Raw genomic sequence first — 131494 nt, 5'->3', positions numbered from 1 at the left:
CGTGATCACAAGAATAGATTTGTGTTTCTAGCAAATGATTACCTGTGTGAGCAAAAAATGTAAAATATCACACTCAGATCATCTCAAAGGCAAATCGCATCTGTATTTAGCCTTGGATTAGGCTTGTCATTGAAATGATGTCCTGACCGATGTGAAATGTAAATAAGCAGGAGGTGGTTCAGGGTCTTTTTAACCAGCATTCCGGAATAACTTAGAATATAAAAATCTATCTGATAACCATTGTTTTCCCTCTGTGGGAAAGGCATCCCTCATGATGCAAGGAATGCCAATGGTGATACAGTTAGTGATATAAGTATTATAGAGACTTCTTTGTTTGAGAGTCTTGTATCGGGATAAGTTATATTCATGTTGGTTAGATAATACATGTGAAGGTACAATGAGCTCTTTCAGTTTCAGGCAGGTAACGCCTAGGATTTGGGAAGAATAATGCGTTTAGTACAGGAACATACATTTTGCTTGGAGATAATTTATTTTGGTGATGTTATCAGTTCTGCAACTCCAAATTTCTGTAAACTTAGGCCTTCTCCTGCCTTTTTAATGTTGTTGTGAAAATTCCTATTTCAAATTTAGCTGTAATTATTAAACAGAATCATCCATCAAATCATGATCTAAGTGCATTAACCCTATGATTCTTATGCTCCTGGACATGGAAAATATAATGCACAATTAGAAACCACAGTAGGCCGACATGTACATCGAGCACAAAAGCCATCTTATCAATGTGAAGAAGTAAGCAGCCAGTCACCAAAACCATCTTTCCCACAAAGGCTCGATGACTCTGCGCCTAATAATGCTTTTGTCTTCACACAAGTTGGACGTGATCAATCTATTCAAGGCTGGAAGCTCGGCTGGGCTGGGATGAAACCAGTATACCGGTAAAGGCTTCTGACCTCAAAAGCTATCCATCACAGGCTCCGATTCAAAGTGTCAAGTCCTTTTGTTGGAGACAATGGACAACCAACTGAACTGGGGAGTGGGAGGAAGTATTGGACTTGTCTGATGTAACTGTAGATGCTTAGAGGTGATACTTTTTTAGCCACCTTTGTCACCCGAGTGCACAGTGATTTACCTTGAAAGACTGCCATCAGACAGTTACTCTTTCTCAGGAAAAGTTTCCTGCCGGACATAAAGTTTTAATATTTCAGAAAATAGTGAGGCCGCTCAACCGATGAAGTACTACTGCCATTGTGAATATTTCCTTTATGTGTTCAGTGGGATAAGTGACAGACTATGTTCAAATAACCAAGCAAAACAAAAACAATGCCTCAGGAAAATCTTTGATTTATTCCATATACGGCGGCTGATGCCCAGTTGGAATTTGGCTGCATTCAATGCTGCTGATTAAACAGCTGAAAAGTCCCAGAGGAGATGGAGAAAGTGGCTTAAATCGAACCAAAAGACCAGAGCAAAGAGAGTTGGGGCTGCTTTGGACTGTCTGTGGCATTTCAAACACATTCATCACTTTAATACATGCAAGCTGAAAAGAGGAGACACTTAAAATGGCACACTGCTGAAACCCTGGATTGCAAAGAGGCAGAATGTTGTCGTCTGGTGCTGATAAGTGTGGAGATGTCCAGAAAAACCATAGCAGATGAGATGTGACAGGACTCTGAGTAACAGATGATAAAATATCCCGATGGAGGGAACCAAATGTGAATGTTTTGGACAGTGAAGCTTCTGGTGCTTTAGAATAGATTAGTTCTTAAGGATGGCAGTGTGAGTACATCCCTAAGGCTTAGTCACTTTTTTTTAACACCGCAGGTTAACAAAGAGCTTTAAAGATATCACCAATTAGTGTCAAAAATGGGATCTTTGAAAAAAAAGAAAGAGAGGAAGCAGGCTCAGTTTCTTCACAGCGTGGCCAACCACAGACTTACAGACAAGAGCACCTGGGCCCAGATCAGTGATTGTTTCCTTGGCTTGCTCAGTTGGAAAGAGTTTGCCTTGGGATTATCTTGTGTCCTGACATGCTATCATCACCCCGGCCTCCACACTGTAATCACATTTTGACCACTATTTTTGCAGCGTTTATGCTCTGACGACACAAGTGTTGCTGAGTCTCAGATGTTGCAAAATACAAACCATGTGTAAACTAATATCTGAGAACGTATCTATATTAGCTCACCTGAAAACTAGAAAAGCAAAGCACTGCTGATTTACAATCTGTTTTGGGAGAAGGGTAAAGTCGCATCATGGCAGGTAGACTCCCTTGATACCAGAATGGATAACTCTGGCATCACTTGCAGGTAAATCATAACTGGAAAAGGTCTTCTCCTGTGGAACAATGGTAATGTTAATGCTCACAGAGACAGTCGTGTGTCTGTCATCTGCCGAGCACCACAGTTTCAGTCTTTGGCTAACACAACTGAATGTGGTCAAAACTTTAGACGAGTCTTAGATTGATGATTTGCACCAGAGAGTGTCACATCCCCCTCGTATTGTCTTAGTAAAAGTGGCTTTAATATATATTTGTTGTGTTAACAATGAATGGAATGGCTGTATAAAAAGTGAAAGGGGTTTCTCTTAGTGACAAACCCACAGACACGTATCACTCTGCAGTTCCACAAAGCATTTTAGCATCTTTTAGCTAATTGTTTTGGTTTCACACCCTACAACTTTAATGTTCCGATTCAAGCCCAGCATCAAGCAACAGATGGACAAATTTAGCGACTAGCTGGTGAACACTGGGGAGCATTCAGAAGGTAAAGAGCAGAGCCAGGTGTTGACAGCGTTTGTGGAGACAAACGAGATTGGACTGTCATTCATCAGGTAGACACAAACACGCCTCCAAATGAGTGCTCATTTTGCTCAGTGTCTTTTGGAAGTGTATATTGGCAACATGTGTTCGTAACAATTTTATATAGTGACAGTATATAAAACTAGGTGATAATGTGTCAATTCTGTATTTACAAATTCTTGTGCAGCCCCGAAGTGATCATATTAATACTTTAGGTTTAACGCTGCACACAATTTGAACTCGTAAGACCATATTTTTGAGTAATGATTAAAAATATGTAACTGGTACACAGCAAGAGCAATTCTTGAAAAAAAACTTTCATGGGTGCAAACATTCTTAATGTGTAATGTCTTGGTTATCAATAAAACATCAGCGCGTTGTTCAACTTGACTCTTTTCATGGATATGGGAAACAAAACCTCAATGAAGAAACCACAGGACTGGTTAGAATGTGATTTGATAGCTTACAGTAAGTTTGTTATTTGGTACATCAAACTGCTCTGACGACACAAGTGTTGCTGAGTCTTAATTAACTTAATAAATATTTGTTAAAGCATGTTAAAAAAAAAATTGTGAACATTTATAGTCATTTTGATTAACCGTGGGTTTACCATGTTTTAAGTAATCCTCTCCCAAACTTTGCGTTTCTTGCTGTTCCTCTGGTAATTTTCATACTCAAAAGGGATGTTCCACTATAGGTTCAGTCTGTTTTATTGTCCTTTTAGTCTCTTAAATTGTCGTGTTTTGTTTTGTTCCTTAACATGCATTGTGCACTTGGATGTCTGAGTCAAGTCAGTCTAGCCCCTAGGCAAAGCAACACATGAAAGGTTTATTTACAGTATAGCACATTTCAAACACAGAGGCAATTCAAGGCACTTTACATAAGACAAAGAAATGCACTAGAACATTTAAAAATAAATAGACTACATGAGCTTTGTACTACAGCCTAATTTCAGTGTCTGCCACAAATGAACTTAGGTTCACATCTTAGAGTCTTTGTGCACTTTGTTCTTGGTTTTCTTTCCCTTAATAACTACTTGAGTTCACATTGGGTAACGTACAATAAAAATGTGTCAAATGGTTAGGACACTATGTATGAACCAATATGTGACATACATGAAAGCAGTAGTCTGCAGGCACAACATCTTACATGTTGTGTGAAGTCCCAGCTTCAGACATTTAAACTTCTTGGACTGGGGTTAAAGTCATTGTGGGTTGCTCCTTTCATGTAAGTGAAGACAGTTCAAACCACTTTCACCGTGGCACAGTGAGACTGGTTCTTATTAATGGATCACAAAATCCAGAATTGGTTTCACCCTCCTGGTTGACCACCCGCAGCCACGCATCAGTACAACACATCAGTCAGCCCACCCTGAGTCTGACTTTGATTCAGGGGTTGTTCAGAAATGTGTGTGTTTATGCTCTGTGCAGAATATGGGGTTCCCCACAGTTGTGACCCAGCAACATGTCTGTAAATCATGCTTTGTTAGTGCGGTGGGGCTCAGTGAAAGGCTGTCTTGCTGACTTTGATGTGACTCACACAGAACATGCATATGGACTACACCCACATTAGATGATAAACAAATGATCCAAGAGATTGTCACTCCCTCCTTAGCAGATCACTACCTCCGCGGCCTGCAGATGTGAGCTGGTGGCCTGATGACGCAGGCCATTCAGCAGGTGGCTAACCATTAGTACGTTGGGCCAAGAGGAAGCCCGTCGAGTTCCAGAAAATGAAGCGTTCGGACGTCACAAGAAAAACACATTGGTTGGGAGTTGTTTTGATTTTAAATGCAGATGACTGTTCTTATTTTTTATTACCAGAATTCTTCAGTATGACATTGATGATGGATTATCCGAAAATCTCTTTCATTAGGAGTCGATTCTGAATAGGAGTTCAGTTTGCTTGTGCCATTGGTCAACCTAATTTCCCCCCCCCCCCCAAAATGTCCTAGATAATAACTATTAATTGTAGAGATGAGTACATATCTAGACAGTTTTCTTATAACACTTGCTAAAGGTCTCTCAACTCTTCAAAAAACATGCTATGCGTATGTTTATAATAAAAGAAAAAACAACAACTTTGTGACAGATACAAGAAGTAGCCAAACATTTTAAAAATGGGATCAAAGGGTTTTGTTTAAACTTGAATGGAAGAGAAACACTGGTGTTTTGCAAAGATATTGTTAAAACTGCAGTACCCCAGTACCCATTCTCAGAAGTGAACCCATAAAGACTGATCCAATCCTGTTCAAACACTCTTAATAGACGGATTTTTATCTTTTTCAACAATCAATCTTAATCAATCTTATCTTAAAGTGTTGGTAAAGCCAAACCATTAGGTGCTTTAATATACATAATATATTAATGTTTTCCTTACATTTGTAATCTCAATGACACAAAAATCATTCAAAGTGCTTAATTATGCCAATGGTACTTGGACGAAGGTGATTATTTTGTCGTTAGTATAGTTTCCATTCTGATTAGGTAAACTCTGCCATGTGTGTATGTCAATGAATGAAAGTCATGATTAAGAATTACAGACATACAGGAGCGTAGAATAGCTCTAGATGTTCACTCCTGTGATTATAGTGAAACTAAAACCACTGGATATCTTCCTCCCAAATCAAATGATTCATTGTTCCAGAGAGGCCCAGTCATACACGTCTTGCAGCTCTGATCTGGATCGTTAACAACACCACTTTAATCAAAAGTCCAACACTGCTTTCAAAACTTTTTTTCAACAGCACATTCCAGGAAGATGAACTAGAGGCTCAAGTGAGCGGTGGACACAGCTCTTTTTAAAAGAGGACATACTTTGGCAGATAATTGTTCCTATCCTCTCATTTCCCAGGAAGATGGATTAGGCCATTTCCGAAGAGCCAGGCCTTCAGTTGGGAACATGAATGCTCCCTGTTTCTTCCTTTAACTGACTCAGATTATTTAATCGATAACAGTGACCCTTCTCTGGCAGAATGCTGACCACATGAAAGCACACAGGGTTCTGGTAATCAAGGGCCCAGAAGGCCATTCCTACTTCTAAATCAAACGATGCCCTCTTTGCCTTGGGCTGTGGGAAGTGGCGACACACAGAGGCGCACTGTCACTGCTGCCCGTTATTTGAAGTCTTCTTTAAAGATGCGGCTGTCTGCCCTCCTGAAATTTCACCATAGACAATTGATATGAGAGAAAAGGCAGCTTTGGCATTCCACCTTCATGTCTCATGGCCAAATGCACAGTACTAAGAAGACTTATGCTAAAAAGAATTTAGAGCACAGGTGTCACATAGAACAATTGCGTGCAAACTAGGCTTTTGTTTATTCTTTAACACCAAGGCCTCGGAAATGCTACATGGGAGGAGGGTATGGCGTTATAAAATGCAAATAAATTTACTGAGCACAAAAAATTGTTCACTCAAACAACATTTTTTATTTTGCAAGCGTTAATTTCTGTTTAAATGTGTTGTGCTTGCAAAATATAGTTATCTGTGCTAAAATATACAGTTACTTGCTTAGGAATGAGGCACATATATAAAGCCATAGGAGGGAGAATTAAATATAGTTGTCTATGCTGAGGTTGACACATTTGAAAAGAAAATTGAAGCCTGTGGTTTAGACTAGCATGAACCATGAATAAAAGGCACCAGGTACATATTCAGCAGAGCAGTATGCACTTAGTCCAGAGTCTGGCAGCCTGTGGCCAACTCTCCAAATGAGATTTATGATGTGTCTGACCAATCAGAGCTATAAATACCATGTTCTCATGATAAACTTGGATTTTCCAAATATTCCACTGAATCAATATGGTAAACCAGAAAATTAGATAATGCCATCTGTGGGATTTTAATAGCATACTTAGAGCCCAGCAATGCATGGACAGCACAGATAAATGTAAGCTTAATTATTACTGCTGAGATCCCCATGAGGAGTGTTGATTAATTTTGACAGTAATTGTGTTTTAATTGAAGTCAGCCCTGGCCAAATGCATGTGAGCCTGGTGGTATACATGCAATGTCTGGCTCACGCATACACCCGGCAGTTTACCCTAAAGTGCTGCTTTAAAATGTCTGCAGTAATTACTATAGCATACAATTTTAGGTCTGCAGCTTACAAACCTGAGTGTGTGTGCAGTGTTTTCAAGTTTTATAAGTATTGTAGCTAATAGCTGTATCAGCAAGTTGACTAACTTAAATTTTTTAGATGTATACAATGTGCTGTATAGGTGGAAGAGCTGTACACAGACATGCTGTAACCACAGAGAATCATTCACTTCTTGTCTTAATGTAACTTTACTGTCATACATTTCACAACGGATATGCTATTTCTTCTCAGCAATTGGATCTATTAGAGATAGAATAAAAGACAACTGGAGCTATTTCTGATTTTCATAAAAAAAATAGTGGACCATTTAAATGTACAATGTGTACTGTAACTGTTGGCTTCTAGGGGTCTCTCAATCCAAACAATGGATGGTAAACGCAGACTTTTGATGACATTAGGAAACTGTATTAAATCACATGAGTTTTATTGTTAAACACCATCCCCAATTTTGAAGGGGTAAACAAGTTTACCCATTCAAGGTTATTCACGTCATGTTTAGTGACGTTTATTAATGTCATTCTAATGAAATAGCTGCAGTTTCGCAAACTCAATTGTTTTTCTTGATTTGATTTGTATATGTAGCTGTCTAATTTGCTAGTTAACCTGCAAGGTAACAGTATACATTAGAATTGACAGTAGCTACTTGTCAAACAGCACATTAGTAATGTTAAAGCATAACTCTTGTCAAAATGCTACCTAGGGTCTTTTTGTGAATGAAACCCGAGTCAAACTTTTGTTTAAAGGTATAATTAGGAGGGAAGCGTGCCACTTTTAAGATTTACTTCATTATTGTTTTTTGGGAGTGCTAGGGCACTTCTATGATAGCATCAAAATCACTATTTTTAAAACACTAAGAAGGCTCAACACAACATGAAACTTTGCTCAAAGTATCACCAGATACACAATTAACGCAAGTTTACTAAAAAAAAAGGTTTTAACAACTCACTGTAAGTGTTGTATTTTCTGGTCGCCGTCCATCTAGCAAGTCAAAAGTAGGGAGGAGAGTAAAGATGGAAAGCTACTTAAGCTTAGTTCCATATAAATACACGGATCATTTTTTGTTTTGCCACCAGTGAAAAACAATGTTGACCTTGTAGTTGAAAAAGGATCCTCATATAAGAATGACATTTCCTCCTAAGGTGTCCGTTCATTTGCATTCGGACATCGATTCTTTTTGACTGGCAACGATGGCTGCGAGCGGAAACAACAACAGCTAAGTGAGTTGTTCAAAACCTTTTTTAGTAAACTTTCTGTACACAAGCAATGTTCTCAATGCTGGAGTTCATGTGTAGAGCCCCTGGTGATACTTCGAGCAAAGTTTAATGTTGTTCTGAGCTTTCTTAGTGTTTTAAAAATAGTGATTTTGATGCTAATATAGAAGTGCCCCTAGCACTCCCATTCAAAAGTAGCCTGGCTCCGTCCTACGTACTTCCGCTCAATTTTCATTTCCCTTCAGTACACCGTCTGGATTTGCAGTAAATCCAACATAAATTAACCAAATTTAACCGGCCCAAACGTTCACTCTATTAACTCTATAAAGGACACAACATGTCAGTGTTTGTTTAGCTTCTTTCTGCTGCCCCCAGGAGGCCAAAACATTCATTCACGCTAGTTTGAGGTTTAGTCCTTCGTCTGTCAGCCTTTGAGTTTTTCTTATTGCGTTAATTCTCTATTATTGTTTTTATATGTGTGTATGCAACGTCACGATTGCTACTTAATTTATGACAATAAAAGGAACTATTCTTAATTTTAAAATTATTAGAAGCTAAACCTAAATATTTAAATAAAACTACTTGAGAGATTCAGGAGGGATTCATATCTGAAAAGCAGATTCTTTAAAATGCTTTCGACCCTTGACCCAGGTTACAGTTCACATGTTGTGAGAAATTCATCCAACAGTGCCATGTAATCGATGTCTGTGTGTGTTATTTGGGGGCTTTTCAAACACTGAGTTCCCTTCTGGCTTTAATCTAGCTTCAGATCTGCCCATCCTAAAAGGTACTTCTTTGTTGTTCCTGCAAGCAGCTGCGGTGACATCATTTTTCTGTGATCACTCGCTATCAGTATTACTGGATTGAATGACTGCCACACAATGCTCCATTGTCCCCAAACCTGTGATGTCGGTGCACAGGAAAGTCACGGAGGTGGACCTCTACTCCTTGTAAATTTAAAGCATAGGCTTCTATCAGAGTAATTCCCTCTCATATCTTTCCATGCCTACACATTTTGACCACTCAGTCTGTTCAGCACTGTAGTCCTATGGAAATCTAGGGTATTTTCTGCCTAGTTTGTTTTTGATATGGACTATATGATTCACTAAATGCATACCATTCTTATGTATGTGCTACAGCTATTCTTATTTAGAAGGCCTAACCTAACCAAATCTTTCTTTGTATGCACTTGACGTTAAAGATCCATACAGTGTGTCTGCAATTAGCTCCTTAACCACAAATCATATAGCCCTACTTTACAGTTCACTGACCGTTTTAAAATGCATCCTTTTTTAATTTTGGATGTGATTTCCCCACTGTTCCAAAGAGCAACTATTTTCCATTAACTTCTACACAGTAAGAAAATCAATTAACATCCTGCTTGAGTTGTGCAATCTATCACAGTGGACATATACACTTTGTTTATTCAGTGGAGTTTTGCTGAGGGCAATGCTCATTTTTAGTTCAAATGGGAGTGAAATTGTTTACTCCCATTTTAACCTGCAGGTTAAAGGTCTGCATCAAAGACCCAGCTTCATATTTAGTCGGAGCATACTCGCTACCAGCTTTTATTTTAATCATTACAGGGGAAGAATACTTTATAATTTTAGAATTGACTAAAATTTGAATTTTTAAAAGAGAGCATGAACTGGGACGATATGTATTGCTTCTTCTTTTTATTTTGTATTTTAAGAAAGTAGGCAGGTTCAACATTTTCTCTAAAGCTTTATTTTTTCAAACACAATGAGTGCCTTCCAGGAAAGATTGTCCAAATATGAGTGCTACTAACCGCACTCATGTCATGTCATGTCAGATTTTTCTTCACAATGTCATAGTGGAAATGCCTGAAAACCAAACAAATATGGACACCTTAAATCAGCTACAGTATATCATGAGTAAAGTACATCATTAAATGTATTTATTGGTTTTGGGTTATATTGTCAATGCAGAGGATACGGGAGGCTCCAAAATCTTGGCAGCAGCTATTGCCATGGTCCCGCTACATGTTCTGCGATCCCCTGTTACATCCTGCTACGCTCTGCTGTGCCCTGCTACGTCCTGCTGTTTCTTGTAATGATCCACAGTTCCCTGCTATGCCATGAACTACTACAAAGAACTACTAAAAACTACAATTTTTTGTGACTTTTATTGCCACTCTTCATTCTAACCCCAACCGGCTAGTCAGACACCGCCTCCCAAGAGCCTGGGTCTATCCAAGCTTTCTGCCTAAAAGGAAGTTTTTGCTTGCCACTGTTGCACTGTTGCTTGCTCTGGAGGGAACAACTGGAACTGTTGGGTCCTTGTAAATTCGGGAGTATGGTCTAGACCTGCTCTAACTGTAAAGTGTCTCGAGTTAACTCTTGTTATGAATTGATACTATGAATAAAATTTAAATCAGAACAAGTCCAAAAAAAATTGGTGAACTCAGTCTTATTTGTTGGCTACTGAGGAGCTCTTGTGATGCAGTGAGCCTTGCTCAATGGCTCAAAGGGAATGTTAATTACTAAGGGACAAGTGCTCTTTAAGTAAAAAAATAAAAATCTATATTTTAAATCAATATTTCCAATTCCACCATTCACCACATGACCACAAACATCTTTGACTTCTCCTTTTAATTTCAGATGTTTTCAGGTTTAGTCATAGGACACACAGATGTGTTGGTTAGTATTGGAATATTTCTGGTTTGGACAAGTGTGAAGATATTGTTAAGTCACAGCCCAAACTCTCTGACCCTCCCATCGTAAAAGATATCCAAGATATTTCTGGACATCCAAGCGTCAAGGTCAGAGATGGACAAACTATCTGCAAGCATTCAGGCAACACCTTAACCACCAATCCACAGAGGAAAATAGTTTAACTCACATTCATCCTGGCTGCAGCATCCTGCTTCACACACACAAACACACACACACACACATATTTTAGGTGCATAAGTCTTAAATCACTGACGTCCAGACATGTTGGACCTTGAAAATTGTATTCCTTCTCACGGCAGCCGGAAGATGTGAATGTTTCACAGACGTGTTATCAAACATTTTATTCAAGTTCCAGGGTAATTTCAGTTTATTGCAACTTTAGACTTTCTAACAATGTAGTTCTGGCCATCCTTTTAGCTAGAAAAAAAGCCGAAGACTCAGCAAGACATTTCTCAGTAAGAAATTTGAGACCAAAATTCTATGTGACTTTGATTTTCACATTTGTGCATACACAAAATTTGTTTGTAGCTGCATTTTCAAAACATGAAAGTGGCTATAGCAGGTCTCTCTTTGGAGACAATCCAAAATGGCATAAAATAAATATCGTACAGATATTTGGACCCAGATTTGATTAAACCTTTTTCACACAGTAAGACATGCAATGAACCTGTAAAATTGATGTTATAGCACAATGTATAGGAATCTTTAACCACTTCAATTAGAGGTGAATCAAAAGTGAGTCTTTGTTTTTTCTTATGCGTAAGTGTGGCAAACTGTTTAAATTTGTGATGATGGTCTGACAGCTTGTGTTTCTTGCCTAGATCTCAGCAATTAACTTGGTGAAAGAGGTGATGCCCAAAACTATGAAAATTACAAGGTGTATAAAATCTGAATGAAAAGTGAAATGTTAAAAGTCAGACTGATGTTGTAATTGATGATGGTTCCCTTTAAATGTCAAATGGTAATTAAAAACAAAAAGCATTGTGAAAAGTCTGCTCACTCTTACTGTTTTACTTTTTTATATGAAAGAAAGTGAGGCAAGAGGAGCCAAATCTGTGGTCTAAGGGTTTCTAAGTGTGGATCAGTGGAGCCACAGATGTGCAGTGGCGTACTTGAATTATGGGCCCCCTGACGGACTGTTATCTCTCTGGACACCTACTTCTCTTAATAAAATAATCCTACTGGAATTTTTCTTCAGCAGTGGGCCTCTCACATTGTCACAACCTTTCACCCTTCTAGCGTCAGCAATAAGCCAGAGGCACAGGACTTAACCCCGTGGACAAACTTACAGACATCTTCTAAAGTGCCACGGCGTGTCAAACATCCATTCATCACAAAATTAACCGGGGTGAAAAAATGCCTGGGTGTTTTTTATTACTATCATCCGTCCTGGTCCTTGCTGTTTTTATTAGTTTGATGTGATGGGACCAGATGTCTCTAAGTGTTAACTTTGACCTGGAAAAACTTGTTTTGTCTTTGTCCAACAAGTTGAGCAACAATGACTTACTCCTATGTTTTCAGTTTCTCCACAGCAAAGTTAAACTGAAGCAATTTGTATGCGCAACAGTGATAAGTTAATCCTGGCAACTTTTGAAAGAGCATCTTTCAGGGAAAGCTTCCTTTTATGTGTCCTCCGCCAATTACTGTAACACGACTGCCCAATGCTGCTGTTTACAGTAAGCACGTTGCATCCTCTTCCTCCGCTCATCTTCTGTTAACCAGCTCTCAGAGGAAACTCAGAGGTAACGGCACTGTTCCAGTTCACTACCTGGAATTCTATACTAAGCGCAATACGTATATTATCAACTCCCACCTCATTTTCCAAACTAAAAAAAATGGCTACTGCAAAATCAAACTTGTTGTCATTAGCTGGGATAATCTGCAATGTGTCCTCTGTTGTTGATCTGTAAATTATGTCCTTTTTATATTTACATGTTTTAATCTGATTTATTTTATTTATTTAACTTGATTTATAGGGACCATAAACCTGTCAGGGACTAAGGATGGAAATTAGCCTTGGCTATAATCCTGTATATTTACATTCTTCGTAATGTTCATTAATATACCCTATCCCTTTTTTGAAATAAAATAAACTTAAACTTAACAGCCTGGAACAGGATGTAGTCACGGTGGAAAGCTTAAAATATTTCCTAAATTATAACATCAACCACATGCTTTAGATCAGCCATCGCTGATCAAACAACATTCACAGGCATTCACATTCAGCGGCTCAAGTGCTGGTATGAATATTAATTACAGGCTTTCATCAATGATGGAAGCTGCTTTTATATTTTTCTGACATTTGTTGCTAGTTGTTGAGAGTTTACACTTGTTTCATTTAGTATAATTGTCTTCCTTTTTTTTTCTTTCAACTGGGCAACTGCCGTTTTTACAAATTATTCAAGTTTTACTCTTTGCAGCAAAGTATTCCTCCTCCATCAGTTGTGGAGAGCAGTGACCACAGAAACCCTAGCAGTTTCTTCAATAACGCTATCTTCCTCCCTCACCCTCAGTTCTTTGTCCCTCCTCTTCCATTTTAACCTCATCTGTGTACTCTGGTTCAAACAAATCAACCCTTTATTCTAGAAATTGCAAACAGCAAATCGTTTTAAGGAAACTAAATGCAACTAGATTGTATTTTGATTATTGATTTGATTATTAAGCTTTTTAATGGTTATGCCTTAACTTAAGTGCATTTGGGCGTCCAGGGCACATAAGGCACATCCTTTATTCAAAAATACTTTGCCTGTGAAAATGATCCACTACATTTGTCACTAGAATGTATCTAGGAAAACAAGTAAGTGTGTTTTAGAGACATCGTTAGAATAAGTATGGTATTATAAAAAGAATTGTCTAACAATCAAGACTTCTAACTAGATTATTACTATAACACATAACAACTATATTATTATATTATTCCCACTGTTTACCACACCATCAACCGGCACCGTCAGACACCACCTAACAAGAGCATGTGTCTGTCCAAGGTTTCTCCCTAAAAGGAAGTTTTTCTTTTTATGATTTGATATATAAGTAAAATTGAATTGAAATACCAGCCTGTGGACTTAGTTTTCTGGAATTTATTTATAAGAAAATGTGTAACAAACATTCTTCTACAACTCTGAAGCTCGGACACATGCTAAATCAAAACCTCACACACCTCCAAACCCCCCAAAAAAACAAAAAAAAAACAGTTGATGGTCCATAAATGATGGTCCAGATAAATAGGCAGTTATTGTGGGAAGCACCTCCCCCCAGAGGTAAATCTCAAAGCAGTTAGCGACACTAGCTAATCCCCCAGACAAACGTCTGTCCACGACCTGAGACCAACGTTTTCAAGCAGACCAGAGTTTGTTTGTTTGAGCCGCACCAGAGTTTAGATGAGCGTTCACACCAGCCAAACGAACCGCACTATCCGACCAAATGCTCCCGGGTTTGTTTAAAATAGACCAAACTAGGTAGGTGTGGAAGCAACCTTGGTGATTAATGTGGAGAAAAAAAACAGTATTGACCAAGAACACTGGAACAGGTAGCCACAAACAGGGCTGCAATGTAATCTAGTGGGGCAAAAGGGCTTCGTTGTTGTATGTCCACTAGAGGGGGACAACTTTGTCTCTCCAGACTCAAATACGGTGGAATCGCTGCGCTTTGCATAAATTAGGCCTGCTACGTAGTCTACCTATTAGCTTAGACTACTTAGTATGCGGAAGGCAGCCATTCTTCTAACCTACCCTAAATCGATAAATGTATGTGTGTTTTGAGGGTGAGAAGATCTCCGTTAGGAATTAAGGTAATTAAAGCGCCTAGGCCTGCAGGTAAAGCATGTACAGTGTAGCCTAAATTTCCGAGTCAACCTCAGTGATTTGACCGCAATTAACCAAAAATGCTACAGGGGGGGCAGCAGAGTCTGATAACTTTAGACAACATAGGGTCAGGATTTGGGAGACCTTCTCTCGGCATTTTGCAGGACAGGATTTTTGGGGGGGCAGTCACATGATCCGGAAATGACGGCAGTATTTTTGCAGGGCTCAGGAAGGGACGGGAGCAACAGTTGATTCCCATAGCACCCTCTAATGTCCACTAATAGTGCTGCTGTTCCAACTGACAGACACAGATTGTTTTTATAAGTGTCTGACTACATTATGGGAAGATGGTGACATCTCGTTTTGCTTGCTGGAAGACAACGTTGAACCATGGATGTTTATATTGTGGAACACGAGTGGGGAGATTTCAATTGGGCATTCAAAAGTGTGCCAAAGAAATGTCAAGTTACACTTTGCCCTGCCTTCTTAGACATTACCTTTGCATAGGGACAGGCTGATGTTGAGACTAATGGTGATGGCATACAGCTACAAATGGAATCCTAACACTCTGGTCAATACATTGCACCTTGCAGACCATCAGGTGACCATTTAGATGGGGGGAGACTACTGCTAGCCAAAGAGAAAAAGAAATACTATACTAAAGCACATTTTGCTGCTCCAAGAGTGGTCAGCTGCAGACAGAGCGGAGGCTAATGCTATAAGCTAAGATTTTTAAAAGTAACTGTGTTGACCTTGGTTTTGGCAGCATCCACCGAGCCCACACACGAAAGCATGACAGGATAACAACATGTCCATCTTTCCGTAATGTAGTCAGACACTTATATCAAACTGAGCATGTCAGCATTTCTAGACCATTTCAAATGGAGGGGCAAGGCTGAGGACACACACGATTTTAGGGCTACCAAATACATTATATTAAGCACACGTGTTACAAACCAACAACCCTCCACGGTCATACAAAAGACTAATAATACAGATATAAAGATAAACACAAGAATACTTATTCAGTGTTAATCTACATTTTATTTATCCCTGCAGATGAATAATATCCCTTCTGTGGGGCGTTAAAAATGTATGAGAATATTTTGCCACAGTTAGGGGGACCGGGGGGGGGGGGGGGGGGGGGGGGGGGGGGGGGGGGGGGGGGGGGGGGGTCAAGGCCTAATATTGTACGGGGCACTCATCACCCTTGCCCCCAGCTAGAACCGCTACTGCTTGTAACAGATATGTCACGATTTTTTGGAATCTCTTCAACAGAGGTAGGGAGTGCAAAGTAAGCGAGACCCAAACTCAGGTTGGTTGAGACTTGAAAACAGGGATATTTGTTTAGGATGGTTACAGCTCTGTGTATAAATTATGTGCATTGAGGTTTCTGTTTTTACTTGTGAAAGTCAAAGCCAAAGCACTTGTTTCTTCCTGCAACATCACAAATGTCACATGTCACAAAAAAAAGGCTTAACAAAATAATGAACCCAACATAAAAGGTAAAAAAGGGCTGTTGACTCTGGCTTTACAAATAAGATCCACGTGCAAGAAGGGACGCTAAGACAACTACAATAACACAAACTCATCATTCAGTGTGTTACCTCTGTTTCTCTGTGCGTTTGTGAATTCAATATGTGCTGTAACAGATGCCAAGCGCACAGCCATTCTCACGTAGAGGAGCAATAAAGTCTAAAAGACCTGATAGCTGACCTTGACAAACGTGAAAATACACTGTTGGCGTACTTGTGATGCTGCAGTGATGCAATGTTGGTACAAACTATACAAGACCGCTTCTGTGACTTCATGAGATGACACCCCAACATGTTGAGTGATGTGAAGCGGAGCGGTGTTGGGCAGGCATATTTACATAGCAGATGGTTGACTTCGTGGAGGTCTGCTACTTGAAAAGACCATTGATTTATACTGACTGTCTCAAAAACATTAAAAAAGGCTCTGAAAAGCACTGAGTCAAACCAAATTAAATGGCAATGGCTGGGTTGGCATTGAAAGCCACACAGCCCAGTCAAAGAAAATAATTTAAATTCTCATTTTTAGAGAGCATGTCATGAATGCACTTTTGTCTTATATTTGGTCAAATTTCAGTTGGCCCTAATTGTGGTGCAGAACCACATTTATCATAGTGGTTTTGACAACACTTTAATGCTAAAGGGGTCTTGGGAATTTCTGAAAGGCATGTTGACCCATGGGAGTTGTGGGGGGCAGATGTGATGCATATTTACCATGTTTTGATCTGCAGTCACCGTGCAGATGCCTTGGACGTTGGTTGGAATTCTGCCTTGAGAAAGTGAACAAAGTGTCTGTGGTCAGTGGGGAAAACCATGGCTCAAAGAGACAATCCATTCCTCAGGCGACAGCAAAGAACAAAATGTCCTTTTTCTTGCATGTTAATGGCACATAAAACATTTCCCAGATTTTTTTTTAATTACATAATAGCTTCAGGCCATGTGAAATTGGCACCCTTCACCTATTACATTGAATCTTCCGGCAAAAATGGTAAAACTGTGAGCATACTATGGACAATTTAGGTGTACAAATAAGAGATTACTTTTAAAAATTACATTTAGAAAGTACTTGATATCATTTCTCACATGTGAATTAAAGTAAAGCATGACATTTATATCGTCATAGGTTTTCATGTTAATGAAACCTAGCTTGCCAATAGAAGAAGATTACAGGGCTGATATATAAATATCCTTTTATGATACCGACGCAGTAATTACAAGAGGAGCTGAAGTGTCAGTGTTGTGCTGAAGATGTTACAAAGAGGTCAACTCATGTGCCAGTGACAGCACCACGAGTTTGACATCTTGTAGATAGTAACTGCTGTTACTGAAATACCTTTCTAAGAAAAGGTTTTTGTTTTGTGTAACCAAGAGGAAACAGAGTGCCCCCTGTTCTCAGTCAGACCGCCAAACAAACTATTTAACAAGCTGAGATTGATTCAAATCATACAAGCAATGCCATTTAAACAATGGCATTGACATCACAATATTATTATGGTTCAACCCAGAATTCAGTTTGTAGCACCCAGCTTCCCCCACACATTTAGTGTGCAAGTAGGATCCCTCTGCTGGTTTGTTGTTGACTGGGCTCAAATTGGCAGAACTGCTGTTATCTAATTTTGCATAAGTTTTAATAACTGTTTTTTAGGTTTTAAGTACTGTAACCAATGAAGCATGATTTATCTGCCTGTTTAATCCTGATAGGATTTGAAAGCTGTAAATCAAGTACCTTGTGTAAGCCATAGTTTAATCAGCAATCATAAGTAAATTGTCCCCACAGCAGTACAATTCAGTCGGTTGCTGATCAAACGCAGGCAATGCTAAAGAATCAAATATGAAGAAACGGCTTGCCACACACCAAAAGCTTGTCTCTGGACCAACATGAAAGAGTTAACTTCTGGTTTCTTCGTGTGTGATATTGCATGTTACTGTTGTCATGCCATAACCTCATAACTCATCATGTTTTCACATCCATTTGGGGGTTTATATCTTTGGGTAGGAGAAATGTTCTGAGCCCTTGTCCTTGAAAAAGTCCTTTTAAAACCTGCTGGTTAAACTCTTAAGATGTTTTATCATGGAGTTAAAAAGAAGAGCTGAGATTCTGTCAACAACAACATTGAAATAATGATCATTTCATCAGTAATGTAGACTGAATATCTTCACAATGAGACCATTATTTATTTAATACCAAAATACAAGTAAAATAACTTTGGGTGTGTATTCTAATTGTATTAACAATTTCTTTTTAGCTTTACCTGGACTTTAAGATCATGGCTGGTACTAGCCTGATCCTAACAGACTCATTCATTTATTTTGTGAAGAGAGTCTGGCCACACTCCATTGGCAAGTGTTAGGCTAACTTCCTTGAAGGCGGGTAGTCTGTTGAAGTTTAAAACTATTGAATCTGCCCAGAGCCACTCCGGATTTGCCACAACCAATCGCTGACGTTTGGTCGTGACGTCAACTTAGCATCGCTCGCGTTCGCCTTAGCCAACTCCTTCACCACCACTACACACAACGGACTTGGCTCGCATTTTTACAACTCAAATTAGCACACAACTTCTACGCCATCATTCTCAGCCACTCCCTCTCTTCGCTGATTGGACCGCCAAAGAGTTGGCCAGAGAAAACCCAAGAATTTACCACAAACCTAGATGGAGTAATGAAAGAAAATGAAAATTAAGCGGTATGTAGGAGGTCCGAGCCAGGCTAGGTTGGTACACCTGAAAACTTATAAATTCCCAACATACGCTTGTTTGATTGCTTGCCAAGAGTTAGAGGGAAAATTGATAACATTCTTATGTCCATTAAATTTGAAGATGGAGCCAGCAGAAAGTTAGCTTAGCATAAAGGCTGAAATCAGGGGAAAACAGTTAGCCTGGCTTTGTCCAGACCATGGACTGCTGAGGTGGAGTGTGGATGGAAATGAGGTGGGCCAAATGAAGCCTATTCTCTATGCTAGCCACCTGTGATGCAAACCACCTGACCTGTCACTTAAATCTTTCAAAACATTCACGCCCTGTATAGTTTTCATGAACAGAGAAATCAGCTATTGAGTCTGTTTTGTTGCAGGCTGTAAACATGTTGGGCTATTTATCTGCTGTAAAGTTGGGTATTTTAACCATAGATTGTATAATATTAATGGACAGCACATGTGTGACGTCACTCAACGGTTTGTGGAGATCTGCTATCCATCGTCAAGTTTGCCGTTAAGGGCGCGGCCATTCTGGTTGCAGATGTGATGATTTTAAATGAGAGGGAGGGGTGAGAGAAGTGTCACGTCATAGCCACACCCTAAAACACCCCCTGCTTTATCAGCAATTTTAAAATCAACGAGACCATCATTTAAAAAAATTGACATAATTCTGTGTTGCAGAAGATTTCAAACTAGCAATTGAGACCATAAATGCATTATGAAAATCTCACTGAGGTAATAAAGCCAGTGAGAAGTGGGTCACTTTCTGACAGACTTCAACAGAAACCAATCTCCTTTTGCAACCGCACTCGATTGACTCGGTTTTGGAGTCAGCCTCAAGGGGCCAGTCAAGGACTGGCAGTTTTATTTCAGGTCGTTTTCATTTTTCAGCACCGGATGTTGCAACTTTGTCAGACTAGCTGTAAAAAAAGACAGAACCATTTCTTGGTCAGTTTCACTGACTTCCTGCATTCTCCGCTGATTGCCTAGCAACCTCACAATTGTGTTCAATTTTGATATTTTGCATAAAATATTTTTTTATTTGACGTAAAACACCTAATACTTGGATATGCTGTATGTAGAGTTGCCCCCTTTCATGAAGAAAAATAAAGGATGCCATAGAAGTTTTCTTAAAACTCTGATTTCAAATGGACTTGTGGCTTCCACAGGAACAGGAAGCGCAATTTTATTTTTAAATACGGGACGATTCCATATTTTAAGGGACATGTGGCAATCCAAGCTTTGTGACTTCTTAGTGGATTGTAAGCTTATTGTGTTGCTCTCAGGAATGACTAATGCTCTGATTTTGGAGAGTATGTCACGAACATTATCTATTACGGTTAAGCCCCCTTATTACCCAGATACAATATCATGAGGCTTCATCTACGTTTCATAGGTTGAATCTGAGACAAGACTAAACACCGCTTTGATCACGATTGTTCCAGAAAATGGGCCAGCTGGTAGTGTAGTGAAAACAGTGAAGGCAAAACAAGAGGCTTTTGAATGGGTGGTTACAATAGGTAACAACTTGGGTTGCTGGGAAAGAATCCCACACACTGAACGATTTCTTTTCTGTTTACAGTGTGCATGATATTACTGCTCATGTGTACATGAACACCTGCCGACAAGGTTTTCATCTACTGGAGGTCCTTATCCCCAGGCTAATGCTGGATAATATTATAATGTTGAGGTTTCAGGCTGTGACACAACTGATGACTGAAAGAGCCTCAGGCAAAAAACTCCCAAAAAACTCTTGGCATGGGATTTCAATGAAATAATCCTTTTTGTTAGTTAGTTCTAAACATAACACTGCTCTGTGCTCGGCATTGAAGTTACCATGATTTTTCTCTTTGTTGCCCATGTGCTTACAGGCAAAGGCATAACTGATCTGTGTGAATACTCTAAAATCCCAGCCTTGGAAATGTATTTGTTTTGAACAGCAGTGTTCACTTGCAGTAGACAGTGAACAAACCATCTTGAGGTGGATCATTACACGTTGGTATCTGAACATACCACATCATAAAGTAATGACCACCCGCGGGTTGTATTTTCCTCACTGTGTACTGAGGATGTTTTCCAATAAGAAATGTCGTGGAAATGAGAAGAGCCCAACTGTCGCACAATTCACTACAGGGCTGGGGCTAATTCTGAAATCACATTCCGTCTTGTTTTCCATCAAAATAAGCTCTTTAGAGGTACTGGAAATGTAGTCATTTTGGTTTCAAATTCCCAGAAGTATTAAGTTCCCTAAATCATCATTCTACACTTTTGGCCAAAATCCTGGGATCAATCGTAAAATCGTGGTCATATTTCTGACGTTAAATCAGAGTATTTCTCAGTTTGTGGCTTTGAATTAAATGCATGAGAAATATATAGGAATGTAAAAGGCTAGATGGTGTTGCTTAGCACCAGAAAACTTTCTAAGGGGTGTTGAAGAAGCAGTTCGATAAGCAGAAGCAAGCAAAAAAGCTGCTATTTATGAACAAAACGATTACTGAAACAGAGGCAAAAACGTAACTCTGGAAACTCAACAAAACTTCATGAAGATGAAGCAATAAAAACCTACAAGAATATGAATGCTGCAGCATACTACAGTGATTGGCATTTCTATCTTCTCAGCTGCAGTTGTTTCTTGAACTTCCTGAACCTGCCCAGTTAAGTAGGGTGAGCTAAACAGTGAGCAACATCTAAATGAAACAAAATAATTAACAACATATTAACATAAGACTTATGAGTTACTGCTGACATTACAATCTATTTCTGGGCAGCCACGCAAACCAAATGAGTGCACCAAATGTAATAGAATTTAATTTACTGCAGAACTATCTTATCTATCCTCCCACATCTATCCTCCCTGCTTAGAGGACATAATGATGCAAACCTGTTTTCACTATCCCTGATTGAGCAGCTGATCTCCGAGGCTGAACAGCAACCAGAGAAAACAAAATCCCTTTCTCACACACACACACACACACACACACTGGGGGAAACCACTTTCAACAGATCACAATAATCATATTAAAAACAACAATAACAAAATATTTTTATTTGATTAATAATGAGCCAAATAAAAGTAAAAATGAATGACATAAACACTGTTAATGGTGGGGACGGGGCCTGGTAAAGAGGGGGAAAAGCAACCCTTTCGAAATTGTCATTGCAACAAGTTCACAAAACAGTTTCACCTCTAGGTCCATTTAGTAGCTGATTTAGAACTTTCAGTTCTAAACACAATCCTCCCAAAGGGAAGACAAATAATCCCGGTTAGGGCGCTGCTATCTTGCAATTTTGGAGCCAGAGTCTGCAAAGCAGTGATTGGGCAGTATTGAAGTTCCACCCATACACCTGCCTGTACACATAAGCTGTATCAGCATCCTTCCAGTGCACCAGCGTGGGAATGTCACCCCAGACGCTACAACTTTGGTATACTGAGAAACACAGAGAGCGGCATTGTGTTAACTTGTTTAGCAACGGCTTAAATGTATTGGACATTCATTTATATGTAAAAGTTCTGCACTCTAGCTTTAAAGATTCTAGACAAAACCTGACCATACATACATAGTTGTAACATTGAACTTCAGAAGGTAAAGTTCAATGTTACATTTTCTGATCCAGCGTGTCTGATTTTCAAAAGAACAAACTAGAGCGTTTTAGGATGATCAGTTCTCTCACAACCTTTCTCAAAAAGTGGCCTAACACCACAGGAAGTTAGATCTCACATCATTAAAGGTTTTATGGTTATAAATAGTGAATCGTTGGAATTTCTGTCACCATATTTTTGGATAACCACACTGAGGTTCCACCGCGGCGTAGTGTTTAATTCCCAGAGACAGAGGTTCATAATATTCCAGGAAGTTACAGAGTAGTATGACAGGAATTCCAATTACACATGTTATCATGGTATGCACGCAGCACTTGGAATTCAAACATGTTTGTTTCCTGTTGAAGGGAGGCTACGAAAGACACCATGTTTGTGTGAAGGAGATGAAAGGCCATGTGGCAAGTGAGGGGTTAATTGTGTGGCCCCTGTACTATTCAGGGACAAAAATGAGTCACGGAGCCTGTTGTTAGTCCGGATTGCTGCTGTTTTCCAGAGTCCATAATGAACAATTCCCTGTATTCATGTCTCAGGTTCTGCTCATTTATTTATTTGTGCTTGGAGACGTAAGGATAAAAGGAGAAGGAAGGTGGAGGAGGCAGAAAGAGACTTGGTTCAATTACAGAACGCCATGTTTCATTAGCACATCCGGATTTAAGTGATCTGTGGTAAGTGGCTGCAAACTGGTAGCTGAGCTGTGAAGTGCATTGTGGATGAAAAACATAAAGGCTGTATTTAATCATGCTATTTATCCTCTCACTGGAGCTCCCATATACTGTAGGCCTCTGTGTCTGTTCTTGTGCATGCACTGGCTTCTCCTATTCCACGCATTGTTTTCAGAGGGAAGGATAAGGCCCAGAGTAATTACTGCAATTTATGATCAAAGCTAGAACAATGTCCAAGACAAATACGATTGTGGCATCGAATAGCAGTAAATCTGATGATATGGTGGAACTTGAGATTGCCTGAGTGAGCCGTGCCAGGGAGAGGCTAAAACCACACTACACTCTTTTTCAGGCAAAAGCGGCTGGAAGTCACAGGTACTCATTATGTCTTCATGTACTAGTCAACCTCATGAACTCAGAGTGAACTGCAGAATATGATTTATGATTCACAGAATATGATAGGGATCACCAGCATATGCATGCTGGCTTATACAAACCAGCTGGCATACAGTGTTTGAGTGTTGTAAATAAAAGCAGAAACTGTGGTGCTGATCTGTGTTAGAACAAATTATTTTAGTTCTTCTGTACTCGATAGTCAGAACAAAAAAAAAGTGTTCTGGGATTGCCTCCACACGGCTCTCACAGACTGTTCCCCAACTTGTCAAATACCACCACTTTGTAACGGCCCTCTGTGTCTGATACCGTGTTCCATGTACTAACATGCATGCGCAGCCTGACCGGCTATCGACACAAAGAACAGAGAAGCTTGGGTCACAACACACACAGAGGGTGTGCAACTTCATTCTCTGCTTAGGGTGCCATTACCCCACTATATCTTTTCATAGCAGAATTTTTTTTACTGCTATATTAATGTTCTGAATATCAAGTACAGTACCTTTAATTTTTTTAAACACAAATCACCTATTTCCTAATCTCAGCAAAACACCCAACAGTTTTCCATCACTTGGTTTGTTTAATATTGCATAAGTTGTTGCACATCTTCACATAGAATAACAAAGCATTTTATGCCTGTTTTGCAATTCAACAAGTAGAGCGATGAAAAGAAAGTGGGAGAGAGAGATAGATAGCAAATAACATGCAACAAAGGTCCCCAGCTGGACGTGAACCAGAGATGTTGCAGCTAAGGGTCAGTCCCATAGGCCAATGGGGTACCCTGAAATCATTGAAATGGTACTTAGAGTTATATAGCGCCTTTCTAACTTATCAAACAAAGTGCTTCACAATTGGACTTTCATTCACTGATTCACTGATTCACACACACAAACTAGTACAGGGTTTAACAACCAATCAACTTTCTTGGGCGGCGCTAAGCCCCGTGCACAGCCCGTGCACAGCTACAACACCCATGCAAAAAAGAAAACAAGGATAGCGGAAGTGGAGGCCCATGTCAGGCTTTATCCCAGCAATGTACATCCGTTGAGCCAGACTACATCTGACATAAAACACCTAAATGCTCATATAAATAAAATAATAAAAAGGCCTATTGAGGACCAGCAGCTGTTCCTCCTGAGCAATCAGCTGGCACACCTGGTATCAATTAGCTGATTAACTGCTACTCACTCAGCAGATCTACCTTCTCCTGGTCATCATTTTAAAGTTAAATCAGCAGTTTTTAAACAAATTTTTTTTTTAAACAAAACCCTTTGTCATTGTTCAAAGTACCTGCACTCTTACTGCTTTTTTACAGGATTCAATGCATTTTTAAAATTACAGACTGAGGTGTTATTAGGCAAAATTATTCTAAGCTGTAAGATATTTAATGCCTTCTTCAAATCTATTAAAAAATGAAATAAATAGATAACATGTTAGGAATCAACTGGCTGGCTTGTAGGTAACAACTTAAAAGACTAATTTAATATGTATCTCGTTAAGACAGCAGATCTGTCTTTGTGCCATCATTTTATATACATATTTACTCTGGGAGGTCAAAAATAATTTGCAGTTGTGTTCAATCCATAGTTGATGAATGCATTATGATTTGACAATCAATTAATATATGCAAGGAAAGAATTTCAGTTCAGTTTCACACAAAAGAGGAAAAACATATAAATCAGAAATTGGCGGCAGTGACAAAGATCTATTTCTAAAATAGAGATGGCAATATGTTTTGACCTGGCTTAATACTTCCTTTTATGACATAAAAAACATGGGATACATAACAACATCATAAACAGCACACAGAGGATGTGAATCCAGACATAAACACAGTCTAAGGTTTGGGTGAAGGAAGTAAACATCAATCTTCTCGCTGACGGTCTCGTTATGGTCGATTATGTGGGTCATATAGAGGCATCAGTATTATTGAGAGGCTGTTTCATAACCAGTTTAAAACTCATTGTAGTTGCTCTAAGTATATTTTGAGGGTAAAACCTATGTTTTTTTACATGAGTAAGATTTTGTATGCAAGACTTACTTAGAAGAGAGTATTTTTGCATTGTCATTTTTCCACATTTACTAAAAGGTAGTGAAAGGTTTGTGTGCTTCTTCCACCATTGATTAAGTTCACGTTGTAGCCTTTTCTTCTATTTATCCTAAGATCTTTATTTGATTGATGCGTTTGGTAGTTTATCCTTCAACAATGCAGATGCTATTTACTGGCTCATTTTATTAAACCTCAAGCGTTATTACTTGTTCAGATTAAATGCTTCTGAAGAAGTAGTCAGATTTCCCACAATTTAGTCTTGCATTGCCAGACCTTCGGAGGAGAATCTGACAAGTCCACACAGCTTTCCGGGATGGGAGAAAAAGAGGCTCTTGTTTATTGGCATTTCTTTAAACCAATTACAATTGTCATGTGCCGGACAGAGCCCCGGCGCCTCTGCAAAATAGCTTCAAGAAGAAACTTGTTTTGGTGTAACAAGTGTACGTTCAAAGGTTGTTTTAGTCGTGAAGAAGATATTGGACAGATGGTCTAGCTAGCTGTCTGGATGTACTTTGCAGAGATCTGAGGAGCAGTTAACCATAATCCTCAGAAATCGACTGGAGTTTAAATTCCAACACAAACAAAGCGGAAGGTAACGGACATCCAGCCAAAAAACGTGACATCCGGCGGAAGTGGAACATTGTGGATATAGACTACCCACACTGTAAACCCAGCTTAGTAGGAGGTACAGCCCGCCCTGCAGCCGTTTGGGGAAATGTGCACTGATTTCCATGTCCAGATGCTGTCTTGCTAAATAATAACTTTAGCTATAGGGAAGAAAATTTGAAAACATTGTGCATTGTGATTCATCTGCTCAGCAGCTTACTCTCATCTCACTTGTTTTCAAATGGACAAACAACTGCACTTCAAGTTGTATCTGTCGCCTCCCAAAGTACGGCGGTTATTTTAAGTTTGCCGTTTCCCACATGAATCAGACAAAATAATCATCTCAACGTTCTAATTACATTTTATTTATTGTGTGGACACTATGTGCTATGTAAAGACTGTTTTGATGCACAAGATGAAACTGTAAAGCAGTAGTTCATCCAAACGCTCCTCATGTCAAAAAAAACTTCACTGTAACCTCAACACACAGCATGATAGCCTTCCCATTTACATCTGATTCCTATTGTCATGTAGCTATAAAGAGTTTTGAAGGGATGTAAAATGTCCACCAGATTTTTTGCAAAGTGTCCAACACTGTGGATCACCTTGATTGTGTGTTTATTGGCCAAAAACGTCTACACTTTGGTGAAATCATAGCAGTGAGACTTCTAGGAAAATCTCTAAGACTTTTAAAATCCCTTTCACATGGCATATTTCCATCCTCCATGCACTGTTTTTTTTAATAAATCTGTTAAACCTCCATCTTGGCTCTAGTGCCTTAGACCTCTGGCAGTGGTCAGGGTTACACTCCCTCGCAAGATGTGAGGACTTAGAATCGAAAAAATGCTCTGTTGCAATCAAACAGTCATAGTGCCTGCAACGTCATCTGTTGAGTGGGGTGTTGTGTGCCAGCTGCGCTATACTTCATCCATGGGATTGCACCTGTGAAGTGAAACTGTAGAACATTGGTTCGGGAATAACAGTCCGGGTTCAATAAACCATTGAATTACAAATGGGAATTGGCATGAATAGCTAAATAAAAAAGGACTCATGTTGAACAAAAAGTTACTCCAATATTCAATCCAATCAAGTCTGATCCAATGTTTGTTAAAAGTTAAACACTCTGTCCCAAAGATAGAAACCAGAGTAACTGAAATGGCACAATCCAGAGACAAAACCTTCAACCGCTTCATAACAATGAATTTGGGACTTAGATGGAAATGTCTCGATACAGAACAGATCACAGTGACTCTGATGCAAAGATTATTGATCGCTGTATCATCGCAAAGTCTTTAAAGTGACTCATTTATCAACCATGAAGTAGCGTGTGTCCAGTTCTTTCACAGACAAATCTGGACATTGCAATAACTTATACTTTAAGAGACAGTTGCTGATTTAGTGGTATCCAGTATGTAGATGTTTTTATGTGCTTCAATTAATTATTTCACACACTGTACAGGTTGACAGAAATACACCTTTTGGATATCGAAAAAATTGGAGGAACAGGACAAAAAGGAAGGTCTTCAGATGCCAAATAATGATCAATTTTGACAAGAAAGCTACAAAAATGTGACAAAAAGTGTAAAGTAACAACTGCTTTTTGTTATTACATGTTTCCATTAACAGATAAATGGATAAATACTTTAGCTACAGTAAACATTACTTCTAGCTCCTATTGCACCAAGTTTCCTACTAAGTCAGTGGTTTTTAACATCTTATCACTTAATCATGGTAAAAAAAAAAAAAAATGTAAAGATCGTCAATACTCCTGTCCTGTCAAGCCCTCTGTAATTTATATCTGTTGTACTTATCTATCCTCTCTGCTGGGGACAGGTACAGATATACTGTTTCCTCTTTCTCAGCTGTGGCATCCCGTACTGTAGGTGGGACCCCCACTGTGGATGCTTTGAGCTTACAGCCCACTTTTTATGCTTGACAGTATATCTGTTGTATAAAAGCCTGGAATTCTTCTTTTCCTCTCAAGGTTACCAAACAGATGCTTTCCTTTGATGTACTCACGAATCATCACATCTCTCATTCTGTATGATCTCTTCAAATTGAGCCTCTGGCTCATGAGGTAATGTCCCCGAAGCTGTCTAGCCTCAACCTGACATGGTGCATTGACAAGAGAATCATAAAGCAGTAGGATTTTTCAGGCTCTGGTAATCTTGTAGTAACGAGTGTCTCCTGAATCCTATATCAAAGGCATGTGTGATTGAGAAGTACAACATAATATGGTGGCATGACTGATGATTCATAGGTATTCTCTGGCTACTATCATGTACTGTGATTAAACATCAAAGGACTTTTGAGTGTTTGTCACACATGTATTTGTCTGTATCTCTGTGCACTTTGGGCTGTCTGACCATCAAACCATGAGTCAATTATATTATTTGATTAGAATTCCATTGTAACCATTAAGCTTACATTTTACCTAATTTTATAATAACAAAAGTCATTAGTAAACATATAACATAAGGTCATTATGTAAGTGAGTAAATTAATATACTCAAGACATGTATATTTCCAAGCCTCTAAGAAAATATATTTCATAAATCGGGAGTGGAAAGTAATGAGTATGTGGGTTATGATAAAAATTAATTAAACATCAAATAAAATGTCCATGTTTGTTAGGATTCATTCACCAGATGGGATCTAAATGAATATCACATTTTAGTCAAAGCATTTTATGACATAATAATCTTTCTAATCTAATACACTCAGACAGTGGCTGGATTTTTTTCTTTATAGGAACAGTGTATTTCAGGATCCAAAACTGCCCCTTACAGTACAGTATGTTAACCATATGTCAGAACCTCCTTCAAAATCCCCATGAGTTTCTACAGAAGCTCATGAAACAATATGTCAGATATCCATTCCCAGTTCCATCATGAAGGTCCACATGATCACACAAAGCATTACAGATGATAAGCACTGACTTTGCCTTGCAAACACCTCAGAGCCCGCCGTCCCTGAGGAACACCGTTTTCCTTGTGAATGTGAACCATGTCATGTGTCACTGTATTGCATTTTGCAAAGTAAAGCCTTTTATCATGACTGGCTTTCAGTGGAACTCAAACCAGATGGAAGGAAATTGGAGATAAATGCGTCTGGAGTCCATGTAGGAGCAGAACCTTTAGGTGGTATGGGATGAGACAGCGGTAATGTCACTGCATGTCCAACACATGGGAGAGAATGGATACATAGACGCCAAGAAGAAGAGAATCGGCCCAGCACGCAAAATCAAAACAGAAATCCGCAAGATCAACGGTGTATGTATTGAAGAGAAAGGCTACACTGGTGCCATTTATTTACTTTAAAATGGCTCTTGCAGTATTATTATTATTATTATTTCGGTCTCTTTTAAAAGCATCTTAAATGGTTATATTTCCAAAAGTAATTCCCATGAAGATCTACTATTATGTGTTCGTAATTATACAAAAGATAAAAGCGTTGAGTCAGTACACATCATTAAGTACCACCTCATGTATTTGAGTTTTTCAGAAAGAATCCGGAATTGATATAGTAGTCACATATAGTTGTCATAAACCGTTAAAGAGGACTTTCCTAAAGTCACAATGACTGGAATGAATATTGACAGATTTACCCCAAGATTGGAAACAGTATTCTGTAATTTACAACTACACACTAAGGCAAATTTGACGTTTTTGCATATTAAGCAGACTGCACTGTTATCCCGAATTAGTTGACTTTACTAGAAAGTTTTTTTACAAGGTGAAACTTAACAACTCAAGTTGTATCAAGCGCGGTAAGTTGATGCAATAGAAAAATCAAGTTTACACTTGTAGTCATTACTAAAAATGATTAATTAACATAATTAGTTTTTCTGGAGTCATGTTGTCTAAAATAAGCATGTTAAGTTAAACATCCAAAGAAACATGACAAATATAAAACATTAAGCTACTTGGTACTTCTAAAGAATTAATTTGTTCATATACTGTAGATTTTGTTCATTTTCCTTTATGACAGTATGATTTTAAGAATAATGTATTTGATACATTTTTTCCAACTAAAACAGAAAGGATAGCATCAATCATAAAACATATACGTTTTCCGATGCAGAGTTACTGATTTTGAATCTGTGTATAAGCAACTGAACGCTTCCTCACTGCCCAGAGCCCATCAGTCCCCACCCGGGTCTCAGCCATGGTGCAACAAGAAATGACCAAGGGACGCAAAATGACACGCATTTGTCATGAAAGTAAAGGCTGTACAACAATAGAGCTTAACAGTGTGACATCTCTGATTGGTCCAACTCGCTGTTACCCTGGAAACGTTTAACGTAACCGCAAAAGGTTAGAGTGAGCTTTTACCAATGAAGTCTATGATACTTTCTCTACAGTCTTGTACCTTTGTCTTTTTTTTTATTGTATTCACAATTCATCTTGTAGCTGGTTGGCTTGGGGCCAGGCTTAAAACTCTTTATATCAGCAATTTCTGGAACATCAATAAGACAATAAAACAGAGAAAAACACTTCCGGGCAATCAATGTTGAGCTCTATAGAGCCGGTTGGAGCAGTTTGTGCACAGTGTTCTCTGTTGGAGATGGTAACTCACTTTGGGGTGGACTTTTTCCCTTTCTAAACCTATTACATGCACTAAAAAGATATATAACACAATAAAGAAAAGGGAAAAAGCCAAAATGCAAAAATGAGCACTTAACATCCCTAGTTATTGCTGCTTAATATGATCTGTGCACTGCTTAAGCTGAATATGGTTTTTAATCAAATGTGACAGAATAACTTTAATTACAACTAAGTCTGGGTATACAGTGTGTGCAGCACTGAATAAGGTACTCTCTTACAGTCGCAATTTATGGTACTAATATATTATAAAATACCAGCCAATATGCAGTATAACTATAGACAACCAGTTAATAATTAAAGTTATGCTGTATATTGGCTTATAACAATTTGAGTGTTTTTCAGCAGGTTTAAAACTATTCATTAGTATATAAAACTGCTAAAAAAAAATAATAAAGGATTACAACTGTGTTGCTCTGTGTTGCTAAACATTAAAAATGTTGTAACTGTTAATACACCAATAATAAATGCTACACAGGAAGTCTATACATAGTATATACATTTTGTTTTTTAACAAACAAAACAAGTTTACCAATTGTCCAAAAAGGCACAGTCATGATAAGCTCTAGTGGTAGTGAAACAAGCAAAATGAAAAGCCCTTCATGAGTTATAAGTTTCTGGCAAATTTATAAAAGATGTATTATATATCTTCTACCAATGACATCTGCATAACTAAATTCAACATTTTACTTTTTTGATATAGTTGGGTTGCAACTGAAGTCTAACATTAAGAAGAAAAGAAAAAGCACAGCAAAAATATCTTTCAGTGATGACGTTTTTTATGACTGTCTAAATTCTGTACAACTCCAACGGAAACGAGGTTCGCAGGTGAGTGAAGGCGTAAGTTGTGTAAAAAAGGAGTCAGAATAACTGCATATTCTTCTGGCACCTTCAACCTTTTACCACTGGCAGGTTGCCACACTGTAACAACACACTCAGACGGATTAACAGTTTCAAAGCAAGATCTGATAATATGGGGGGAACACCTAAAATACCCGGTACATGCAACAAGTAAGATAACATCAAGGGGTTAAGAATGCACATAGTAACAGACCTGCATAAACCAGAGAGCATCTGATCTCCAGATAGTTTAAAGAACAAAAATCATGAAGGCAACCAAACTAATTTCACCATTTTCTGTGTGGAAATCAGCTCTTCTTTTGAAATTGTCTGATGACCCAGCTTGATTACCATTTAAGATTGAAGAAAATCTGGTGAAAGGTAAAACAAATTGTTGTGAGTGGATCTCTTCATTAGGTCTTGGAGTTGGATTCGAGGAAGTATCCAGGGTATTTCTGACAGAGCCACTCTTCTCATCTGGATTTAACCCTGTATGTTCCACTTTTGCTGCATCTGGGAGCCAGCTGTAGCTCTTTGTACAGTGTGCAAGTGTGTCTGAGCCTGATTGGGGTCACTAGAGGGTCTGTCTCATTCAATATGCCGCTGATTGAACAACTGGGAGGTCACAAAAGTTCCAAAAGCCAGTGCCTATAAAATTGTAGAAATTATATTTGGAGAGTGCGCTGTTCATGACATGTAGATGACAAAATGCACTTGAAACAAATTATTCTCAAAGACATGAAGGGTTTTAGACCTATTAAGTTCTTACAAGTTGATGACAAGTCCTCAATGTAAGTTAGTTTCTAAATACATGAAATCTAGTGCTGTCATTTAAGATAAAGTGTAATCGTTTAAGAATATGTATTTAAAAAAAATCTTTGGTGTGCTGCAACAACAACAAAAAACACACACTGTGCACTTTAGTTTGTAACAAACCCAATATTACAGAATGGTAAACAAATTTTTCTTTTGCTAAAAATGGTTTATTGAACAAGGAAGATTACAAATCTGATCCCTTTATGGTAACCATCAACCATCTGATTATACAGACCGACTCTTAAATATGAAATACCGCATGGAAAATATTAGCAACCAATGGCAGAAAAATGAAAATGTAACAAAATATCAGGACTGTTGTGAGACAAGTTTAAAACACTAAAACTACAGGCACACCAGTTCAAAATAGAAGTTGTAATGTTAGGACAGAATAAATAGACTAAATATGACAAATAAGTTTTTTTTAGGAAGGTTGGTTTAGAAAGGTTAGGGTCGCATATCCCATTAAAAATATCTTTAAAGGAGACCTATTATATTCTGTTTTCAGGGTCATACGTGACTGTTTTGATTCTACAACAACATATTTAAATGCTTTAATGTTCACACCATTTTTCTCCTGCTGCTGCACCTGTTTTCATCCCCTGTCTAAGACGCTCTGTTGGAGCACCGGTCTCTTTAAGTCCCCCTACTAAAAAAGCCCAATCTGCTCTGATTGGCCAGTGTTTCAGGGTCTCTGTATCTGTACTCTGCTCTTGTTGTCTCTGTAGTATATAGAATGACTTTATAATGTGAAAAATCACAAACAAAGGCTTCCAAACCAAATACTAAACAACAAGACTTGTGATCTAATTTTAGGGAGAAATTAACATCGGCAGCCAAAATCACAGTTTTCCTGGTGTTAGCATGTAGCTGCGTGTAGTTAGCAGTCCATTGTAACGGAGTATAGCATGACTTTCTATCATCAAAAAACACACAAAGACTTCTAAACCAAAAACTACGCAATTGGACATGTTCGAGCAGTAATGTGGTCCAAAACTGGGGAGAAAGTAACATCATTATTTGAAGCTTTGGCCACGTTTAATATGAACAACTGGAACTGTAACATTAGAGATACAAAAGAAAATATGGGAAAGTATAATAGGTCTCCTTTAGTGTGTGAGTGTGTGTGTGTGTGTGCGCTAATTCAAACAAAACATCTGAATTCACTTTCTTAAGACCAAGTCAGAAGCCTTTCACATGAAATACGTACACCAAATGTTGCCACTTGCAAACATACAGTACAAAGTAACTTGTGGTTTTCAGTAGTGAGTTAAGTAAACTCTTTCAAGTGCAGTTAATTTGTATATCATGACTACTCAACACTCATCCCCACCAATTAAAGTACTGGTCAACAGTACTTTCCATAAAGGTCATTATTAATCTTGAAATTTGAATTTTTAACACTTTGTAACTGATCATCAACAGTTATAAAGTTAGTGAGAAACACAAACATCTATTTTAGAGAAAGCTTTTGTTTGTTCTCTTGAAAAAACAATTCATCAATATCCTGACCTCTACTTTATTTCACAATCAGAGTGAGTTTGTTAAATAAAGAACATGTAAAAGATTTCAGAGATTAGATTCATGACAGTTGAGCGTGAAAGTGACACAGACAGAAGCCAAAGCTTGTTGTAGATGAGTGGTCCCCATAATTATCCTGTTAAACATCACTGTGTTTTCTATGTTTGTTTCATCTGAGACTATGCCTTTAAGCCTTCTCCAGTGACTTATAGTATTCCTTCAGCACAGCCCAGGCCTTCGGGGCCATAAAGCCGCCAGGAGGATTTTCTCCCTCGCGAGCCATCTTACGCATGCGTGTGCCTGAGATGAAATCATAATCTTGATGACTGCAATTTGAGAGAGAGAGAGAGAGAGAGAGAGAGCGAGAGAGAGAGAGAGAGAGAGAGAGAGAGAGAGAGAGCGAGAGAGAGAGTGTTTTGAGTAACATATTTCAATCAATGAAAAAACGCTGATCAACAGTACAGAAAATGTGAGCCATCAATTACCGCCTGTTGCTTTGGAATCAAGTGTAGGATCCTGTTATCTTTCCCAAGTCTGAAAACTAAAAATAAGCTCTTTATGGTTCTTGACTACCCATTTCTGTCTGCCACAGATTCCTTTTTGTTACTACTACTACTACAGTACAAGCTGCCAAAGTCAGACTTTTTTAATCCCACACACAGAGGTTTCAAGTAAAGCACATACAATATAATATGATATGATATACGTTAAGTCTAGATTCCTGTTTGTTCTTTTAAAATACCTGTCTTAAATTTTGTTTTGGATATTTAGGCCAGAATGTTTTAACATTTCTTGTGGAGAGAACTCTACAGTTGGTGATACGAACAATAAAAAACATTTTAGACAACAATCAATTTATCATGAAGAAACAAATAACAGGAGAGCTTTTGGTTTCCCCTAAACTAACTGGTGCTCTCAAAAGGAACACACTGACTTATTGGGACTTATTGGCAAACTACAAACTTACAAACTAGCCAACACAGCCATCTTCTAACCGTATACATACTGGGAAATATTCTCCACTGAAGGCGAAGCACTGCTACGTCGGTTACTTGAGAGGAGTGATTTGTTTGCAGCAGTGGTAAGCTAGGCTAGCGGTGGGTTTGCCAGACAGAGTTACAACACGCACACACTTATCTTACTCTGGGGGTGACGGTGAATAAATGAAAGTCTCAATAAGTCGGCGTGTTCCTTTAAATGGAGGAAAAAAGGTCATTTTTAAAATATAGCCCACATCTATTACAGTTTATTTTTATTTTTAAATGATCCCCTTAAGTGCTAGAAATTCAAAATATGCCACGCCCTACCCATAGATTAAGGCGTGTTTTTCATTCTAAAATCTATTTTCTAATGTGAAAACAACCAAAATTGCTATTCAATAAATAAATGAAACCCTGACTGCGAGATAAACTACAATTATCGAGTCCTTGGCAGCGGCCCGGTTTCAAATCAGACCTGTGGCCCTTTGCTGCGTGTCACCCCCTCTCTCTTTTCTCACTTTCCTTTCTATCCCCAAATGGCTACCCTTCTGTTCCTGAGTTAAGGAGTTGAATAATGGCCAGAAGAGATTCATTTGCTTAACAATGTTGCATTGAAGAGAATGGAAAACTTGCATACAGACAACCCCAAAACACAATGCCTTCAGTCACGACTGTTGCCAGAGTTATGTTTAAAAACCTGTATCCTCACTTTAGACGATCACACGCTACTAAGAAACCTCACCACCAAACTGTCTGTCTGCATGAAGGAATCTAGCTGTGACACGCTTCAAATTAAATACTGACCGGAAAATCATATACTGTCACAGTTTCTTTCCAACATTTTTCAAACATTCTGATGTCTACTCCATCCTCCCTCTATGACAGACGTCGGACGGCTTCTCGTTGCACGGTCAACTTTGTTTGAAGCAAGCAGCCAAGGACAGTCTCCATCTTTGACTAGTGCTGAGCGGAGTACTGGCACAAGTTCATCAAATCTTCACTAGTCATGTCGATAAATTACTGTCAGGGATATTCAAGACAGTTTTAGACATCTTGTAGGCAGACATTTACAATTATCTCCACTGAGCTGACACTCAGCGAGGGTACTGCTGTTTATGAAGTCAAAATTTCTAATTGCTATCACATGACAGAGCACAATGAGAAGCTGTAACAAAGACCTAGCAGTTTACATGGAGTGAGGTAAAAGAGCTCTGGGCAAATTCTTCCAAGAACATTTTTATACAGTGTCAAATTAGAAACAGCTTGCTGTGATCTGAGCCATTACACTTTGGAGGAGGACGGAGGGGTATTACTGGTGATAAGAATAAGCATCCATATTCCTTCTGAAATTTAGCAAGGCGCTGTCAGCATGCATGAGAGAATGGAATGCCATAAATCTCAGATGACTACAGACTTTGGAAATCCAGTAACCATCTTGCATTGCTCTCTCTAGCTTTAGCCTTAAAGGTCTTATGGCATGCTGCTTTGTGGATGCTTTTATACAAACCTTAGCGGTCCCCTAATACCATAACTGAAGTCTCTTTCCCAAAACTCAGCCTTGGTGCAGAATTACAGCCACTAGAGCCAGTCTCACATCGAGCTTTACTTAGGATGTACCATTTCTGTGTCTGTAGCTTTAAATGCTATTGAGGAGGAAAGTGAAGGGGCAAGGTGGTGGCTAGGGTTGTAGCCTTGACCAACTGCCATGCTGTCACTTCCCGATGTAAATCGAGTGCAGATGTGAGTTGCGCGTGCATCACTTTGCGACAACAAGCCTACAAGATGCTAACAAGAGATTTCTGTAATGTCAACACAGTATAAATGGACCTACTTAATATAACGAAGTTTGTTCACAACTGGCTACAAGTTAGCAATCAAACACAACAAAAGGTTGTCAGTTGAATGGAGTTTCGAGCTAACGTTAGCAATCAAATCATAGATAGCTTAAACAAAAAGATTGAAAATGATTTCCATCTTCTCTTATTGTTTGTAATGAGAAAAGCTTATTATTTCATGGATTTGACAAATTTCAGTACGATACATTATGCTGTAAACTGTTCATCCGCACTTAACCAGAGGCAGTCTGACTCTACTCTGATTGGGTATGACACGTTATGTCGTAAACCGTTTACATCGGAGCATGCGTGACACAAATCTGCACTTGACATTTGAGAGTGTCACATGCTTTGCTTGTTTTCAAGCCATGATGTCTCTCTCTTTGTCGTGGGCAGGCCAAATTCTCTAGGTGGGCAAAGCAGAGAAAGGGGAGGTAAATTATATATCCTGCTTTGGCTTTTAAGAAAATTAAAATATATATATAGAGAGAGAGAGAGAGAGAGAGAGAGAGAGAGAGAGAGAGAGAGAGAGAGAGAGAGAGAGAGAGAGAGAGAGAGGAATATTCCAGATTGGCCCATCTGAACTTAAATTTTCTTAAAAGCCAAAGCAGGATACCCAGGGCTCGGTTTACACCTATCGCCATTTCTAGCCAATGGGCCAACTCCTATTAATGTTAAAAAAAACTCATAAAGTGACATTTTCATGCTATGGGACCTTTAAGAGGTTATCAAACCATTGGATCAAAATCATGTTATTAAAGTGTAGAGTATTTTACTGGACAAAGTGATTTACAGATCTGTAGACCACACTACATTAAACTACACATTTACTTGTGTGTAACGAATAAAAGCTTTGACTCCTTGATGACAACTAGCCGTTTAATTTCTTCTTTACTTTAGTCAATAATTTAGACTGACAGTTAGGGGTATTGTTACAGAATATAACCTCATGAAGAAAAGTTTTGATCAGACCTCCCTCCCCTTCAAGATTCAAGATAAACCTTTAATCACGGTATGAAAAAGGTGACATTCAATCAATAACAGACATTTACCAGAGCTGATGAGCAGGAAAACATTCCTGTTATTTGCACTTCGTAATTGCAAAGTGAAGGAAAGCTAAACAAATGGTCCGTTATACTATTTTTAGAAGCACTAAAAGTACTAGATGTTCCCGATCAACAGTTTGGTTTGGACTCAACGTCATAAATATGCATCATGGAAAACAAAGCAAATCTTTTGATCAGTTTGGCCATATTTAGTTTTAACATCCCTAGCCAAACATAGTTAAGTGTAAATAGTTGCATAACCTGACTGTGCAGGCTGCCTCAAATCCTCTACAAGAGGCAGTGAGATTGCAGGATTTTTGTTAGTCATCACGTGCAATGCTCATACACAGACTTTAATTAATGGCAGGTCTCTGTAATTTTTGAGCAACATCAAAGCCTGTACTAATCCACAAAACCCTCTAACTACATAAGAAGAAAAAAAACAATTTCTGGTATTCTTGGGTTGGCATTTGACTGTAGATAGAAGAAAAGAAGGAAAGAAAATGGATGAAAGTGTTTTTTTAAAGACGTCTAATGAGTAATTAATTATCAGAATGTAGTTTCTGTTTAGACTGCTGGTTCTAAATTTACAAATAAGCGGTTTAATTTAGTTTGAGTGAGCACAGGGGCTTCAGACTTTCTTGTATTCCATTATACTAATAAACTTAAAGACTATGGGAAACAAGTACTCACTTTTTGGGGTCATAAAAGTCCATTGCTTTTTTGACCTTGTTGTAAGCGGCAACCTTAAAGGGTACGATCTCCAAGGTGATGAGGCCTGGAGCCATAGTGAGGACCTTTGCGCCATGAGTGGGCTCGTATAGGTCCTTTCCTGTGTCAGGGTGGGGCATGCCTGCAGGGTCACGGCCCACAATGTAGAAATTGGCTCCAGCCACCATTCGAGCTCTGCAATGCCACTGAACCTGTGGACAAGGATACAAGAAAGAAAAACTAAACAAATACCGTATGTGTGTGGAACTTATGTATTCTTTTGTAAGGCTACAAAGACAAATTTATACATTTTCTTTTACATTTAAAGATTGTTGTTTTTAATATGATGGTTTGCTCAAATTGTGTTTACATTTAATAATGTTTGGAACATGCTTTCAGTGGCAACTTGGCTGTGGGTGCTACAATATTTCATCTAAAAGATTGTGTATGATAAAGGTGTATAGGATTAGCTGAAACTAAACTTCTATCTTTACCATTTTCCCTTTTGAGTAGACATACTGTAAGCTTCCTCCACGAGTTTAGCCAGCCTCCAACAGCTTATTTGTATTTATTATAAATTATTGAATTATTTCAGTTTCTCGTCATCAATAACTGCTAAATCTCCACATTATTCCTTGAGAGGCAATTTCATATTTTGAGTAGTTTTTGGCGGGCAAACTAAGAGTACAAGTATAAGAGTATATGGGATGGCAGTAGCTCAGTCCGTAGGGAGTTGCGTTGGGAGTGTGGATTGGTGGCTGTAGAGATGCCACTTTACCTCCTGGGCACTGCCCACTCACTGACATCTCTCCAGTAGTGCATGTAGAGGTCCTGAGCATGTGTGTGTGTTTCAGGCCTGTGTGTGATTACAAAAGTGTGTTTGCAGAGTGTAAATTGTAATTTCCCCACTGGGGATTAATAAACAAATTAAAAATGATATGCTGTTTTTAATGGGTAAACAAGGTCAGAACAGTGACACCAAGCCTGGAGCGGAGCCTGGCTCTCTAAACCTCCCATTCAGAAAAGAAATTCATTGCCTGACATCCACTATCCTTCAATCTGCTCTCAATAATTTGCACTGTAGCTTTCCAATTATCCTAAGTGAGTGATTAAAAGATTCCTTGCTACACAGTTACGCACAGTCACACAAAGAGGTTTGTGTATGGCAAGGTTTCACTTAACAAAGTGCCTCAAGACAATTGCAAATCCCTTTTCCTGCCATTTCTCACTCTCAGAAATGTGCCGACACCAAGAAAAAAATAAAAATTCTACTCTCTGCGTCTGTTGTTATTACTCAGGGCTGCAGTCAATTTTTGTTCCCTGTCAGTTTTGAGGAAAACATCATGACTTTTATTAAAAAGAAACCTTGAACATGTAACTGCAAATATAATATTCTTCTTAACCATTACCTCAGTTGGCCCAGCATACATCATGGGTGAAGGAAAAATAGCCACAATGGTCGAGTCTGGATTCAGGACGCCCTCCTCCAGCACAGCGGCATGCTGCTTCATTCGCCAGGGCAGCGGCACATCATCGTCCTTGGTCCAACCTCCCAGTGGGTGGAGCAGCAGAACAGGCCGGCGGTAGCCTCGCTCGATAAGGCGCTTGTGGGTGTCCTGCATCAAAAGAGCATGGCCGTTGTGGACTGGGTTGCGAAGCTGAAAGGCAAATACAGCATCTAAATAGAGAGAAAGGAGGAGGGTGAAAAGGGTCTGTTAAACACATTGGAACACATCTCTACAAAACAAACAAAAGGCCACAATGTACCGAGAAAGATAATTAAGCAGCTCAGTGCCCAACCACTGAAACCACATACACTGAGGGTCTAAATCACACCAAAGCTTTCTCTCCCATGAATTTCTTCTATGTCTCTTTCTCAAAGACTAAACAAAGAATAACAGGATTGAAGTAAGTGGACTACCCAATGTGTCCTCTCCTTATAAAGAAAAGAAAGTAAAAGTTTATAAATATTGTGACACTACCGTCTCTAAAAGTCCTTGGATTAATATCTCGTGAACGTTTTAATTTAGTTCCGGCGTAAAATAAACAACAACCAACACAACTTGAACCCGCACCTGCATTCATTTCTTTAAACTTCTGTTTGAGCTCAGTGGGTGTCAGTCGGTACTGATCGAGTTCGTCGTTCCAGTAGATTCTGTCCAGAACCTGCAGGTCTCCTCCGACCAGCCAGTCCCCACTTTCCATCACCATCTGTAATAGGAGTCACAATGATCATGACAGGGAACACAACTCAAACATGATCCAGACTTAAGACTCTGTGGTCCATAAATGCTTCACTGGGCTGGAACCAGGCCAGCAGGAATTCTAATAAAGCTCCCAAGTTATTACCCAGTCGCAACAGGGACACACCAGCATAAATCAAAGTCTCCATGTTGTTAAACAGTCAACAAAACTCTGGCATGCCCACTCTTCTGCACTTTTCCACGTGTCTACTACCTTAAATTCAATAACAGAGACACAATCAGATTAAATTCTAATATAAAACCTAGTGATGAGCCTTTATATGACCACATTAGAGGGCTGCTTTTTTTCACTCAGAATTAATCCAACAATGCCACAGAAGTGCTAAGGATTCAGGCAAAGGCTGCTATTGTTTCAGGCAATATATTTCACCTGTCTCTTGTGGCATTTATGACACTGTAGCTTGAGTTACTGAAAAGAGTGGCCTGCACGATTTTAATGTGATACAAAGTGACATTTCTTTACAGGCTCTGTAATAAAACCAGCAGAGCTCCAGCACAGATTTGGAAAGAACTCGGACAAAGGCCACAAATGAAACATTAAGTGTGTAAACATTTGGAAAAAGACAGCCTTTGGAAGTTGATACAAAAAGATGTCACTTATTCCATTTAACATGTGGAATGGGGGAAAAAAACTCTTGGATATCCATACTTTACAAACAGACTGAATTCAGTGTGATCTGGAAGGCTATACATAAAAATCTGAAAGTTGTCAGCTGTAGGGGTCTCTACGTGATGTGATCAATATCAACTTGGCTTTGTTGTAAGAGGTTTTAGGATGGTGTTGTGATTTGATTTCCACACAATTAATTCAATCTGTCCACTGCTGGCCTGAGAAGAGTCATTGAAAAATGCTTAACATTCTTATTCTTTGGACGGATCAACAGCAAAGACAAGTCGCAATTTATTTTACTAACATAAGTGAATGAAAAATATGCTTTCGTAGATACCTCAAAAGAGTAGAGACCTACACAACGTACACATGTGTTCTGTTTAATAGTTATAAAGTGCCCCAGGACTTCACATGTGAAAAGGGCCTTTGCCAAATAAACACCATGGTTTCCGATGAAGGGGGCTCCTGTCTGACGGACAGGTAAACAGGAAAAAGTGGATTAACTACATGTAATATAGAGCGGGCCGTTTATAGTTGGAAAGAGATGGGGTAAAAAAAAAAAAAAACGTAGGTACCAGCAGAGGTGTGCTGACAGACTGGCTCTGGGAGTTAAACAAACACTTATGCACGCACACACAACGCGCACGCACACACGCACACACACACACACTTACTTTAATGAGTGACACCTTAATCACAACAAGCTGAGTAAATAAAGAATGACAGTTGTGGAAATACAGAGTTAAAAGCCAGCGCTGAGGCATCAAGAGTTGACACTGAAGAGTTATAGTAACAATTTAGGAAACTGGCAGCCTCCTGCATCCTAAAACACATTACTAATCCAGATTTAATCATGAACAAGGGGAGACAAAAAAAAATACGTTAATGTAAAGATCTAGCTGAGCTGCCAGTCTAGTGCTCGAGTTGATCTAGAATAGGGCTTTTAAAAAATGTGCCAATGAGACTTACAGTCAGACCTCAGGGAGTAAAATCACTAAAAAAATATATATATATATATAAAGTATATCTATCTATATATCTATCTATCTATAGGTTATTATCAGTTTTATGTTGCACCATTGCCAATATACAAGAAGCCAGCCAACTGCATTAATCCTGAAAACAATGGAATTTAAAATTAGCCAGTCAGACAAGCAACTTTTAAAAATAACCTTGCACTCCTAGTCCATGTGGACGGATTTATAAAAAAGAAACCTGACATCTATCTTTGTCTGCCACGCTAGACTGTTCTGTTCTTTATCAGCTCCAAGCCAGTGCGACTTTCCGCAGGGTGTGCAAGATCATTTCAGGACGTTATCTCGCCATTGAGTCTACCTGAGCCCCACAGCAGGAGACAGATGGAAACAATTCCTGAGTATATTTGGAGAAGGGTTGGGTGAGCAGAAAGGTGGAAGCTGGCAGACATTCAACAGCCTGTTCAGCTGAGCGGTACAATCTCAAACACATTTGGTGGAGGCTGAGTAAGACTCAGCATCCAAATATAACACCTACAAAATGAGAATGGACCAAAAAGATCAAGTGATTATACTGGGCGTCCTGACAGATTGTGAGAAGAGCTCCACTCCTCCACCTATTCAGTCTTTCCATAAGCAATGTGAAGAGGCCAGCTCGGATCTGTCTTCTATCAGTGCCGAAGCAGGCCAAGCAGTTTGCTTTTACATGCTGAGTGTTTATCACATAGGACACAGACACGATACCGGTCAGTATTTTTACCACGGTTTAACTTTGGGGGTTTCTCCAGCATTTTATATTAGTAGTGCCCGTTGAAATGTGTCTGTTTAGAATGGGCACTTACTTGGCCTGTGGTATTGCTGCTTCTAGAATTCATCAAAACAAAATTGCACCCAAAAACGACTTACCCCAAACCACTTAATATGCAACTCCATTGTATGGCCTACTACTGACTTCAGTGTAGGCTACTTCCACATCAGTGGAAGACAATGTACTACTATATTTACCTTACAGAGAACGCTGCAAGTTCAGAATGTAATCACAAAATATTACAATGTCAATGTGGAGTAATCAGAAAATAGCATCACAGTGTGTGTGTGTGTGTGTAAATGCACAGAGAGAGAGAAAGAGAGCAAGAACAAAAGTGTTGTCTCGTGTCTGATCGTTAACAAATTTAACATTTCAGGTGCTCATTTCCGTACAGGTTGAGTGGCTTGACGGTTAACGGTGAAGTAGGGGATTTTATTCACGGTGGTATTTTGGCGACTTAATTAACCCGACCCAGAGTGAGTCTGATGAAAAGTGATGTATCTGCCCGGTTTAACTCTGAGATTTTCTCGCATTGCACAGCGCCCAGCTCACAGCAATTTAATACAAAAGCAGGAAAGGAGTCCCCCCCCCCGCTGTTCTAAAGTGTTCAGCATGTGGCGTCTGCTGATGTGCAGGTTACCTTCCCCCAAAACACGGACCCACATATATACAGATACACTACGTCTCACTTTATAAGATAAATAGCCTTGCCATAAGTGGCATCACGCTCTGTCTGCACTTGCACTTGTTTGCATGTGTGGGATTGTGAAACCTCTTGAAATTCGGGAATAAACGTTTGTTTATTCAAAGACAGTCCAAAATAGTGATACTTTGCACATTTTTTGTGGGTCTGAGGTCTATGTCACATTTTATCTGCCAAAGCTCCACTGCTCTCTGTCTCCGGTGCTCCGGGTGAGAGGGGGAGTGGCCAGCCTATATATTTAAAGATATCTTTTGCCTTTCTAATCCAAACAACATCAAACTTGGCACAGCACTTACTCGTGCCTGTGGCAAGATATTAACTTATAAAGTGAATTCATTTTTCATCTAAATAAATGTACCTTGATGTAGGGGTGGTCCTTGCAGGTGGTGCCCCACTGGCGAGCACATCGCTCTTCTTTGCGATGTTCATAAAACTCAGGGTTGCGAAGGATGGCAACTCGTCTGCCCTCGTAGACCAAGGCCATAGCGGTCACGCTATCTAAACGCTCTTTATCTGCAGTAGAGACCGGCAGCACCACAGGCACTGATAGGTTGATAACGCCACCTAGGACCATGACAAATTAAGTAGATTTTGTTAATGAAAGACATACTTATGCAGAGAGAAAACACATTATAATAGGGCTTCAATTAGTTATTGTTATTATAAAGTAATCCGCTGGTCATTTGCTTAAATATTGAATTAACCATTTTGTCTAAAAAATGTCAGAAAATAGTAATTATTACTTCCCAAAGCGAAAGTTGACATATCATATTTAAATTGCTTCATTTGTCTGACAAAACAATCCAAAACCCAAAGAAATTCAGTTTCCCATCGAAGATATTTCAGGGATGTCAAGCTATATAAATACTATCCACTTACCACAAGTGTGTCAATGCCTCTCAATTTTGAAGCTAAAACAAAAGAATATTGACATTTATGCTTGAAATGACTGACCCTGACTGACTGACTTTAATTATTGTTGCCGATCAACAAATTAAGAATTGTTTCAGCTCTGAAAAATATACAAGGGGACTAGTACTACATTATAATATCCAGTGAATAAAAATCCCAAGGGAATGTCTTCTCAGATTTTTTTCAATTCTGTAGCTCTATTTTTTTATTCTAAAACCTCAGACTCACTCTGGTCAGAGAGACCTCTACAGCTTTTTGAGAACTTCTGTCTTCACTGCGCAGTGATTAAAGTGCTCATATTAAACTTAACTGAACCACCTACTGAATTGGATCTGAGAGAACTTTATCTGCACTATGGAGCAACGTTTTTATGAGTGGGCCCCCCTTTCATCGGTATCATGCTTGTACACAAGCGTGCAATGAAATACAGTCCGGCCAACAATTTCAAGCTATACCAGTGATCGGCACTTGGCAGCTGTAACAAACCAACAAGTAAAGCAGACTTCTAAACTTTGTAAAAACAATGCACAGTTAAAAATATTTTCTACAAATTGGCTTTGCAAAATGAATGAAGAAGGAAATTCATTCAACATGATTGTTAGACCTTAAAAGGGAACTACCGTTTTTTACAGCCTATTTTCCTATATTTTTGTGTCTAAGTGACTGATGGGAACTACAATCTTTATCACTGGTCCAGTATTAAGCGAGATCGCTGAAGTCAGCAGCGGCAAAACACGCTACAATCTAAGTTAATAGGGCAATTATGCAGATTGTATTTATCTTCACAAAAGTGCTAATTTTGCCACTTAGATTAATATTCTAAATGTCTGACAACATTATTAAAAGGATTTATAAGGAGGTTAACCTTTCTGTTAAGTAGCAATATCCTTTTTTTAAAACATGCAAAAAATGCAAAAAATTTTAAATAAACTGTCATTTAAGCATTGTAAAGTACACTTTGTCATTCAGAGTTGACAAACTAAATAAAACTATGTAAACCAAATAACAGCCTTTAATACTGGACCAATTTCAACGATTGTTGTTCCTATCAGTCACTTACACACAAAGACAAAAAAAAGGTAGTTACCCTTTAAAAACAAAAACTTTTTTAACGGAAAAACACCGAACCTAAACATAACTTGTTTGTTTACAAGAAAACTCCACAGAGCACCTTTACTATCAGATAACAATCCAAGAAAAACAATTGGGTTAAAACATTTAAAAGGTTAGTATACTCAAGAAAACAGCTCAACTATTCTGATCAAGTTTCCATTCTGTAGCCCATCAGGCTAAATGTGGGATATACAGCTAAACCCCAGGCTACAGTGAGTCTTCAAGGCTGCAATTTAAGAAGCTAGAGGATAAAAATCCCTTCTTAAACTAAGCTGGAGCTTGACCCTCTCTCCTTCTATGATTTGAGCTGTGCAGTGACAGCATTCTGTTGCAAGGTTCATTTTGCCGTCAAGGTTGATGAAAATGTTTGGACCGACACGCTTTTCATATCACATCAGATCAAATGCAGTGGAAACAGGAGGGAACGCTGACTGTTGCTACCCCATCCTCCCCCAGGAGAACCCTCTTCTCGTCCCCTCTGTCACAGTGTAGAGCTTACAGCTGGTTTTGATAGAACACACGCCCAAGATTGCCAAATGTCCAAGTGAGAGAGAGACAAGCTTGGATATGGGTCTGTTTATTTTTGCAGACTATTTGATTAGTCAAACATGCAGCTTTCTGCTTCCCAACCAGATTTAGTGTTATAGTTTGGGCGATCAATCCTTTCACTGTGATATCATTCTCTCACTGTGAAAGAAGCAAGCGAAAATGGACAAATGGTGGCGTGTGGTGTCAATCATTACAGAAGCCTCTTCCTCTGTGTCCCTCTCCCTCCGGACAAACAGGAAAAGTGGAATTAGGACTTTTTTTTACATCAATATACAGTATTTCTTTTTCCCCCTGGTTTGTCCAGACAGCTCTGTTTCTCAGGCTAGGCATCTTTCTTTCAGGAAAGAACTTTAATCAAGTTGTAACAACTTGATAGCTTTATGCCTCAGTGAGGACAGCCGATCTAATCTGAAAATTAAATACAGGCTATGTTAGCTTCTAATTTATTTTATGTATTTTCCCTTTACTGTGTGTGTAGCAAAGTATTTGGCATCACAACACACAACTGAGGTTTGAGTGGACATGTGGGCAATAAAACTAAATTGACTTTTTCTTGGAATTTCAAACAATACATGTGAAATTGCAGTAATTACATCAAGAAACTCTACGCCCATAGTGATACTTGTTTTCTGAAAACTGCCAAAATAAAGTAAGACATTCATGAGACTTGGGTGCCACTGGACTGATTACATCATCCACATGATATACAACATCATCATTCTTACAATTCTGCATCATTGACTGCGTTTATCAACGTGTCATTCAGCCACCTAGCCAAGTTTTACATCCATGCTGTATAAATAACAATGGAGCACTTCTTCATCATGTCGGCCCGCAAGATAGAAACTAATTTAAACCTCTCAGCACATCCAACAGTACAAAATCTGCATTGCAGTTGGCAGGGACACATGCAGGGAGTATTTGTTAATCTTATTTAACACTACATTTAATCATAGTTCTCAATTTGAATTGGAGTAAAAGTAAAACAAAAGTGAGAGAGGAACACGAAAAACTACAGCTGAAAGGCATTTGAGGTTCATCAGACAAAAATAATACACAACTCCTACAGTTCATAAGTGTCTAACGAAAAGACACTTATGAATAAGAATTAAGTAAGAGGTAAGGACAGGTTAACTGAGAGCATATTGTGATGCTCACACAACTCAATTTCTACTATATGTAGCTACAGTATGGGTGATAGAAATGTTTGCAGAAAGAAAGCTATCCACCATTTCTGTCAGTAATTCTTTTTGTGAGCACTCATCTCCATCTAGTGCCTTTCTTAAGTACAGCAATAGTGAATTGTAAAATGTAATATCAAAATGTTATTTTTCTTAAAAACATTATTGAAATCGTACCATCCAGCAGGCAGTCAAAATGAAGACACTGCAAATACTCTCTCTCTCTCATAAAGCCATTCAGAGGAGTGGCCCAGCCTTCAGCCAGCACCTGCACCCACTGCATGTCCACCTGAAGAGCACACACACATTCACATACAATGGGTGACATGTTGACCAACAGCTTATTATGTGCAGTTCAAATGAAAAGGAATAGGTAAAGCATGCATCGGTGAATAGATAAATGACTAACAACTGCTCTATATACAGTACATACAGGCTATCAATAGTTATTTGGCTTCATTTATTTATTAAGATTGATCCAAATCAAAAAAGAAAACCAGAAGCACCTTGCCAATCTGCACAGCAGGCAGAGTATCTGCATCCGCCTTAGCCAGGTCCAGTTTATTCTCCTGAACGTACAGCTCTTTCACTTCATAAGATGCATCAACAGGAACTATATCCTGCAGAAAATAATGTGAAATAAAATTATTAATAAAACATCCTGCATAAGCACAACAAATTCACTTTCATAAAAGGTTTACTTTTCAAAAAACAAATATCAACACAACACAGTGTAGATGCAGTCAAACAACATTCATTCAAATACAAGGCTTCTCCGCCCCCTTGTGGCCAATAGAGTAGTGATGACACAGTTTTATGCATAAAGTCTTGAACTTCCAGTCTCTAGCTATCTGTTATTTTAAGCATGTCAAAGCAGGACATTTCTTCCCCTCACCCTCTCTTGAAGCAGGTCAATAAGCTGCTGTATGCACTCATTCACACTACAGGAGTCGGTCTTCAGCACCAGCTCTGGGGCCTCTGGCTTCTCGTACTCTGAGTCAATTCCAGTGAAACCTAATCAAAAAAGAGAATTGTAATCACATTTTTTATCTTCTATGTAAAATATACAAAGCCTAATTTATATGAAAAGATTCCCATTATCGTATAGATTTCAAATCCCTGTACACCACACTGCTTTCTCCATATTCTTGTATGAAGAATTACTACATGACTGAAGAAAGAACAACTGGGTTAACAGAGCCCGTTGAGAACTATGGTCATGGTACGCTTTCTCTCTGATTAGGGCTTCAGGCCTGTTGAGCCAGCTAAGGCAAATAAACCCTGGCTCTGAACTTGTTAAATGGTACATCCCTCAGAATGAAATTCCATCTCAATAACAAACAATGAGACAACAAAACAAAAAGATGCGAGCTTGTGACCGGGAGGTCGTCAGTTCAATCCCCAGACTGAACCTCATTACCACCGCAGGCATACCGTTAAGCAAGGCCCTTCAACTTAACCGCTCCAGTGGAGCAGTTTCTCTCTCTTGATGTCACTTTAAGTCCAAGTATGAACCCTAACTTAATCACTTAACAGACAGATTAATCTAGGCATTGGATCTACTGATGCATTGTAAATAAACAATATTAAACCCTACTGCACCTCTGATCTCCCCCGCTCTGGCTCTCTTGTACAGCCCCTTCACGTCCCTCTGCTCACAGACATCCAGTGGAGCGTCCACAAACACCTCAAAGAAAGGCAGCCCTGCTGCCTCATGGATCTTCCTGGCATTGAGGCGATCCTGATAAACAATAACCAAATACACAGTGAGGTAGAAACATGATTTAGTTAAAGAGTTAGTAAAAGACAGAATGTTATTAAGGCTCATCGGATTTGTTTTTTACCAAACAAAATGTTTTTGTTTTCTGCTGCAAGTGGACAGCATTCTTTGCAGTGAACTAGGGCTGACAACGACTATTTTGAATTTGAAGACATATATTCTAAAGAAAAAAAAAAAACAGACATTTGAATATGACCATAATTATTCAATTTTGAGAAAAAAAAAACGAAAAAAAATCAGCACCACAGCAGGAGTCTACCCCACGCATTCTCACACGGGCCTCGGCCGCTGCTTCCTAAACGACGTTAAGCAGATTCCTACGAAGTCTGTGTAATGTTAGATTGAGCCCAGCCAGTGGGCATGTTGATGACGTTTCTATCATGCAGCTGGCGCAAAACCGGAAACAAAACAAACATATGACGGTAAAGAAGAAGGGTAATTTACACAAAGATGCCAACGAAAATGTAGAGCTGGAGAGACAAAGAGATTTGGCAACTTTTGTCGGTAAGGGGCGACCCCGAAATTGTCAGACATCGTCCTGCCTCCTGCATGCTCTAGAGAGAGAGAGAAAGGGAGAGAGGTCTATGGTCGTTAAATTAAGGTTTTACAGTACAGGACATTGATTTCAGGAGATCTAAGCCACATATGCTACCAATCTCCATTAAAGGGGTCAATGTGGAGGTGGTCAGCACATGGACAACGTTGACTGGCTACAGTCATTCAATGTCTGCAGTAAGCTCCTCCCCTCCCTTCCCCTTACCAGTCAGTCATTGCCAGTGTCCTGTTTTATGCTGTGGTGTGCCAGGGAGGCAGCATTAACAGAGACGCTGGGCGACTGAATAAACTGATAAGAAAAACTGGCTCTGTTGTTGGCAGTGAGCTGGAGTCAATCACAGCAACTGCAGAGAAATGGACCACGAGTAGGATGCTGGCGATCATGGACAATGACAGCCACCCACTACACCGCACGTTCATCAAACAGAAGAGCATGTTCAGTGCAGACTTCTGTCACTATCATGCTCAACAGACAGGTTGAGGAAGTCCATCAAACTATATAATACCAAACAAAATAGGAAATAATAAATAAATGAATTTTTTTAGCATGAGCCTTTCTCCCTTAGCCACTTGCCTGCTGGACGCTGGACACCTGACTGTCTTATAGGCTATATTTGTCCTCGTACACAATTTGAACTGTGGTCGTAACATCTACTTCTTATAACTTATTTCCTGTTATGTTTTGTTTTCTTTGTCAAGCAATTCTATTATGTTTACATTCTTGTATTTGTATTAGTTATTTAATAATTTATATAACAAGCTACTGCACTTTACAATCACTGCATTGTTCATTTTTCCACTACCACCACTGCACACACTCTACCATAGCACCCTATCCAGGTCATTGCGTCACATGATCAGTCCATACCAGGACTTTCACAAATAGTTAACAATTTGAATCTATGTGAGTGTTTTTTTAATGTATGTGAGTCAGGTGTGTGTGTGTGTGTGTGTGTGTGTGTGTGTGTGTGTTCTGTTGTGGTTGTCTAAGCTACTGGATGCTTAAAATTTCCCTTGGGATGAATAAAGTATCTATCCATCCATCTATTGTTTAATTTGTTTATAATGTAATGTAGGTATGAAGACATTTAAAAAAAAAAACATTTATGTCCAAATAAATATTTCTATACAAGTAGCTATGTCTCTCTTGGTTTGCCCTTTTGTGGACATAATGGGCAAAGATATTAGAATATATTTGAACCTCTAAGAAAAACAAAAATCCTTCTACTCATGCACCAGTCCATAGTTGTAATTTTTTTTTTAATAATACCTCTAGAAGGTGAACCCTGTATGTTAAGAAATCACTGCAGGATCATATTAAAGCTCTACTTTTTCTTTACAAATCTGTTGTCATCAATTTCAGCAGAATAAAGACATGATCAGTAATCCAAGACCTATAGGTAATCCCAAAAATAAATCAAAACTTTTTACAAAAAGGGCCACAATTCTATCAAAACAAAATGTAATAGAGTCCAGCCACATTTATCCATGTGGTCATTTGTTTCTGTTATTCAACCCCTGATGCTTTCCTTGGCGAGTCACTCACCCTGCTGTAGGGAGAGATGAAGCTGGCGATGCAGACCAGCCCAGCGTCAGCAAAAAGCCGGGCCACCTCAGCAATGCGTCTTATGTTCTCTTCACGGTCCTCTGGGCTAAAGCCTAGGTTTTTGTTCAGCCCCTGACGGATATTGTCCCCATCCAGTGTGTAGCAGGGAATACCATGACACACTAGGTACTCCTCCAGAGCCATGCTAACTGTAGTCTTCCCTGCACCGGACAAACCTTGGCATAGAAGAAAACATCAGCATTACGAAACAACAATGGAGTAATACACAGGTGCAGAAAGAACACCTTGATAAATAGCACAACCTACCACTCAGCCAAACAGTGCATCCTCTGAACCCTCCTCTTGTGCCCACAACCTGCCCACGCTTGTTTCGACTGACATGATGGGCTTGATAGGTGACATTAGTTGCACGTTGCATCCCCTGAAATGATACAGATTTACTGTCAATTCAACCCGATTGCAGCCCAATTATACAAGTTTATTTAACAGAAACTCTAAATTAAAGGATAGAAGGTTAACATGATCAGAGTGACTTTGAAGTCACTTTAAAATGTGGTTTCTCAGATATCTGAAGACTGTGCTATAATATAAAGAAAGCTTGGAACCTGTATGTAGAGCTAACAGTAATAACATTAAGTTTACATCACATATGACTGTGAATAGACTTCAAATTCTAACTTTTGACTAGCTTTACTTTTTTTTGGTTAAGTAACTAATTGTTTAGGCTCTATGTGTTTGTCTGGTGTTACTGTTTGTGTTGTTTATGTATGCATTACATTTGTTAAGATTAATTCCTTAAACAATGTAACGTTAAATACTGCAGTTTGCATTTCAGTGTTAAGTTACTTTTAATCATTCTATATACACAGGAATTTGTGCTCGCAGCAGTATCTGGCAAAAGCAAAGAGTAGTTTGTTGACACTTATGCTGGGACTAGCTGCCAAAGGTAATGTTATCCCAGCTTTACATAACATTAGTATGCCTTTATTCACTATATGCACTTTATTAGCAGTTAACTGGTTAACGTTAGCTACCTTTCAGTCTCGCCGCTGCTAGCAACTGGGCTTTAAATGTAGAGCTAGCATCACCGTTACTTACCGTTAACTAGCTGTATAATGTCTAGAAAGCTAGCCAAATAGCTAATTGGCTGACAAAGCCTGTTAATTCATTAGTAACGTTAGTTAACTGATTAGTGAAACTTGGCGAAAGAAAAACTCACCCAGTTCTGGGCAGCGTTGCCTATCTTCTGTTTCTTGTGCGAGTTGCCGTACGTGTCCATGGCTTGCAGGAGTCAGCGGCTAATTCAACAAGCTAGCCTCTTTAAGCGACACACAAAACGACAAACTGCTCGGCACTCCCAGTTTGCACAGGTTAGTTTTTTTGGGTGGCACAGGTATCTCCAGTGAATGGAAGAGCCCGGAGGAGCTTTGCACTACAACCGGGAAGAGCTTCCCCAGCAGCAGCAGCCACGTCACCGCTTACCGGCGACGGAGTGACGCATTTCCTGAGTCCGTGGTCAGATCGGGGGAGGGGGGGGGCTGGGTCGGTGCACAGAGTGCGGGAACTGATCTGATCTGATGTCAGTTTTGTTAAGATATCGTCGCTCAGCACAGTAACTGGCTGAACGACTCAACTGATCTGCAAGCAGTACTTACAACGGATCGTAATTACAAGTAAAAAAAAAAAATACAGTTCTTATTTAGATAAAATGAGATTTAATTATTTGGAATAGGTTACCTGTAACTTTTTTTTTTTTAATTATTTTATTTCTATGGTGAGAACTGTATTAATAGCCTATGGCTAAACTAAAATAATGGGAACTTTTGGCTTAATAAGCAAAAGGATTTTAATTGGTAGGCCTTTTTAATTTTACGCTTGCATTTTATATAGGCCTACTAATGATAAACATAGAACTACACACTCATAGCCTATAATAAAACACCGTGCTCCACCATAACTGCTTTAAGATGTGAATCTGCTAGAACACCTATTTTACATGAACAAAGTTACAGGGCGATGCTTTTGCTGATTACAGGACGGGTAGTCTGAATTAAAGGGGATGCGAGGCAGGAGCTCGGGTACGCGGGCTGGATGGATCTAAGAATATGCGGGGGTACGGGGAGGAGCGCTCCCTCTAAAGCGAGTGTCACTGTCGGGTGTGAAGCAGTCCAGCCTGAGCAGAGCAGCGACCAAGCAAGCAGGGCGCAGCATCAGAGATTCGAGGAACTGCAACTACAGGAAGAGGCGCTAGGAGGCCGGAGCGAGGCAGGTAGGATGCTAAACTATGCAACATGTGAATCTAAACACAGATCGTCATGCTGTCGTCTGTATGTGTTTGGTTTCATGCGATCAATTGCGGCAATGATGTGTATCTTCAATAGGCTGGGATAGCCGGATTGGATTTGATACTCCTGACATTCAACTTTTTTTTTTATCAGTCATTGCTTACAAATAGAGAAATACATTGTGAATATGAATTCTAGGAGACATTATCAATGTCTGAATTTTCATTTGTTGTATGTAAGGCTCATGTGTTGGCATAGATTCATTCAAAAAGTTGTATTCATGGATCAGAGCTGGGATACGTGTTACGTGTTTATGGTAGCCTGTGATGATGTCACAACATTCATTAGGGTAGCCTATTTATCAGCAGCATCACATCAAGCACAGATAGCCTAAATAGGTGAGTTGTCACATAAACTTACAAATATTATTTGTATACAGTATATACCTAGCACAGATACTGTGTGTGCTTGTGATCCAGCTGCTTTAATGCCATTCTAATAATTCAGCTGTCAGTTCCCAACTACAGTAGCTTTGATTGAGAGAGCTTAATTACAGGAAAATGACATGTTGCCCCACCCAGTAGCCTCATATGGAACATGGTATTTAACACTGCCTGTGGGGCCACTGTGCTACACCCCAAAAGTAAACTTCAAATCCGGCTGCACCGCTCTGTAATAACCGGGAGACACCCAGTTCTTAACCTGACATCACTGCCAGTATCCACCCCACATGTGGTTATGGCACCCAGAAAAGTAGGACTGGCTCCACCTGTTTTGGCGTAAACCATAGAAATAGATGTTTTTTCAGAAATACAACCAAATGTTCTGTCTAGGAATATGTATTTATGTGATTTGATGAACAGCTTTGCACAGCAAACTAGTGTTATACATACATAGTTATTGGATCCTCTTTAAGAGGTGAACATCAATGTGTTAAAACCAAAAGTTTCAAACATTTGCTCTCTGTCATTCCCTTTATTAATATGACGTGTTTACTGGTAAATAAATATATAGGATTATAAATATGTAATGGCAACCTGTGCTAATGTTATTGCTATACTGTGGTCTCAACATCTACTTTTACTACAAGTATACTTTACTACAAAGACATCAGGGCATCAGTATTAAGCATACACTAATATAGTACATAAACATGTAACACTCAAGTACATTTTGTTCACAGATAGTTAAGTACCTTTACTTAAGTTTATTAAGAACATTATATCACTGCTGCTCTGCAGCTTAAGTAGATGATCTGAACTTGTACTGCTACTACTGATAACTATTTTTAAACAGCCATCTGTCCAGCTGTCATTTCTAAAAGCACGTAAAAATATCATTTTTTCAATCAAAAAGCTATTGAGGATGCATCTTTATTTTTAAACAGCAGTGTACGCAGTGCCAACGTGCTATACAAACGTGCTAAATACTTCTATCACATCCTCTCCGTTGACACTTTTGAACTATGCATTTTAAAATTTGATCATCTGTTTCAGAAATAAAACAAAACATGTGAGCAGTCAAAACTAAAACCGAAGCATGACGAACTGTGGAACATGCCATTTCCATGCTCAATTTACAGCAATTACATTTTAGAACATATGGAGTCAACTCGTCTCTGTAGTGTCACCAGGTCCGAGAGGGCTGGGCCATCTCTTGTGTGACTTATTTTAACCCTCCCTTTGATGAAGACAATCCACATGATGTAAAGAAGAAAATGAGTGGACAGCAATAGCAGCATGTTATTATGAAGGTCCCAAGACGGAGTCTTGGTTCCCCTGAAGTAAAGTACAGCCTTAAAGGCAACTGGGTGGCTTCTCTTGAAATAGCATGAGCGAGTGGAGGCAGCCAAGTTATCCATTACGGCTTGTGACCATGTGGAATAGGTTTTTCTGCCAGTTTTCCATCACCACCCATCCCTTCAGAGTACTGGGTACTCTGGCTGGTGGGAAAACACTGTTTAGTGTGCACTGGGGAGGAGGGGGATTGGTGTAAAACTGGTCTAATGGAGACTCTGCTGACTTTCCATGTACAGTACACATAGTGCAGTTTTACAGTAAACAATGGAAAATGGAAAACTGGAAAAAAAACAACAGCACAGATTTTTTGAAGAAAAACACCACCCCAACACAGAAAGTCTCCAACAATTTTGGACTGTAAAGTCAATATTTACAACAACTATGCCCACCATAAACCGAAAATCAGAGCATTACAATGTTTATAACGAGCATCAGAAGTAATTGTATAGTAACCTTAAGTACAATGTGAAAGTTCATTCTTTACCTTCGAATTCAACAAAACCATCCCAACTCAAAGTATGCTTACTAGCTTTTTCTGGACCCTTTAACCTTATCATGCAGTCTTCTTGTCCATGTTAGGTAGCAAGTGGACCTTGAATTTGGACTGTTTTGTCCAACTTAACCAAGTAGTTTTTTAACCTTGACCACAATATTTTACCTACCATAATCAAGTAGTTTGAGTTGCTTTAACTGAATTAACCCTTAAAAATATCAGGCTTAAAAGCCTCTTCTCTGGTTGAAGGTGTCAAGTGTGTTGCACCTCTGACAACATTCTGTAAGTTTATGGAGCAGCAGCAGGATTTCTCTCTATATGACATTGTCACCACAGCCTGCCTCACCGATGTTTATCTCAAATACAGACGTTTTTGAATTCACAACTTTAACTGAGCTGGCCAATATTAAAGAAGGTAAAAATATAAATTATGTTTTGTTACAAAAACCAAAAGTACACATTCACAATTTCTCGCATTCATGATTTAAACACTATGCTACACCAGCAACAGAGTGGCTGCATGAACACATACGTACATGTCCTTGACATATAGGATCACAACCTACAATATAGCTAATCAAATATCTGCATAATCTCACTGACATAATGGCATTGTAATTTGCTTCTGTTGTTTGTCTGCTCTTGTTGATCTTTTTTGCCCATCTTGGTTATTATTTATACGTACATTCCGTTTGACCCTTTAAACTCCCTCAAAGCCTGTCAGACTTTGTGTTCTGTAGCCATTAATAAGTTGCATATCAGAGGCTGAATATGCTATGGGTTAGTCAGAGGGCATTCTACAATAAGCCTTTCTCCACTGTAATAATATTTTCCCATAAATTGATTCTGAGGAAACTGATACTTTCAGCAGCTCTCTTGTATCGAACCATACTCAATTTTTATCCCCCATTTTTCTCTAGTGCCGGGTTTGTCTCCAAGTGAATATACCTTTCTGCATGTATCCCAGAAGACCTTTATTGTGATGGATTTCAGGGCTGATAGGAGCATCTGAAATCCATTAATGGAGCTGTTAAAAGGACTAAAAGCCTTTTCAGACATGAACAAATGAATATGGCCACTGTTGTTGGCCTCTCAAGTCATACACAGAAAAGAGCTCAACAGCAAACATTGCACTTCAGCTTTGTTTTGTCTTATGGGTGTCAATACAAATCATTTACCTCTGCCTCCAAAATATCCACCCATTTTTTTATTTACGTAAAATTAAAAATGGGGACCCTGGACAAACCCCCATTTGTCACAAGCAAGCTTCAAGGCTGCGACAAGCATGACAGACTAGACAAGGTGTTAACGTAAAATAGGCATTTATTTACAAAAACAATACAAAGGAACAGAAAAGCATGGAGAAGGCAGTAATCACTCCTGTATGCATGTGTGCTAATGTCTTTAGCAAGATAAAAAGAAAATGATAGCTGTGGTGAGGGAAGAGAGAGGGTCTGTGGGAAGGTGGTGAACTGTTATAGCCAGAACCACACCAGCCCAGATGTGCTTCATTAAGATATAGACTACCCTCCGCCTTGACCCAGATCCTGTACGACAAAAGGGAAACCAGCAGAACTAAAGACACAGGGACACCTACTGGGCTCAACAGAGGAGTTAAATGATCAAAAGCTCCAGAACAGCTACTAAATAGAACATGGAAGTGGTGATATTGTTTTGTCAACTACCGTGTCTAAGATCAAGAATTAACTTTCAATCTCCACAATACTTAATACTTGTTTGCAAATTCCTCTGTTGTAACACACAATTTTTGACCATTAAAAGTGACCATACAGCTGCTTGTGGAGGACAACATCGGAATAACAGAGCAGTGAGGCGGAAAGACTTTGGAAGGCCCAAAATAACAGTCTGACTGAACGTCCAAACAGAAAACTGTCACAGTGGTTCTGGTGAATGTCCAGGGAAAGGAAAATGTTACACACAGCATTAACTCAAACAACCACATCTAGAATAGTTAGGCTGCTTTAAACTCAAAAATAGTTTTTCAGTCTAAAATGGACATTTCAGCCAGTGGAATCAAGAACTGTACATTAATAACAGCTCCATCTCTTGCTTTGCTTATATATAAGATAAGGAAAATTGGAAGCAAAAGTAAACCAGAGTTCATCTCCTCTCTGTTTTTCATCATGGTTATATGACATACTTAGCCCACTAAAACCAAGGAAACCATACATTTGCGCTGCTCTTTCTTATACATATAAGAACAGTGTGCTTGTGCTTTCCAAATCTAAAAGTTTGTCACTTTTCAACCTTTTGTTCTCTCTCATGACAGCTAAAAAACCTCAAACCAGAGGAGCGGTGCCTGTGGATGGACAGTGCAGGCACCCATGGCATCACAGGAGCTTGTGGATGCGAAAGACTCTGCAGCTAATAGTCTAAACCCAGGAATGGAGGCTGGTGCTGCGCCCAGCAATGGTAAAAACTGTCCTGTCCACACACCTGGGGGAGAGGATACAAAGAGGGGCTTTCGGAAAGGCATAGGGAGGCATAATGACTATGTGAAGATTTCCGTGCCAGAGTCCAAGATAAATCGTCTGCCCATGGAGTGGTGGAAGACAGCTTTGGCCTTCTTGTATGCTGGCTGTAACCTGGTCCTGACAACAGTCGTCATCACTATAGTCCACGAGAGGGTCCCCCCCAAAGAAAGCAGCCCGCCTCTTCCGGATAAGTTTTTTGACTATATTGACAGGGTCAAATGGGCATTTACAGTGACAGAGATCAATGGCATGGTGCTGCTGGCCATTTGGATGATCCAGTTGTTCTTCTTCAGATACAGGTCAGAACTTTTGATTATCTACTGTACAAGTTGCTTATTGTCAGCTTTAGGGAAGTCTGACGATATTCTATGCAGTTTTTTTTATTGTCAACAAATCCCATGATTCCAAAAACCAAAACAAACAAAAAATTGATTCCTAATAATAAGGTATGTCTGTATCACCAAAGGGTTGATTTATCTTTTTTTCTTTGTGCTACAGGCCTTCCTTGTAAAAAACAAAAACTGAAAAAAGGAAGAAAAATACAGAATAGCACCAGGCTTTTCTTTTAATGCAAGACAAAAAAAGAAAAATTTAAAAAAGTGAAAATTAAAAGAGAAAACTTGTATTTAGTGGGATAAGGTATGCTACAGCGTTTGTTTGCTCAATAAATAGTTAACTGTTTTGTGTGTTAATGTTTCTATGCTCCCTTTGTGTTTATTCAGGAAATGCCAACATGTTCAACATGAATAGAAAAGTCCTTGCTATGAAAAAAAACAGACTGTTTTTTACTTAAGTTTACTTAAGTTATTTAAGTTACTGTTGCTATCTAAACATGTTTAATTTAATTCCACTTTTGACATCATATCGTCCACATTTGGCCATATGCCTATAAATATATACAAAATACAACAATACGTCACTCCATTGTGACTCTTACATTATCTATTTACAGGTCAATAGCAAGCAGGCGGTTCTTCTTCCTCATTGGCACCCTGTACTTGTACCGCTGTGTCACCATGTACATCACCACCCTGCCTGTGCCTGGCATGCATATGACTTGTGCTCCTAAGGTGAGGAGAATGCGAACATCAGAGCGGGCATCAGCTGTTGTTGCTCAACCGTGTACTCTCGGGCACCCTCTGGGACTCATTTTCCACAGCCCCACAATATGCAGATATATAAAAAGACATTTTGACTTTTTACCGCCTCAGGACACCAACAGCATTGAGGGGCATCAGTTTTGGTTCAAAAACATGTGCTCCAGGCTGTTGTTTGATGGGTTGTTTTGAGCTAAAGCATCGGGGGTCGGACAGTTTAGGAGTTGTTTTGTCCTGAAGAATTTGAAATGTTTTGGACAGTGTATCAAATCAATCCTATCAAGAAGTGAGCTGTCAACTGTTAACTATCTTTGTTTTACTTCCCTAGTTCCTCTTCATTTTGACTGCATGTTTCTAGTCCCTGTCATTACCAAATCCAAGTAATTGGGGGAACTCTTTCCACTTGTAGATATTTTTTCACTTTCTTTCTGAAATTTTGTGTTTGGAATTGATAGTTGATTCATTGAAATAAAGTATTGTAGATTAAGTAATCATTAGTTCCATTTCTAATGTCTCCACTAATCCAGTGTCTGTTTCTTCCTGTTCTCAATCAGCTCCACGGAGACTCCCATGCAAAAATGCAGCGAATTCTTCGTCTGATTTCAGGTGGAGGTCTGTCTATTACAAACTCCCACCTCTTGTGTGGAGACTTCCTCTACAGTGGACACACCGTGATGCTCACCCTCACCTACCTATTCATCAAGGAGTGTGAGTATTCAAAGCATCAGTTGTTTGTTAGCTTTGTTTTGAATCATTCATGGAATTTTCCATGAATAATATATTAATTATATTGTCTGTTTCCATTATCATCCTATTCAGCCTCCAGTACATTTAATACAGCTACACTGGAACTTCTAGGAACCAATAGAATTCAGAGTTACTGTTTTTCTCAATTTCTTTCACATTTTCAAAGTTTGAAATGTAATACACACACACACATATATATATATATATATATATATATATATATATATATATATATATATATATATATATATATATATATATATTATAAATTTTAAGCTGCATAATTAAGGATAAAGCAGAGTTTAAGTTGTTTGAAGTTTTCTTTATAACCATGTTTTTTTTGCTGTAGCCTAGCTTAACTGTGTGTTGCAGAAAATCCCTGTTCTTGTCACATGCAATGAAATGCTCCAAACTTTTTTTTGACAGAGAGAGAACATGGAAGAACAGACCACAAATGGATGTCGTTGTAAATATTGCCAACACTCTTGTCTTTCCTTCACTCTTTTTAAAGACTCGCCGCGGTCGTTTTGGTGGTACCATCTGATGTGCTGGCTGCTGAGTGCCGTGGGTGTGGTGTGCATCTTGGTAGCACATGAGCACTACAGTGTGGATGTGGTCGTGGCCTATTTTATCACCTCCCGCCTGTTCTGGTGGTACCACACCATGGCCAATTTACAGGTCTGAACACTGGGTTGCTGTTTGCGTGCATGTTGGCGTGCAAGAGAGTAAAAAAAACTTTCAGAGCTAACAGTTCCCCTTTCATTAAACTTTGTGACACATTAAGCATTATGCATGGGGGTCTTAACTGTCTCTCTGGTGACATGGCTGTATTTTGTTGCGAGAGATTACCTCAAGTGTACCAGCTAAGAGTTACATGCCAACACAATAATCTAGTACAGTGTATGTTTAAAGACAATGGTCCATATATTACATGTAATGATGTATTTGGAGTAAGAACATTTATAGACTGTGTTGTTTCATAACTGGATATCATTCCCGTCACCGTCAGTATATGGCTTCTAAACATGGTGATTTAATCCCTCTACTGGCCAAAACTAATTTGTCAGTGGGGTGGTGCCGAGCAACAATTTTATTTGTCATTTCTATTTTTAGCATGCTTGCATGTTTTTAGCATGCTTCGTCCTTGTATGGCTAGGAGAAATGTCCTTTACAGAAGAAAAAAAAACATAGTTTACCATGTGATCAAATGTTTTTTTGCACATGTGATCACATGGTTTTTCTGATAGGGGTTTCACATGCCATTCTAAAAAAAAAAGGAAATTTTAAATAATACAAACAAGTCAGTTTATAACAAAAGGAAGTGTTTAACCCTTTCATCTGCAGCATTTTGAGATGCATTCCTTCTATGGAAAATATTTATGAACATCAACTTGTTTTGTTCCTGTTCTATTCTAAAGGATACTATTATTTTCTTGACAGACTCTGAAATGCTCGCCCAACAACTACCTCACCAACACTTGGTGGAACCCCCTGTTCAACTTCATGGAGAGGAACGTCCAAACCTCGGTGCCATGCTCTTACAGTTGGCCCATCACCTGGCCTCCTGCCTGCCTTAAGAACCCCTGCAAGAAGTACTCCATGGTACAGAGCACACGAGAGGAGTGACGTGACCCTGATATGCCTGTCTACTGGACAGGAACGTAATGATACCAAATACATAGCAATCAAAGAAATGTCTCTGCAAAATGAAGTCAATCACATTGTCTCTCTGTGTTCTTTGGTGTTTTTATTTATGAGAAGTTCTGCAAAGTCATTATTGTTTTTGTAACCCAGCTCCTAGTGAACTCCAGACGTTAACGGACAGTTTACTGCAACAGACTCACAGGTTTTTTGCAGCATTTGCAAGTTTTGATTTTAAATATGCTACCATAAGTCATACTGTATGTGTTGACGGGGTTTACCTCAATATGATTTCAATGTGCTCAAGTCACAAGGTGCCTTAGTGTGTTCAATGTCAGTAGGTGTACCAAAACAGTTTTATTCTGTGAGTATTTTATTATTATTATTACTAATTTTGTATTCATTTTGTATCATTTAAGTAGTCTTGAGTGTGTATATCCTAGCTGTAGTCTATACATTCTACTGTTGTATTAAAGTTTAATCATACTAAGGCCTCAGTGTGTTTTTGATTTAATAAAAAAATTAGTCAAAGTCATCATTATGCTGTATACTTCAACTGCATGTTTTAGGCAATGCTATTTTGTGGATCTCTTTCTATTTCTCACAAGTCACAAGAAATTTATTTTTACTTTGGACTGAATATTTAGTATGGTCTCTTCTGTCCTCCAAAGTTTTCATGTATTTATGTATGTTTTAAACAAATGTAAGTTTTAATCCTAATATCACATTATTGATCAATTAACATGCACATTTAGTCACATACAAGAAAATGGACAAATGGCACAGCCCACTTGATGGTAATTTAATTGTACTCTTTGCTATTACTCCCCTTTGAATTGAATGTCTGAAAATCATTCCACAACATACTGATGTTTGGGATGGGATTGTTTAAACTATATGGTTTTTAGTATTGTAAGTATTATAGTATTGCTTATTAAATAGACATTTTAATATCTGAAAGTAACTTTATAGTAGCCTTTCCTCAAGAGGAACTTAAGCATTTTTTTATGTATTTTGTTCGATTAATAGGAGTTCGTTTTCTACATCCATGGTTGTAACATTGTAGCAAATAACAGGCTGTGGTGGGCTGGTATATCTGTTGTCGTCACTGTGGAAGTGCACCAATCACAGCAGACCACAGCGCTGTCAGCCAATAGGAAGCCCAAAACGGTACAATGTTGACACTTGCAGTTTCACAACAAGAGCTTAAGCTTCGCAGATAAATGCCAGTTTTGTGAAATTAGTGTATTATATTTGATTGTACTCGGACTGTATGCGTAGGCTACTCTTAAATATGCGATTGTAGGTATTGTCAGGTCACTGAATTCACACCATGGTTTCGCTGTCATGGCTGGAGCGTCTCAGCAGCGCTGAATTCTTGCTAGTGTTCTTGCTAGTGTTCTTGCTAGTATTTTATTTAGTTAAGGTTAATCAGAAACGAGGAGAACTGGCAAATATCCCGCCAGGTCCGAAGAGGTGGCCCTTGGTCGGTAACTTCGGCGGCTTTTTCATCCCTTCTTTTATCCGGAGGTGGTTTGGACAGCAATCAGACAACGACGCTTTAGTATATTTAACGGAAAAAGCCAACGTGTATGGTAACGTGTACAGCCTTTTTGTAGGGGAACATTTGATGGTTGTGCTTAATGGCTATGAAGTGGTCAAGGATGCGCTGTCAAACCATCCCCAAGTGTTCTCCGACAGACCAGATATCCCTACTATCACTATCATGACGAAGCGCAAAGGTAAACAATTGAAGGACAATTTTTTACTGATTTTCAACTTTTGGAAAGTGTTGATTCAACTTTAATGTTCCTTTTGGAGGCTGTAGTTTGAATTGTAGCCTATTGTCTGAGAAGTATTTTTAATATGTCTCTACTCATAATATAGCCCAACAAACAGGGTGGGCAAATCGTCAGTATAACTGCAGCCACATTAAAGGTGCAGTAGGTAAGACTTATTAGACTAACTTTCTGTCATATTTGTTGAAACTGACCCTATATTTGAGTAGACCTAGATTAGGGATCGTCTGGCTATCACCAGACCAAGCCAAGCTCAATAGATTTGAGATTGAGCATTGGTCTGGGGAGTCTGCTCTGGATTTTTTCTGCATAAGACCAACGGGCATGACGTTGTACACAATTGGAAAGTTCTTTAACCAATCAGACCAATGATCCGGGTGACATAGTAGACATCGAGTAGGTACCATGCAATGGAAAAACGCTACCATGCGTGTAGCGTAATACAATTCACAATTGAATATTTAACTTAAACCTGCATGGTCAAAATTTACTTGTGGGCCTGTAGAGGCACATGTTGGAAATTGGGAAGTGTTAGAAAGAAGAAGAAGAAGAAGAAGAAAACAATGTAAGCTTGCTCTAAATAAATCATTTCTGATAATGGTTTGGGGACATAGTCCATTTCTTTGTGTGAGATATTCCTATAGCAGGCTAGTTCCTATGCATTTTATACTTTTAAAAACAATGTGAGTAATCCTCTTTCTCTAGTTTTGATTGACAAAATGCTTCAGATAACTGATAACGTCACATTTCTGCCTAACTTTGAACTTCAAAACTAACACTCCTTGCATGCCATGGAACACTTTTATCAAGTGTTAAATGCAAGAGAAAAGTATAATAGATATTTGTATATAGCAGCTTCCACTACTGACGAGCATTTCTGAAATTTGTCAATACTTTCATTTTACAACGTTCCCCTTCCTCTACCAAGAAAAGATATACTAACTGGACCATATCCAGATCAAGCAATTGCTAGCTCTAGGCTGCACAGATAAATAGGTATAAACACTGAAAACTGGATGGACAAGAGACAAATGGACTGTTCTTATATAGTGCTTTTCAAGTCTTAATGACTGCTCAAAGCGCTTTTACATAGTACAGGAACCCTGCCCCTGAAATGATAAGAATTTTAAATAACATTTCTTCAAAGCCAAGTAGCCTACTTCACGTAAAAGTGTCATGGATAACAAAATTTGCTTTTTGGCATAAATATTGATAATCGTAATAGTTGGGACATTGAAATGCTGGTGTCAGTCGGTTTTTGCTAGGTTAAAAAGCTAGCTTTAGATAGCTTACACGAGTGCTTGCTCTGTTATCTAAAAATCGCATGACTGATACAATAATATCTAGAACTCTTACAACTCAAGGATTTAATAAACTATGAATCCTTAACTCTTACACACAGCCCCTGGACATGACATGGTTGGAGTAGCTGGTACAGCTACTAGAGCCAGTCCCACAATGAGCTTTCCTTAGTATGTGCCATTTCTACAGTCTGTAGCTTTCGAGGAGGGGGGGCAAGGTGGAGGCTGGGGGTGTGGCCTTGACCAACTGCCACTTTGGTAGTTTGAAAGCCATGATGTCTCTCTCATGGGTGGGCCAAAAAAATTCTCTAGCCGGGCAAAGCAGAGAAAGTGGAGGGAACCTTGCCCCTTATGACTTCACAAGGAGCAAGATTCCAGATCGGCCCCTCTGACCTTTTCTTAAAGGCAGATACCCAGGGCTCGCTTTACACCTATCGCCATTTCTAGCCACTGGGGGAACTCATATTAATGTTAAAAACCTGAAATTTTCACGCCATGGGACCTTTAAATGTCAAAATGTTGATCTTTACTTGTTAACATATCTCTCTTGATCTGAGGCACAAGGATGAACTGCATTTGCACTGATAAAAATAATCTAATGGTCAAAGTGAGAGACACAGTTTTGCAGACTGTTATCAAATATGATTTGCTGCTTGGATCAGCTAACATTTAAATTAGGGGCGGGACTCTCCGGGCCCCTCACCATTCAATTCAAATCTGATTCAGAGGCCAACGATTTGAATATAAACAGATTATCGATGCATCTCGATGTAACCGTTTTTTTAATGTACATCTGTGATTTTAATTCATGTGGGATTTTAAATAATATACAACTGTATAAATCTGAGATTTAGACATATACAATATTTGTCACACACAAGTTTTAATGAAATGATTTGTCTACTGAGGTTTTTATTTTGTAGTCATTCCATGCTTAAGCCTTAAACATGCTTGTGAAAGCCACAGTAATCGTCCATGTCAGAGGCTCAGTCATGTTTAAAGGTGGAGAATTATCTTCTTAGAATATGAAACATGAGGTGGTCAGATGTAATGTGATAAAGTAGAATGACAGCCTTCATGTGTTTTGCATAATCTTTTTACGTATGTCTTGTTAGATCACGTGTCTACAATATATACAAAATGTAATTAGTTTTTTCCTTTTGGCCATTTTAGTGTTTTGTTTCTGCCTAAATTCTAAGTTGTTGTCCATTATCCCATCCTCTTTCAGTCACTCTGTTTTCTGATTTAAACATGTCTGTAGACAGTAACTTATAAAGATAAAATAAATAAAAATAAAACTAAACAAAAAATTAACACGTTTAAAAAATAATAATAATCAATTGTTAACTTATCAGAATTGAGCATCGAATCGTTCTAGAGATAATTGCGATGCATCAAAGAATCAGTTATTTTTCCCACCCTTAATCTAAAAGAAAAACATATGTGTCATGCAAAACTAGAAGAGCGCTTTAAGAAGACATGGAGAATACTCTTTAAATTATTACACTATGTAGTAAATGGGAATTACATTCTTTAAGATTTCTTTGCTTAGTTTATAATTTTCTCATAATGTAATAACTTCTTTTTTTTTTACAGTTTGACGAATCCGTAAAGATAAGAGTGAAAACTGACTAAATATGCCATGCGTTTTCTGGTTTATTTCAACTTCAGGAATAGTCTTTGCACCTTATGGGCAAGTGTGGAAAAAGCAGCGCAAATTCTGCCACGCCACCCTCCGAAACTTTGGCCTGGGGACGTTTAGCTTGGAGCCTTGCATCCTTCGAGGCCTGGCTACTGTCAAGACAGAGCTGATGCGACTGAATGGGGGGCCGGGTGGCCCTGGTGTGGACCTGGCCCCGCTGATCAAAAACGCTGTGTCAAATGTCATCTGCTCCATGATCCTGGGCCAGAGCTTCCATCACGAAGACCACCAGTTCCGTAATATTCTGGACCTGATGGATCGTGGGCTGGAGATCTGTGTCTCCAGCCCTGCAGTTTTAATCAACATCATCCCACAGCTGTACTACTTCCCTTTTGGGGTCTTCAAGGAGTTGCGTCAGGTGGAACGAGACATCACAGTGTTTCTGAAGAGGCTTATCGCAAATCACCGGGAAACATTCAATCCTGACCACCCGAGGGATCTTATCGACATGTACTTGAAGGAGATGTCGGTCCAGGAGGAAAGCAGCTTCACAGAAGATTATCTCTTTTATATAATCGGAGATCTCTTCATCGCTGGCACCGACACCACCGCTAATTCTGTGTTATGGATTCTGCTCTACATGGTCTTACACCCTGATATCCAAGGTAAATGTAGCAATAGTCCTTTCCACACTGCTTCCATGCTCTTGGAAAATGTAGCACGTTGCGTAGTTTGCTTGTCCAACTTCCCATGGATTTTTTTCCCACAGGTTTTTGATGAATATAAAAAAAGAAAACTGTTTAGAAAACAAGGAATGATATGCATACACAAATCAAAAAGCTACACACAGTTTACTATATTTAAATCAATGCAATTCATTTGATTTCAATAATAGAATGATATAAAATATAATTTCAGTAATACAATGTGGTCAAGCTTGAAAGTTTGGGGTCGACGGGTGACGTATATGTCGTAGAAGCGAATGTGAAAGCTTTTTAGGCCTATATGAACAGACAGACATTTTATACATAAATGAAAACCCCGTAGGAAAAAGGAATTGGAAACTGCTGAGGGAACCCACGGCTCAAATATTTCCTTGTTTTAGGACAACAACATGTCTGGCTCGATTATGCATTTAACCACTTCTCCAACTCTTTCACAACCACATTGATCAGCAGATTAAAACATGCACTTGACTTCTGCTTTCTAGAACTTTAAACTGGTTTAAGGTATGTAAAAAAAGTCACACTTTATTTGCACTCATTTGTTGAGATGATGGCTTCATTAATCATCCTAGAATGATGTTGTTTCTATCCTTGTGATTTCAGACAGGGTCCAGGCAGAGATTGATGAAGTGGTGGGTACACATCGGGACCCGTCTATGACTGACAAGGGAAGTTTGCCTTTCACTGAAGCCACCATCATGGAGGTGCAGAGACTGACTGTTGTGGTTCCTCTGGCTATTCCTCACATGGCCTCCGAGACAATAGGTACTTAAAAAGTCTCCGCTTAGAGCAGGGGTCTTCAACAGGGGGTCCGCGACCCCTAGGGGGTCCGCGGAGGTACTGCATGGGGGTCGCGAAAGTTTTGGTTGATTAGACTTTTTTTTTTATATTTCCCCCCCCCCCTGCAATTTTTTCCACCAATTGAAATGTCTTTAAATACACATTAACATGAATTCAACACACTGTACTAAACAGATAAATGGAGGCAGAAGATGTCTTTCAGTCATCAATGCACACATGGCACTATAGGACCAGTTTGATATAACACAATTTTATACAATATATATAATTAGGGGGTCCCCGCTCCATCTTGCCATCAGTTTGGGGGTCCTTGGCCTGGAAAACGTTGAAGACCCCTGGCTTAGAGAGGAGAGGCTTACCCCCTTGGAAACCGCTCAGTAAACTACATCTCTCATCTCGCACAATTTACGCCACCTAGCTTGATGATCAATTTGCTAGTTTAGCTATGTTCCACAACACATGTGACATTATTTCACCCAGTGTGTTCTGTCCAGTGAATTGTTTTCAGCAGATAAGAAAAAGAACAAGCAAGATCCACTGCTCATTTGACTAAGGTTACTCCCCTGGTACCTTACACAGAGACATCGTAGTTTCAGCGAGACGTCATCCATGCGACATTGAAATGTGTAGTCTTTCTGATTACGTTTTTTTTTTTTACAGTCTAATACTTCAATAGTTTAACAACAAACTGACACTTACTTCGCAAAATTAAAAAAAATTATCTTTTAAATTGACAAACATATTTGTAATCTATGCCTCAATACAAAAAGGATCAAAAATAATTTGCCCCTCCCCGTTCACTACTGTTCATATTTTCTTTAAAGATAGGTCAAGGGGGGTAAGCCTCTCCTCTCTAAGCGTAGTTCCCATGGCGCCATTTTAATGCTACAAAGCAATCACCTGCAATTAGCGTCCCATTGACTGCCATTCATTTTGGCGCCACTTTGACAGTGAATAACTTTACATCTGAAGCGTGTCAATGCTCTATTTGTCCGTTGTTTATTTATAAAGACACATAACCATATATAAAAGGCTCCATTACCTTGTAGCTCACGTTATGGCTCAACAGCAGAGGTTTATGTAAAAATAGGCTAACGATTGCGTCATAACCACGCAATTTACCGTTGCATAGTCGACAAATCCCCGTATTGTCAGGAGAAGCACGCCAACAGTTTGGGCTTCCATTAGCTGTTTAGGTTTAATTACTAACTAGTTAACTAGCATGTTAGTTAGCAGCAACTAGCCTGAGCCTATGTTATCTCCTAACATATTCCTACGCTCTCTGTCTCTGCTGATTGGGAATGATTGAGATTTCTCTTTGCATAGCTACCAGAAGACTTACAACTTACAACACGTTGCCCACGTCACATCTACGTTGTCAAGTTCAGTTGGAGGCTGCACAGTCCAGTAACCATAGACCTTTAATATATTTACGGTCTATGACAGTAACGCCCAGCCATCACCGGAAAAATGCTTCTATTTTCCTTCACTGGTCTCCGTCCAGAACAACAGGATCTGTTGGTCCACTTCTTTAACTGTCTATGAGATAGGTCCCATGGTCCGGAAGTAGAAGGGCGGGATTTTGTCAGTCTGTTGTTCGACAGTAATAATCATCCGTGCGGATACAACCATAGACTGTATATCATAGACCGTTATTTTTTAATATACAGTCAATGCTGTTTAATAATAATAATAATGTTATAATAATATATTGTACCGTATAATGTTAATTAGATCGTTTAAACACAGCTTTGAGGCGAATCAATATGCATCGATGGTTTTTAGTAATCCAATTATTCGAGTTACTTGAGGAATCTTTTAAGCCCTAGATCATCATGTTGAGAAAGGAGAAGTTTATTTTAAATATTTAGGAACCTTTTTGTGCCGCACTAATAGCCTTACAGTTTTATCAGATCTAGCCTAGCCTAATTTATTATCCCACACAGGGAAATGTGTTTGGTCCAGGGCTCCGGGCATCACATTGACAGTATCATAAATAAAAAAATGTGATTCTAGTAGGAAAGGATAAACAACAAGGTCAAATAAATAGTCAATACACAACAATAAAATCAAACTGGGATCAGTAAATAAACACAGGTGAAACAAAAAGCCCAACAAATTGTCTGATCTTGTTCATCCCCATTTTAAAGAATTCATAAATAAGACACAATAGAGCAGCTGCAGAAACCGAGAACATTTAATAAAAAGGTCTTTCATTCCAAATGCAATACATTTGCTAAATTCATAATCACCAACATTGGTACTATGTCTGTTAGTGTTGTCTGTGTATGTTGTGCTATTTATTGTATGTGCTTTTTACTAACCCACCTGTGGACAATTAAGACTTGTTATGATTATTATGATATACAAATAATGCTTTGTCATCCTTTCACAAGCATTTGATTCGCTAAGGTGATGGCTTTTTAATGTTTTTTTTTGTCCTTTATTTTAGAGTTCAGAGGCTACACTATTCCCAAAGGAACCCTTGTTATTCCCAACCTGTGGTCTGTCCACAGAGATCCCACTCTGTGGGACGACCCGGACAGTTTCAACCCAGGACGCTTCTTGGACGATGAGGGAAATTTGATCCGAATAGAAGGCTTTATACCATTTGGGATTGGTATGTACTATGTAATTTCTTACTCATATGGGCCAAACAACTAAGACACTGATCTGAAAGTGAATTTGAATTGCCCTTGCACAAGGAGCTAATGATTTATCCGCGGTATCCTTCAGGTCGCAGGATGTGCATGGGGGAACAGCTGGCGAAGATGGAGCTGTTCCTGACGGTTACCAGCTTACTGCAGGCCTTCAGATTCAGACTGCCAGAGGGAACGCCTCCTCCTACCCTGAACGGACGATTTGGCCTGACACATGCACCATTTCCATACACCGTGTGTGCGCACCCTCGTAGATGAAGGTGAATATTCGGTTCTCACAAATCTTCTGTAAACCAAGAAGCTTTACCAACCAACCAAGCTGTGAGTAAAGGTTCTCCTGGAGAGACAATGTAATCAGTGCAAAATAGAATGTTTGGATTGGGGTGTAGCTCTTTTGCTAATGCATTTATCTGCACATTATGTCATTATCAGTTAATTTAATGATTATTCAAGCAATAATTTAGTCCATAACATTTCAGAAGCAATGACAAATACCCATCAGAAGTGACCATAATCCAAAGTGATGATTTACAGTATGTAATACATTCACAAATATATGATTCAGAACAGCTGCAATGAACCTTCTAATTTTAAAAAGCTGTAACTGGCTAATGTTTTGTATATTTACTTGATAGTCAAGTAATAATTGAGGTACTTAATCAAAATTCTGTTGATTATTTTGGTCAATCAGCATCTTCCGTATCAGGTCAGTATTATATGCCAGATGCCTTTGATTTTTTAAGATTCCTGTTCAATATCTGTATTGATTTTTATGATGTTACTGATTTATAATGCATACCTCTGATTTATAGAACTGTCCCTATAATGTTCTTTATTAGGGCACTAGGGAAAGAAAGATTTTAGTTTAAAGACTTGAGATATATATTTTCCTTACAGACTAAATGAATAAATGGATTACTGGCAATGTGTCAATACAAAGAGATTATCCAAAAAATAATTATCTGTATTATGAATATATTTTTTGGTTCTATGTTTTTTACTTTAAAAGTGTTTTTTTTTTATTTTTGTTTCCTTTTAAAATAGTATTGTTCTAGCACTGTGAATGGTTTATGAGATTTTTAATCAGAAATTGTTCTTGCAGTTGTGTGTTGTGTCTCCCTCCTTCCTGTATTTCCTTTGTTTTGGAATTAAACATTTGATCCCAAGAAAGGATTGTGAAAAAGATGCACTGTGCCTCCTTCGGTATGTGTAGTGTACTTTTCTGTACGTTGTCATCTGGACCAATGTTTTGCACTTTAAATTAAAAAGTTGGAGCTGTTCAGGATTTTGCGAGGTTTGCCGTGATTAAACTAAGAAGTAGAACTGGAGAAGTACTTCCAGTCTTGGTTATGGGTAACCAGAGTACAAAGTCAAATGATCCTGCGGGCGCGTGGTTGATGAGATAATGGAATATGGTTCTGTCTGTATAGAATGCTACCGTAATGGTCAACAAGGTTTGGGTTTCCACAAAATCGTGTGCAGGAAAATTGACATGTCCGCTACTCTGTTCTTTTAAATCAAGGCTGAAGAGCTTTCTTTTTGATGTTGCCTTATAATTGATATTTTCCTATACTTAAGTAGCATTGTTAAAATATCATGACAGTCTCATCTGCTTTTATATTTTTAGTTGTTTTTAGCTGCTCTTTAATGTTTCATTTCGTGTACTGTATTATAACTTTTATTCTTGTTTTTAATTTCTCTCTGAGCAATTTGAATTGCCTTGTTGCTGAAACGTGATATACAAATAAAACTGCATTGCCTTGCCTTTTTTTCCTATTCTAAACAAACCAGGATCATGTTGTCATTTTGAAAAAATAAACTGTAGAAATACACAGCTTAAAGCTTAATGTGGTTTTACACCAGCAGGGGGCATTCTGGCACCTTTTATAAGGCCATACTGTGTAGTTTAGAATTACAAGCAGGTTGAGAGAGGTGAACTATGATTTTAACAAAAACATATCAGGTCAGTAATAAAACTTATCTCAATGATGTAAAATAAACTGACTAAAAACTGTGACTTTCTGAGCCATTTTGACAGTTCATGTGGGATTAGGGACATTATATCTTTCCTTTTTGCTGATTTTTATCCTAATGTACATCCATTAATTTACACTTGTCAACATGCTCTATCCATCCCCAATAGAACTTAAAACAAACATCCACTTCAGCCCCAAGATAGTATTTTCTGTACCAGATTTTTTTTTTTACTCTACATAGAAAGAGTTAACAGCACTAAGTGAATATTTAACTGTTCAGACTCAGATATTTACAAGAGCTTTAAGTGGACATCGACAATCTGGTGTGTCATCTTAAGTGTGTGACCTTAAAATAAAAAGGGCACACAGGTGGTCTTATTTTTAGCTATCCACATGAAAGTATTAGGAGAAATCTACAGACGCAAAAAGACAAGTATAGTAAAATAAACACCTAAATGTGTATTTTGGACGTTTTCTTTCCACTAGTCTAAAAAAAAGGCATGTTATTGAAGCAAACTAGCACAAAAATTCAAATTTTACTAGTGCATGAACAAACGTTTTATTCCCCTGTATGGTCTCGCCTTAAAGCAACATTTGTGTACATATTTACTTCACCCTGTCAATATGTATGAGACCCCGTTAGGAAACGTGACACGAATATCTGTGTGAAAGGTCGTGGAAGTGTCTGCGTGATGACGTCATCGCCGACCTTCCTTCTTTTCTAACCCTAACCCGGGATTGTTTTAGTCCTTGATGTTCTGTAGCAGGTTGACACATCATGGCGTTCTTCACTCACCAGATCCGCAAAGGTTTCTCGTCTTCAGCTGTCAGGAATGTCGTTATTAAGCATGTAACGATCATCGGAGGTGGGCAGATGGGTGCAGGAATAGCACAGGTAGGCATAAGAGACATGTCTTTGGTCTCCGTGTAGCCATGTAGCTAGCATTAGCTTCATTACAGCTAGTGAAGTAGTAGCTGCTCTTTAAAGCAGTAGTGACGGCTAAACAAATGTACATTATACTTCATATTTAAAGTCTTTTCTCTTGTAAATCCGTCAAGAACCCTCTTCCAATCAAGCAGCTTCGTGTCGCGTGCAATGTGTCCCATGTAAAATGAGCTTTCAAAATAAAAGCCTGTTTTCTTTTTTAAGTTTGACATTTTCCCGACAGTGAATGGTTTTCTTGTCTAACAGCACAGTCACCAGTTAATCCCATGAGGAAGTTGTGTTGTGAAATAGTTCAGGTGTCATATTAAACCCAGTTGTTTCCTTGTGTGGTGTTAGAAGACAAGACTCTACTCATATGAAGTGCAGGATGAACATTTAGCCACAAGGTGTCGCTCGCCGAATCTGGTCTACAGGAAATACACACTCTCACAATATACACTGATTTTGCAAAAAAATAGGACTTTACTGTTTTTGTACGAATAGGTTACTCACTCTGACATCTCTCCATGTAAAGTGCATGTATAGGTCCTGAGCATGTGTGTGTATTTCAGGCCTGTGTGTGAGTACTAACAAAAAGTGTGTACACAGAGTGTAGTGCAGTAATTTCCCCATAGGGGACTAATAAACAAATTATCTTAAATTATCTTATCTTATCTTACTTTTGTTTGTTTTCCAAGATCCGGATCCAGCTGTCTCACCACCACACATGCAATCTGTTACTCCTCCACTTCCTATTTTACATCAACAGTACATTCAAACTGTGTCTTTTTTTAGTTTTTTGGAGTATCTTTTAATTTTGCCAGTGCAAACACACAACATTTAAAATGTCTGGAATTGGGTCACCGCTCTGGTTTGTGGATTCCGGTTCCATTTGCTGTTTGGCTGCTTACTCGTGTTTTGCTCAACCCTAAACATCACAGCTCTCTTTCTAGTTATCTTGAACTCATTTCTTTCTGAAAGGTTGCTGCATCAACTGGCCACTCTGTGACTCTGGTGGATACAAATGAGGACATCCTTAAAAAGGCTGTCAAAGGAATTGAAGGGAACCTTAAAAGAGTGGTCAAGAAGAAGTTTGCTGATAAGCCAGAGGTGAGACACAGTAGATCACCAGACAAAAGAAAAAACAAAAAAGAGTGAAATGTGTTGGAGATATTGTGTTTTGGTTTGTTTCAGGCAGGGGAAGAGTTCATCCAGAAAACCCTGCAGAACGTGTCAACCTCGACAGATGCCGGATCTGTAGTTCAGGGCTCGGATCTCGTGTTGGAGGCCATTGTGGAAAATCTTAAAATCAAACAGGATCTCTTTGGTGGTCTTGACAAGCTGGCTCCAATGTAAGCACTGTCCCTTCTCTGTCTGTCTCTCTCTGTCTGTGTGTGTGTGAAATTTAATTATTACCTTATCTTGCTTTTTTTAGACACACCATATTTGCCAGCAACACATCCTCCCTGCCCATCAGCGACATCGCCAGCTCTACCAACAGGCTGGACAGATTCGGCGGCCTTCACTTCTTCAACCCGGTCCCAGTGATGAAGCTTGTAGAGGTACTGCCCCCGAAAAACAAATATCTGGTTTTTCTTATCTTTTTTTAGAGAATGGGTTTTTTAAAGAGTGCATGGCAAAGAGAAAGCAACAGTTAAGTGGGATGAAAGAAAATAAGAAATGGGGAAATATAAAACATTTAACGGTTAATTTCAGATTCCATAATTCTATCAAAAGTGATTGTATTGCCTAATGGTAACAACAAACGCCTCCCAGCAGCTCTAAAGCCCATTATTTAACATGGGACATTTTCTGTGGTTTTTGAATAGATTCAGCCTGTGTGTGTGTGTGTGTGTGTGAGTGTGAGAGAGAGTGTGTGTATGTGTGTGTGAGAGAACGAGTTGTTGTTGGTAGGTGGAATTTGTTACCATTGGACAGAGCCAGGCTAGATATTTCCCCCCCGTTTCCAGTCTTTGTGCTAAGCTATGCTAGCTTGCAGCCTTCGGTATCTTTAGATTTACAGACAGACATTAGTACTATAGAGCTGCTTGGACTCCCACCTGCGGCCCTTTGCAGCATGTCATTCCCCCCCCCCCTTTCTCTCTCCCTTTTAAAATTAAGCTGATCTATACAAATGAAGGCCTAAAATGCCGGAAAAAAGAATCTTAAAAAAACATCACTTCAGTCACAAATAAATAAATCACAGAAGATGGCTCTCTGATACACCGCCAACCACCTCCATGCTTTTAGCCAATTATTTGGTTTACATTATCCAGACGTGTTCAATTCAGTTTATTCTTAGTCACAGAAGGGCAATGTGTATCCAGAAGAGATTTATAGTATATAGTGATTCAATTTGGGATTTGGCTATTGTGTTTGTTTTTCTCTCTCAGCGTTTATGAGGAAGGGGAACTATTGAGAACTGAAATATACCCCGACATAATATAATCATGCTAGTGACACTTTATTAGAATCAACAAAGCCTTTTTAAGTTTCCATCTTTCACAGGTCATTGCAACCTCCGCAACAAGCCAAGAAACCTTCGATTCCCTCCTGAACTTCAGCAAAAAACTAGGAAAAACATCAGTGTCCTGCAAGGTAATATTAGCTGTCTGATGTCAATAGAGTTGTTGTCTCGTAAAAATATATTGAACAGCCCAATCAGCAGCATCCAACATCTCTTCATTCAGGATACACCAGGATTCATTGTAAACCGCCTACTCCTTCCCTACATCATGGAGGTCATCCGGATGTATGAGAGAGGTATGTATAACTGCATGAGCACTAGTTATGTCCATAGTCAAATTAACACGTTTACTGTCAATTCATAGTAAAACATACATGTAGTATAAATACAAAGTATTCACATTAGGCGGAAGGCGAGTAACTTTAAACCCCCCTTTTTTGTTTCTTATTAAAAATAGGTTGCAGTTGTTTATTCAAATCATACTTTAAATGAACTTTTGTCTGCTGTTACTCAAACAGACCACTCTGGTTTGATCTTAATTAACAGCGTTAGGTGGGAAAATATCCTCACTCTACTCTCTGAGCAACACTAGCGATGTTACAAACGTTCATTACTTTTGGTCCTGTTTTAACGCTCTAAGGGCACGGCGTGAAGCGCCAGGCGCAGGTGCGTTTAGGGCGTGTACCAATCCACTTTTGCTTGTTTATCGACGGGATGAAAAAAAGGGTCAGTGCGCCGGGCGGGGGTCTTCATTAAGTCATAATGAAGTCATTATAGGCGCATTTCACTAATGCGCTGTTAAAATATTATTGAAAAGCCGTGCTACTGACTTTAGACCAGGTTTTTGTTGGTCAATACGCCACACATCCACCTGAACGCCCCTCCCTGTTAGACCAGCACGCCCACAGCCGCAAAGATGGGCGCAGGTGCATTTGCTATTTCAACGACGTGGGCACTGGACGGGAATTAACAACTGCATCGGTCTTAAACTAGCAAAGACACTAGCGTCGAGCGCTGCGCCGGTTGCAACGTAGGGCCCAGAGGCTCTAGTTCCCTTTCCCTTTGTTATTTTCTAGTTTCTGATTGGTTTATGCAGCTTTGCATGGTCACCGTTTAGTCTTTCTGTTTTCTTCCTCAGGTGATGGATCCAAAGAGGACATTGATATTGCCATGAAACTTGGTTGTGGTTATCCCATGGGACCCTTTGAGCTTGCAGACTATGTAGGACTAGACACTATAAAGTTCATCATGGATGGTAAGTAAAACTATATGGGAAATTATATCATAACTATATTTTCCCCTAATAATATATTCAGTTTCTGCCAATAGATTCCCCTAAAGCTAACACACTGGTACTTTGGGTAAAGGTTCTGAATACTTCCTCCACCACTGGAGACGACTTTAATTTAAAAGTGTGACCGCGTGTGATAAAATGAAACTGCTGCAAAGAAGAAAAATAGAGCTAATTCAAATGAACCGATATATTAAATGTAAAACCCTGTTCTTTTTGTTATCTTTAGGATGGTCTGCAGCAAATCCAGACAACCCGGTCTTTGCACAGAGCGAGTTGCTGACAAAGTTGGTTGCGGAGGGCAAATTGGGCAAAAAGACAGGAGAAGGATTCTACAAGTACAAGTGATTTAGTTCCACAATGTTGCTAGTTCTGTGGGGAAGGACGTCACTGTGAAACTAATCAGAACTTCAGAAAATAAGCCATCCAACATGGACAGATGTGAATGGAAATAGAAAAAGTGCCTGTGCCTTCTATAATAAAGGTTGACTTTTGTCTCAGTCCATTTTCTTATGGACGTCCACTGAATGACTTCTTTAGTGTTTAAAGCATACACTTTCACCATTTACTGCAAGTTTTACTCATTTTTGGTTTTTATGGGGTATAGACCTAAGTTATCTGAAATAATCTCTATCGCGAAAGAATAAATGAAGCCTTTGTTCAGTCAGATGAAATGGTACTTATGACAAAATTGTAGTCAGAAAAGGAAAAAAAAATGAGTTTCAATGATTTGCTACTATTTGGTGTCAGCTAGTGGTGAAAAATGTTAGACACAGACCTGGGTAATGTTTAGGCTCAAAACGTGAATCCCTCTTAAATGTACTAGCCTCCATCAAATTATTATTTGTGATACAATATATTTATTGCTGATGAGATGGAAGATGGGAGTTCTTTGAAAATGAGGCCTTCAGTGTTACTTCCCAAAACAAATTTTGTGCATCATTGGGCTGTAACATGAGTTTAATGTATTTCCTTTCCATTAAACATTTGCAAAGCTGATTTTCTTTTTAAACATAAAACCGGTGTTGTTTACATCTATTACCTAGCAGTCTATTTATTCCCTTACTCTGCTGGCACATCACAGTCTTGTTAGTTTATCTGAGTAATGCAAGGCGTCAGCTGTCCACGTTAGACATATCAAGTGGATATCCTCTAAAGTTTGGTTGTTGTCGTCCTTCCACTGCACCAAAAAAAAAACGTACTCCCAGGGTTAATCACAAATAGAGAAATATGTACGGTTGAAGCCTTGTTAGCTTCATTCATGGTTGCAGCTGTCGCCGTGGTCCTGCTAGGCGCCCTGCTACACCCTACAGTGCCCAGCTACGCCCTGCACTACAACTATTTCTAGTCATATTTCTATTACATCTTTTTTGTGACTATTATTGTGATATGTCCTTCTAGCGTCAAACTCTGCTCATTCATCGCTACAGTGAAGCAGAAGCATTTTGGAGTGGAGGGCCACTGTATTACACCTGATGTAGTTTATTGTGAACGTAATCTTTTCATTTACTCAGTATTGTAATTCTACTATTGTTGCTTCTGTCCATGTTAAAAGGGCTTTTGGTGACATTGATCTAAATCGAGACCAAGGGCAGAGGGTGCCGTTAAGACTGACTTATATGTGATCTGTGGCTAATTATATAAATTTAAGTGGACAGAATGAATCATCGATGTTTAGCCCCTTAAAAATGTACGGTGTACCCAACAGGAACACAAGGTGGCGCTGTTTTACTTGAAATGAAGACATTCGAGAGGCACAATTCAGATTTGTCTATGAAAAGACTTTTCCTTTGCTCTCGACTCTTTAATCAAAAATGTTATCTTCAAAAATTCAATTTTTACCTTAAGACTTTTTACAGAATTTTGAAGTCTAAATACATTTTTAAAACAAACATTTATACTACAATGTTACTTTTTTCATTATCACAATACTACAGTGTAAATGTAGTCCAAAGCCTTGTGTGCTTTTGGAGTTTTGATTACTTGTCAATGTTTTCAGCTTAAACTTTCCACAAAGACTAAAACATGTCGTATCCAATGTGTTTTACCTGCTTTGCACAATCAATACATACATACCACTGTTGCCTATGCATACTTACATCATAATCTCCAAGGATGACACACAGACTGCTACATCTGGCACTTCCAGCTCTGGTCTTTCCACCACACAAGTGATCAAATGAGCCAATGGTGCCTTTTTATTTTTCTTACAAAAAAAACAAAACATGTTGAAACAGTTCAAATATGACCACTTGGGAAGCAAAATGCTATACCAAGATGACAGTGACCCAAAATATGAAAATTAAAAAAAAAAAAGGAATTCATCAAGTATTACTAAAATAGAGCATTAAAATCAAAATGTTACAGAGATGCTTGCATGGAATAAACAACATGGCTAAAGACCACACTATTAGCTACCAGAGAGAAAAGACAAAGGTCCATTGCAATAAAAGAAAGACTGCCAAGTGCTGGGGTAAATATATATATCTGCTTCATTTGTCATGTTTTAGAACAATAAAATATAGGCCTCTGAGCTATCACTCTCGCCTTTGTCCTAATGTTGCCTGCAAAAATACCAAGAAAATTGACATATCCTGACAGTTTTAAAAAGTACACATACTGAGCATTATTTTACATCTGAGCAAGACTCGAGGTCACTATTTGTTACAAATAGTTATCAAAAGAAGCCTTAAGTTTCAATTTTCCGCAGGATGCTTCAACAAGAAAAATGGCTTTCCTGTGTCCAAAGCTTATTTTCATATATACCACTATATATATATATATATATATATATATATATAAAAAAAACATTAAAAAAAATCAATAAAATATACACCGAGAAAATGAAACAAGGGTTCAAAATACAAAAAGATTCAGTCTAAAATGAAAAGCAAATCAAAATGTTGATCCTTTTTTGCACCAACTTGTCAGCAACAAACTAAATTAGCGTCTTGAGGACGTTTCATAGACAAGATGAGCTTCCTCCGGCTTCCTTAGTGCAGTCTAAAAAGAGGTGTTTGGTCGGTCGGGCAAAACCCCAAATGGTCTCAAAAATCCAGGGAGAGAGAGGTGAGGGGGGTGGGTGTGTGGCTGGGGGGTGTTGAGGGAGTGAATGTCGGCCTAATGAACTATACAAAGGAACCGAGGTGACAAATAACTTACAGTCACTGAGAAACAGGTGTTTGGGCGGTGCCGTGGAGACGTTTGTGCGCACATCAAAAATTGCTGCTGTTTTTCAGTGCAGTGCCTTGGGATTGCAGTAAAGCTGATTGTAAAAGGAAACTGACCAAACGCAGCCATCAGATTGATGGGGGGGGGGCTTTGGTGAGAGAACTGTGGTTGCGTGATGCTGCGCCTACTAATCGTGATTGTCTTCTTCAGTGTCTCTACAGCAGGCGCCTTCAGAACGGGAGTAGAGTCAAGCAGTGAAGTGTTCTTGGTGGTGGTGGCATGTGATTGTGTTGAAGGAAGGGGGAGTAAGGTTTAGGTGGGGTTGGAAGAGATGGGTCGAGGCGGGGGGGAGGGATCCTCTGAGAACTGGAGGCTTCAGTTTGGAGATTTAAGGGTCTTCATGGAATCTAACAGGCCTCCATCTCTAGCAGAGGGCCCGTAGCTGCTGCCTTCGCTTTGCATGTGGAGAAATTGTTCCGTTTTCCTCCTGGGGAGAAAACCAAAACAAAGACAGGGACAAAAGAAAAGACGGATCAATCAAACGCACCAAGTAACTGCATCTGTGTACCCAAAAAAAAGGTACGAAAAAAAAAGATGAAACATTAGCAACTCCCACCTAAACACACATGATCACATTCACGACAGCTATCAAAACCAACTATATAAAGAGAATTTAGATGGGCGGCCAGATAGCTCAGTCGGTAGAGCGGGCACCCATTTATAGAGGTTTGCTCCTCGACGCAGCCGGCCAGAGTTTGAGTTCAGCCTGCGGCCCTTTGCTGCATATCATTCCCCCTCTCTCTCACTTTCATGTCTTCATCTGTCCTGTCAAATAAAGGCCTAAAATGCCCCAAAAATATTTACAAGAAAATAAAGATGATTTAGAATGACTCAAAAGTGTCTCACCATGCAGGCATGCCTCCCCACTTCAGGGAGGGACAAATAAGCTATCGTTACCATCTACATCATCACTCTTTATTTCTTTCTTCGTAGTGTTACAGCTGATTGAATGAAGCCTTTGCAGCAGTGTTGAGCCAAAGCTCTGAACTACAGAGGGGTTATAGGTCAGTGACAGGATGTGGGCCGGTCTAGCTTTGATCTAGCCTGACATGGGGGTTGCCGTGACCCAGCTGGCAGCGCTGCGCTCTTCTTTGCCCTCCCCTGACTGACTCATTCCTCCTCTCATTCTCTTAAAGCGTGCACCCAATTGTGTAACTTCTGGTTGACATTTAAGCTGCAGGTGGTTGATGGGCAAAACAAGACGAGGAAATGCTCTCCACACAGGAGGATCACCGCACTGACCCAGTTGGTTAAAACAGGTCATGGAAATGATGCCGGTAATTATCCTGCCCAGGTGCAGATTGACGCTGCGGTGTAAAAAAAAATGTTACCTGACTGCTCAATCCACTTATACAAGACCCTCACAAAATTGGCCCCCTTCCCTGACGGGGAAATTGTTTGTCATGCTGCAAAAGTGTTCTTTTTCCCTCTCGTGATCCGGGCTTGAGCTAACATAACAGAGTTAGCGTCAGTTATTGAAAAGCCAAGGAGAGTTATTTTAGACCCGAGCAGCATCAAATAGAATCTGTGATGAAAGTGGAGAGGCAGAGACAGAGGTGGATGGATGCCTCCTGCGACTAAAAAGATGGATGTTTTGTGAAGACAAAAAAAGGAAAAGAAACAGTATTAGTTTGCTTTTCCCTTGTGGCAAAGCCAAGAGTGTGTTTTTGTAGGAGAGAAGTCAACTGAGCCCTGCTGCTCACTGCATCTTAACACTCAAAAGTGTGTGCACGCACACACACACGCACACACACGCATGCACACGCACACACACACAAACGGCTTTACCCCATGTGGATAAAAGGGAATAGGACAGAGGCCACCTTTCCTGCGGAGAGCTGACCCTGAGCTGCACAGAGTAGAAACTGAAAGGAGCAAAGCGCTCGGAGAGAAAGAGAGAGCCCCTGATGCTTTTATTTACCTCCGCCGCCCTCACTCTTTTCATCCTTGGATCTCAAAGTGGGCCCGCACGCCCGGCACTGCACCCTGTTTCCTGGGGAGCATTTTTCCTTCCCCCACCATAGACATGAAAAGCTCTGGCCTTCCGGCCTGGAGAAGAGCCCTGAGGGGCTGCGGGCGAGAAGTGTGTGCATGTGTGTGCACGCAAGTTTCATAAAAAGGTTGGTGGTAACAGCAGGGGTGTGTACTTGCGTGGTGGTTGGCTGTAGGGGGCACCAGGCCAGCTCTTCACAAGGTCCAGCCGACACAAACACTGGGATTCAGGAGCAACTTGACCCCTCCTCTCTCTCACCTCCCTCCTCTCTCTACTTTAGTGCTCAGGAATGCCGGCTGGACCTTTTTGCAGGAAATGAAACGCTCCTCTGTTCAGAGAGCTAGCGAAGGATTTAGTCTCCCCCCCCTTCTCTCTCTCTCCCCCAGTTCCTTTCCCTCTACGGGACGGGCGGAGGGAAGGAGGAGGGGAAGGAGTCGGACAAGTTCTCGCCCGGCTTTTGAAGTATGGGAGGTTAAGATAACTGGCCCAACCTCGCGTCTCAATCGCCGCTTTCACCTCCCAGGCCAAATCAAAGCGGCCGCAGCTGGGGCCCGCCTGCCTTAAAGCCCCCTAACCTCCAAACCCAGCCACCCACCCACTTTCTCAGCTCCCTCTCTCCCTACACACAGCTCTGGGGTTTCTTTTGGTGCCATTAAAAAGGAAAACACTGCCGACAAATTACTCTAAAAATAAGCCAAGTGGAGAGAGGTGTCTCCAGCACAGGCTGAGGTGCAGACTTTACCATGGCAGAGAAAAGAGGGGAGATTTGGAGGAGAAACGAGCAACGCAGGTAATGAAAGATTTATCAAGAATAATCTTAAAACATGAATCAAGTTTATTTTAACTTGGGGGGCTTATTATTGTAGATTGGGCCATTGTTTTTGGTCAGTTGTGAGAACATTGTACATTTATTGTTAAGATCTGGGAACATGGTGACATCATTAGAAACAAGTGAGCCACGTGATAAGACAGGTTCAGTCACTTTGTTAGCAGATCAATCAAACTCATCCCATCCCAGCAATTAACCTAGCGAGTACAATCATATGTCACCTATGTATTAATAAACTTGAATCATCCTTCAACTGTCAGGTCAAAATATGGGCAGAAAAAACATTCTCACTAACTTTTAACTTTTAAAAAAGGCTCCCAGGCTGACAATAGGGATTATTTTATTACCCAGAAGTTACGGTTTGATTGTTTAGTCTAAAGATTGTAGGAGAAGAAGTTAAAAATGCCCATCACCCTTTCCCAAAGCATCAAAGCACAAAACGAGCCAATAAAAAAAATAAGCACCTGGAAGACAAAGCGATGTTTGAAACAAAATGCTTTGCACTGTCAGCACTTTCTTTGGCCCTGAGACATTCCACATAAAAGAAATTGTCTCTTTAAAAACCTTTTTTTTTAAATAAATAACTACCTTTTTTAAATTTTCAAACGGCAGGCTCAGGGGATGTATCTTTTCCACAGGGGCTATGCCAAACTAAGAAGTCATGTCAGGAGGGGCTGAAACTAAGAGGGTGAAGAGAAGAGAAGAGGAAGGACCGTGTCTGTGTTGAATATTGGAGAGATGGGGAAGGGTGGGGTCTGGTTGTGGCCAAAAGGGGAAAGGGGAGGGGGAGTCACCAAAACCCCAAACCTCAGGCATGTGTGGGTGAGACTATGGGAGTACAGGAGGGTGTGGGAAGAGGGGGAAGGTAGTGGGAGCCGTTGCCCACATCTGAGGCGGCATCGGTGGGGGCCTGGGCAGCTGAAGTCTGGCCGCGTGCCCCCGCACAGCTCCGTCTGTGCTGCTCCGGGGGGTTGCTGCACATTCAAAGTGCCGGCACAATGACTGTTCCCTCTGCTGTGGTCTTGCATCAAAGGCCACCACTTATTTTCACCGTCAGGACAGAGGAAAGAAGCAAGGGAAGAGGCAGAAAATGAGTCTAAAAGGATAAAAGCTGGAGTTAAGGTTTTGCCTCCTTCAACAATGGCCGGACTGACTAAAGTAAAATAAACACTGCTTCCTTCAGCTCCACTATCTTCTTCTTGTCTGTGCCCCTTTTGTTACCTGGGGAGCTTTCATTCACAGGGCTGTGTGTGGGGGGGGGACAGACGGAGAGTCAGAGAGAGGAAGTGGAGAAGACATCACAAGAAGCCAAGAGACTGGACCCTCATACTGTTACTGCAGCTGGCCAAGCCACAACACAATAGGCTCGTGACTCAATCAAAACAAATTTCAAGCTCCAGTCTAAACAATGGGAGCACTATAGCTGCGTTTTCTCACATGTAAACAGACCCTCTTAAGAGGGTTATACCTCCCTCTAAAGTGTCAAATAGGTTGCCAGGCCAGGATAAGACAGCCATGTCGGTGTAAAAGATTTGTACTTCTAAGCTAAAACCACATATGCATACTTAAATTACACAAAGTTTGACATACCGCAACCCTCTGGAAGTCCTTATACTAAGTGATGAAAGGCTCATTTTTCTTGATAGAGTAGGCTTTGTGGAGGTCAGGGGAGTGAGAGAACGGGAGGGCTGTGGAGGTGAACATTTCCCATTCCATTTCCTACCCACAGAAACATTAGCCGGGGCGTCGCTCTGATTGAAGCCCAAATCTCTCTCCTCGACCTCCTACTCCTAACTATTTTTCTTTTTTTTTTGTGTGTGAAAAAGTACAGTTTTAAAAACATCCTATCATGTACTGTGCACAGCTCAAAGCAAGACTCAGAGTTAGTTTTGCAATCCGGATTCCTTCCCCAATTATCCCAGGTCACTAATAAGGCGGGTGTGGAGGCACTGGGCTATGCAGCAGTGGCCTGGAGGCTCGCTGCCAAATTGAAACAACTCGGGAAATAGAGGCAGACGCTGAATCTTGCCTAATTGCCGCCGGAGTGTGTGGCTGGCTGCTGAGATGTCTCTCTGTCTGTGTCTGTCTGTGAGTGTGTGTGTGTGTAGATGAGAGGCAACAAATTAAAAAAAAAGAGGGAGAAGGGAAAAGAAATGGGGGATGAAGACTGAAAGATGAGTGGCAGTTGAGAGAGATTGGGTAAACTCAAAACTCGAGAGAATGAGGGATTTTCTCTGGCTCTTTTCTTACCCTCCCTTTTCCCCTAACACACTCACGCCCTCCTCTCTCCTCTTCTTTGCTCCTCCGCTCATTAAAGTCTTGACAGCTGACTTCTGGCTGCACACATCAGAGGGAGCAGAGCGACTGACACAGAGAGAGGAGGAGAGACAGTGGCCACCAGAGCTCCGGCTTCAACAACACTTTCTTTCATGTTTATGGATCAGAACATCTAGTTTAAAATGACCTTCAATGCACTAAGCAGACTTTAATAATTGTGAAGCATTACTTTAAAAAATATGTTGCTCATATGATTAAACATACATCCTCTTGCACAAGCGTGTGGGCAAACTGGCTTGTAAAGACATCCATTTTGCTTGTCAACAAAGGAACACCTTCATAAGTGTTGGCGCAAGAAGACTCACATGCAGTTTTATGGCAGTTTGCAAGTGTTAGCAACTCCAGGGCACTCGCTCGCCAGATTAAAAGGCAACCTTTGTTAAAGAGTGTCTCCCGCCTGTGAAAAAAATGCAGAGGCTGAAACGGGAGAAAGCCTTGAGGGCATGTACTGTATATGTCTCGGCCAGACAACTATCTCAAAAGGCTGTGATTCAGCGGGTTTAGTCAGACAAAAGACACAGCACGAGAGGAAGCAAGAAAGGGAGAAACTAAATAAAGAAGGGTGCAGAAAGAAAGAGTAGAACTGCACATTTCTAGTCACTGTAAGAAAAAGGGGGCTGGGGCATGGAGTGATGAGGGGAAGAGACCGGAACCCTAATTTCACATTGTCGGAGTAATGATTTCTCAGAGTGCTGTTCCACTGTGGTGAGAGCCAGCTGTGTGGCGGGCCTAGTGTTTGACATGCTAAAGATAACAAAGAGAACCAACGTCAGGCCGTAAAACACTGCTTGACTACTCGACTCCTGGTTTGCCTCACAGGCAGAAAAACTCAAGCCATAAAATATGTTAATATGAAAAAGTATTAAGTCAATTTTCCCTTCATAAAAATCTACCTAGACTGGAACATTTCACTTTATTATGCTGAATACTCTTCGTTACACTGTACAGGCGCTATACATAAAATCTAATGGAGTAAATGCTTCCTGTGTTTGAACCATCATACAAAAAGGTGTTCAAGTAGTGTCACAAAATTAACTCATTACCAAATTCCCTTTCCAATTTTTCATGCCTTAGGAGAGAGAGATGGGGAGAGGCAAGGGCAGATGAAAAGAAAAAGACAAACAAGTTCATTTAAAAATGTTTTTTGGCATCTACACCAAGCTAACCTCAATCCAGCTCTTTGGGATCTGCATAAATTGAGGGCTTGGGGAGTTGTGACAGTATCCTTGGTATTATGCATATTAGTTTAAGGCTGTCACTGAGAATCAGCAAGGGTGTCCATCCCGCTGCGGCTATGCGCGGCTAATTATTGGATCAGAGATAAAGTGCTTTTTAGCGCTAGCTCTCTCTGTGCTTTGAAAACCGTCTGTGGCGAAAAAAGAAAGAAAAGCAGCCCAATTTTGGGGTTCATATGAGCCACCGGGTCAGGAATCGATCAAGTGGAAAACCTTTGTCTGGTTGGGGTGATTTCAACGTAAGACCAGATTTGTCACATCTGCCCGGCTTTTTCTGCAGCTGAAAGAGAGCGGAACAACAGGATGCTACCAGAGAGGAAGGGAAGGAGAGAGATAGAAATGTAAAAAGATCCAGAGAGAGTAAGGAAGACTGAAAATAGAGTTGCCTTTGCCACATATTGAGAACACTAATCCTTCTTTCAACAGAGAAAAGAATAGGTGACAGTTCAGTAAGGGTTTGACATGTCATGTGAATCAATATATCTTGGTATATCATTTACATGTTCATAAAAAATAAAAAAAGACTACAGAGTGCCTTTGTTATGAAGCCATTATATACACCCTGAAACCCCAGATACCATGAAATCTTATTAAGGTATGGCATCTCATTAAGTTCCTGCCAAACAAGCTGCTGAATCTGCTCTGCTTCACTAAGATGCAGAGAGAGACAACACATGTAGTCCATATGGGGTAGAGCTGACATCAGCCTCCACCAGCAGTAAAAAAAAATAAAAAATGTTCTGGGCTAGTAAAACAGTTTTCAGATGTATTATTTGTTACATGTTTAGCTGTCTGATTTATTAAGCAATATTTTTTAACCCCCTTTCTTATTGAACATTTTCCGAACACATGATGGAAGAAATGAGCCACAAACTAATGGCAAAACATCTGACCTTTAATCCAACCGGTGCTCAACACAAAAACACTGGATCGACCAATTACACACACACACACACACACACACCCACACACACACACACACACACACACACACACTGAGCAAACTTCCCACACAAAGCACAATCCCTCTTCAGGCCTTAACACCACTGACACAATGGCTATGGCAAGGTTAGGGTGGACCTTTTCAGGATTAGTCTGTGAGTACATACTCTCAAGTCAGTGTTTAGCAGTTTAAAAAGCCTTAACATGTATTGAACTGATCACAGGGAGGGGATAGAGGGTTTCTCTTACCATATTCTCAGATGTACGCCGTTTTCATTCTCTGGCCTGTACCTGCAGAAAATTGCATCTTTTAAAAATATTTTAGGTATCTGGACGGCACAGATATTTACCGTCCATTTGGCCTACACAGTGTACAGACCCCCAAATAACCTGAAATACTGTCATTTTACTTAAGATGTAATTCTCAATGGATTACAGTAGAAATACTGAGCAGGCCCTTAAGCGCAGCTAAACAAGGTCAGCAGAAAGACACACCGTAGTGCAGCAGGCAAACAAAATAGTGCAAAGCCCAGAGGCTTTAAGTAGTCGTATAGAATAGACAGACTAATCCCAAAGTAGGTGTAATTTGTGAAGTCGGGTATGAGAGAGAGGCAGGGGACAAATGGATGGTGGGATGTATACAAATAAAGTCTATGGGAAAACTGAGTGAAGGACTATGCTGCCTGCACAGAATCAAGCCAGTCTACTGAAGCCGGAAAAAGGATAGTAGGTGACAATAGAGTGGTTAGTGTATACCTCTACGCGTCAGCTGTACAGATGTATTCCCTGAAGATTAGTTTTTTTTTCTTTCTAGCTTGCAGTGTGCATTTGTAAAAATGAAGCAGTATACTGTAAAAGATGATTTGTAGTCTATGGAAAGATGGTGTAACTCACAGCTTCAAAACGCAACAGACAAATCAAATAAGAAGAAGACCTGGAGTAACTGGTGCTTACCTGGGGCTGATTCCTGCATCTTCTCCCTCTTCCGCTTCTTCTTCTTTCCCTAAAAAATATACAGAGGAACACATAAAGTGTGGCTCCAGCACTCACGCTCACTAGACCACTCTGATATCCTGCTGCTGACTGCCATGTTCACTCATCCCCTGCAGGGCATCCAACCAGCATTCCCTGGACTCCGGGCGCCACAGCAAACTGCCACGCTGAGAGGGACGGACTAACCAAGAGTCTGAGCTGAAGTGTGCTCTACCTGCTTTTAGCTGGTTTTGAATGACTTACTTTTTATACATTTTAAGGCATTTATTGAGTAGTGACCATCCTCACAGAAACGAGGCAGCTTGTACTGCTGTTATGACCATATTTTCTCTTCCTTTGAAGTCCCTCTAATGACAAATATTACATGAAGTGCAATTAAAAATGCTCACTGTAATTAGGCTAGTCTAACTCAATGACTGTGAAGAGTGCCACTCTTTTTCCAGCGAGGTGGTGGGAGTGTGTAAGGATTTATAGCTTACGCTAAATCCCCAGGGGGGAGACTATAGGTATAGATAGCAGCGTAGAGTCGTTCTAGTCAAATATGAGCAGCACTTTGGTTTCCTGCTGCAAAGTCTGCTAATCCACTTATTCATGAGCTAATCTGCCTTCTACTGCTGCGGCAGACAGGGAAGAAGACAGACTAAGTGAGAGTGGGTGAGAGAAAGGATGATAGAGAGGGTACACAGCAAAACTCTGAATGCTACACACTCTCCATGCGAGTGCATTACCTATTTTGGGTGTTTCCAGGCGTGATGCGCTGCTTGTGTACATCTGAAGACTTTGTTTTTTTGGGAGGGGTCGCAGAATAGCGCTCTCAGGGATGGAGAAACTTGTACTTGTAAGAAATGTTTTGCGTTAAACATATCGTTTCTATGTATCTCTTTGGTATGCCAAGTGACTGACAATTCCTCTACTTTTTTTCCTCCTACCTTTCAAATATGTTTGTGCTAACAAAGCTGGAAATTAAATGGGCACTGGGCTGACTGTCACTAGCTGATGTTGTGTATCTTTAACTGAGCTGTGCTTCTCGGGAACGGTTTCCCCCTCAGCGAGGCATTTTGGCAGTGGAGCAGTGGAGGCAGAAGGAGGGGGGATGCTGTCGGTGTCCGAGGGGAGGCAGATAAACACCACAAAGCACTTTGGTGGTGGAGTGAACGTGAGTGCCGGAGCCACACTTTTAATAAAGGCTGGTGCTCTCTTTCTCTCTCTCTCTCTCTCTCTCATACAAATTCATACACACCACATACTCGGAGACAGATTTGACAACTTCCAAGTAAATACACAAACGCATATGCACACTGTGATGTACACCAAAAACAGACTGAATCTTAAATCCAGCTCCTCCTACCACATTCACAAACAAAATGGGAAGCTAGAGAAGCAAAGGTTGCTGCTGCTGAATGCTGTATGTACGATCCAGCCTCCTCAACTCAGCCTAACAGGTGCTTTTTACATCCAAAGCTCCACGCTGATATGGAACATCAAAGACTAGCATAAATATTACCAGGCAGTTTTCACTCACTGTTGCAATAATAATGTCCATGATACCAGAATCCATTCTACTGTGGATGGTCATATAATCACAGTGTTATGAATTACACATTAGGCTGAAACAAAGGTTGCACAAATGGACTCCATTAGCATGGAGCTGACTAGTGTAAATTAGTGTGCATGTCATTACTGTGTGCCATTTAAAGAACAACTCATGCTCACGCTGACATAAACAAACAACATAAATCAACATACACACACGCGCACCTCTGCCAATCTGTTCTGTTGATACTTACATAATTGTCTCGAGCGGACCAGCCTGGGTAGAGCTGCATGTGGAGCTGCCGTTCCTTGCGGGCTAACTCATAATACTTAGCTTGCTCTTCCCGAGATAAAGCATGCCACTGTTTCAGTACAAAGGAGATTAGGAAAAAATAACATACAGTCAATTACTGGCATGCACTTGCATGTTCCCTGCATAGAGAGGAGTGTGCTGGCATTTTGGTATAAATAAGTAAACCATCTTTTTTACTTTCAAACATTTGGGGTAGGAAAAAAAAGGGGATAAACGGGAGGGACAGAAGAAGGGGGACACATGATGAAGAGATTAACATGCACAAGAGTCGGGGGGAGGGGGGGGGCGGAGGGTGGGAGGGAGGGAGAGAAGTGAAGGAAAAAAAACTTTGATTTCATATCAAAACACTGGTTCCAATTTAGCAGCGCTTTTTATTCAAACTATGTCAGCGAGCAATTACCCCATGCGGGCCACAAGCTAGGCTTTGCTGTGGCTGGCTGCCTCAACCGCTAGGCCTATTCGTTAAGGCTTTTAACATGGCTCTGTGGTTCCACTCATTTCCCAATCCTCAAAAGGAACAAATTTTGTCATTTCCAACCGTACCATTATCCAGGCATATTTTATTAAAGCCAATTTGATTAAATGTCAGTTAGATAGGCAGTCTGTATCTGTGCTGCTGAGAGGGAAGTAATTGGCTGGGGCAATCATTACAACAATAATCACAACTAGTTCATAAAAGGCTGTATGTTAAAAGAGAGAGGAATCTTTGTACTTTTTAAACTAATTGGGCCTGGAAAGTGAGTCCATGCAGACTCTTTAGAGCTGCAGCTTGAACTGTTATCTCTGGGTGATTAACCTCAATCAAAACAACTAAACGACAGTGACCAAGAGAACGAGCTTGGTGTATCAGGGTACACAGACTATTTGACCTACCCTTCGTCCCAGGATCTGATTGATGGCAGCGCTCTCCTTCAGCGTGCACTCGGCGACCACATTCGCACGCATTTCTTTCATGTAAAGCATGAAGGCGTTTAGCGGCTTCTTGATGTGCGGTCTTTTGGGCTCCTGCTCCTTTCTCTGTTCGTGCTGGGGTTTCCTGTAAGGAAAATCAACAACAAAATGGATGGAGGTAAAGAAGAGGAGGAAACAAAGTAGTTAGAAAAATGACAGAATGAAAGAGCCAAGCAGCAGAGGAGGGAAATTGTGGTGCCGCAATGGCGACAAAAGCAGCGAGGGTCTGGTTGCTCTCAGCCAGTGGGGAGGCAGCGTGAGACGAGTTGCCACGCCATGGGCCCCTGCCTCTTTAATCATGTGCAGTTGCACAGTCGCAGCCCTTCATGCGGAGAGATTACTTCACCAGTAATGGCAACCAAACCTTCTTGTCCACAGCACATTGGCACCCGCTTAAAGCCAAATGCTCAAAACTTGCACACTCAAAAACATCCTAGTACTACTCCTGACTTACTTTCCAACAACCTTTTCGATAATAGTACAGTCTTGGTGCTGGGCTGGACATGAATAATAGAAATATCAGTGATGACTTCAGGGCGCTTAGGGCACTCACCACTACACACAGTGAAGATGTGAATTCAGTTCATCCGAGCACTAATCTAGGACCTGTATCTGTTGCTGGCTAAGTGTGTTGTGATCCCTGAGGCCACATGAAGCATAGGCCTGTTATCAGGAGAGCTCAATGCTTATCTGCTCACATCAAGGGAATGAGAACAAGGCTCTGACAGAGGGTTTGTTCAGCAGTGGCCTACTGTAGTGGAGAAGTGACAAATACCTGGAAGTATGTTATCTCAGAAAACTGAGGAACAGAGATTTTCTTTGATTTTTCTCAAGTGTGTGATAGTGTTTAATGAAAGTATTTTGTGTTTGCAGGACTCACATGTGCATGATGTCTGTTTCATGCGGTGGCTCGTGTTTGACCTGTGGGTTGACGATGGCCGGGTGGGGGATCCCTGTGGCGTGGGGACCTGGGGGGCCGGGCACCATGTGGTGTGAGAACCTGCAATAACAGCAGACAGCAGGCTTTGATTAATTAAATTAGAAGTACAGTACCATGGAAAGGGTCCCCTTAATGTCAAATGATTGTAGGTACACGCTTGCAGCAGCGTACACAAACAAGAGAAATCCATCCACACACATTTATTTGGTTGACGTTAGATGCTAAATGGTATATATATTTAAAAAAGACACCTCTTTCCTGCAATATTAGAGTAGAGGGTCAAAAGGAGATATTAGTTTGTATTGGGGGAGGGGTCCCACACTTTAAAAAAGGTTGGGTGCCGCCGGTTTAATATGGAAATTTACATATTTTGCGCGCTGTTATTGTGTGTTCAATGATTCATGGAACTATGGTAACAAATGGTCGGGAACTACAGGTTTCCATTACTTGTGCTTTTGTATGCCTTCTCACTGCATCTCGAGAACAATAAAGATTAGGCAAAATAAGAGGAACTGATAAAGAAAGTTATTGCGGTCTTCCATATTACATTTTTTTTTTGAAATTTTTAGAAATGCTTTTAATATCCATTTCTGACAAACATCAGGAGATCTTTATGTATGCTTTTCTTTCCTGGTCACCGTCTCCAGCTCTTTGAGTCTAATCTTCTGAAATGACAAATAGTAGATTTGGTCTCTTGTCATCCATCCATTAGTGGGTCCATAATGTTTGTAAGTAAGTAGTGTTTTCAATAAACTGGTTTCTGGGTTTCCAAAAAAGAAACAAAGATTTCTGTGGAGCATGAAATGTCCTGATCAGCAATGTTTAGTACTGCAAACACAATGCTTCCCTAGTCCCGGGGACTTGTCGTTGAGTACAATCTATGGCCAAGAATCCAAACGTAGGTCTTGTTTCCTCAGCCAAAAAAGACTTACACACTCCGACCACTTTGCTGGAAAAAGAGTGTCACTCTTCACAGTTATTGAGTTAGACTAGCCCAATTACAGTGAGCATTTTTTAAATTGCACTTCATGTAAATATTTTTCATTAAAGGGGCTTCAAAGGCAGAGAATATATGGTCACAACAGCAGGACAAGCTGCTTCCATTCAGTAAAGATGGCCACTACACAATAAATGCCTTAAAAACGTATGTAAAGTAAGTCATTCAAAACCAAATGAATCAAAAAGTATACCTAGGTATTCAGAGTTAAGGAGAAGGAAAGTAGGAGAAGACTGACTGAGCTTCAACAGTTGCCTGATCCTGCACGTTACATCTGGCTTCACTCAGTGTATGTCTAAAGCTCTGATTTTACAAATATTACACTGACAAAAAAAGAGATACTTAGAAAGGCAAAAGACAGTAAGATTTGTTAAGAACAAGGAAAAGAAGTGCAGGAATGGCAGTGGCAAGGATGCAGTCCAAAAAAGTACTTAACAAACATGAAGTGACGCTCAGAGAGCAAAGAGCTTCCAGGAAGCTTTGATGGGGGTTAAGCAGCCATATGGTTATGCAGGGGCTTGTATGCGGTGATGTGTTTGACATGTGCTGGGCACACAGAGGAGCGGTGTGGCTGAAACCGCAGCAGTAACAGCAGGAACAGCCAGAGGCAGACCTCCCTGTGTAGGCTGCTGCTGCTGCTGCAGGCCAGCATTCCTCCATTCAGTACACAAAGCCAGCACCGTGTCATTGTGCATCTGATGTGAAGAGACAGGATAGTAATTGCTCCTTGTTTATATGAATCAGCTGTGCATGCTTTTGTCTGTCTGACTGACTCACTCACCAGCCCAGCGGTGGCGTGATCTGTCCGACTCCTCCAGGAGACAGGGAGTAGAAGTTGGTCATGTCTGGTCCGGGGTGATGCCTTTGCATTCCTTGACAAACGAGAAATGGTACGTAAGTGTTGAAAGTATTCAGGCTACATTTTTCACTTATATGTCTTCATCCTGTGGATCCTAAGTACTAATCAAAATGTGTTGCATTGAGAATAAAATGCTGGCAAGTGCCAAAAGTCATATCTCTGACAAAACTACAGTAACTTTTTAAGTGCAAAGAATGACTTTACTGGGAGACCATTGTTGTTCAGGCTTGTAGCCTTAGAACATTTAAATAGAACGAGCATTTGAAAAATTGAACGACATAAGAGACAACCGATCATATACAAAGTACCAAAAAGTAGCACTGCACAGTCTTTGATGAGACATTTTCTAATTTAAGTCATAACATTTGTATACCGTAATACTATGGAGGATCTTGAGTTAAGATTATTTCCTTTCAAATCTATATTACTCCTTCCCACCTTCGCATCCTGCTTCACTCCAAGTAAAGGACATCCCGTGTGTCGGGCTGGAACACGTTACTTGACCTCACATTATCATTAGTAAGAAAGGGATGATATTTTCCCGTCTTTAAGCTGGTTAACTGAAGCTTCCTCTTTGTGGAATAGGCTGCAGCTTTCCCTGTAGACACGGGATTGACTTGGACTAACTGTCGGTGGATCTACAGGACTAAGCTGCTCCATCTCCAGCCTGCCTGCTCCTGCTAGGTTTCAAGGTTGAGGGGTCTGACATGCTTTGTTTTTCATTTTAGAACAGAGCAAGTAATAATCGGATACTAGAGTATTAATATTGTTCATATACATACAAGTGCAATGGTAACGCGAGTATGCACGCACACACGCACAAACGCACACACGCAAAATGAAAAGAGGCCAAATGCCTCCAGATTAGCAGCATCTTCTAATCCCTGCTGGAGCCAGCCTTTTCTCCCTGCCTCTATCTTTTCTCGTCTTCTTTCTCTCTCCAGGCTGTGGTCTGAAGGGGCCTCTCTCCTCAGAGAGGAGCAGGGGGCTTATATCTCCAAAGCCAATGTTGCAGCGCTGGATTCATAGCACGCATAGCACTACCCCCTGCCAACTAATCCACCAGCTATCACTCCTGAGGGCCCTCCTAAGGGCAGAAGGGAAGGAGGCAAGGGGTGAGGCGGTGAGGGAGGCGGAGAGAGCCCCAGCGTGTTAACCTTGTCACTCACACCCCTAAGGTGCCTAATTACTCACTCTCCTGTCACACGTTCCCATTGACACCCAACAAGGCTTCACACTCGCATTTCCTCTCAAAACAAGCAACACTAACATGCTTCATCTGGAAGTTATATATATTTGAATTAGTGTTCCCATGTAATATCTTTTTTTTTAAACAGTATACATACAAGGTTTTAATGTAAAACGTTCATAGCCCCCCCCTGCTCGACCTTCCATCCTGCATTGCGGCCCTGTGCATATTAGAGCTCATAATGAGAAAATCCATGATTGTTTTTCATAATTAACGAGCAGATCAAAGTCTGAGCCCACTAAGGAAGGCAGAGCAGCAAATGGTCGATATGAGAGAGCAAGACGGAAAGAGAGAGAGGGGCGGCAAGAAAGAGAATAAGAGATATTTCGATTTTTAGCTGAGCTCGACTGGTATACACACGTGAATATGCCTGGGGAAATCATTTGCAGCTAATTCTGCAACTGGATCGCATGGACATAGATGTCTATGGAAGTGCAAGTGCAAAGATCACATATAGTAAAAAAAAATATTAAAAGAAATATAAAAAAAGTGTTTGTTAGAAACTTGGTGCATCTCTATGGACAAGACCAACACAGACAGTAAAATGGAGGGCACCGCTTTAGAAATTGTACTACATGACAACAAATTTCTGTTCTCGTACAGTGTGTTTAATGCTCAATTCCATGTCAACACAATTCGTTCCTGCTTCCTTGAAAAAGAATATTCAACAAAAATGTGTCTGATGCACGATTCCTCTGACATATGTGGAGCACAGTTTCTTTATATGTCTCACTCCCTTCATCTCACTACGCTGTGTACTCTTGTGCTCAGTTCTACATTGTTATTTATAGCCGGCCCCTCAGAACCTCCCAGCCTCATCATCATCTTCATCATCGCCTACATCCTGTCTGATCCCTCTCCTTTTCAACTGGCAGCCGCGGGAGAAGAAAGCCAGGAGAAGAGACAAGGTGCGGGACATAACTGTGGCGGGGCCCACGTCTTTTGCATTTGTGAGAAGTTGCCAAAATCTCCAGCTGCGGGGGGCTGAGGAGCTTGTCCAAACTGCTGAGGAGCTCCTCTGCAGCTGTCAGAGCTGTAGCTTGATGTTGTTTGTGAGAGGCTCTCAGAGGGAGAGGGCAGCAGAGCTCAGCGCGCCGTCCCATAGGCTGCTTTAAATGAGTTCATGTTCAGACTTGATAGAAAGGATGACTCTGCTGTGACACATTTTGGTTTCTTTCTCTAATGATTCCTGACAATGTTGCCACAAAGGGGTATAAAAATATATTTAAACAGTACACACACACACATACACACATACACATACACACACACACACACACACACACACACACACACACACACACACACACACACACACACACACACACACACACACACACACACACACACAATACAGGTAGTGGTTCAGTTGAATTCAGACTGCGTGCACAATTACACTTCATGGGGAGCCCAGATAGCTCAGGCGACCATATATAGAGGTTTACTCAACACAGCGGGCCGGTGTTCGACTCCGACCTGCGGCCCTTTTCTGCATGTCATTCCCCTTTTCTCTCCCCTTTCATGTCTTCTTCTGTCCTAAATAAATAAACTTAAAAAAAAACAATTACACTTTATTTCTAAAGGTGACAGTGGTGGATGAAGTGTTCAGATCCTTTCCTTAGAGTGGCCGCACTGGATAAAAGTTGTAGTGTTTTTAACACACCTGCTGCCGTAAAAGTCTTCTCTTTTTGGTTACCGGGAGGACATGCAGTTGCCACGAATGTTTTGCTCAGACAGAAAATCATTAATTTACAATAAGAGAATAAGTTACGGAAGCATCTTTGTATTTTAAGTGTTGCATACAGTAACTTAGCCTGGAGGTTTGTATTGTGAGCAAAACATTATGTAACTTTATATTGTTTTGTTATCTGGTTATCATAAATTACCTGTAACAGCAGAGAAAGTAGCGCAACTGTAAACAGTAAACAGAGTTTTTGGTCATTTTGAATATATTACCACTACTTTTTTATTTTATTTTATGAAGCAAAAGGATGACAAGAACATCCAGAATATTTTGGAACATGGATCCACATCCACAAAGATTTATTACTGACATTACAGCTTCCACACGGTTGTTGTAGAGGCTGTCATGTTTGGATCTGTTTGCTTGGTCTCTACCTTGTTTGTTGTTGATATCCTGGGGATGAAGACCAGAATGGGATCCTGGGGCGAAGTGCTCGTCACTGTACGTGATCAGTGGGGTGAGTGGGTGGACTGCATGAGACGGCTGCACCACAGGGACTTTGTTAGACTGTGGAGAAAAACACAAGATGGTCCTAAAACATTAAGAAAGAGGGATGACATTAACATCAACTTCAACTGCATTATTCCATGCAGTTGAATGGGGTGGGTCTGCCTCCATGTAGATGTGGGTGAAGCTTATGGTCATGAAAAAAAATATCCTTTCTTCTTTGTAGCCTGATCCCAGCACCTCAGAACTTTAATAAGCCTAGGTCAGCAGGACTGAAAACCCTATTCCCTGAAGGAAGGTGGAAAAACAAGTCAAAAACGGTGCATGGGCATGTTTGAGACAGCTAAAGAGAGAAATGGAGCTGGAGCAAATAGGAGCAAGCAAGCAATGGAGCAAAGAGAGGGGAGAGAAATGCAAGATTCGCTGGCTAGAGTTAGAGCAGAGGTCTTAGGCGGGAGATCAAAGGCAGTCATTAGTTTGAGAATAAGGGGAGTTCATTACAGAGCAAGAGCCGGGGGAAGGAGAGATGAGGGATGGAGGAGGAGAAAGGGGTTGGCTATGGAGAGAGAGCGGGAGTGAGACAGATGTCTGCAGCGGTACTTAATGCAGGGGTAATCACGTCAACAGTGGCCTGACCACAGGCCCCCCCATCCCCGGCTGACTCAGAGAGACCTGCCTCCTGACAACTAAAATAGGCCGAGCCAGGCCCAAAAATCCCCGGCCCCAACCCCCAGCCAATAGAGCTTACATGCTTCAGCAGCAATGAACACATGGCAATGCTTAGCCATACTAAATCTACTATTCACAATCGGAGCCCGGAGCAGAGGTGGAGTCAAAATATCACCTCCACAGGATATATTGCTAATCGGAGAGACATTGGTACGCTGTTTGGTGAGACATATCTTACACCGAATGGCTCCCACAAGCTTTGAATCAAAGAATCTCATGAAATTGTTATCAAATGCTCTCACAGGAACAGTCACGGGATTAATAATGTTGTTGGAGATTATCATCTAAATTAAGTATGATCATACATTTCTGAAGAGACGATGTAATCAAGGGACCGTTCTTTATTAGATCTCAGTTTGTAGTCCTAGTGAGGTGTCTGCCAAGGTGACATTCCTGCAGCGCTAAGTGGTGATTGGTACTCTCTCACACACACACACAAACACACACACACACGGCTGGAATGTCTGCGTTTTCCCCAGAACTTCTCGCAGACTGGTACCGGTCTCAACTTAAGACCCCCCTCTCCCTCCCTTCAGGGAACGTCCTAAACGGGAACACAAAGAGCAGTATGTGTGCTCTATGTATGTATGTATGTATGGATGTGTGTGTATGTGCATGCGTGCGTGCGGATAAAGATCTCCGTATCCTCAACCACATGAGGAAAGGATCTGCATCTGATTCTTTATCGGGATGGGAAATTCATCTCCAAGGGCCAATTTCTTTCCCAATTCCTCTCTAGATAACAGCTTCAGACGCCTTCATCTAGCACAGTCCACATTGTAGCATTTAGGATTGCAACGCACTGACCACAAAAAAGACAAATCCTGCCTGAAAACAACTACTACTATGCAGAGGCTTTTCACATTAGCCCAGGTGAGTATGGTTTATTGACCCTGGGCAACAAGAGTCAAAGGTGATGTGATAATCTGTGAGTGTGTGGGTGTCAGACCTCATCCTACTGATGAGGAGGGCTTATTAGTAAGGGCTGCTAACCCTAAACCTGGATTGGGGTGGTTGGGACATGCCTCCACCAGGGGCTGATAGCATTCTCGCCCATATTATTTTACGCCTCTCTACTCCCGTTTGTTATCCTGTGGGACTGAGATAAGAACCTAAGGGACTATCATTTAAACTGGAAGTCTTCTCTAATTTGTACCAGAGAAAAAAAAGAAAAAACAACCAGAAACAAAAGTTAGTCTCTCATTCTTGTTCACACACACACACACACACACACACACACACACACACACACACACACACACACAAAAACTACAAGACACTGCAACAACAAAAAACTAAAAAAGGTGATTGACTCCTTAGCACCCAAGAAAGCTAGAAGCTTCCACCACAGAAAAGAAGCTACATTTTGTGCTTTTCCCAGTTACAGCTGTCAAATCCTATTTTTCTCAACTTCTTAATATACTGCCTCCATTGTGGCAAAAAGCCACCAAAGAAAAACACGCAGGCCTCTGTGACCAATAAGCAACTTATGGCCATTTGGCTTCACATTTACATAAACTGCATGCCATAACTTACCATGGTTTAGTCTCCGAAGTGCAGCAAATTGCCATTTAGGCATCTTACATCTACATCTCTCTAAACATTCATACAATATGATGGGGAAACTGTATCAGGGTTAAATAAAATATTTTGTCCAACATTTTGACTGTTAAGTAACAGTCTTAACATGCTAATGCCAGTCGTCATGGAGGCACCATTTTAATTCTTTCAGGTGGAGATTTGTTGGCTTGCTGCACTCACTTTGCAGCTCTTGGCAAGTTTACACACAAAAAGCATGACACCCTTTTACCAATATCCTGGAGGAAGTAGTTGGAGACACTCAAGTGACCAAAACCATGAGCAGGGTCACGGCACATCACTACAATTTGACCTCCTCTCATCCCCCATTCTGACTCTAAAAACCATTAGCAGCAGTGGTGCTGTTGCCATGGAGGGCAGCCATATTGTAGGTCTCTTTTATTGTACAGGAGAAATAATAGGCTTAGGATCTCTCTATTCATATTTTTCAGGGAGAGCGAAAGAGGAGAGGCGGCAAGGATTGAAAAGAAAACGTTCCATTTGGAATTTCATATCCAGGCTTGGCCGGCCCTTCTAAAGAACCCCTCAGATGTGGTTTTAAGAGAAATTCATTGTGCGGAACTGGAGCTGGCAGGAAGCCCTCCATGGAGGAGACACTCCAGCGTGTTTCAGCATGGGAAGCCAGTGACTTGGCGTGCTGTCTGAAATTGGGGGTGGGTAAGGGAAATGGGACGTTTCGTTTTTGTTTCTTTTTTACTGAGGGAGGATTTTTCTGACGGCACGCCGGTGTCTCTGAGCTTGTATTCTGTCAGATTCCACCAGCATCCTGCCATGGTTTCTGAGCATGAGGGTGCGTGTTTGTACGTGTGTTTATATGGTAGATGCAATAACTATCCTTGCAATATTGCCTTTTTAGCATCTCTCTCCTTCTCTACCCCCACAGCACGGCTTTTGTACTCCACTCAATTATACCACTTCTGCAGAGTGGAGTGGAAAAAAGGGAAAGCGGGAATTTTATAATAATCACTTCCCACTTCTGTAATTTATATGCAACGAGGACTCTTCGCGCCTGCAGCTACAATCTAGTGTGTAGAAACCATGTGAGGTGTTTCACAAACAGCTGGGGAGATGGCAGCTCAAGTGGTAGCTATGGATTCTCATGCTGCTAAATCTTTTCACTAAGAAGCCCTTCTCACCCTAAAACTCAATCTCACCTACTCACAGGATCGTTGGCACTCTAGAGGAAATAGATGCACCAAAAAAATGCCCAGGATATTAACAGAAGAAAAAAAGATAAGGCAAGAAATTGTTATGCGATTAAAACCAGGACCATCAAGGCTTTGCTATATATTTCCAATCACCTAAGGGAATCATTTAAAAAAAACTGTGAATCACTGGCACACACCCACCTGGCTGTTTAAATACCATCTTTGGCTACTGTTTCCACTGACAATGTGATCATTAAGAACGCAAGATTTACAGATGGAAAGCCTCTGTAAATGCCCAAAAGTTCATGTACATTATAAAGTAAGGGTGTGCCCATTACAGAGTCACCCTCAGGCCAGGTGTTCACTCTCAGGTGTGTTTGTGTGCAAGTTGTTTGACCTTTTCCCAACAAAAGTGAGCAAACATTCTCCCATTGCAGCTTTACAGCACGGAAGATAAAAGGGACAGTACCTCCCTCCTCCCCTACCTCTACCAAAACCAGTGGAGACCAACCTGAGGAAGCCTAAATAAATAACCAATTACCATTCACAGAGCGGGTTGAGCCCCACCAGCTTCGAGTGGAGTGCTAAAAATGGAACGTTGGTAAGATGGCCCATCAGCCAAGGGGCTTAATGTAACGAAACCCAATTAATGGAGAAGAAAGCCGGGCCGCCAGCAAGCGAAGGAGCGTCACGCGCCCAGGGTAATGAGACGAACAAGCAAAGCCAACCACAGGGACTGGATTGGAGGAGGCTGCGAATAACAGGAAAAGCCTACCCTGGAGAGACATTTACATCTGTGAAGCCCCCTCCGCCCCAATCTCTCTACTCCCCCCTTTTCATTTCAATCATAAATCTTGCGTGCTAGTCAGAGTCTGAAAGTTAAACAAAAGCGGTGACAATGATGGCTGAGGCCAGTAAGTAAAAAAGGTTAAAACACAAAAGGTTTAAAAGGAGATCACAACTTAAAGTGTAATGGTGTTTGGTGTATTACTTAGATTACTAAGAAATGCATGTAACACATATGAAATGTTCTGGTTCTAGTTGCTAAGTTGCAGCACAAATTTAGCGTGCGAGGAAACTTTTGGCGCTTTCCTCTAAATACCACCGTTACACCCACATGTCAAACACCTTACATTAACCACACATAACTGCCACATGCCACTGTATTAACATGGAACAAGGAAAGACATTCTGTAAAAGATGGTCATGGTACATGGTGAAGGGATCAGGCTGCAGTAACCACGCGTTTAATGAATTTTACACATACATGCTTCATATGAACACAAAGGAGCTATTAACAGCTGACTGTCTTCTTACCCACCACCACCACCAAGCACAACTGAATAGGAAAAGGTGGATTACCCATCATCCTTCAGTTGGCATGAAGAGCGTGTGCTCCAAGCAAACCAATCACGCTAGCTCTCATACTGACATTCTGAACCTGCAAAGGAGATAATTTGTGTGAAATATGCCTGCCCCAGATGAAAAGACATTATCCGCTTTTTAAAGTGTTCAACTCTTAATTTCTATATGTCGCGGAGCTATTAAAAAACTGAGGGAAGAGCAACAGAACATTAAAAATGATCCAGTTGCTGTTTTTCTTCCCTGTTAAGCCACAGCGAGTTAAGAAGAAACAGTAAAGCACTATGATAACAGCCAGTTCATTAAAAGTTTAAAGCTGCAGTGTATGGTTTGGAAGGAGTTCAGCAATTGTGTATGCTGAATTTTGGTCATCTTGCAGCTTCTGTATGATAATATAATGTTACTGTTTTACAAAATAACTTAGGGTCGTCCACATTATTGTTTCAAGGCAGATTGTAACAAAGAATTGTAACTGATACAATACATATAATTTTAATCTGTGTCTCAATAAATCAATACTGCAAAAGTCTGTCTGTAGCTCTTGGTCCCAAGCCCATATGTTCCTACTAGGAACAAGATGTTAAGATGTAGATGTTAAATGTACGAAATAAATGAAAAAATAATGAAATAATAATAGTTAAAAAGTCATGAATAGATACTTGGTTAAAAAAAGTTTTCAAAAAATCCTACAACTCCTGGGCACTGTAGTTTTTAGAAAACAATTTAACAGGAGTAGACAGTGCAAATTCTACTAACGGCAGCAGAGTTACTCAAAAGAAACTACAGTGCAGTTTGTTTGGCTGCCTGGCATTTAAGCTTGTGGTTTGGCTCATTAATTCTTTTTTTAAATCGTTGTTGGATGGTCTATGGCAGGAAGAAATAAGCCATATAAGGCTTTAGCTACACAGAAAATACTTGTAGGTGGATCAATTCACTATTGGTTTTGGTCTTTTCAAGGGATTCATTGACAGGAGGGAAAATATAGAAAATCAACAGACTTTCTTTTACATGCTTTAAATATTTATTTGAATATTTATGCTATTTTTGCATACATATTCCATTTTGTAATATATCTCCATCGTGGTAATACATTGTGATATTAATCACCATATTCACCCATATTGCCAGGCCTTAATGTACGGTGCTTATACCTACCTAATAAATGTTTGTCAGGGTTGTCATTATTTTCACACTATCCAAGTCCAGTGTGGAAGTTTATCAGCTCTAAGTGGTGGTCGTCTCCACTGTTGTAGTTGCAGAGTGAGTGTGAGTGTGAGTGTGAGTGTGAGTGTGAGTGTGTGTGTGTGTGTGTGTGTGTGTGTGTGTGTGTAGAGGAGTGGTGGGGGTTGGGCCGCTGCTCTGGCAGAGCCCTGGGCGTACTGCAGGATGTTCACCTTGCGGCGGGGCACAGGGCTCATTATCACAGCAGGACCTGGTCACATCAAAGGACTGAGGAAAGGGCAAACATTCTGCTGAAGTGCCACTGTCAGCAGGCCTGCAAGCGCACAGGCAAACACGTACACAAAAGGCAGACCGCACACCCACACACACACACACTTGCGCACCCACTAGGTATCTATACCTCCACAAAGGACAAGGCTTCTCTCTCTGCAGCTCCATCAGTTGCCTTGAGACAGGTTAACTGAAAATGCCAACAACACCTTAGATGACACCAGTCTTGCAGAATTGTGACACCATAGGCACAAAAAAGATAGCTTCCTGCTGTATCTGAACAGTGTCATGGTGCCTAACTGTATTAAAATCTTAGTCATAAAGTCTTTAGCTGCATCATTGCTTCAATTACCTGATCAGCTGTGTCCACAGTGACCACAAGCAGAAAATGTTTGGAGCATGCTTTATTTTTTGCTTCCTGAATCAATCGTCATCCTTCTCTAGCAACTATTTATAGCAACCGGGTTGCTGCATTAGCACACTGCATGATTTATCATTAGAAGCCAGCTCTGGTCTGCTGAGTAGCTACATTCTTGCCAGGCGGCCCGGTGGTGCCAACATCCACATTCAACAACAACACTCGAAGGCCCTGAGAGATATACACAAATAAAATTCGCAGCACACGCTAACTTTGTGTGGCAAGCGCACTAAAACCTTAGCCTCCGCACAATACCAGAGACGCAGAGAAAGAGGGAGAAAAAATGCAGTGCAGAATGGGGGGAAAGTGCTGATGAGGTGCCTTATGCAGGAGCTTCATAGATCTGCCGAACAAGAGCGGATTTGCCTGCTACACCTAGATAGTGTTTCCCCCCCTCAGCTTTCGCCCAGGTATTCTGGGCATGAATGGCTGTCAGTTTGGATTTGGGAGCTCAGCGTTGAGGGGGAAAATAGAGTCTGGTGGGGGTCTTTGTGTGTCTCTACCTGTGGAGACGAAAGCTAGAGACAGTACTCTTCTCACTAAGCCCCAGCTAGCTCCAATGCAACATTGCATATTACATCCACGGAAAGGAAGGGGTAAATATTAGCATTGCAAGCTAGCCAGGGATAGATGGACGAAGGTGGACAGCATAAGGCTGTGAAGGCACTGCCGTGTTTTTGCGGGGAAGCTTTCAATGGAGCAAACTAGGCAAATGTGGATGGGGAGGTGATTTGAATGAGAGCTGCTTCTGCCTGAGCTGTAGAGAGTATTGACCTAGTTTTCATTCTGTATTTCACTCAGACCGACGCACAGCCACCGACACAAAGTCTAATAGAAAATATTGATGGGTTAGTGAATCTGTACCATTGATGACTTACAATAAAAATAAAAATCCACAGAAAAATGCCAGAATTTTGTAAATTTGTTAATGTCTTGTGATAGGGTTAAATAGGTTATGTAATGATTTAAATAAAACTGTGGGTCCTAACAAGCCTGCCTTAGGTGTCATAACAGCTGTGTCCTGACTTTGATCTGAACTTTGACCCTGTAGTTACACGATCAATGCTCTTTTCACCCCAAACCACCATTACGTTTGAAGCTGAACACGTCTCCTTTTACTTCCAAAATGATCTTTTTACATAATTAGATAAGCACCCAGACAAAGCTGTGTTTTTCATGATGTTACAAGTCATATGACCGGCAAGGTTAATGCCACAGTGCTTAGAAGCATTCATCATTGGGGATCACACTGCAAACCTTTCGGCTCATTCACATTATAGGCCGTACAACAATACCAGCAACCCACTGTTTGGGTGTGATTCCACATTTTAAGGGATTAACTGGTAAAGACTACCAACAACTGCCTTTCAGCCGGGAATTAGTCATTAATCAAACCACACATTTCAGAGTTTCTTTCCAGCCAGGCGCACACGCCCCTGTTAAGATCTGAATGAAAAGCACAAAGCTATTCAAATCTGATCCCCTCTGAACAAATGGCTTTTCTCCATCCCCAGAGAAGCAGGGAGCACTTCAAGAAGCTCTACAAGGATCTGGACGGTCACATGAAAACCCTGCCTCATCAATTAGCTCGGTGGCAGGGTTTTGTGGGCTTTAATACAAACAGAACAACGACCATGTACAACATGGCAATCAACAACGTCTGCTTTTCCCTTGATACCTCTAAAGAAATGGTAATAGTGAATTTCTGGAGCACAAAAGGGGATCCTTAGGCTAAGGGCATGTGGTTACAGCAACATTACAGGGCACACTCATGCACCTGATGCTACAAAAAAATGAATGACGCGCCATACAATGAATACACCGTGGTTGTAATTCAGCTCTTAACTGGATTTATTCATAGTAGACTGCTTTTAGTATTATCTAATTTGTCTATAAACAAAAAGCCATGTTAGATTGAATGAGCCGAGCTGGAAATCTTTGGCTTTGGGACAATTGGTCAGATGAAACAAGCAATGGCAATATATAATGTTTGGCTCCGGGAAACAATTATGAATGATTAAGCAGTTATTTGTAGAACAAAAAAAAAAAAGAGTAGGCTTCAGTAAGTGGCAACCATGAATCTATCTTCTTTGCCTGTGAACAAAATAGATTGATCTTAACAAACCAATGCAAGTAAGATGTGGAGATAATGACTTGAGCCATTCAGATAATTGCTAGAGATTTAACAGCCAACGTGTGGATGATGAAATTACTTTCCATTACTGTGTCACCTTATGGCAAGTTTGTGTTAAATTCTGTTCAAGTTGTGTACAATCATCTTCACACACATCTTTGCAATCACTGGCAGCAAAATTTAAGAAGTAGGGCTTAAAGTACAAATATATACCATAGTAGTGTCAGCTATAGTAATCCTGGAGTTGCAATCCCAGAGACTATAATAAGCTGTTTTCATAAGGTAGACCCACATAAAACTGTCCTAGAGCAGATTTGTAATCACAAGTCAGGTAACCACTGTTGAACGTTTCAAACAATAATCAAGCACAACCTTTCCACTATACCAATGCTTCAGTATGGAAGTATTGTTAATGTTTGCAATGGGAGAAAGGAAAATGTAGAGTTGTGGTGTAAGGGGCATGGAGGGCACTTCCACCCCACCCCCTATCTTTCATTTCAAAAGATAGATACAGTGGGGGTGGATTGATTTGATGTTTTGATGCATTGTTTGATGATGGGCAGCTCAAAGTAGAGGATGCCTCTGTGATGTCTCTCCATTGGAGGACATGAAAAGCGTCACCTGGCCCCTGAGCCGGGGGGTTATGGCTGCTAGTGGATTTAAAGGCTCCTGCTGAGCTGGACGGTGGCTCCATTGATGCCACATAATCCATTCAGCGTGACCTTTATATTTTTAGAGTCAGCTCCGCTTGCTTGTCAGCCTGCCTTGTTAATACCATCGCAGACATCAAGGTCCTGATCATCTACATTCTATTATTACAGGACGGTATATTTAATTTATTCAATGTGTACATCCCACAAGGAAAACAAGTGCCTTCAATCACCTACCGAGCAGTCCGATGATCAAAAGAAACAGGGAGCGCAAGGCGAGCTCATCAGATGAACAAACACATTCTTGCTAGATATCTTTGTGGGTTTCATCATCCTGCATAAAGTGACTGCTGAGGGAAAAAAACAAAGCCTTGTTCTCATGCCTGTGACATAAGCTCTTACAGACAGAGCGCAGGGGGAAAATAAAAGCCAAGGCAATCATATATTTCCAAGTAAACACCAATAATGTGAAGCTGAACTTTTTCCTCTGCCCTCTACAAAGCCCCCAATTAATTGTTTCTAAAAAACCCACATAAAATTATCATAGGCTTAAAAAAAAGTCATACAAATAAATAATCATATAACATACGCTAGGTGGTATTAGTCATGAGCATCAAACTCCTACCACGTTCTAGATTTGCCTAAACTAGAAGCAAACATAATTGGGATAAATCTCCTCAGTAAGCCACATTAAAAAAAAGCAGAAGGGTGTAAATTGTTACATTGCTGCGTGTTAAGACACTGAAACAGTTGCACAGATCAGACAAACTGCAGCAGCAGGGAAAGAGCAGCGTTCAGCTCTGCTGTTTTCCTCTGTGACTTGGGGCCACTGAATTTTTCTCCAGCCATAGTAAATTGGGCGCCTGGGGCAGGAGCCTTGGCCAAGCTTGCATTTCAGAGCCGACTGAGGAGGGCATGAGGGATAGAGATATGACACTGGAGGGAGGACAGGGCGGGAGATGGTGGGGGAGGACTGGAAGTGCAGTGGAGGTGACATTAGGCACATGTTTTAACACAAAAGAGACCCGGCTCGTTAGCACACTAACTACCAAGCTCCATGGCAATCAGAGCTCGTCATTCTTTCTGTTTTCTCTATCTACCTCATCATAAATATGGCTACATCTGCAAGTGTAATTACTCCATTGTACTCTGATTTTCTGCTCTGCTGGACAGCAGCATGGCAGCCTGCTTTTCAGCACCTCTCCCTCTCCCCTCCTTTCCCTAAAGTGCCCTTGCCTGTTCCTGGCTACTTCTATGCTGGTGAGGCCGGTGTGTCTCGTAGATTACAGAGCTCCGGTCGCTCAGGTAACAAGAGTCACTAATCTGGCTGGGGATGCATTACACATAATTGCCTCGGCACCGTGATTGATTTCAGCCCTGGAAAGGAAAAGACGACGGCTCTCCCCCCCGAAAAACACCCCCCCCCCCCACCTCCCTCTCTGCCTCTCTCCAGCGCTCACGAGCGGCAGCCAAGACTCTCCATCTAGTAGGAGGCAGGAGGCTTTGAAGAGATCAAAGCCAAGGCCGGGAGCAGTTGCGCGCCCTGGGAATACGGGAGAGAGGCTTTCTGCTCCTCAGCCCTATTTTCTAGCGTCATGTCGGATTGCAGCTGTATTGCATTTCGCCAGTTTTCTTAATGCTCTTGGTTTTGACTTTGACATCAGTGATCCCCCTCGGTTTCTTCAAAAACAAGGGGAGAGAAGAAAAAAAAGTGACTGAGAAAGAAAGAGAGAGAGAAGGGGGAGAGAAGGAAGGAAAGAAAAGAAAGAGGTTAAAGAGATCTACAGACTGATTTTTATTTTCACAACTCCATAATTGGCCAGTTCAAAAGGAGAGGAGGGGAGAATGTGGCATTTGTTTTCAATTCTGCAGCCGATATAAAAGGAGCGACAAACTTTTATGGGTTTCCCAAAAATTAAAGACAGGCTTTTTTTCACAGTCAAAGAACAGCGTGTTTTTTATGGCCAAGACCACACAAAATGAGCCAATAGCAAAGCCCTCCTCTTTGTCCTCCCACAGAAAGCTCAACAACGCAGTGCAGCTCTTACGCTTCACAGTGTGTGTGTGTGTGTGTGTGTGTGTGTGTGTGTGTGTGTGTGTGTGTGTGTGTGTCCATCGAATACCCGTTTTGTGAACGTGTTGCAATTTGACGAAAAGAAAGTGGTCTGGTGTTTAGCGCAAAAAGACAAAAGGAGGAAGGAAAAAGATGCTATACCCATCCATTCATTTAACAGCTCTGCTAATAAAGCCTGGTGGCAAGAAGGCACCCTTTGTACTGTAACTATGCAAGCCCTATACCAACCTCCTACACTGGGGACCATTAATATTTCAGCACTGTCAGATACACATTGCATGTGAGCCTCTTTAGCACTCTCACCCATAGCAGAAAAAAATAATGAGCTTCTGAAAAATATGAAACAGCAAAGAGAAGAGGAGGGAGGAAAAGAGCGCGCCAGAGACTGACCAACTTCATACAAAACAGAGCAGCCATTGATCATAACCCTACTTCTTAGCTGGACAAAGTGAGGGCTGTTTGAGCTTCTCTGAAGTCTGGACACAGCCGGCAGGATTTGCACCCATGTTTCACTCCTGTGGGCCTATTGTTCCCCGTGCTGCAGTCTACTAGCTGGAACACTACTGGCCTCTATATAGACCTGCAAGCTGTCAGGATGAAGTCAATAAAGCTATTCATGTTTTTACTCATTTTAGGACTGTATCAGGGAACAGTGAGGTACTGTGATCAGCTATGAGCGACTACTGTCAAGTTTCAATCACGACCTAAAGACCCAGGTCAATGAAACTTGTGGTGTTTGGGCATATTTAACATTTTTATGTAACAAACAATGACTATAAATCCATAGTGCAGCCAAAAAAAGCATTTTTGCCAAGACACAACCACCCCATTTAACTAAGCACAGTCAGTTGTGCAACACATTGACAAAATAGCTGCACACATTTCCACACAACCCTCTAGTCTAGATTTCTGATCCACCCTTACAGGAAGTCCACACCCAGGCCATTCAAACGGAATCGGGCATAAGGGACAACCTTGGCGAGGCCCTCCACTGACCCCTGGAGATCAGTGGCAGGCTGCTAGTGAAGAGTGAAGTCCTCTGAGCAGGTGTTGTGGGTTTGCGCGGCGGTCTGTCCATGGAAGCCTGACTGGCTGGCTCCAGGCAGCACTGCTTGATTGGTTAAATGTCATCCAATTCAGTGGGAGGATGGTGAGCAAAGAAAGTATCGTCATCATCATCATCATCATCATATATGAGTGCTTAACTTTGAGCCATAACACATGCCCAAAATAAACATCAACGGGGTTTAAGTGTGCGCCTGCATGTCATGCTCACAACCATGACACTCACGACTGCTTCTCTGATGCATAAGAAAACACATATTTTCAGCATTTTTGAACACTTTACTGCTCTTTTCTTTTTTACGCCAGGAAGTTTGTTATTATATCTGCTGCTTGCTCTTTTTCATGTAATTACACTGCCCTAAAAAGGTGTATCAGTTTTAATGTGTTAGAATAGCACAAATAATCGGTCAAGAACACAAATAATTGCATGGTTTTATCGTCTTTTTGGAGTATAAACATATGGAAATGTCAAATCTTTGTAAACAAAAAAATAAAAATAACAATCTGCTTGCACTCACACTATCAAGAAAAATAAAACCACCACAAAGTTAAACCTTGATTGTATTATTTTGGGTTCTCATCTTAGACAGCTTTGCATATATTTTAGTCCTTGTAGACAAACACTCTGCTGAGCTCCATTTAACAAGATGAAACACTCTGATAAGGTGATTGCAACCACATGGCGTCATTAGCGCTGTGCATATGGAGTAAATGTGTCAACCAGCATCACCATACAGCGGAGGACATGAAGAAACCTTGGCGTTAATGGTGCTGTTTATAAAACACCACGACCCAGCGGCACTACAAAGAGTCTGAGACGCCAAGTGTTTCTTCTGTGTGAGGTCTCTGCTGCTGTCCTTCATGTGCACACGTACAGTTTGCCTTTTGATAGAGCTGCACAGCAGATGACATCAATGTCAGCGTGACTCTTTGATATGTGCTGATTTGGTATACACAGAATTAAACGAGGCAATTATACTTCTGTCTTTTGACAGTGGCTATATTTTCTTTATTTCTTTAGACTAAAATACACATATAGATAGTTTATCTATATGTGTCTAGATTGTTTATAGAGCATGAGTTGACAGCTGGATGATCATATCATATGAAGACAACCTACTTAAAGACAAAATGCTGCATTCGGCGCTGGTAAACCTCACACAGCATGTCCACCCTATAGTGAGACTTGAAAAAACTACACATGGTGCCATGAGCTGCCATCTAGAACATTATGTGTGGACATGAAGGCTGCTGGTAAATGCAGTGTTCTCTTTAACAGGGATCTTCCACGGTAGTGCTGGGGGCATGAGCTCAGGACACACATGGCACTGAGGGACACCAGAGCGGTCCTACCAAATCCCGTTAGGTAAGCCTGGGTTAGTGATTCCACGCTGCGAGACACTGGCTAGCAGATCCGTCACGTTCCCACTACATCAAAGGAAAGTACAGCGCTGCACCCCCTCCACACCCCCTCTTTTTCGCTAGGAGGATCTGCAATTGAAGGTCCAAAGGGAAAAAAGCTCTCTTAACTCCCCCCCACCACAGCAGCAAAACTCGGCTTAAAAAAAGGGATTCTATGCGTTTCTCTCCTCAAGCTGTTGCTCAAGACCATAACACTATTCCAACACAGCTGGAAATCGGCAACAAATCTTCACAGTCAGGTGAAAAATCTTACACTATATCTGCATTATCAACATTTCAGAACTAAGAACACACAGTTGTGTCTTTATCTTGTCAACCATGTATTTGACATGAGTATATTTAAAGGATTTTGTTAAGATGTCATGAGCTTAGAGGTCGCATGGTTTCTTTTAACCCATAGAGGAGCATGTAGAACGACAGCTTTTGTGATTTATAACAAAAGGGTAAGTGTGCATGTGACAGAAGCAACAGAATCTGAAAATAGAGTTCAGGTCATTTAAAAATATGAACTGTCCATCATCTGCGTGTAGATCTTTATTTAGATGCTGTCATTTTCAAATCCTCACTTGAGTTGAGGAGGCTGCAGGACTACTTACAACAAAACCCCCTAGAAGCAGTGGACTTCTCTTCCTCCACACATCAAGCCTGGAGTGATGACATCCTAAATGCTTTGAAGATTTATACTTGGCAACTATTATCATCAATACCATTATGAAGCATTATGATAATTCTGACCAAAATCTTTCAATTTTCAATACAAACATTCACAAAGACACCGAGGCCAGAGAGTCAACAATCCTTCCCAATATTCATAATCTTTCCTACTTTCACACACCCAAAGGTTATAACAGCAGAAAGCTGCTGAGTCCTATAATAGAAATGATTAAATCTCAAGCCCAACTATAAGTGAATAAGTGAGTGGAGCTGATTCCTACAGCCGGACAGCCATCTTTAAAATATATACACGTATAAGCACAATCATAAACAACTCTGCACAGTCTCAGTACAGGGTCTGTCCTGTCACTCTGGCATCATTCCAAGTTTAAGTGTCTGTATATCACCGATACACTTAAAATATACCATCTAATGTCCTTACCTAATACCTCCTTATATCCTATTTTTTGTGTACATAGGCAAGAAAATGACATAAAGCTACTACAAAAGGATCCAAGAGAAGGATCCACATCATGTGATGATGAACTCACTGCTCATTTTGCTCAGGATACCCTGCAGACTACACATCCTATAACAACTATAGGTTTACATAAACATGGGGGGATTCATACACACCACTGCCTCTTTGAAGTGGCCAACGTGTATGTGCAATTGAACACCATTAGGCATCTTGACACCAAAATCTCAGCTCTCGCGGTGGAGGCGACCAATCAAGCTAGAAGCCCTAAAATCTGCTGACAATCAGCTACTCCCAAAAGCTCCATCATGACTGGACGGCATGTGCAGGAATGTCATGGTCAATGGAAATCAATCTAAACGACTGGGATTGGGGGCGGTGGTGGGGTTGGGGATGGAAGAGAATGAAAGGGAGAATGTGCCTTTGATCTCGGTGAAAACCGATCCCAGGCCTGCAGATACTGTGGCTGCGGTGGCCGGCAGCATAGGCAGCAAGCTGACATCAGTGAGAAAGCCAGAAGACTCATGTTCCCTGATCCTTCCAACCAAGCCTTGGCTCTTTTTATTGGATAAGTGAGAGAAACATATATAAAATGACTACCGTTTTATTGAAGACAGAGTGAGGTGGAAAATTGGATGAAATTCTTTTTTTTAAAAGCAGGCATGGTAAATAAAGTGAAAGCTGGGCTTTAAAAGTTTAGGCAGGGAGTAGGCTGCCTAACTGCCTGGCCTTATTCGTCTGCAGTGCGAGGTAATTTCCTCTCATACAGTCAGCTGGTCTCCATTCAGACGAGTTTTTGAAGTGCATACGATAGAATAATCAATCAAATTGACCAGGAAACAGGCCATAAAAAGAGAATTTGGAAAGCGCCACACCCCACAATTCATAACCCACTTTACTTGTAAACTGAAGAGAACAAATCATGAGGTAATCACATTTTCTCTTCAATGCCACATACTTTCACCCTCTGCAACTTTGGCAGAAGGGAAGCAATGTAATGTTAACATCATCCCGTGATAGAGTTGCAAATGAATGAAGTTCCTTTACGCACAGCATGTGGCATCTTCCCCCAACCATCACATCTGCCTCTGAAAGCCGATTCTTATAATAACGCAGAGCTCACATTTCACAACTTTAACCTGATGAAACCAACGTGCATGCACTGCAAAGGCACAAACAACCCAGGGCTTGAGTGAGTGTTTCCTTTGTGGAGGTACCAAACCATAGCCAGACTGAGGCTGGTTGTCTTCCAGAGTGTAATACAGAGACATGGGCAAAACAGCATTTGGGTGGACAGCTGCTGGTGTGCTCTGCGTTTATGTCTGTCTTGAGAGGAGAAATTTGCAAATGGGACAGACACAGGAAGACGCCAGTGAGAGACCAGCAGCTGGCCTGAAATTAATACCATTACAGGGACGATTTGTGCAACGACACACGCCACCCCTGGACGGTACAATAAACTCCTCTGCAGGGCAGCTTCAGAGACGTGATGCTGCCTTTAGGTCTCCTCAGTCATGCTGGGCTAATTAGAGGGCTTACATCGGTCATGTAGACATGCATCACTTAAGATTTTAACAAGATGAGAAATACTGTACATCTCATGTTAATTATCTGGTGGTATGACAGGCATTCACTTTCCAAGAGTCACAAAGAGACAGGTGTCACCAATGCTGGGAAGTACAGGTAAATATTGTGCCTCAAAACAACACAAACATCACAAACATTGGAAGTGAATATTTCCGTTTTATTTATCATAATAGGAGGCTCAAGTATTTTAGTTTTTGAGTCAACAAATGAAATCTTACCTGAAATGCTGTCTTTTATTCATTCATCATTTCAATAATTTCAGGTTGAAGTTGTTTGTCCAACAACTTTCTGATTTATGAGTTTTTCCAGGATGGTTTTCTCATTAAAACTTGATATTCCAAACTGAATGTTTTGGCATGGTAGTGAATTAAAAGCAATGGATTAGTTCACATTACAGTTAATGTTTATTTGATAAGTAACGCTGCATGCATTTTGACCCAAGAGCTTTGATAAGCATTAAACATGCTATTTTTATCTAAAGAGGTCATGAAAACAGTCCTATACTGGCTCACGATTTCAACCTCATGTAAGGACTATATCCTTATCGGTCTAATCAGATTTGTCTTTTTTAATAAATAGATTTTTTTTTAAAGAGTTTCAACAAGGACATAAGAAATCCTCACAGTTATCTTAAAATTGCTCTTTACGTCTAACCAACAATCCAAACTACAAAGTATTCAATTTACAGTGACAGCAAAATAGTGAAATATAAGCAAATGTTCACATTAAAGAAGCTGGAAAACAGCTATTGTTTGCGATTTCTATTTTATAGGTAAAAAAAATCAACTATCAAAATTAGAAGCAGAAATAGGTGCACGTTTTGTTCGTATGTTTATGTGCTGATTTGATTTTGCAATCCATTTTAGGTACTTTGATTCCTAAAAATAAAAGTTAATTTCCATTTTTAGCATTAATTTCTGTTTTATTTCATTTTATGAAGCATCAACAGGTAAAGCCACAGGTTGCTTTCCTTCTTCTTCCTCAGTCTGCTCTATGTTACATTACCAGATTACGTGGCATTACTAAGACAGAGTTTACAAACACCTAACTTCAGTTTGTGTTTTGAACTGTGATATCCGGAAAAACAAGTTCCTGAACTTCAATTTAACCTGAGCAGGTGCAACAAAAGTTATATCTCTGCAGGCCTTTTAACGTCTAATAATGTAAAAGGAAATTTAAACATTAACGCACCTAAGAAAAGAACATGCCTCAAATTTACTGGCAAAATAAAAAAAATGTGTGGATTCATTTTTCTAACTATCCAGACCTAGATACCTAGTTCATACCTTTTTCACTTTATGACTCTTGAATGGCGTCACTAACTGAGATGCTGAGATGTTCAGCTGTGTTGCTTATTTTTGCTTTGTCTGCATCGAGCAAAAAGTGGTTACGACATTCTTACAACAACAGCATTTCATGTCAAGATATCATGAGTTAAACTGACCAGTAAAACTTAAATAAATAAGAAAGAAGAGAGAACTGACCGTTCTGGGCATGGGCGGCGAGAGGGAGCCGTTGTTCATGTAGGAGTCGTTCATGTTGCTCATCATGATGTAGCCTGGGTAGCCCTGGTATGGATGGCCTTTACTGTACAGGTCTTGGAGTTTTCCTGATATTAAAAAGGTTAAAAAGTCACAATTAACTGCATGTTTACAAAAAGTCGCACTTTTTTATTTTTATTTATCAACATCAAAACTCCTCAGATAGCTCGCTACACTGGAATAAATCAGGAAACTAATAAGGACAAAGCTGAGAACAAAGTTCGCCTGCTTGTTTTGATGCTGTAATGATATCACTGTCGTTCGATTTAACCCGTGCCCCATTTTGCCTCGGCCTTTTGTTTGTGCCCTTTCTTCCCGTCTTGGAGGGGAGGGTAGTATTATACAGAGGAACAATGGAGCCCCTCTGTGCCAATTAGCACCAATTAGAAGAACATACAGGCTGTGTCAAAACAGGAGACGCCCCAACTGTTCCTCTATGCCTTTGACCTAAAGGGGGAGCTTTATACAAAGAGGCCTCAATGTAGCGCCACTTGCCACTTAACTGCGCGCTGCGTAAAAAGGCTGTGGGTTTATGATATATAGCCTGATGGCAACATGGATCTTGTTGTGAAGAAAGCTAGTGTTTGGTTTGAGGGGATCCCATTCAGGAGTGAAAGGGGAACAAAGAGGAGACACACTCTTCCTCAAAGCCCTAATAATGACCGGCAGCAGTGGGGTCAGACTACAATACCCAAAGAGCAAAGAGCCCCGAGCGGCAGCAACATGTTGCATGCAACCGGAGAGCTGATGTATGTGGGGAAATAGTTTATTGGTTGCATAATGAGAAACACAAGGGACAGAAATGTGATTCTGAATGTTCTCGTATAGGCTCTTGGCACACTTGCCATAATGATCAAGAACATGAAATGCGCATATTCATCCTCCTATTCTTTTAGTGTTCTTTGGTTCTGCAGGCACCCTCATCTGTGAGGCAGGTATCAGGTTGCTGTGTCCATAAAGGTAGAGCATGTCCTGACTAGACTTGGATCAGAGATTATCAGTCTGAGAGCAGCAGAAACAGAGGGGCTTTGATAAGAAGAGGCCCAACAGCGCAAGAGTGTGACTGATCACTTCTGTGTGGGGAAAACAAGGTGGCCCTTTTTTCCCATTGTCCCCTTAAAATCTAAACTTTTCAAACTGCAGTGAATTATTCTGAAAATGTGGGAGTTTTAGTGCAGCTAAATGGAATTCTGGCTGTCCTATAAAAGCATGCTGATTTAACGAGCGCTTGCTTAAGGCGATGTCACTTACCGTCTTCAGAATGGTCTCTGTGTTTTTCATGATATGAATCTTGCTGTATTTGGGACTGTCTAGCTGCCTGTAGAAAATAAATTGAAATGATGGTAAATCAATTAGGAGGGCCTTCAAACGCAGTTACACACATACATGCTTGCAACGGTCATCAGACACCCATAGACACTGCTGGGACAAAGGCAGTCCCTTTTGACACACACACACACACACACACACACACACACACACACACACACACACACACACACACAAAATGGAGAAGCGTGCATCAAAGCTTCAAAAGCCCCACCTAATTAAGCTTCATGTCCTTAAGGAGCTTATAATTTAACTTGTTTCCAATACCATAGGTCCACTCTCAATTTCATCTCTCAGTTTAAGCATTCTTAAATTAATGTGTAAAAGTCTCTGCAAAGTGAAATAAAAATCATCCCATGAAAAGAGAAAATGGTGGAGACAATTTTTATTATTTTTTTGCATAAAAATATCCCCTGTATTTGCACATCCATTTCCTTTCTCTTTCTGAATCCGATTGGAATAAGGACCTCTTTTTGGAGTTCAGACCCCTCAGGGTGGCTACACGCTGAGTGAGGCAACTTCCCTGGATTCCTAATTAACATTCAGCCTCTGTCTCGTGCCTCTCGAGGACATTTGGTGGTAAGTGTGTACAGTCTTGTTCAGGATGTGCCCAAAATTTCATTAACATTGCGGTTAATGACAAAAAAACAGCCGACTAAGTTTGTGATGGGGAAGCTGCAGCCTGCATCCTGAGGTTGGTGCACGGAATGCAGAAAAAATGTAAAATATATTTTAACTGTGCTGTTTCATGCCTACTCTGTGTTTTTATGTGTGTTAATAAAATGGCATCACACAAGAACAGAATTTAAATCATGAGTAATGATTTTAGAAACATAAAAAATTCATCATTCGTAATTCTTCCATTGAGATTTTATATGCATTTACATACACAACACATATGTTATGATTTGCCTCCTAACTCCTCCTTTTAATCTGATCAGTAACAGGCAAAAATAAATGCAGCTGTAATTGTGTTCAATATTTGCCTAAACCCCAAAGCATTTGCCACCAATAAACAAATCTACAATAATGGAATATGAGAGTAACATTCAAAAAAGATAATCATCCTGATGACAAAATAATGGAAATTGTCCTTTTATTTAGGTTGTATTTTTTAAGATGAAATAAATGAGTCATCTTGTCTGTCAATAGGTTTTAAGCCAAGTGTGCTAAACAGATTAATGGGCTGGTGTTTCCAGCTGCTGAAGGTTATAGTGTGGCCCTGCAAATATAACTAATAGCCTGCTTCTCACAAGCAGCACACGAGGCCCCAATTCTTACATCTTAAAATATCTTTTCTATTTCTTTTTGTTTCCAAATGTCACTACAAATGAATTAACTAGAGGCATTCACATAACTTAAAGTGTGCATTTAGGCCTATAATGTTACCAAAAAGATGATTATTGGGTGCCTAAGATGTAACATGTAGATGAGTTCTCTGGAGGTGAGGCTGGTACACCTGCAGACTGTGAGTGCAACCACTAAAGCTATTCATTTTAAAAATCAAAGTACAACAGAGGAGGCTATGAATGCACCTGAACTCAGCTGATTCCTTTTTTAACCAAGATTTAATCTTTATATTAAACAAAATGCTTGACATAGGCTACAGAATAAAACTTTGAAGGGTCTTCACATTATTGATATTACTTTGCTCCTTAAATCATCCCACATCTTTTAAAATCGTCAAAATCAATCAGGCAAACCATGAGTAATTGAGTAATTACTCAAAAGTAACAAAAGCTAAATAAAAAGCAGGTCTTTTAATGATTAACGGATTAAACAACTTTGTTTACCGACTTGATGCCGGCTGTTTCCCCTCTCTGATGGAGTTCAGAGTTGATACCCACCTTCCTCTCTCCCTCATCACTCACCACATCAGTCAACACACAACATTACTCACATCGTGGCTGTTGGGGCTGCTCTCTGACTCGTTGACCAGAGATGACTTGATGTCTGCCAGGTCTCCCTCTTCCTCCGAGTGGCTGAGCTCGGCGAAGATCTGCTCCTTATGCGGGTCTCCTTCGTCTTTGAACGGGATCATTTCGTCTGTGGCGCAAAGCTCCGGGTCTCCGCCGCCGCCTGATAACTGTGGCATTTTTTAAATGTATTTATTTTTACTCTGTTTCACCAAGAAAACTGAAGACACACACACACTCGCGACCCAGCACTGTCCGAAACTACAGAGGGGGGAAAACTCCCACTAAAATCCCCTGAACCGAGTGTGTAAACGTCCCCCTCTTGAACCGAGGGGTCGACCGTGAGTCACTCGGAGAAGAGGCGCGTGCAAACACGCTGCCCGTGTGTTTTTACTGAAGCAACAGGAGGAGTGTGGCTGGTGTCGGCGTCCTTTTTTCACCACGAGTGTTTAAATTGAAAAGGACTGAAACTCAGACCCGAAAAAACTTGAGACATAAAGGCTCAGACCGAGAGTCCGGTGCACGCCTCAATGTCATGAGGAAAAAAGAAAAAAGAAAGCCAAACCACGAGTTAACGTCTCATCACTAGTTTTTTTTTCAGTTACACGAACACAGCCGATGACGGATATGGTCCAATGGGAAATGTTTTTTTAAAAAGTGCATTTATAAAAGTGAGAAATAATATTTCCTCGGTGGTCCAGGGAAGAAGCTGTCTCGTCCTTGAAAGTGGAGGAGAAAAAAAAGTAGGCTAATAAAACCAAAACACCGTGTGGAGGTGAAAAGGAAACTGATGGATATGCAACTAGAAGAGAACCCGTTTTAACGCTTAACGTTAGACAAGACAACAAGCAGAGTTGTACGCCGCTTTCATGCTTCAACATACATCCTCGACGCAGGAGGGATAAAAGCAAAAGTCATAAAAACAATCAGAAAAAGAAGGTAGAGAGGAAAAACCGCCGTGGACCGACTTTCCCACTGCTCCCGCACTGCTTCCACAGTGTATGTAATGTAACCGCCGTGTGTATGTGTGTGTTGGTAATGTAGCTGTGCTCCCTCCTCCTCCTCCTGTTTCTCTCTTCAGTCATTGGGAGGAAGGAGAGATGAAAGGGAAGCCGAGGCTCTGATTGACACCGCACCGATTGACACTCCTCCTGAGAGAGAGATTTATACTCAGCTCACAACAAATGGGCAGACAGGAGGGGAAGGAGAAGAAAGGGGAAAAGAAGCGGTGAGGCTGACAAGATAACTGGCAACCATAATGATAAAAAAAAATGATAACAGAAATAGAGGAAAAACAAGACGCGCTAAAGCTCATTTGGCCTAGGCAGAGGAGGTGAAATTGAATCTAAATGCAAGAATTGGCAACAGTGTAATTGTCTGTAATAATACATAACAACCTCGGTTTCTACAGTAGGCCCAGGAGAAAAAAACATATTTCACGTACCTATAAAAAGGTCATATAAATGCATTATTAATTAAATATGTGAGGCTTATATTCAGCAACTGTGAAAAAAGAGGGGTGTGTCTGTTTTTTTGTTTGAATCTCTACCTCTTTAAATTGCTTTGTGGAAATATCTTGTGTTTTTTTTCTAGAGCTTTCCATGTTTTCTAACAATATGTCCAAATATTATAATTCATGCTACTGTTGTCCAACAAAATAATGATGTATAAAGGCCTTAATATGATGCCAAAGTGGCAAGATAACAAAATGTGATATAATGGCCTAATAAAAAATAACCCGGAAAAGGCCAAGGATCCCACAATTTTGCATAGCGAAGTCATACACCCATTTGACAGTTGGTAAGGGGGATACGTTTGATCAGATATTTTCATTAACACACACACACACGTAAAAACCCAGTTTGGGACTAATGAATGGCACTCCAGCACTCTGTTATGTACCAAAAAAAACAGAAAAGAAGAGAAAAACTTGATTCTATTGAGACTCGAAAATTTCATGAGACAATATGGGAAAAGGAAAAAGAAAATAAACAAAAAAAAACACTAGAATTGGTTCTGTGTCATTCTGTGCCTGTCTGAGCAGTGAGAGATTGCGTGAGAATCAAAGTTGGGACGGGGAGGCAGATCTTTATAAAGCGCGGAGGTGGGGTTAGCGGGGCGGAGCCGCGGCTGCCTTTGATCTTGCGGCGGCTGGCTCTTTCATCCCCGACTCCCCCCGCCCGGTTTCCCCCACCACCACCACCACCACCACCTCCCTCTTCCACCCTGCTCCCCCTCGCTCGCCCTAGCCTTTGTATGACTAAATTTGGTCCGAGTGTGGAGCCGGGCCAACATTTCCACGTGTGCGTTCATCTCAGGTGAGAGAGAGACAGAGAGAGAGAGAGAGAGAGAGAGAAAGAGAGAGAGAGAGAAGGGGTTCTCTTCCGGGTAAGGAGACAGCGAAAAAAAAGATCAAAGGCTTTTTTGGAAGCAGTGTGTGGATTCAAAAGAACCGAGACTGGCGGCATTCCAGAGTACAGCGGAAAGCGCGCTCTCCTACACGCGCCCACACTCACATATAGAGCTACACGAGCACGCACGCACAAGGGATACGGTCACCAACACACGCGCAGCATTGAAAGAGAGAGTTAATTAGAAGGATTTCACACAAGCGGACCCGAACAACCAAACCGTTAATTTAAAAAATAAAAATTAGAAGAAGAAAAATGTGATACAAGGTATAAACTCTGGCGGTTTCCCTTCATACTCTGTGGAAAGTGTCGGTTCTACTTAATTACAGTAGCCTACTTTATTTAATTTAATTATCCGCCACTTTCTCTCTGGCACGATCTGAAATGATGCTACCTTCATCCACCACCACCCTAAAACCACGCTGGGAACTGCCTCATTGCCTTGAAAAAAAAAACGTTTCTGTCGTGTCTTTTATAGCATTCACCTTGGATATGGTTTTAATCATAACATGGGGGGGGGGGTGTTAAGACACTAAAAGAGAGTGCGGGCCTGCAGGGCCTGAGGTAAGAGGTGAAGAGATCCAAATTGTAAAAAAATTAAACAGATTAAATAAATCAGGACTAAATGATTCATGTTTGTTTTTTGGCTTTGGATTTGGTTTGTTGGCATTGTAAGATATTATTAAACACAAAATATAAGACTTAATTGAGGATATTTATTTCTATTGCTAATTTGTTTGTGGTCCTTGAGACCTGGGGCCCTCTTTACCAGCTCCAAACCATAATTAAGAATGTTAGATCAACCTTGACACTTTATGTTTCCTAAATTAATAGGAAACTATTATAAATATGATACCGAACTAATGTAAAACATGGTTAAATACAATGGGTTTTCATAAGAGGTAGCATCCCCGATCCCAAATCTCTGTAATTTTAGTTTAGAATTTACCCCAAATTCGTGTAATCTCGCCATTTAAGATGACACACTGTGCAGTTTTTGTGAAGTACTTATATATTGTCATATGAAGTACATATTTCTTAATAAATAGTCCATATGCAAAATGAAATGTCTCCTTTTTTGGTGTACTAACAATGCTTTAAGGCAGGGATTTTCAAAAGGGGCCACGGGACCCTTAGGGGGTCCTCAGAGTTACTGCAGGGGGTCCACCAACATATTTATAGCAAAGAGAAATTGGCCAATTTGTGATTTTATTTTATTCACACATTGATGAGAGGCTTTACTAGTCTGTAGGTAAGGTAGCCATCCCCAGTTAGACATACAGATTCACAGTGCTACAAGTATGTATTACATTAAAACATGATGTTTAAATATAGGAATAGAAATATTGTATATATTTGAATAACTTAGTATTATATGCACCATAATAAGGTATGTATAAAGGCTTTAGGCCCCTTATTGTAGGCCCAGTTTCATTTGCAACTCAATTTTATACGATGTATGTATATCCATCTCACTTTCAGCTAATGGGTCCTTGGCCTAAAAAACGTTGAAGACCTCTGCTTTAAGGTCTTTTCTGCCCAGTTTGTGACAAATGGAAAGCTTAACAGTTCAAATTATAATAAGGTAAAAAAAAGATTTAAAAAATAGGTAGATTTTTCAGTTATGAATATTATTATATTAACATACAGCGCAGGGGGACAATGAAGAAGTAAAGCCACTATTAACAAAACACAGGTGTAGAAAGGCACTTTCGTCTGTCCAAAGAAATTATTTGAAACCGATAAAAACTGGAAATTGTAATATAAAAAAAAAAACAGAAATCATTTAAATTAGATGAATAACAATATTCAAGGTGCAAACAATTGACAATTTTATAGAAAATTAAAACAATGCATACATTTGATTTTCTTCTTTTGACTTTTCTTCTTTTTTAACTAGACCATATTATTTCAAATGTTACATAGTACAGTTTTATATTAGCCTCGTAAGAAAAAAGAAAAATAAAACAATCAGGGTATCAATTTAGTTGTGTTTCCTGCATGGAAAATTTCCAAATAACCTAAAAAAAAAATTTTCACTAGGATTTAATATTCTGGTCTTGCAGGGAAGTAGAGTGTGTGGAAGTCTTGGGATATTCATTATTTAATGCCCGCTGCCGCGTGATGAGAGACCGCTGCAGAAAAGTGAGGAGCGGTCATTTGTTCATCAGGATACAACACAGAAGAACATATTTCACTGAGCATTGTAGATTTTCTTTTTGTCACTGTCTTTTTCCTTCACCCAATGAAAAGTGTTTGTAGCAGTATCATAAGTCTTCACCAGTGATAAACCAGCAGAGATAAAGAGGAGGCTGTGTTTGCTGTGTAATAATTCTAGTTTAGCGACTTGATGACAAGGCAAATGACAGCCTGTAATGAAGATGCTGTCAAAACCACCTCACACACTTTCTACTGAGGTCAAAAAAACATTATTATTTCCCAGCAAGGCTCAGTGTGTCGCAACCCTGATAGTTAAAATAGCCAGGAAAGTAGAATTGGAGAGAAAAGGGAGAGAAGGAAGGAGCAGAGAAAAAGAAAACAGAGCTACATTTGCATTTCTCTTCTAATGAGTTCAGAAGAGTGACCCCTCTGGATCTCACATGAAAAGGAAGATTTCCTGCTGTGCTGTGACCTGAATTCAGTTGTCTCTCACTTTAGATACTTCATCTTGCATGTTATATAAGGAAGGAATATATCAATACACACGGCATAATTTATCATCGGCGGATTTCGATTCCTCATCTCCCTCTTTAAAAACCGGTAGTCAATCTAAAGAAGGAAATAAATATATTAACGTTCTACACATCGTTAAAGTGTTGATGAACATCGTGCATATTTAGCCTATTTTGTTTTATACTATCTTTTTCCCCATCTCTTATAAAGTTGGGAGAGCAGTTTAGCAGACAATAGGAATTGTGTCAAACAAAATGCTCTTTGTTGGAACAACATTCAGTCAAGGTTGTCTTTAGATCTATTATTGTCTCATCTTTTATCTGTTCTATTTTCATTGCAATGCACAATACTTCAAACAGAAATTACCCTAATTATCTCCCGTTCGCACTTTGTGCTGTGTATGTGTGTTTCAGTGGCTGCATGTGTGAGCGTCCGCCTGTTGTGCGATGATTTGTCAATATCAGTTCCTAAATTCACCTGCCAGGTGAGTTTGGTGGTAAAATCCCTACTCTGCGCAGTCTATTCCACCTGCTAGTCATTCATAACAACTTCCTTGATGTAGAAATTATAGCCCTTGCGCTTGCAGCCATCTCCAAGAAAACGACAGGAAACAAACATCAAATTACGATGAAAAGAGCTTGCAATTAAAGCAATGAAAAGACACCATTTATCAAACGTGCAAATCAAAAACGAGGGAGGTCCGAGGTGAGTGATTATTTGTGCTGCTCTTTGATTGGTGGAGGATGAGTCACCTTCTTGAAGGGGAGGAAAGTGTCTTGGGGGTAAGGTGAGAAAGAGAGGGGCAGACGTGTGATCTGTTGATTTATTACAATGCTGTCAGGAGGCTGTCTCAGACAAACTGTCATTAAAATGAAATTATCTCCATGATGGAAAAGGAGGGGAATTTGTCATGCTATGGATATATTTTCAATGTGTCCAATTTGGAAAGAAGATGCTAGAGAATGCATAAAGTAAGCAGTAAATCTATGAATACAGGCAAGTTACCAAACATTATGATACTCCTGTGAAAAATCTAAAAAAGGAACAAAAGGGAGTCTAGAGCTATGCTAGCAGGTCTGTGATGTTTTGATATAAATGCTAACATCAGCTGGCTAACATACTCACAATGACAGTGCTAAAATGCTGATGTTTATCAGGTACAATGTTTACCATATTCATATTGGTTTAGTGTGTTAGCATGCTAACCTTTGCTAATTAGTTCTAAACAAAGTAGAGCTGAAGCTGAATGTCATTAGATTTACAAGTTACAAAGTGTTGGGACAAACTGACTTTATGATGTTGCTAAATGAAGAGTCAGCGGATGACTGAAATGTTAAAATTCAGCTTGAGGGAGACATGGCTATTTTTACCAAATGCCATTGCAATCCATCCTAGAGCTGTTGAGAAATTTCACTCAAAACCACAAACGTGAACCTTATCATGGCGCTGGAGGAAAATTCAGAGGATCACCAAAGTCATTAGGATTCATCATGTGGGAACTATAAATGTCAGTACAAAATCTTGTGCTAATCTATGTTCTAATGTTGATATATTTGAATAGATAAGTAAAAACTCTGATCTACTGTCTGTGCTAGAGGAGACGGCAGGGGGTCACCAAAGTCAGTGGGATTCATCCTCTGAGGACCATGATTATATGCACATACTTTCATGGCAATCCATCCATTAGTTATTGAGATATTTGACCCAAATTGTTGGACTAACGGACCGACATTGTCAACCCTAGAGCCATGCAACTACCGCTGCGGCATTCATACATTTGAAACAATTTACTTGAAAAACAAGTTTCCTCATGAGGATCCTCTCCTCCACCCACCGTACGGATTTCCAAATCCAATCTGCAGATGAGTCTATTGTCTTACTCATAGAGATAAAAAATGATCACACCAGGAGGCACCTGACTCCACCCTTCTATCTTTGCCAACCAGCGATGCTAAGCAAAAGAGAGAAGCACTGAGTAAGCATCTCAGAGAAAGAGAGGGAGAGTCATCAGGGATCACTTTTCCCCTCAGACTTGGCTCACTCACACAGACGAGGCGGTTTTAACTTATAATCTCCAAGCTTCAAAAACCTGAGGGCTCGCGTGCCGCCATCATTTGTGGACAACACTGAACAAACATGCACAGACACAATCTTTATCGCTTGTCTGACGTTTCTCCACACACATCACTGATACCTGCAAGTGCGTCCTCACGGCGGCCAAAAGAAAAATCCTTTGGGGCTATAATATCATGACAGGCAGCCTTTCACGTCTGTGTGTGCACATGCAGCTCTGTCCCGCTGTCACTCGTGAAGACTCATGGGCCGATTAACACCTGGCTGACCCAGGTACCTCGAGGGAAACTAATGCTGTTTACCTACAAACTTCCCCCAGCTGGGACGGCCACCTTCTCTGCAGCGAGCTGTCAGTTAGCAGAAATCTGCTGAGCTTGCCATTGGCACCATGGGTTTCTACTGTTGATAGGGGCAGTGGTTATCTCTGTTTGTGCTGTAAGAAGGATAAAAAATTAACCATCACACAACGCAGCGCAGCTGTTATTGAAATATTTACCAGAAGATTGGAGAAAATCTTCAGCAGTTTTGTGTCCTCTTTTAAGTGAAAGTTTAGAAGTATTTCCTTCAGTTACGCAGTGGGAAAGGGCCAGGTCTCGACTGGTGTAATTGGTCAGGTTAGAGAGGCATGACAAGGCTCCTTTTTATTGCTCAGGGTCTACATATGTCCAGAGGCCAAGCTTCACCACCATGCTGTCCTCCACTGTGCGCTGCTGTGTTGTACTACATTCTTCAGGTCCAAAGGGGAAGTGGTCGAGTCCTCTCAGCGCACACAGCTACTCCTTTCATCCCACTGTTATTGGAGAAAGCATTGAGCATTGCGTTGGGGGCCTGCTGTGTCAGGGTCAGGGTTCATAGCTGACCTGCTAAGAGGTCGCAGGGCCCCCGTCCAGTCTGTAATCCACCACACAGCACACCTCGCTGACCCCGCTCCTCCGTCTGTGCCCGTCGCCCAGCCTCAGCCGGCCTTGGCTGCCTGAGATCAAACACGGAGCGGCAGTACCTCTGGCTCTGTGTTATCAGGCTGGGTGTCTCATCACATCAACACGCAGGGCTAAACAGTAAACACAGCCAGCTCTGTGTGTGTGTGTGTGTGTGTGTGTGTTTGAGAGAAGGTTAAGGTCAGATATTGTTTGGATTTTCTCAATTCAGATTTAGATTTTTGATTGGGCTTAGCATTTGCGGTTCACATTCTTGACATTATATTTGACTAAGCGAGCGATAAATGTACAGTATGTGTGACTTGACTATTGCAAGTAATAACATAGCAAAAAAAAAACAATATTAAGCTTAAAGAAGCCAAAGCGCACAGCTGTCAGGTGTTAACGCTCATTGAGTTTGTTACCATGAGCGACCTCTATTACATCCACACTCATTTGACCAACTGACCCAAAACTATTGATTAGAGCAGCTTTGCAACTAGTAATTTGTCATCCATGTTATGTCAAATGACATATTTTGTGATTGTTTTGGTTAATAAGGACATGCACAAGTTTAATCTTGGCTTTGACTGCAGACATTAAAAACTGTATTCTCACAACACGTTACATTAAACTCTTTATCATAACTTATCTCCTCCATGTAATTATTTTATCAAAGTGAAAAACCAGGTTTATAACGTCAATCAGCAATTGATGTGTGGAGGTAGAGAATTAAAAAAGCGCGTTTCAGTTGAAATGTTTTACTGTGTTTTCTATACAGCTTAAGAGGGCCTCTGTACACAGCTCAAGCAGGCAATGTTTAACCAGGTTGGTAGCTGATTTCCTGTTTCCACAGGCCTGCACCACCAGGATATTAACTGTTAAAACCACTGGAGTGTGATACTTACTCGTGCTGATTGATTTCTTTTAGTCTCACAGAAGAAAAGTCCACAATTCCCGGGAGTTGTTACTAGAGAGGAAAGCATTTCCAGGCATAGGCACATGCTGCCAATTTGACAGGTTTAGTTAGGCACCTCGGCTCCACTCCTTTGTTGTATTTAAAAAGCATTCGGTGAGTGTTTTTTTTAAACTGGCTGGGTTTGACTCTGTTTCAGAGCGGGGAAACAACTTATTTATTTCCTTTGTCTAAGGGTTCACCCCACCCCCCTCCACCCACCTCCCCACGTCTCCCAACATGAAGAAATTGTTGCAAATGAGTCATTTCTTCTTGGCAGGCCTCAGGCGAGGGAGAAAAAAGAATGGCCATGTTCTTGAGTAGACAAAAGTGATTTACTTATCCTGTCACTGCTTTAATTGCTTCTGATAGAAGTGGTGATTACTAATATTGAAATGTACTCTTTGTGATATCTTAAATTACATATTTTAAAAGAGTTTTGTCCGTAAAAAGTTATCTTGTCTCAAACACCTATTATAAGGATCTGTCTGGGATTGTGTGTGAGTGGCTGTGTGTGTGAGTGTGTAGAAAAAATATTTTTGGAAAATGATGTGTTGAGGTTTCTGTTTGTTTGCATGCATGACTTCATGTGTTGGTAGATTGTGTTATTGTTCTTGTCGGTCTGGAAGGAGAGATCAAAGACAGACCTCGTCTCTCTTTAACTAATATTTTCCTGTCTATGTTCCTTAAAGCTTCAACATGTGGTTGCAGGTAATATTGCGATACATACAGTATGTGGTGGCCAAGACGTCCAGTGTACTGTAAAGCTACACCCTGTTTTTTCTTGTTGCTAATTTTATTACAGCTGAAACATGCGGACAGGAGAGCGTTTGAACTCTTGGCCTCAGTCTCGCCCAAGTCGTGGCCCAATTTGAGCCAAATTTGAAACAGTAAATCCCTGAGGATGTATAGTAAAGTGGCTGTGCCAAAATCCTTCTTGCCTTGCCTCGCCCCGCCATCTGCTTCATAAAGTGTAGTCACGAAAAGGTCTGCAAGAGTGATATTTAGTGCCACCACACCTTAAAGAATGTTCTGTAAACATTCAAACTATTTTTCTAAATTTTTCTTTGCACAAAATGTGTCCGGAGGGCATTTCATTCAGGGCATGACCTACTGCCCCTGTTAATTTTTCCAGTGTTTGTACCTTCCCACTGCTGTTAAAGTCATTTGCCCTCTTCTGAATCACTTGGCTTGCCCTGGCTTTGATTTAGAGTGATGCTCATAAATAAGCCTCCCTCGTGCATTTCTGTATTCATCTTCATCCTACTTTCTTTGCCTAGACGTTTGATTTGTCTGGGAATGCCAGTGCAGTTGGGGATCACCTTTCTCAGGCACTACAATACAAAAGATGCAAAGAACAAGATACAGGGGCAACGATTTGAGAGAGGCCAATCCACCCAAGATGACACTTAAAATGTTTTCCATGCCAGAAATCCCTCCCACCACCACATAAAACAAGGGAATGTTTCCTCTCTTTGCAGACCGCCACTGGTCCAGGTTCAGACTTAAAAGGCACTCCCAACCTCTTTATCAAGCCTTTGAGCCTCATTTTTATATCTTTCCTTGCTTTAATTCCAACACATTCAAAGACTGTTTACATGTTATGAGAATTCCTCGGGTCAATGATAAAACAACTGATACGGAAAGTCTAGTTCCTCAAGAAACTATTAAAGGGAAAGAAGTGCAATGCAATTTTAGCGGCCAAGAGATGTTGTGATTTAATCAGTTATGGCAAATTAAAGTCATTGCAGACATTTTCCTTTCACTGTTTCTGTGAACGAGAATGTTTCTTCACAAGCAGTTTAAAACTAAGTTGCAATCATCCTGGTACTTACTGGAGTCTAACTTAAAATGTCTCTGTCAGTCCTTCATCCAGTTGACATTCCCATTTGGCATATAAAAACATACTTTAGCCACTTAAAAAAAGGAACACCTAAAAAAAAATTCAAGAACTGATAAAACAAGAAAGACCAGACATGTTACGTTGTAGCAAACTCAAAAATGCCAAGCCTCTGAAATGTAACTTGTTTGTTCCTTTGCAGTTCCATTGTTTGTTCCGGGAAATAGTCTGAATCCAAATAGCTATTTGTTAGCAAATGACGCATATACTCTAGCATTGCTGATGGGCACAGGTATGTCATGGCAATCGTATTGCTCAGGACCCAAGGAAGCACAGTGTCTAGTGTAAAGTTGTTTGGATGAGCGGTTCTGAACAGGCACTAAACTAGTAATTTAATGTTTTGGAAAGTGCGCTTAGTGACTTTATGGTGGAGAGTAAGATGAGAAAAGGTGCTGGTACATTTTGCTACCTTATTGTTGTGGTGGGGCCCGGCTGACCGTGAGTCTGTCCTTTTTATTTTTATTTTTTGTGTTTTTGTTTTTTCTTTCTGCCTTTTGTTCCCGCTTCTCTGCCTGCTGTTTTTTGTTTTTGTTTTTTCCCTCTCCCTCATCTCCAATGCCAGCTGACCGCCCACACCTGCTTCCTGTGTACAATCAACCGGCTCATTCTCCACACCTGCCAGCCTGCTCTCGCTACCGCCTTCCACACCTGTCTGCCATCATCATCACCACCAGTATATCTACTCCGGCTCTTCACTCCAGTCTTCACCTGATCGTTGTCGCTACTACCTGGTTCCACTCCGGTCAGCTGGCTCCTGGCTCCCCTCCTGGTCCTCCTCCCTCGGCGCCCCCCTTCATC

The 131494-nt window shown here is 40.4% G+C and overlaps 5 protein-coding genes and 1 long non-coding RNA gene across 13 annotated transcripts; 4 read left to right on the top strand and 2 right to left on the bottom strand.

The window, feature by feature from the left end:
* The first annotated feature begins 33388 nt into the window (after positions 1-33388).
* On the top strand, positions 33389-50946 carry LOC117958406. The gene is made up of 2 exons (XR_004659714.1): positions 33389-33479; positions 50840-50946. It is a non-coding gene; the product is annotated as an uncharacterized LOC117958406 (long non-coding RNA).
* On the bottom strand, positions 33561-52972 carry papss1 (3'-phosphoadenosine 5'-phosphosulfate synthase 1). Its single transcript, XM_034894754.1, has 12 exons — positions 52692-52972; positions 51779-51893; positions 51452-51687; positions 49173-49311; positions 48466-48584; positions 48077-48190; positions 47748-47859; positions 44174-44379; positions 40532-40667; positions 39866-40134; positions 38439-38668; positions 33561-34210 (listed from the first exon to the last, which is right to left on the bottom strand). Exons 1-12 carry the CDS (start codon positions 52749-52751, stop codon positions 34072-34074), a joined length of 1875 nt encoding a protein of 624 aa, XP_034750645.1. The 5' UTR covers positions 52752-52972; the 3' UTR covers positions 33561-34071.
* A 392-nt stretch (positions 52973-53364) lies between these two features.
* On the top strand, positions 53365-62095 carry sgms2a (sphingomyelin synthase 2a). The gene is made up of 6 exons (XM_034897328.1): positions 53365-53741; positions 58340-58843; positions 59497-59614; positions 60196-60349; positions 60900-61066; positions 61829-62095. Exons 2-6 carry the CDS (start codon positions 58395-58397, stop codon positions 62012-62014), a joined length of 1074 nt encoding a protein of 357 aa, XP_034753219.1. The 5' UTR covers positions 53365-53741; positions 58340-58394; the 3' UTR covers positions 62015-62095.
* On the top strand, positions 61392-71916 carry LOC117959922 (cytochrome P450 2U1). Of its 2 annotated transcripts, XM_034897323.1 has the most exons (6): positions 61392-61396; positions 63580-63771; positions 66801-67436; positions 68100-68261; positions 70750-70917; positions 71034-71916. In XM_034897323.1, exons 2-6 carry the CDS (start codon positions 63660-63662, stop codon positions 71213-71215), a joined length of 1260 nt encoding a protein of 419 aa, XP_034753214.1. In that variant the 5' UTR covers positions 61392-61396; positions 63580-63659; the 3' UTR covers positions 71216-71916. The 2 variants fall into 2 exon arrangements, with proteins under 2 accessions (XP_034753214.1, XP_034753213.1); XM_034897322.1 differs by lacking the exon at positions 61392-61396 and having other exon boundaries at positions 63363-63771.
* A 1694-nt stretch (positions 71917-73610) lies between these two features.
* On the top strand, positions 73611-78144 carry hadh (hydroxyacyl-CoA dehydrogenase). Its single transcript, XM_034894007.1, has 8 exons — positions 73611-73828; positions 74840-74968; positions 75053-75210; positions 75294-75420; positions 76367-76456; positions 76549-76621; positions 77464-77580; positions 77846-78144. The coding sequence occupies exons 1-8, from the start codon at positions 73712-73714 to the stop codon at positions 77962-77964; spliced, it is 930 nt and encodes a 309-aa protein (XP_034749898.1). The 5' UTR covers positions 73611-73711; the 3' UTR covers positions 77965-78144.
* Positions 78145-80939: 2795 nt separating this feature from the next.
* On the bottom strand, positions 80940-120792 carry lef1 (lymphoid enhancer-binding factor 1). Of its 7 annotated transcripts, none has more exons than XM_034893972.1 (11): positions 119752-120788; positions 117774-117840; positions 116466-116590; positions 98137-98269; positions 94692-94782; positions 92854-92973; positions 91896-92058; positions 90964-91071; positions 89138-89186; positions 88433-88474; positions 80940-81274 (listed from the first exon to the last, which is right to left on the bottom strand). In XM_034893972.1, exons 1-10 carry the CDS (start codon positions 119944-119946, stop codon positions 88440-88442), a joined length of 1086 nt encoding a protein of 361 aa, XP_034749863.1. In that variant the 5' UTR covers positions 119947-120788; the 3' UTR covers positions 80940-81274; positions 88433-88439. The 7 variants fall into 7 exon arrangements, with proteins under 7 accessions (XP_034749863.1, XP_034749868.1, XP_034749875.1 ...); XM_034893977.1 differs by having other exon boundaries at positions 89138-89180; XM_034893984.1 differs by having other exon boundaries at positions 89138-89177.
* Between the last annotated feature and the right edge of the window lie 10702 nt (positions 120793-131494).

Source organism: Etheostoma cragini, chromosome 2, assembly GCF_013103735.1.
Source record: "Etheostoma cragini isolate CJK2018 chromosome 2, CSU_Ecrag_1.0, whole genome shotgun sequence".
Lineage (NCBI taxonomy): Eukaryota > Metazoa > Chordata > Actinopteri > Perciformes > Percidae > Etheostoma > Etheostoma cragini.
The sequence above is the reverse complement of the archived record's forward strand: the minus strand, read 5'-3'. Positions and strand labels throughout refer to the sequence as shown.

Coding starts and splice junctions, on each gene's coding strand:
- papss1 (XM_034894754.1), bottom strand. CDS start 52,751: ATGGACACGTACGGCAACTCGCACAAGAAACAGAAGATAGGCAACGCT. Junction 40,668..44,173: donor AGGACCACCCCTACATCAAG/GTACATTTATTT, acceptor CTCCTATTACAG/ATGGTGATGGAAAGTGGGGA. Junction 38,669..39,865: donor TGTATGCTGGGCCAACTGAG/GTAATGGTTAAG, acceptor CCTTGTCCACAG/GTTCAGTGGCATTGCAGAGC.
- sgms2a (XM_034897328.1), top strand. CDS start 58,395: ATGGCATCACAGGAGCTTGTGGATGCGAAAGACTCTGCAGCTAATAGT. Junction 58,844..59,496: donor TTGTTCTTCTTCAGATACAG/GTCAGAACTTTT, acceptor ATCTATTTACAG/GTCAATAGCAAGCAGGCGGT. Junction 61,067..61,828: donor ACACCATGGCCAATTTACAG/GTCTGAACACTG, acceptor TTTTCTTGACAG/ACTCTGAAATGCTCGCCCAA.
- LOC117959922 (XM_034897322.1), top strand. CDS start 63,363: ATGGTTTCGCTGTCATGGCTGGAGCGTCTCAGCAGCGCTGAATTCTTG. Junction 67,437..68,099: donor CTTACACCCTGATATCCAAG/GTAAATGTAGCA, acceptor TTGTGATTTCAG/ACAGGGTCCAGGCAGAGATT. Junction 68,262..70,749: donor CATGGCCTCCGAGACAATAG/GTACTTAAAAAG, acceptor CCTTTATTTTAG/AGTTCAGAGGCTACACTATT.
- hadh (XM_034894007.1), top strand. CDS start 73,712: ATGGCGTTCTTCACTCACCAGATCCGCAAAGGTTTCTCGTCTTCAGCT. Junction 74,969..75,052: donor AGTTTGCTGATAAGCCAGAG/GTGAGACACAGT, acceptor GGTTTGTTTCAG/GCAGGGGAAGAGTTCATCCA. Junction 76,457..76,548: donor AAACATCAGTGTCCTGCAAG/GTAATATTAGCT, acceptor CTCTTCATTCAG/GATACACCAGGATTCATTGT.
- lef1 (XM_034893968.1), bottom strand. CDS start 119,946: ATGCCACAGTTATCAGGCGGCGGCGGAGACCCGGAGCTTTGCGCCACA. Junction 98,270..116,465: donor CGCCGCCCATGCCCAGAACG/GTCAGTTCTCTC, acceptor TTTTCTCCACAG/TCTAACAAAGTCCCTGTGGT. Junction 92,059..92,853: donor GAAACAGACATCATGCACAT/GTGAGTCCTGCA, acceptor TTTTCCTTACAG/GAAACCCCAGCACGAACAGA.